Genomic DNA, 144179 nt, shown 5'->3' on the forward strand with positions numbered 1-144179 from the left:
CACCGGCCCAGCGGCCAAATTCCTGCCACCCACTAGAGACAAGAAGGCCCCTTTCCAGAATCAATAATCTCCCCCTTCTAGGAGTCGCACCCCCAGCCAGTAGCAATGACGGGGAGAGCCAACTCTCCTGTGTGAGGGCAAGGAGCTACAGAGAAGAGGATACCCCTCCCTTTTCCCCGGGACCACGATGCCTCGGTGCGAGGAGGCTCCTAACCCGAAGTATCAGCTCCCTTCTCTCATGGGGAGGGACTACGGGCGCCCCCTTTTGCTCTGGATCAACAAGACGCGTGGTCCTGGGGCAACCCTCCTCCCCTGGCTATGTTGAAGGAGAGCTCCTACCCAAGAATAACAGGCTCCCTACTCATAAAGCAGAACCTCCCCCTCCTAGGGAACCCGTCCCTGCTCAGGGGTAAGGAGACACGCACACACCCATGTCCTGGGGGGGGGGGTGCACAACCCCTCCTTCTCTTGCATACGAGCAAGAAGGCTGCAGGAAGCTCAGGACTCACTGAAGTTCAGGTCATCTCCTGTTTTTGATAGGCTCCAACTCGGACTAAATGAGCGGATATGCCTGCGAGATTTGCACCAAAAATAGAAGCGGCGTTAGTATTTTCGGATACAGCAGAAATCCTTATTTCTTCCGGCGAAAAACTTTATAATGAGCGCGAGCACTTCCCTTTTCAATATTTGTGCAACTTTATCTCGACCAGCAAGTTGCTCTGGTGACGCAAATCCGCCCTTGTGTATTACAGCTACAGAACTAAATGCAAGGAAATCAATTCCCTTCTAGCAATGAAAACATAAATATACAGCGGCGACTTTCCCCTTTAATCTTTCTTTCCGAGGACACAAATGAACTAAGAAGGGACCTGCTCAGCCAGGATGCTGAGAACTTCCTTGAGAAACGAAGTCGTGAAGGACGTTTTTGAGGGTGACGGGCTGGGAAAAAGAAGTAATTAAAAATTAAATAATCCAAACTGCTCACGCCTCCCTTCCCCCTCCCCTAACAGCAAACGAGATAATTAACATAATGGCAACGGTGAGTCTATAAAATATGCACATAGTCTTCAATCCCTTTACATTAGACAAAAACAGATTAGATTGGGCAAAATTGCATTCGATTAAGGAGTAAGAGAGATGCAGATCTGTAGAAGTTTCTTGGAGTTAGAAGTCCATCTACCCAGTGAATGCGTGGGTCTAGCTACATAGCTATACCTACATATCTGCGTACCCATATGGATTATCCATCGATTTATGTGTGCTTCTTTCTACCCTCTCCAGTCAATGCGTACTACACGTTTACATTTCTTTATCTCCACATGCACCTATTTATTTCATGTTATATGCATACCTGTGTGTCTAAAACTCTCTGATTCACACCCAAACACACACACACAGCTCCAAACCCCGCTGTGGGCACCGTATAAGAATCTAGATAGATGGATCTTTCTGGCCAGTATCTCTGTCTCTCAGGACTGGTATTCTAGTGTCCCCAAGAGGAAGGAAGAAGAGCATAAAGAAAGCAGGAAATATTATTACACCCAGGTAGTTTTGAAGAGAAGGAGAAACCGAATCATGAAGGGAACGATTAGTGGCTGAGTGTGCAGTTATGTGCCACGCGCTTCACTTTCCCAGAGCTGCCGCACACAAGTCACTCCTTCGGTTTTCTGCAAGGGTCAGACAGACAGCGCAGGTCTGGGATGAGTTGGTTTGGCAGTTGTGTCACCGCTATCAAAATAAAACTGGAAAACGCCAGGGCTTGTACCAAAGACCTGTTGGGGCGACTTTATTTTGGTCTCAAGAGCAGCAGCACCGTTATTAATATCTCTTCCAGCCCTGTGCCTTCATTTCATCCCCTCCCCTCCCCTCCCCCCCAGTTGCATTTTAGCAGTTCGATCACGGCCCATTGCCCCAGATTTTTTCCCCCTCTCTCTCTTTTAAGGTCACATTATTCCAACTCCACTCTCCCGCCCAGTCCTTGGAACAAAATGCATGGAAAAGCCTTAGTCACTCAGACACAACAATCTAGGGAAAAGGATGCAAGAGTGGCCCAGCTTACCAGAAACGTGCCAATGAAGTCAGGTGCAGCTGAGCGCTGTAGGAAACGTGACAAACTCATCGCGCCCTCTTATCCCACTACACCAAGCACTAATCCAGCTTGCTCGCAACGCCCATTCACTCCCATTGACTGCTGGGCGTTATACCAGGCAGTGTCTTCCATCAGCACTAAGTAAGCCATCCTGGCATTTCTAGCACTCTCTTCTGTGTGGGCCTTTGATGCCAGTCACAAGAATAATCAGGAGCCAATACTGGTGATGGAGTAGTTTTTGCACGTGCAGTAATATATCCGCGTTGTGCTTTGAAAGCAGCTTCCTTTGTTACTGTTGTTTAGTAATAATGCATTTTACTAATACAAATAAATAGCTCTAGTTGTGTGTCCGGGCAAGGGGGGGGTCTCTTATCCCGTGCTTGTACAGCACTTGTCGCAGTGGGGCCCTGATCTAATTGGGGCTTCCAGTCTACCCTCATATAAATAATAAACAGGGATTCGTGCTGATTCGTCCTGTTTGTTAAGCGGAATTTTTGCACCACCGACTGAACTTCTGTTTGTTGGTTTGTTTGAGTGGCGCTTACAACACTGCTGTGAAGTGGTTTGATTACCCAGTCGTGAGTCAGAACAGCCCTGCATGCAATAATCATCCCAGCTTTCAGCTGGCTGAAGAAAACGAGAGTAAATTGCTTGAGTCAGATCTCGTTTAAGGGGCGAGTTGGGCTTTTTCACCCCTTGGTCTCGAGGAGCTTGTTTCCCAATTGCTGGCCGTCTGGATTTTCGGTGGTTTTATGCTTCTGCAGTTGTTTGAATGTTACATCCCGCTCCCAGGGATACTCGTTTATAACAAAGCCGGCACCACTCCGAAAGAAACGGAGTCAGTAATAGACCAGCCGCAGTTCGACAGTCAGTAACCACCAGTAGGATCAGTAGCATTAGTGTTAGTGGGAACAACACCGCGAAATACGCCTCATTGTGAATGCGCGGCTGGCATAAGGCGGTCGCTGCAACATGACAGCAGGGGGCCGCCGGTTCACCCCTGCTTAGTGGAACCCGGCCCCCCGAGCCAGTCTTTGGAAAATCTGTTCTCTGGCGACACCTGCTGGCTAGATGTTAAAACTAATCTAGCTGCCGTTCTGAAAGACCACAACTAAGCCTGCGAGGTACTCCTTTTTTCTCGCTGAAACAGAGGGTTTCTATAATTGGCTTTGACAAACACCTGTTTCCTGCACAACAACAACACGAAAAGAGCAGTTCCTTAAGGTCTAAGCAGTCTGGACAGAGGAAGATCCTCTGGTTCTCTGCATCATAATTCAATTCAAGTTTATTAGATGTTAATAGGATAATTCGCCAGAGCTGAGTTGCAGTCAGGTGACCAGATGATGATGAGATGGACATATAGTAAAGAAAAGCAAGAGATCTTTGATATTCCAGTGATTTGCTATAAACCTCTTCCCTCGAGTCTAATTGCTACTTTAGAAGCAAGGACTTGGTGTTTTCCAGCAGTGTAGGCAATAGAGACTGGTTACTTCTGAAAGTGAGCAGCCAAAGCTGGCACTTAGAAGTGTTTGCAGAGGCAGTTTGAAGCAGGGGATAAAGATCATTTGGGGTCTGACTTTCCTCTCTTCCTCTAGTGTAAATCATGCATAACTCCATGGAAGTACAAGGAGCTATGCTAGGTCCATTGTATTTAACTCCAAACAGAGTAGGCAAAGCCTACTCTGAGGATCTGCTACTGAAAGGAGGCCACAAGAATAATAGTTGGTGAAGAGGTAGTTGGGTTGTTTCTGGAAATAAAATATTTCTACTAGCTAATCACCTGTATGCCATGTTCACCACGCAGGACAGAAAAGATGCTGTTCGCAGTATTTTTCCAGAACCACAAATAAACGGGATGGCTACAGTGGAAATCCCTTGAGCTTTCCTCTTCACTGTTTGATGTAATATTTCATTATTTATTTATTTTTTAATTTGCTGGACACCAAGGGAATGTTCTGTCCTGTTCAAAACATAGAGGAAGACGGGGTAACGAATCTAAACAGCGATGCAATATCACTGAGACCCGACGGAGTCTGAGTCTGCTTCTACCAGGATAAATCCATTTACTTCAATTTACATTAATGTGAGAGAAGTTTCAGGACCACAATGTACCAAGTGACCTGTGAAGAGGGAATTATCACAGAGAGGTGTTGATATGACAGAGGACATTGATACAAAGGGAGATAGACATGATACACCCCATCATTCTTGGTATAATGGATCCAAGGTGACAGGCTTCACGGAAGTGCCTAGGTAGTGCTAGTCTGCATAATCTTGGAATAACTAGAGTAGCCACAGGTACTTGGGGCCAGATGTGGAGCTATCCCCGTTTACACCGGCTGAAAATTAATGCTGTTGCATAAAATGTAGGCGATTCTTACACAGTGTGGTTTGTCTGAGGATCTCAAGATGCTTTACAAACACGTAATAACTGAGGTAGGTGAGTGTTTTCCCAATTTTGCAAGGGTTAAAGGGAGTCAGAGAGGGGGGTAAAGTCAAGGGATCTGCCCCAGACTTTTCAAGTGAAAGTCACACAGTGAACTAGTGATACAGACAAGAATAGAACCCAGAAATCTTGACTCCCATTCTCTTATCCCCCAACTCCTATTCTTTTATCCCACAGTGGGCCTAATTCACTGCCGAGTTACTCCAGTCTTATGCCAGTGTAACCCCACTGATTTAAATAGAGTTGGACTGGAGTGATGCAATAGTGTGTCAGGTCCACCGCCTCTCCAGCAACAACATGTTAAATTCACTGTGTAGAAAAACCACTGAACGCCGAGGGGAAAATACTAATAACTGCGTAATAAAACTTTCAGTAAGAAGCAATTTCCTTCTTTCCAAAAGAGGTAGAAAAATGTGGGGAGGTTGGAAATTAAGCTATCAAAACTCTGCCATATGTACAGCAAAATCAACCCATAAGGAAGTCAGGGTTCTAGAAGAAAATTACTCTGTAAAATTCATCTGGATTTTTAAAACGTTGATGGTTTTTCTTCCAACCCACCTTTCATGTACAGGAATACATTCATACATGGTATATATCCTAGCCTAAATTAATTTTAAAATCAATTCCTTCTTTCTCATGAACTTATTTTAAATCCCAATTGAATATGCCATCAGGCCTTTTATGTCACACTTTAACCCTATTTACCATGTGAGAGGCTTCCCAGTGAATACAAAATTGAACTGCCAGTCAGAGAAGATTTATGATCCAATAAATAAGTACGCCAGATTATGTAGCATATAAACCAGTGGTTCTCAGCCAGGGGTATGCGTACCCCTTGAGGGTATGCAGAGGTCTTCCAGGGGGTATATCAACTCGTCTAGATATTTGCCTAGTTTTACAACAGGCTACATAAAAAGCACTAGCGAAGTCAGTACGAATTAAAATTTCATACAGACAATGACTTATTTATAATGCTGTATATAATATACACTAAAATGTAAGTCCGATATATATATCCCAATTGATTTATTTTATAATTATATGGTACAAATGAGAAAGTAAGCCACTTTTCAGTAAAGGTGTGCTGTGACACTTTGGTATTTTGATGTCTGATTTTGTAAGCAAGTAGTTTTTAAGTGAGGTGAAACTTGGGGTCTTCAAGACAAATCAGACTCCTGAAAGGGGTACAGTAGACTGGAAAGTTTGAGAACCACTGATATAAAGACAATACCCTCTGAGGTTGATTCCCTCACTGCAGCTGTATCTACAATAGATAAAGCCCAATGCAGCCATTTACCACCTACTTCTCAGCTCCATGGTCAGCTAACCCCTTCCTCTTGCCAAACTCCAGTGGGTCTTTTAGCACCTGAGTTCCCTCACTGCTAAATAACCAAATGGGTAATAAGAGAGGCTCCTTCTCAATAAGCTCTTTGATTTGAGCAGCACAGTGGATTTTTCTGCCTTTAAATAGCTAAACAGCTTGTCTGAAGTTCTCTCAACCTCTCCTCATTACAGTGCTCAATTTGCAGTGCAGCTACAGTGAATTCCACGGAGCCCACACTCTGGAAGCAGGAACATAAGAATTGCTATACCATTCACCCGGGATCCTGCCTGTGGAAATATCCATTACTCAGCACTTTAAACAAATGGGGAAAAAACAATACGCATAAACAACTCTGACTGGCAGTTCAATTTTGTATTCACTGGGAAGCCTCTCACATGGTAAATAGGGTTAAAGTGTGACATAAAAGGCCTGATGGCATATTCAATTGGGATTTAAAATAAGTTAATGGGGAGTCCTTGTGGCACCTTATAGACGAACAAATTTATTTGGGCATAAGCTTTCGTGGGCTAAAACCCACTTCATCAGATGCATGGAGTGGAAAATGTACTGTATTTTCCACTCCATGTATCTGATGAAGTGGGTTTTAGCCCACAAAAGCTTATGCCCAAATAAATTTGTTCGTCTATAACAGGGGTCGGCAACCTATGGCACTCATGCCAAAGGCGATGCGCAAGCTTATTTTCAGTGGCACTCTGCTGCCGGTCTGTGGTTCCATCCGTCGGCTCCTGCCAGCTGGAGTCCCGGCCGCCGGCCCCGCTCAGCCCGCTGCCTGCCTGGATGGATGGAACTCCAGGCTGGCAGTGGGTTGAGCGGGGCTGGTGGCCAGGACCGTGGCTGGCAGGGGCCAGTGGACGGATCCCCAGACCGGCAGCGGGCTGAGCGGCTCAGCCTGCTGCCGGTCTGGGGTTCCATCTGCCGGCGTCGCTCAGCCCACTGCTGGCCTGGATGAACAGAACCCCAGGCCGTTAAAATGTATTAGTGGCACACGAAACCTTAAATTACAGTGACTAAATGAAGACTTGGCACACCACTTCTGAAAGGTTGCTGACCCCTGGTTTATAAGGTGCCACAAGTACTCCTTGTTGTTTTTGCTGATACAGACTAACACAGCTACCACTCTGAAACCTGTATAATATGCATAGCCACTTGTACTATGTAGCAGAAGAGGGAAATAATTTCCTACTGATCCTCCAAAATATCGTCTTATACCCTGATGCATAAGATTTGATTACTCTTATCTTGGCCAGAAAACTACAATGATCATACAATTATCTTGCCCTTATTTCCCGTACAAAAACTCCCCTTAGTGCCTGGCCAGCACTCCTGCAGCAGTGAATTCCACAGGTTCATTATTTTCGGTGTGAAGTAGTACTGTGTTTCCTTTTTGGCTATGTCTACACTGGTGCACATACTCAGGTACTTACCAGTGTTTGTGCTTGTGCATGTACCTCATACCCATGCTGAGTGTCTATATATGCCATGCTGGACACAGGTACAAGCTGTATACACACATATGCCCATATCCACACTCCTGCTTTTTGCTGTGCATGTTTGGTGTTAGCATTTCAGGGGTGACATCCCAGGGTTCTGTGCATCACAGAAGACACTCTAGGAACTGCCTTGCAGTGTGTTGTTGATACTGTCCACTGCCTTTACACAGTTGTCGATGGCAGTTCCCACTCATCCCTTTCTCCTGCCCAACCTGGTGGAAGACAGGGAGCAAACAGACATTCATGGAGCTCTGTGAGAAGTTGACCCAACCCTAATGCAGCAGAACACTCGGTTCCGTAGACACATACTGGTGCAGAAGCAGGTGGCTTTTGCCCTCTGGCAGTTGGCAGTGCTGGACAGCTACCTGTCATTCACAAACCACTTTAGGGGGCAGGGGGAAGTCCACTGCTGGGTTTGTGGTGGTGAAGGTTTACAAAGCTATCAGCACTCTCATTGACTCATGGGTTGTTGCCCATGTCCCCATACTTTGCCCACTGAAAGGAGCATGTGAGTACATCCATCATAAAGGCTACGATTCCCTCATTCTTCAAGCCTTTGTGGATCATTGTTATGAATCTGTCCATGGCAGAGCCCTTCCTTAGGAGCCACCTTGGGAGTACATGCATGTGAGTCCAATTACGCCCACTCCAGCAGGTGGTATGGGGAATCTTTCTAGCAGACCCTCCAGCCGAGGCTTCTCTACTATCTTGTCCCCTTTCTGGGTGCCAGGTGAAACAAAGCAATCCACAATCAGCAAATAGGGTTAAACAAAAGAAAGGAAAAGAAACACCTACAAGCAGCTCCCTCCAGGGCATGGGGGCTGTGATGGTGCCCCCCATAATACTTTATGGAAATATACTTATGAATGTATATATGACATAACTAGAATGTGTTATGCTACTTGTGCCATGTAACATATTTCTGTAAAGGTTATGATCTACTGAGTCCATTAATCCTATTTGTATGCACGTATCATTACATTCAAAGTTATGAATATTGGCTGCATACTTGTTTGATTCTGAATAGGTTTTAGTGAAGCAGTTGGTCAGCTTCCTGAGAAAAGACTATTCTCAGTAAGTGTCCAATCAAGAAGTCCTTAAGCCAACAGTGATCTTGGAGATGCCAGCCCACAACTGGGCTTTCCCAGGAATGTGGTTTGGCTGGTAAGGAACTCAGTCATGCATGGACATGTGACTTGCCCAGGTGACTCCAAAACTCCATTTTGTAGCTGGACTTTGCATAGGAGAGAGGAGGAGGTCTCCACCCACAAGAGGAAAGTCTATTTAAACCCCTTGGAGACCCCTCCATTTTGTCTTCACCTCGCTAAAAAGAGAGCCTCTCCACCCCCAAAGATACCTGAAAGAAACCGGAACAAAGGACAGTAACTATGGGGGTGGTGGGTGGATTGCTGGACCCAGACTAGAAGGAGGTTAGTCTGTAAAAGAAAGCTTACTGGAACTGGTGAGATTTTATCTGTATTCAGTTTTTATTACTGTACTAGACTTAGACTTGCATGTTTTATTTTATTTTGCTTGGTAATTCATTTTGTTCTGTCTGTTACTACTTGGAACCACTTAAATCCTACTTTCTGTATTTAATAAAATCATTTTTACTTATTAATTAACCCAGAGTATGTATTAATATTTTGGGGGTGGGTGGCAAACAGCTGTGCATATCTCTCTATCAGTGTTATAGAGGGCGAACAATTTACAAGTTTACCCTGTATAAGCTTTTTATTTAGGGTTTGGACCCCACTGGGAGTTGGGCATCTGAGTGTTAAAGGCAGGAACACTTCTTAACTTGCTTTCAGTTAAGTCTGCAGCTTTGGGGTACATGGTTCAGACACTGGGTCTGTGTTGGAGCAGACTGGCATGTCTGGCTCAGCAAGACAGAGTGCTGGAGTCCCAAGCTGGCAGGGAAAGCAGGGGAAGAAGTAGTCTTGGCACATCAATTGGCAGCCCCCAAGGGGGTTTCTGTGATCCAACTGATCACAGGGCTCTCTTACTTCAGAGCGGCCCAGGAAGTAACACTGCCCACTTCAGAGTCCACTGGGGTTCCAGTGCAAGTCTGGGTTCTTTCCCCCCTTTCATCTCAGGAGATCTACAACCACCACCACCTCCCTTCTGTGAGGGCCGGGGCTTTGCTGACTGGCTGCCTGTCCTCTTTTTAGGTCTGAAGAAGCTCACCAGCTGGTTCCCCTTCCAGAGTAGCCCACACCTGAGAGAAATTCTCTCCTCCTAACTCCTCCTCCAGTCCTGGCATGATTTACAGGTGCAGAGAGGTGGGGCCATTTCAGCCCAAAGCAGCTCCTTAACCCCTTCCATGTCAATGTAGAGTTATATACCCTGTCACAATCCCAAAGGCTCATGAGCACTAACTTAGTCAGACACACAGGAAAGGGTCAGGACGCTAGAGTGATAAGGCGATAGGGACTGTACTGAGAGTGGGAGGAAAGGACTTTATTCCCCATAAACAATGTGGTTCTGGGTGATGTCTCCATGCCATTGGTTACTCTGGGGAATCCCACTTACCCGCTCCTACCCTGGCTAATGAAACCCTACCCCAACATTGACAACCCTGAAAAATGGGAATTCAACTTCACACTAAGCAGCTTCAGGATGGTAGTGGTGTGCATCTTTGGATGGATGAAGGCTCGTAGCCAATGCCTATGTACTCGGTTGGATGCTAGTGTGGGCAACACCATCCCCATTACTGTGAAGTTCTGTGTGCTTCATAACATTGGTGAGACTAAAGGTGAGTACTTTAGGACAGAGTGGGCACAGGCCAGGACTGGCCTGCAAAACCTTTACAGACTGATTCAGTGACTGTTCAGACTGGTGCTAGATCACAGAGGGCCAGGAAAATCCAGAATATAATTTGTGCTTACATCTTGGAGCAGGCAGACAGAGAGGGACCTCAGCCTGGTCCCAAAAAAAGCATTACAGCAAGAGGGAACACAGTTTAGTTCCCTGCCTGTAGCAGTCATTAGCTAGTTGTCTAGGTAATGACTCATTATGGGTAACTGGGGCAAGGCAGTTCTGCAGATCTGACACCTTCTGGTTTGTGCTTGTTCTGCAAAGGGCATCTGCCCAGTTAAAATGCACTTGCTGTTCTTTCTTTTTTTGTTAATGTCCACAACTGTTAGCCAGGCCACCATGTAGGGGGATTACTCAGTGCCTGTAGGACCTTGAGAACAGTTGATGAAAGGGTTGGGAGGAGCATTTACAACTAGTATCTGGAGGCTGTGGTTGTGTGTGTGGGAATAAGGGCATTTACCAGCTGTTAACCATGAGTAACACCATGGTTCAAAGCAGTCATGGTTGCGGGGGTGTGTGTGGGAATTTGAGGAGGGGCCATTTTAGCACGGTTCAGTACATGGTGGCATAGTTACTTCACTTTGTTTTTTCCTGTTCTCTGTGTTGTCAAACCCATAAGGAACTTTATCCCCCCTTCTCGTTTTCTCCCCCAGTTAATAACGTTACATGTTATTTTCATGCACTTTGCACTTACTATGTTGTAGTCACACATACTTGGCCAGAGAGGTTTGCAGCCAAAGGAAGGGTCCACACATCAGGAAACAAAAATCACATTCATTGAAAGTAGTAAATGTAGTGTAAGTTACTTACTTGTGACTGGAGATTCTTCAAGATATGTGGTCCCTGTCTGTATTCCACGCATGGGGTACACATGCACCCGAGTCCAGAATTTTTTGCAAGCAGTGTCCATTGGCCCGCACATGCACCATAACTCTCCTTGTGCTCTGAACTGAAAATAGAAAGGGCTGAAACCTCTCCAGTTCCTACTCTTACTGCAAATCCAAATACTCCACAGCAGAGGGGACGGAGGGTGGGTAGTGGAATAGGAACGACATAGCTCAAAGAACCTCCAACTACAGATAAGTAAACTTCATTTCTTCTTTGAGTGATGGTCCCTATGCGTATTCCACACATGGGAGATTAACAAGCAAGTGGTGAAACAGGAGGTGGGGTGTGAGGATGCAGAAGTGATAGCTGACTGTAATACTGCTTGTCCCCACAGCTGTATCTGCAGTAGAAAATGGACCGAAGCATATTGTCTCATGTAGGTGTGCAAGGAGCTCCAGGTAGCTGCCCTACATATCTCCAGTAGAAGTACATCTCTCAGAGATGCAGCATACGTTGCTTGCAGTCTGGTAGAATGAGCCCTCACCTCCTCGGGGGGGGGAGGGGGGAAGTGTGGGGGGGGGAATACAAGCTAGTTGGTAACAAAGGATAATACAAGAAGAGATCCATTCTGAAAGTCTCTGAGCAGATATAGCTTGACCCCCTTGATCTCTCTGCTATCGAAACAAATAGTTTCGGTGTCTTTCTAACATCCTTTGTTCTTTGCAGATAAAAGGCCAAAGCCTTTCAAATATCCAGCGACTACAGCCTCCTTTCTTCATCCAAGGCACGCGTTTTATGACAAGAAGTGGATGATCTGACTCATATAGACTTGGAAATTACTTTAGGGACGAATCTGGGATGGAGGTGTAACTCAACCTTTTCTCTTTAGAAGGTAGTACAAGGCAAGTCCACCATGATTACCCCCAGCTCACTGATTCTTCTGGCTGATGTTATAGTGATTAGACAGGCCACCTTCATAGACAGATGGGCCATAGAGTGTGTAGACAGAAGCTTGAAGAGAGGTGTCAAGGTTCCTTCCCCACTCTGAACTCTAGGGTACAGATGTGGGGACCTGCATGAAAGACCCCCTAAGCTTATTCTTACCATCTTAAGTTAAAAACTTCCCCAAGGTACAAACTTTGCCTTGTCCTTGAACCCTATGCTGCCACCACCAAGCGAGTTAAACAAAGAACAGGGAAAGAGCCCACTTGGAGACGTCTTCCCCCAAAATATCCCCCCAAGCCCTACACCCCCTTTCCTGGGGAAGGCTTGATAAAAATCCTCACCAATTTGTACAGGTGAACACAGACCCAAATCCTTGGATCTTAAGAACTATGAAAAATTAATCAGGTTCTTAAAAGAAGAATTTTAATTAAAGAAAAGGTAAAAGAATCACCTCTGTAAAATCAGGCTGGTTAAATACCTTACAGGGTAATCAGATTCAAAACATAGAGAATCCCTCTAGGCAAAACCTTAAGTTACAAAAAGACACAAAAACAGGAATATACATTCCATTCAGCACATCTTATTTTACCAGCCATTAAACAAAAGGAAATCTAATGCATTTCTAGCTAGATTACTTACTAACTAACAGTTGTAAGGCTGCATTCAGGATCCGTTCCTGGCAAAAGCATCACACAGACAGACTGATCCTTTGTCCCCTCCCTTCCCCCACTCCAGCTTTGAAAGTATCTTGTCTCCTCATCGGTCATTTTGGTCAGGTGCCAGCGAGGTTATCTTAGCTTCTTAACCCTTTACAGGTGAAAGGGTTTTGCCTCTGGCCAGGAGGGATTTTATAGCACTGTATACAGAAAGATGGTTATCCTTCCCTTTATTTTTATGACAGGAGGTCTCGTGAGAGATGATAGAACAAAACTGAGATTCCACCGAGTTACAAACTTCACCAATGGTGGAAAGGATCCAGCCAATTCTGGAGCTAACTGGTGTTGCTGAGTCCAAGATGAGAAACACTTCCATTTGGCTGAATAGCATCTCCTAATAGAGTTTTCTCTGCTTTGGTTAAGGCTGTATTGCACTATTCTGGAACATGAGCACTGTATACAATGCCCACCCAAATACCAGGCTCTAAGCTGCAGTGGTTCCAGACTGGGTTACCTGAAGTGCCTTTGTATTGTGTTAGATGGTCCATAAATGGGAGGATGTTTATGGGTGGCCAAGCTGAGCACTTCAGTAGATCCATAAACCACAACTGTCTCAGCCAGTTGGGCACAGTAAGGATGACCTAAGCTCTGTCTGGATGGATTTCCCTTAGAACCTGTGGTACTAATGGAATGGTAAGGAAGGCATACCTCAGGTGATCCTTCAACAGCAGAAGGGCATCTCCTTTTGAGCCCTTGCCCAGGGCCTCTCTGGAGTAGTACAGGAGAAGTTTTTGTTCACTCTGTCAGATGAAAAGGACCGAGGACTGTATTCCCCATTGGACGAAGACCTCATCAAGAACTGAATCATGCATCTCCCATTTGTGATTCTTGGAAAAATGTCTGCTGAGACTGTCTACTAGAGAGTTCTGCACCCCTGGTAAATATACTGATGAATGGTTATGTGGTGGCTGATGCATCAGCTCCAGAGGCTGACTGCCTCTATACAAAGAGGGAGGGATCTCGTACCGCGCCCCCCCCCCCGGGTTGTTTATATAGAACATAGTTGTCATATTGTCCAACATTATTTGGACATGTTGGGACCAGATGAGTGTGAGGAAGGCATTGCAGACTTAATGGACTGCCCTGAGTTTAGTAAATTGATATGCATTCTGGACTCAGGCAGGGTCCAGATACCCTGTCCCATATGATTGCCCATAAGAGACCTTAAGAGGGATGCATCACTAATGATAGTTGCTTCCAGAGCAGGTGTGAGGAGAGGGATCCCTACCCAAACTCTCTCCACCAGAGGAGAGGGAACAAAACCTTGGACGGAATTATCACCCTGTAATTGATGTTGCCCCCAGCACCCACAGAGTCAGCGCCTATGGTTGTACTGTGACAGCGGACCGCCCTCATGTTCCTTGGAGAAGCAAAGGTTTCCCTGCTCCTTCTCATATGTAACCAGCCCTGACACTAAACTGACACCCACACCCCGTTTGCACGGCTCCCATTTGTGGGGAGGTGGTGGTTCCTGTAGTGAAAATTTTGTGATCTTGAAAGGAGCAGAAAACAGCTGTAACTTTGCAGAACCATTAACCTTGTATAAATGTCCTGCCCCCAAACCATATCTGTCCACCCTCTTCCTCGCTGTCAGCCTGTTGGCTGACAAATGCACAGACCCAAGGCCAATATGATAGTTGGCTGATAATCTGTTCTATGGCTTCTGTCAAAAGATTTCTAATGGTTCATGGTAATGCAATACAAATGTTGAATTTACAGTTGTGTCTTGGTTGGGGACCATTTGGGAGCTGGGGGGCTTCTGTTCCTGCATGCGGCCCTGGAGAAAGAGGGACAGGTGAGGAGGGCCGGGATGTAACAGCCTCAAGTTCCTGCTGAGTCTTGGGGTCTTCCTCTTCTTCATCAGGAGGGGCTTACAGAGTGGCTTCTCTGGGAGGAGGTGCAGGGTCACTTGCTCCTCTTGCTCCAGGTCTTCTGGTGCCTCCTCCTCCACAGTCCCCAATGCTTTCTCACCCTGGAAGTCATCAGTATCCTGTCAGATGATGAGGCCAGCAAGGTTGAGCAGGCATTCATGAGTCACCTCAGACTAGGTACTGGGAGCTCTGGAGAGCACCCAGTCCACGCCTTGAAGAAAGGGCATACTGCAGGACCCCTCCTCCCAGAGCGACTGCTGGAGTCTTTTGCCTTCTGCTAACAGAGCCTGAGGTGCTTTATCCATTCCCAGCACTGGGCTGGAGTCTGGTGAATGCTCACCTTCACCAGCCTCTCTGAAACTGCCCAGTAAAGATGGATGTTCCTGGTGCTTCAGGAGAAGTTGTGGAGGACAATGAACTCCAGCCACATATCGATCAGCACCTAGGTGTGCTTAGCTTACCAGGCAGCTGCTCACACAGCAGGTTCCATGTTCACGTGCACTGGTGAAAAAAGTGCAGCTGAAAACAGTTGTGAAGTGCTCAGCAAAGTTCACTACTACCAGTCAGAACAGGGATCTTTACAGATTTGGATTAGGGTCAGGCAGGAAAGGGTCAGTGCATTTTGGGAACAGGGCTGAAAGACTGTTGAACTCAGGACCTGGTACATGCCCCTTAGCCTAGTCCACATTACAAACTGTCACAGGGATGGGACCATGCCACATGGTCACCCCCACACCCCTCAGGTGCACTAGCGTTCTTGCCCCATACACACCTTGAAACCCATGTTTCTGGGGTTTAAAAGTGGCCAGTGGGGGAGTTCTGCCACAACCTTGCACATGGACCCATGTCCAGTTGCCAGTGTAGACGCAGCATAATTTGTTTCCAAGGTTGCCAGTCATTAGCTTCCTGGAGTGTTCCCTTGTCCTGCTATCATGAGAAATCATGAGATATTGTGAGAAAAAGAAGGAGATGATCAGTTTTTATCATACTTTCTTAATCTGTCTCTCCTGTGCTCTGAATGACCCCTGTGCTAACTGCCAGGCAGTGTGGAGGAGGAAGCCGTCTGGCTTGAATGCAGCTGGAACAAAAACCAGACATGAGGGAAGGAAAAAGCATTGACTAGCACAAGGAATCTAGAGAGACTGGGACTTGTGGGGAGAGAAACTAGGGCTGGGAGTCAGGGGGGGAAATGGGCCTGACTGGGAAAGGAGAAGGGGACTGGGAGTTGGGGGAGACTGGGCACTGAGACTGGGAACCAGTGGAGGGATAGCAGGCTCAGACTGGTTGGGTAAGGAGACTGGGAGCTGGGGTGGGAAGAGGCATCTGGGACTCAGTGGTCGGGGAAGCTGGGACTGGAAGCCATGGTGGGAGAGACTGGGAACCAATGAGGGAATAGGATGGAGACTGGTAGCCAGTTGGTTGGAGGAGGGGACACTGATATTGGCTGAGGAGGTGAGGGAGCGGAGGAGACTGGCTAAACATTGAGACTGGGACAAGAAGCCAGGAAGGGGAGCTGGGAAAAAGCTGAAACTGAATAAGGAGACTGTGTCTGGGAGCCACTGAGGAGAAAGAGGAGAGACACATCAGAGGAGAAGTCAGAAGACCCCTGCCTCGTTAAGTGCACAGGATGTAGAGTGCTCAGTTAATGTCTTATTTGCTCCACATTATTCAATCCCTGCTCATAAAACAGAATTATTAATTTCTGCAGGCTTTCCTTTGGAATTCATCACTATAATATCCGAGTACTTCACAAGCATTAATTACTTTATCTTCACAACACCTCTGTGAGGTGAAGGGGTGGTATTATCCTCATTTTACAGATGGGGAACTGAGGCACAGAAAACTTAAGGTCAAAAATGTCCACTAATTTTGGGTGCCCAAGATTTTTTAGACTTTACAGAGTATTTAGCTTTATAAAGTATGTTTTATATTCAAGCACAGCGCCCATTGACTTCCGTTGTTTTTGTGAGTTCACAGCATTTCTGAAAATCAGACCCAAGGGTCTCAAGTTGGGCACACAGAAAATGAGGAATGCTCCAATAGTGACCACCTCTGAAAAGCTTGGCTTAACTGCCTTGCTAGGATCATGTGGGAATTATGTGGCAGAGGCAGAGATAGTCAAATGCCCTGGAAAATTTGATGCTGTCTTAACTGTGAGACCCTCTTTCTCTTCCTCCACCTGCCCCATTCACTGCACAGCATTCAACTTCTACAACAAATGAGACAGGGTCCTACAGGCAATATTCACCACAGAGCAGGTCCATCCTGTGCACTGAATGAGGCAGGGGTCCTGTGGAAAAAATAGTATGTGATCATTGTCACAGTTTCAGAGTAACTGCCTCTGTATTTCCCCTCCATGGTCCCTTGAGGGCATCCACCTAAGGTTTCTGATGCCCAGATGTTATTTCTCTTGGATGCACAGCTCCATGAATGGCACCGTGATATCCTCAGCAAGCCAGTCTGCCTAAAGGCCAACACCTATGCTGTGCTTTCTCACCAAGGGCTATGAATAGCGGATTTCCAACAGGTATAAGTTACACACAGCACCTTCTAAGCAAGCACATTTATTCTTAAGGTAAAAGCATTACTGAGAAAACACTAGAACAATATGAAATTAACATGACACATTAAATGGATTAAAAACTGGCTGACTGATAAGTCTCAAAATGTAACTGTAAATGGGGAATTGTCATGGAATGGGAATGTTTCCAGTGGGGTCCCACAGGGCTCAATGGTTGACCTTATGCTATATAACAATTGTATCAATGACCTGAAAGAAAGCATAAAATCATCGCTGATAAAGTTTGCAAATTGGGTGAGTGGTAAATAATGAAGAGGACAAGTCACTGATTCAGCGTGATCAGGATTGTTTGGTAAAATGCATGCAAGCAAACAATATGGCTAAATGTAAATGTATACGTCTAGGAACAAAGAATGTAGGCCATACTTACAGGATAGGGGATTATATTCAGGGAAGCAGTGATTCTGAAAAAGATTTGGGGGTTGTGGTGGATAATCAGCTGAACATGAGCAGTGACACTGTGGCCAAAAATACTATTGGTGATCCTGGGATGCTCACAGTGGGGAATCTTGAGTAGGAGTAGAGAGATTATTTTAATTCTGTATTTGGCACCAGTGCAACTGCTGCTGGAATATTGTGTCCAGTTCTGGTGCCCACAAATCAAGACTGATGTAAATAAATTGCAGAGGGTTCAGAGAAGAGCCACGAGAATGATTAAAGGATTAGAAAACATGCCTTATAGCAGTGGTCCCCAAACTTTTCAAAGTCGTGCCTCCCCTTACCCCTCTCTACTCCCCTCCTCAAGCTGCAGCCAGGAGCAGGGCCATGGCTCCAGGGGATGGCGCAGACAGAGGTAAGGGGGCCAAGGTAGGGGTCACACCTGGAGGCAGGTCTGGGGCCAGGGCCAGGAACAGAGCTGGCTGGGGGCCAAGGCTGGGAGTGGGACCAGGGCCAGGAGCAAAGCTGCAGCTGGGCCTTGGTGGGGGCCAGCAGCTGTGGCCACAGCCGGGTGTGGAGATGTGGCCAGGCTGCGGTCGGGGGCCAAGGCTGGGGGCAGAACCGGGGGCAGGGACAGGAGCCAGGGCTGCTGCTGGGGGCAGGGCCAGAGCAGAGCTGGGGGAGGAGTGGGGATAGGTAGTGCTCCTTCTTGCTCCCTGTGGGAGCTGGCCCAGCCCCTGCCATGGCCCCCCCTACCCCAGGGAGGCATGCCCCCCAGTATGCAGACCACTGCCTTATAGCAATAGACTCAAGGAACTCAATCTATTTAGCTTAATGAAGAAAAGTTTAATAGGTGACTTGATTACAGTCTATCAGCATCTACACGAGGAACAAATATTTAATAATGGGCTCTTCAATCCAGGAGAGAAAGGTATAACATGATCCAATGGCTGGAAGTTGAAACTAAACTAATTCACACTGGAAATAAGGTGTACATTTTTAACAGTGAGGGTAAATAACTATTGGAACAATTTACCAAGGGTCGTGGTGGATTCTCCATCAATGACCATTTTAAGATCATGATTGGATGTTTTCCTAAACGACATGCTCTAGGAATTATTTTGGGGAAGTTCTCTGGCCTGTGTTATACGGAGGTCAGACTAGATGGTCTCAGTGGTCCCTTCTGGCCCAGGAATCTGTATAAAAATTAATAAAAATTCCTATGCCCAGGCTAAAAGCTTATCAGAGGTCACCCATCAGTCTTTTGGGGCTCTAGCAGGCCAAAGTCTTTCCTACCCTTCTTTAGGGTTTGGGGTTCCCTGGGACAGAAGGTCCTGTCTGTTTGCTGGCTCAGGAAAAGGGCCCAGAACTAGTTTAAACATAGCCTTTTTATGTCAAAAGCCCTTTCCTTGTCTGTAGGTCTCTGGAAAAAACAGTTTGCACCAGTATATGCAAATCTCTTCAGGGGTGGTACCTCTCTGGAAGTGTTTACAGTCTGAGTGATTCACCTTAATCACACACCCCCCCCCCCCCGCATTATTTTTAGTTCCTGGATGTGCTAAAAGCAACCCTCCCATGCTGTAGCTGCCTATAGCCATACATAAACTTAATACTGTATATTCCCCTGAGGATACTGCATACGGTTGCAATAGCTGTCACAATCATGTAATTAAAGATTGTATCATAATGAATACGCAAGGAAGCTGAATTAAGGATCCACACGCAACCTTAATTTTGGCATTTTCTCACTTTTTAGTGCTTGACTTTGCAACCTTAATAATGCTCTTTTTTTATGTGTAATAGATATGCAAGTACAATGAACGATATATTCTGAAAGGCAAATCCTAGTGGATTAATTCTGGCTTTTGATTTGGCTTCTTACTAAAATCCTTCTGGATCATTTTTTAGCAGAGCACATTCATAATGTCAGTGTAGATCCATCTAATAACTCTTGAGTCTTATTTCCAGCTGTGTCCATTTTCACACACAAAATGATGAGTGGAAGTGGGGGCAGAGGATCAGGTTTCCAGAAGGACCTGGTTTGGTGTGACACCATAGGCTCAGGATGGTAAGCTGGGGTCAGGCTGTCCACACATGAGCCCTAGAGCCTCAATATGTGGCACTGGTGAATAAAGATTTTCCTACAGCTTCACCTATTGCTAATGAAACAGCAGTTGCCCATGCTGAAGAGTGCACGATGGTTCTAAGCCTCCTTTCAGCTCTCTTGATCCTGAAACAGCCCATGGAGTAATTTAGAGCAGCATAGGGGTTGTTCTGGCTTAGACTGGCTGTAGCAGCCCCATAGGTTTGGCCAAGGATCTGCCAGACCACTGTATACTTCATGCCCTATCCACCCCTCGCCACCTCCAACATGTCCCCTTAAATTCCTGGAAATAAAACATTTGTCTCTGCCAGGGAGATTCCTTGTTTCAGATGGTTATCTGTATTGGGAATGACAGGTTTCAGAGTAGCAGCCGTGTTAGTCTGTGTCCGCAAAAAGAAAAGGAGGACTTGTGGCACCTTAGAGACTAACAAATTTATTTGAGCATAAGCTTTCATGAGCTACAGCTCACTTCATCAGACGCATGCAGTGGAAAATACAGTAGAGAGATTTTATATACACAGAGAACATGAAACAATGGGTGTTATCACACAGACTGTGATCAGGAAAGGTGAACTATTCCCCCCCCCCCCCTTCTTCTGCTGGTAATAGCTCACCTTTCCTGATCACTCTCATTACAGTCTGTATGGTAACACCCATTGTTCATGTTCTCTGTGTATATAAATCTCCCCACTGTATTTTCCACTGAATGCATCCGATGAAGTGAGCTGTAGCTCACGAAAGCTTATGCTCAAATAAATGTGTTAGGCTCTAAGGTGCCACAAGTCCTCCTTTTCTTTTTGCATTGGGAATAGCACTATTCCTCTGTAATCTAATCTATGCTCATCTAATCTAATTCATTTACGTCTCAGTTTGTCTAAGCAAGGACGGTGCTGACGTGAATCTGTCAGCAGGGAGTTGGGGGATGATTAAGTCATCTGAAGTTAGCTTATTTTTTCCTTCACCAGTGTTCCTACTTCCTGGCTGGTAGAAAATCAGCACAGAATATGTTCAAGAGGGCAGACCGGTAGGTCTGCTCTAAAGGCTAATCCCAAACTCTCTGCTGAAGGCCTTGGATTGCATGATCTGGCCAGGATGTGGGGGGGTTTACACTGGGGGATTAAGCCTTCTAAGTATTCTGTGTAAAAGGCACAGAATAAGTTTTGTGCAGCTATTCTATTAAAACTATTGTTTTGTTTATTTCCATCATTCAGAAGTGCCTGTCACCTTCCAGACAAAAGCAGCCTCTACCGCAGTGACATGAGTAGGCACTGAGGGCACTCCTTATCTTACTGGAGTCACTCAGCACCTTGCTGCTCTTAGGGACTCATCCTGCAACAGCTGACAAACAAAGGGTGGAGGATATGGAAAGGGCAGGGGTTACAGCAAAGCTGATGAGCTACACTGTTGCTTCGTGCACATCTTAGTGCTTTCAGTCCCATTGTGTGGCTGGGGTGAGGTGGGTAGTATCCAAAGTTTTGATTCCCATGATATTGTTAATGTTAAAAGGAACTGTAATGAAGAACACCGTGTTGAGAATGATAATCATCAGGGCTGTGATTGGTTGCTGTAGAATCGGGGGGGGGGGGAGGGTTTGCTCTGCTTAGAGCATTTCATCAGCTGTTGTATAGAAGGATTAAATAAACAAAACCAAACCCCAACTTTTCATCTGGGTCTGAATGTATTAAGGTTCGGCACACGCCTTGTGAATACAAATCGTGCTAGGGTGATTCCCACTATTTACAGGTTGAGGTGCTGTGCCGTGCCGTGCCTCGAAGAGCCACAGCACAGAACCGGCAGGCCAGAGGAAGGGGGAGCTAATGCGGCTTTAAGCCACCTTTGTGCTCACCAAATCCTGGGCTGCTTTGGAGGTTGGAGAGTCCCCAGGCATCACTTAGACAGCCCAGAGGCCTGTGTAATTACAGCAGCCTGCCCAGTTTGCCCTGTGAGGCACAGCACTGCCTGGCTTCTCTGGAGCGCTGTGTGCTGTGGCCCTGTGCCTGACATACTCCTCTCACCCCCAGCCCTGTCCCTGGCATGTCCCCTACACTAGGGCTTGTGAGGGCGTCTGCGGTGTCTGCACTGAGGGACTCCTTCCCAGCCACATGCTGGGCTTTTAACACCTCGTTCACCGCTCTGGCCCTACTCAGCCTAAAGGGGACAGAGTAGGAGTGGGATCTCAGTCAGACTATTTTGCACTTGTAGTCATTCCATTGACTCCCATGGGCTTTCAATCAGGCTCATATAGTACATTTCATCTAAGATCTCAAGACTCTCAAAGGGGAGTAAATCTTATCCCCATTTTACAGATGGGGAAATTGAGCCCCCCCCCATTGACTTCAATGGGTGTTGGATTAGGCCCACAGAGGTTGTGATTTTCCCAAGTTCATGCATGGAGCCAATAGCAGTTTTAATTATAGAACCCAAGGCTATGTTTTCTCTCTGGAAATAAAAAGAGAACAGTGTGTTCCCTCATATAGTCCCAGAGCATAGCCTACTAGTTCCCGCTGATTTCAGTGGTGCAGTATTGACATAAAACTGGTTTGATACAGCAGAGACTCAGACCCTACAGTGATGTATTTCTATTGTGATGGGGAGGGAGACTCTTCAGGCCGTCACTACAAATTGTAATCGTTCCAGAGAAGAAACGGCTCAGTATCCCTTTATTATTTAAACTGTATTTTACTATTCACTCTAGAGCAAGTACATTTCATTATTTTTCTTTAGTCATTCCTGGTCGGAGAGTATTTAATTTAAAATGGTTCTCTAATGCTAGTGGGAATCACCCATAGCATGATTTGTATTCACAAGGCATTTGCCAAACCTTAATACATTCAGACCCAGATGAAAAGTTGGGGTTTGGTTTTGTTTATTTAATCCTTCTATACAACAGCCGATGAAATGCTCCAAGCGGAGAACTGAACAAGCTCCTTCTCCTCTGGCCGTACAGAGGGAAAATAGTCTGTTGTGTCAACTCCTGAAATGCCTATTTTTACACCTTCTGTTTGTTCTTAGTTTGACGTTGTTAATCACAGTCCCACCAAAGCTCTATTGTTCAGCTCTTCAAGAAGAATGTTGTTATATTGACTGTTTTTGCGTCAGCCCAGCTCTCTCTGGAGCTGCGCTTGGATGAAATTAGATAATTTCCATTAGTAGAACATGCATTATTAGTCCCCAATGCCAAATTGAAAAGCGAGCCAAGATTACTATTTCTGGCTGTGTTCACCTCAGGAAGGAACCTTCTCAGCTTTAATGGGATTTTGCTATTGTTGGTTGCCTTCTGTTTGACATTGTGCCAGCAGGGCTGAAAATTGTTTAGAAAGCTGCATGAAATATAATAGAGCGCAAGCCATTTGCTGCAGCACATTCCAGCATGATGTTTATTTTGAAACAAAGGGGAAAAAAATATTGTCCTTGGCAGAGAACAACCCAGTAAATCGACTCTTCGAACATATGCTTCTTGCTGCTGTTGTGTTTAAAAAAATCACTGCCAGTATCGGTGAATTACATAGAGAAGTGATAAATCTCTCGTAATATTTATAATGATCTTCATAAAGGCAGATTATGGCTGTATCCTGCATCTTTATTGCAGAAGAATAAGCCAGAGGGTAAAAAGTCAGATCCAAAACCAAAAAATGAAGTCCAGAATTGGTTCAAAGAACACTGCATCTTAATTAAGTCTTTTCTCTGTGTTTACTCATCTGTAGTATGGGGTTAAAATATGTACCAACCTGCCAGGGGAACCAGAAGGATATTAGTTAGGGCCTGAGCCATGAAGTGCTGACTGGCTCCAGTTCCACTTGAACACAATGGAGGTTTAGCACCTTCAGCTTTTACTGAAGACCATGGAGGATGAGAGCACACAACTTTGCATTAGGCCCTCAGCACTTCTCAGGATAAGGCCCCTCATGCTTTAGCAGTGTTTTGAAAATGCAAAGCCGTATATAAGCACCACATATTATTATTATTATTTATTAAGGCAGCCTTCTTTTGTTTCCTTTCCCTGCCCCATTGCCTTGAACCAGCCTGCACACCTCGATTGAACCACTAATTTTTGTATATAATTACGAGAGTAGAGAGGGTGGGAACGAACTCCTTCTCAGCCTTGACAATTCCCCCAAAATCTGCTTTTGCTGTATATAGTCCTGCTTTGTTCTGTGAATGTCATCTTATAATAATTATTAATGAAAGCAGAGTTGACTTTGGACCGAAAGTTTCCAGTTACTTGGCATTGCCAACGTATAAGCTATCTATGGCTATTAAAATGTGGTAGATTTTTTTGGATGAGATTGGAATCCAAAAATACACTTTTCCTCCAGGCTCCCTTTGAGCCCAAGGCCAGCTCCACCTTTATTGTATATTACACCTCTTGTTTATTCAAAATGGTGAAAAACTAAGTAAGTAGAACAAATTTGCCCTGCTTAAAAATAATAATAATAATAAAAGTCTTCAAAGCCTCCAGACCTGCTACTATCCAACAATGCATTCATTGTATTTGAATGATAATCCAGGACACCCTCCTATTTAGTAGTAATCGATTATTTATTTAGTTCAGTTTCAACCTCTAGATATGAAAAGGTCACCCATCCCTGGCTCTAGGCTCCCTGCTGGATATTTAAAAACACAGTCAGGCTAAAAGAAAAACCTCAGTAGCAAACCAACAGCAGTTGCCCACACAAAGCAGTTCACCCACAAATACTAATCTTCCTCATCTCAGCTTCTGTGCAACCATAATCACCACAGTAAGAAAAAAAAAATCCACACCACTACCCAGACCCCCAAGTCTCAGCCATTCCCAAATCCTGTCTGAGTAGATGGGTTTCTCAGCATGCTCTGATGAGCACTGGATTAGGGATATTTTGAACCAAGGAGGGGGAATTAATTCTGAAGTCAAAAGACCCTTGTGGAGAAGACTCTGCTACAGCTCCTGTTCTTGTATGCTAAGTGATTGTACTCCAATATTCCTGGCTGAAGTTCCCCTACTGCAGCAATAGGGCATGAGGAGAAAATCACTTTTGAGAGTAGTTAGGTTCCAAGCCATTTAGAGCATTATATGTCAGAACCAACATCCTGGACTCCCCCTGGAAACCCACAGGCCGTCAATGAAGATTCTGGAGCACTGATGTTACCTGCTCATGGTCAGATTCTCCATTTCCCAAACAGGCTGTTGCACCAGCTTCAGTTTCCAAGCTGATTTAAGTTGCAGTCCCATGTAGAGCATATTGCAGAAGTCTAACCTTCAAGTGACAAAGTCATGGTGGTGAGCTCTACTCTGAGAGACACACTACCTCTTGATGAGGCGCAGCTAGAGAAACACCTTCCTGGTTACTGCTGCTACATGATCATCTAAGGGTAGCTGTGAGTATAACAAGACCCCAGGTTGTGAACTTGACTGACAAATGGCAGATGCAGGCTTGCTCAGAGGTATTGATATATACCAAAGCAATATAAGCTAAAACAGAAAAAGGCACACTTATTTCTGAATGAGTGTCCACTGGGGGAGTTATACTGATATAACTACAGTGGTATAGTTATACAAGCCCTTGGGTCAGATGGAGGGAGAGAGAGTTGGATGTCATCAGTGTACTAATGACAGAGATGGATGTCATCAGCTGTAGCAATACAGAATCAAGAATGGGAAGTTCCGATGATGCATTCAGCAGTGTCTGGGATACCCCCTTCCTGCATCAATTTTGTGTTGCGGGGTGTGATGTTATCTGATAAAATATGACTACGTAGATCATTATTGCTACAACTGTTATATAATTGCAACAAATCTTCTACAAAGCGTGTCAAGTAAGGTGTCAATAGAAAAATTATGATTTGCTGAATATGATTATGCTATGTGTATGCATGTATCATTTTGGAACTGAAGTTACGGGTATTAGCTCTATACCTGTATTTCAGATATGTTTGCTCCTGTGGTAATGTCCAAAAGATATTTAGCCTGCACATCTTGAAGGGACTATTCAAGTTAAATGGCTCATCAAGGAACACTTAACTCACAATGAACCATGCGAGACGCTTATCTACTCTGACTGGACTTTCCTGTGAATGTTCTGTCTGGAATATAGGTAATGGCTTCTGATGTGAATAAGCAAAATCATGCATGGGCATGTGGCTTGCCCATGTGACCCCCAACACCATCTTGTTCGCTGTAATTTTCCACAGTGAGAACAATGGGTTTCCCTTCACTTGAAAGAAGCTATAAAAGGCACTGGAAACATCTCTATTTTGCTCTTTCCTGCTCATGCCTCTGGACTATGAATTTATACTAATGGGAGCATTCTAACCAAGGCACTGAGGCACCCTGGAAGCAACCAGAGGCTTAACAAGCCAGCAGGTTATTCCATCACTTCTGCAAGCCTGAACCAAGAACTTTGCAATTATTGTATGTATTTGATTCCTTTAATCAATTTTAACTCTCACCTTTCTTTCTTTTTATAAATAAACCTTTAGATTTTAAGTTGGCAACAGCATGATTATTGGGTAAGATCTGAGTTGTATATTGACCTGGGTGCGTGGCTAGTCCTTTGGGATCAGAAGAACCAAGGCTAGTGTTTTTGGTGGCGATACAAGGACTGGAATGCTAAGGAGACTGCTTTTCTGACTTCTTGTTAGCCAATGTGGTGAAACAGAAGTTTACTTCTGTTGCTGGTTTGGTATATCTTGTGGGAAAATAACCACCAGTTTTGGGGTGTGTCTGCCCTATTTCTCAGCAGTTTGTCCTGAATTTGGCATTCTCAGTTGTCACCCACGAAGGCACGGTGACACCATCACAGTGGTAAGGTCATTAATGTATCTAAAATGAAAGTCAGAAAGATGAATGTTGTCCCATCTCCGGGATGTGCAGAGGCCTACATGAAATGGGCTGGTCTCTGCGGTTAGCAGTGGGAACTGATGCACTGCAGAGGTATGTACGTTCCAAAAAGTTGCACTATAATTGCTACTGTTCTAGGCAAGATGAAGCAGTGAGCCAAGGGATTTTTGCACAGGTAGGGGCCCCCAGGTCAGGTTTATGGGCACCAGCTGGGGCTGTAGAGGCAACGCTCTGTTTGCCACCAGTCACAGTGGGTACTTCTTCTTTGGCTACAGTACTTCTGTCAACAGCGCTATCCATCCAACCATAAATTCTGGAGCTGAATCAAAGAATAAAACATTCAAAAACTGTAGATTAGGAAAAATAATCTGTATTTACATGTATGGGAGAACTCATCTACACCATCAGCTTCTCTTCTTGTCGTGCATTTGTCTTTTTTTTTTTCCCTTTTCTTATTTCCCCCAAGCTGTGAAACGTTAATCGCCTCTTGCTAAGGAAAGTTTGATAAGGATCTTGCTGAGAGTGGCATTAGGAAAACCCACTGTTCCAAAAAGGAACCAACTATTGTGGTTAGAGCACTTCAAAGATATAATAGTATCTTGTTTTTGTTATACCAACTACATAAATAAAATGAGGATGAACAATGTGTTTTCATTTAAGGGTGAGTGTGGGAAAATCCATGTCTTGTCACAGTGGGAAGCAGGATGGTATGTGACTGACAAAGAGAAACTGTAAATGTTGTGCATGTCAATGGAAAGAATTTAGAGTTGATTAATAATATATGGTAAGATGGTGGTGCCAATGTCATATGGGAGCTATGGCCCCAATCCTGCTTCATTTGGAATCAATGGGATTCACATTTTAGAAAAGAACATGCAAAACCCACACGCTTAATGTGGTTTCACTGTGCAGCCATAAATTTGGCCCACGTTCACTCAAAGCCGGGAGTTGACGTGAATTCTTTGTGACTCTCAGCAAAGCTTTCGATATATCTGGGCTGTGTTTTCTGCTTGTTACAACCTTTTTCCTTCAACCAGGCAACCTTTATATGCTTTCCTATTTTGTAATTCAAGTCTCCCGCAGCTCTAGCAGTAACACTATCCTAAAGGGCTGTTCATGTGGGATATCGCGGTACTATTTTTATTAAGGGATCTTACAGTTAGTTACCAGAGCACAGAGGTTAGATAATGACTCAGTGCCTACATTACTTAATGTCTCAGTGCTTCCATTACTTACAGTATTGGACCCAATTCTCCACTCATATGCAGAACACGAGTAAGTCCCATGCTCCTACCTTTCCCTGTTGTTTCTTTTGATTGTATACTCTGAGCCAGGGACTATGTGTTTGTGCAGTGTGTAGCACAAACTGGTCCCAGTCTTGGTTGGGCCCACAATGCAAATAAATAATCAGGGAGAATCAGACACAAGGTTTTAATCCTAAAACCAAGCAGCCCTGCTGGCTCCTGGCTGTTAGGACTTTTGGCTCGACATTAGAGACCCAAGCTGAGGACTACTTCTTAATAGCAGCAAGGCAGGAATTAGCAGCGCTTTGTGCTTGTCGAAGAGCCTCACAACAACAATAATCAGTAATAGTCCATAGTGAGAAAGTGGGACTGAAACGCTCTGTTCTATCACCAGCAGGAGAGTGAATTTGTGTGGGGGGGTGGAGGGTGAGAAAACCTGGATTTGTGCTGGAAATGGCCCAACCTGATGATCACTTTAGATAAGCTATTACCAGCAGGACAGTGGGGTGGGAGGAGGTATTGTTTCATATTCTCTGTGTGTATATAAAGTCTGCTGCAGTTTCCACGGTATGCATCCGATGAAGTGAGCTATAGCTCACGAAAGCTCATGCTCTAATAAATTGGTTAGTCTCTAAGGTGCCACAAGTCCTCCTTTTCTTTCTGCAAATACAGACTAACACGGCTGTTACTCTGAAATCTGTTCTTTAAAGTTTTCTTTTATTGCTAGTAACCTTTGTTTGTTCTTAGCTAGTTAGGAAGGGGGAGAGACTAAGTGAGATCCCATCCTCTGGTGCTTTGGGACTCAGGGCTGTTTTAATAATAATAAAAATTAATAATAACAGGATTATGTAGTGCAGTTAATTTTTTTCAGGTTTTTTTTAAGGTCAGTGGGGAAAAAAAGACCTTCGAGCCTCAATGGTATGAACTAGAAAAACCTCTCCTGGATTCTAATGCTTAAAAAAATGTCTGAGTCATGCAGACAGTAATAAACTCAGGGAATGTGTGGTTTCTTAGGTCCTTCATGTTGCATCCTAGAGTGGTGGTGGCAGGAGTGAGGGAGGTAAAATGAGCACCATGTTGTGTTTCATCACCATCTTGTGAAAGTTAACATTTTTTAGACGTGCGTTTTGTAATGGATAATACGCTCCTTACTGGGAGTGTGGGGCAAAAATATGCTCTGTTTCAGACTGCTTCTAAATGCACCAACTTCAGCTTTTGATTTTCTAAAGAGTAGAGCTAGAAATCGCACCACACCTGGCCAGGTGATTTTTCCCTTGTTTTCAATGTTTGGAAAACAGGTGCCTGTGTTGAAGGAATTTTCCTGAATCGGTGAGGACAGTGATCACTTTATTTCTGTTTCCAGAATTGTATGGAGGTTAAGGGTGAGTCTAATGTTGTGTACGTGCCTAGAGCACATTTTCCAAACACAGGCTCAGGCATGGAGCATTGCTGCATACTCAAAGAGTGAGCCGTACAGACAGGAGACTGCAAAGTTGCATCAACAGAGCCAGCTGAGCTGTCTGTGTGCGGGTGTTTGTTAGTTGAATGAAGTGGGGCTATTAGATGTGAGGGATAAAGGTAAATATTTTACAGGATTCTCGACAGGAGCCATTTTTGCGGGTGGGAAAAGAGACAGAGAGGGACATGTACACAATCTGAGAGGAGCCCTCACCCCCTACAGCATCCCAAGCCCCTACCCCAACCCGGAGCCCCCTCCCACACTCTGAACCCCTCAGCCCATCCCCCCAGCTGAGGCCCCCTCTTGCACCCCAAACCCTTCATCCCCATCCCAGTGCCCCCACCCCCAGACGGAGCCCTCACCCCCTCCCGCACCCCAACCTCCTGCCCCAGCCTGGTGAAAATGAGCAAGGGTGGGGGGAGGGATAGCTCAGTAGTTTGAGCATTGGTCTGCTAAACGCTAGATTGTGAGTTCAATCCTTGAGGGGGCCATTTAGGGAACTGGGGCAAAAATTGGGGATTGGCCCTGCTATGGCCCTCTAGGGGGTTGGACTAGATGACCTCCTGAGGTCCCTTCCAACCCTGATATTCTATGATTCTATGACAGCGAGTGACAGCAGGAGGGGGGATGGAGTGAACAGGGACAGGGCCTTGGAGAAGGGGAGGGGCAAGGGTGTTCATTTTTCTGCAATCAGAAAGTTGGCAACCTAAGTGCCTGGCAATCCAAATTTAAAAAAACAAGTAGAGAAAGCTTGGTGGTTACCTTTCTGTTTTTCCTTTGTGTGTCCTACAGTGCTTCCAGGGTTGGACCCAGTTCAGTAAGTGGCTGGGTATTTTTGGATGTTGTGGAGCGTTTCTGTATCTCATTTCCCAGCTAATACCTAGTAGGTAACAGGCCATATCCATCAACTTTTCCCTTCCAATTACTATGAGATCTACCATGTTTAGCACCAAGCAGGTAGGACTGGTTGAAAGTTTTCTGTCTAAACTGTTTTTTTGATGGAAAATTTCCAGGGGGAAAAATGTTCAGCCCAGCCCCGCAAGCAGGATTTGTCTGGGTAATCCACGTGGGTTCCACTGCCTCTCATTAATCACCCTCAGGTCCAGGGTTTGGTTTGGTTTTTAAACTGAGGTTGAAACGTTCAACAGTGATTAGTGGCAATCTGAGACACTTTAAAGGGGCACTTTCTGAAAGTCAGATCTCATAAAGGTCTCTCAAGTTGAACACCTAAAAATGGAGGTACCCAAAATAACTAAGGAGTCACTTTTGAAAACCGGCGTTTTTCAATGTGTCACAAACACATAAGCGTGAGTGAAAGGTCACAAGATTGAGGTCCAGACCCAAAAGCAGAGAGGGGATCAGAACTGGGCTTTTGCTCCAGGCCCAACTCTCCCATCCTCTATGACAAGATGCACTTTGTAATCCTTCCATTCATAAGCCTAACTCTAAATTCAAACGCACACATTTAAAAAACAAACAAAAAATGAAAAAGGGACATGGGTGACATGCAGGAACAGTTTGCTTCTTTTTAAAACAGCCTTAAAGAGGCCTTCTTGAACAAGTTGTGTTTGTTTATTTTTCTTGGAAACTTTCAGCATCCTTAACTTCTTTTAGACACATAAAAGGTGAATGATTAAGTGGAAACTATTATCTTTGCAGAGAACATCTCTGCTGGCAGAAGGCCAAACTCAGAGGGAAAGTGAAATGAGATAAACAAGATGGAGTTATTGTGTTTGAACGCGTTCTTGCACTGATTAGCTGGGAACATTGGTTGTACTGGAAAGAGATCTCTGGAAGGAGAGGCATTTTAGAAGATGTTTTTTAATACAAGCAACTAAATAAACCCTGTAGGTCAACTTTAGCCCCAGTGTAAACACATGCTGGTCTATTAACTTCAGTACAGTTGTGACCACTTACACTGGGGGTTGGTGGGGGTGAATTTGGGACTACCTTTTGTCTGAGACAGGTCAGCCACTTTTTTTCCCTCTGCCACCCTTCAAACAAACCAAAGGTATCTCTTACCAACAAAGATCTAAAACTGAATTAAGCCTAAAAGTGATCTAGTTTGTCAGGGAACGTGTTGTCTATTATTATCTGTATTGGAGTAGCGCGTAGGTGCTCAGTCCTGGACCAGGACCCCAGTGTGCTAGGCACTGTACAAACGGTACAGAACAAAAAGACAGTCCCTGCCCCAAAGAGCTTACAGTCTGAGTCTATTGGTTAGAACTAGTAGTCAAGAATTCTTGGCTTTTCCCCAGGCTCTGCCACTGGCTCGCTGCATGCTGTTGCAAGTCAGTTAACGTCTCTGTGCTTCAGTTCCCCCAGTCTGGTAAATGAACAAATACTTCCCTGCCTCACAGGAGTGCTATGGGGCTTAACTATTTAATTCTGGATTGTGACTTAAACCCACACACCCCCAGTAGGGGGCAGAATGAAGGCAGGGTGTCAGCTCTAAGGCTGTGTCTGCACTAGGAAAATTAGGACCCAGACGTCCTCACTTGCAGACAAGGCATGCGCATTTTTACCCTTGGGTCATGAAATCCTGCTCTGGGTAGGGGTAGATGACAGTGTTACAGTCAACTGGGTCTAATGCACAACTTCCTCATCGCTTCTCCCACCAGCGGAGTGGCACTGGTGCAGAACGGTGGGTCTGCCTTTGCTTAGTGTGGGCTCAGGCACCGAGGCACTAAGGCTAGCTACAATTCTGCCATTGTTGTGAGGCTTTTTGGAGGGAAGGTGCTCTAGGCGTATAAACTGCTAATATATGGTGCGGATCATTTTTTGTGTTTTTTCACCCAAAAGAAGAAATTGGATTCATCCCTCTCCCCGCCCAAAAAGTAAAAAGCCACCCTGTGGTCATAGAGCAAGGGGTGCCAGCCTTGCCAAAGGATCAAATGGAGCCGACTGGAGAACTGGAACTAAAAGGCCCAGAGCCTGAGCTGTGGCTCAAGAAGTGTTCACTGGAACTCAGGGAACGGGTTCAGAGGTGGTTTTAAATCCTTTTGCCCTCTTTTGATCCTGGGCTGCCATGGCACTAGGCTAGCCCTTGGCATAATTTAGCACAGCCTCAGAGTGGCTCTAAGGTGGGCTGACTGCCAGCAGATCCATTCTGCCAGCCAGAGGGCGTTAGGCTATTGACACCGCAAACAGCCTCATTTCCTGGGAGACATGCCCTGTGTCAGCAGCCAAGAGAAAGCTTCCATCACTTTCCTAAGCCGATGGAAAGTTGATCTGCCAGCTCTGGTGGGTCGCAGTCTTTTAGCACAGGCCTTTGGGATTGCTTTGCATGCTCTCTGTCTCTCTCTCTCTCACACAAACCCCTATTTCCTAGCTGAGGCTGACGACACTTGGTGCAAGCGTTGCCTGCCTGCATCACATGGGCACGAAGTCAGCAGGTGACTCCAGAGTCTCCAGCTGAAGTCATTTTATATCACCAGAGCTGTTCTAGAGCAGCAGCTGCTAATATAAAACGACTTGGGAGAAAAAGCAATATATTTTATTAGATTGGTAGAAAAAACGTAGCTCTGTTCAAGGCTTCCATTAGCTTTTATGAATATCTCCAAAGAGCTTTATTTTTATAGCAACTTTGAAGCAGAGAGGTAAAAACTAGGGGTTTGTTTGTTTTGATTTTTTTACACTATCTCACCAGAAGCAAGGCCAGTGAGTCTGAGGCCAAAGCCTACTCGCCTTATTCACACGTGGCTAAGGCACTGGGCTAGCATCCAGGAGAGCTGGGTTCAATTTCTGGCTCTGCCATAGGCTTCCTGTGTGACCTTGTCACTCTGGACCTCTTTTTATTAGATGGACATTGTCTTGTCCACACGCCCATGCTTTCTTAGAAACACAGAGATTGCCAGCCGGGATCAAGTCCAGTATGCCGTCTCCAACAGGCGTCAGTACCAGATGTTGCAGAGGAAGGTGCAAAAACCCTGCAGTAAGCAGATGTGGTGCAATCTGCCCCCCACGTTAGGTCTTCTTCTGTCTCTAGCAGTTAGAAATTAACGTAAGCCCTGAAGCATGAGGTTTTGTATCCCTTCCCCAAAATTTGTTATGATTAATTATAACAACTCTGGATAGTCTCAATATCCATATAAATGGCCAACTGCTTTTTGAAATTTTCTAAATTCTTGGCCTCAATTGCCTCTTGTGGCAATGAGATCCCCAGTCTAATTAAATCTCTATGAAAAAGTATTGTCTTTAATCCATGTTGAAGTTGCCTCTCTCCAAGTTAAGTGTCAGTCCCCTTGTTCTTGTGTTACGAGACAGGGAGCACAGAAGCTCCTGAGTTACCTTCTCTAGACCCAGGGCCAGCTCCAGGCACCAGCGAAGGAAGCAGGTGCCTGGGGCGGCCAATAGAAAGGGACAGCTCTCTGTCCGTGATTGGGGCGGCACGTCCGCGTCTTGAGCGGCAATTCGACAGCGGGCCCTTCACTCCCTCTCTCCCCCTTCGGCGGCAATTCGGCAGCAGGTCCTGCTTTTTTCTTTTTTTTTCTTTGCCGCTTGCAGGGGCGGCAAAAAAGCTGGAGCCAGCCCTGTCTAGACCATTCATTAGTCTAAATACTTTCCCTTCAAAGTAATGTTATAGAAGAAAACATCTCCCCTAATAACAATGTGTTGGTCCATGGTGCTGCCTTGTTCAGCCACATGTGTTCTGCAAAAGAAATAATATAGGGGGCCCAGTACTGCTCCCACCCCTCTGCAAGGAGGCTTGGGCGTGTGATGGAAATAGCCAACCAACAGGCTCTACCCATCTAGCTTACTCCCTTTCCTCAGGCACCATCACGTGCTGTTTTCAGACTACTTCCCAATGAAGCATTGACCGGCTGCTAATGGATTTGACTGCATCTTACAGAACAAGCCAACACACCCCCCCCGGACCTTGTCTGAGAATGGAACATTCCTTTGCTTCCAGATGTTCACGAGCTGAGGCTGAGCTCTCACCAAACTAAATAGGAAACAAAACAAAAACGTGACACTGGTGAACAAATGCATCACAGCTGGGAGTACGTGTGTAATCAGATTGAAAATGTCATCACGGGAGCAGTGTCATTGCTTGAACTGTGGCGCTTTTGTAAGAGTTGATTTGATGAGCAGCTACACGGTCATTCATGTCCCCAGTCCAGCACCTTAGACCTAAATTATGCCACAGTGACTCCAGAATTGCGTAGCTGGGAATCCCCAAACCACCTATCCACAGTGCCGCCACACTGATCCAGTCCTATCGGTACAGCAGCCTTTGTTATTTATATTGATTTTATCTTTGTTACGTTGCAGCCACATTTTCAGAAAGACACAGCGTTCTGTTCGAAAAAAATGTAAATCTGCCTTGCAGCAACTGCTGATGAGAAGTTCAAGGGTTTGGGAGCTGGGCAAGGCCATGGGATTTCTGGTATGTATGAAAATGTGGAAGTAGATTTTGGGTTTGAGGCACGCAGGTGTTTGAGGCTTGATGTATTAGGGATGGGATCCATCACCTCTTTCCCAACCCCTTTTGGGCTGGGATAGAGAAGACTTTAAATTTAGGATGGGGAGGGTTTGAATCCCTACCTGCTCAACCCAGCAAATTTTGAAAGAAACTTGATGCCCTACTGCACCTTGTCCCAACATCTGCCATTACATCCAACAATGAAAATAATTAATGCGCTAGGGTGTATGGGCACTTATCCCTCTACTTGTAGACAAGCAGAACTGTTCAACTCTGCATCATAGACCTTATACCGCTATTAAGGGTTTGTCTACGCTGCAGTGTAAGCCCAGGGGTTAATGGGGCTCAAGTAAGCTGACCTGTTAGTGAACCCTGGGCTTGAGCATCTACATTGTATTTTAACCCTATTAAAACTTTTCTAACCCGTGCTCAAACTGAGGGCTCTAGTATCCACACTGCGCTGTGCAGACCTGAATCAAAGTAACCCTGTCCCAGAGTCCCTACCACTCCCACCTCCACCCTGAAATGTGGCCGCTCTAGCCCTAGGACCATGGTGCACTGGGGGAAAACTTTACTGCCTGCCCTGCACGTTGCCAGGAAGCAGCTTGCTTTGCAAAAGGTTTGATCAGTTGACTCTTCATGGCAAACCCAGGAGGTTCTCTCATAGTATGCTTGCAGATCGGTGATCAGAAGAGAATGGATTAACACTGACCTGAGCTGCTGCCATTTGCAAAGGGCATGGTGGCTCCTGCTTTTAATAGAGATTGTTGGGATAGCGAGGACTAAGGACGTTGTCCCATGGATACTTCTGGCTGACTCCTCAGACATGAGTCAAGCAGGGCTGCATCTACTCTGGAAAGCAATAGGGCTCGGACCCTGGGTCCTGGCTTAACTCAAACTCGGACCCTCAAGCCCTGTAGGGTCCTGGAACCCTGGGTCTGAGGCCTGGGTTAGTGCAATTGCAGTGTAGATGCAAGGAGAGAGGGTGTTCTCAGTGTTCCCAGCCCTGCGCACCAGAAAACCTGTGAGAATGTGTGTGCTCAGGAGATTTCTAGCCTGATTTTGCAGCTGCAAAAACGTCATGTCATTCTGGTAAAATTTACAAATGTTAGGTACATATCAGTTGCACATGGGACCCCCCAAGCAGTTGTCTAAACCTCCATAACCTTATTCCCAGATGTAGCCTCATTGACTTTGAAGGAATTATTCACTTGAATGAGGGTGTGCAGGATCAGGCCCCCCCAGTGAGGTTCGCTCATCACTATTTATATTCCAAAAAATTATGGAGCATGGGGGGAACTACGGACTTGCATCACTTTGTTCTCCAATTAAACAGCAGCTTATTAAAAAATCCACTTAATAATACATACAATATGCATACAGAGCGAGTGACATATGAAGGTTGTAATACATTTCTTAGCTCTCAGGGCTAGCTTTATAGCAAAAGGTCTGTTGTACTTGACTGCCCTCTACATTTGAGTAAAGGAAGTACTGGATAACACAGGCTTGGTAAAATAGGGCCCAGTTCTGCTCCCAGCAAAGTCAAGGGGAATGTTGCCTTCAATTAAAACCATAAAATTACACTTAAAAAAAGCACCACGCCCTCAAGAACTTCATGCCATGATGTCCCAAGTAGGAAAAATGTGCTATTGCAAATGTTTATAACATCTGATTTAATGTTATACAGTTTCCCTCAGTCATAAACTAGAACAAATACTTAAAGATTTATTACATCCTTCCCTCCAGGGACTTAAACTGTAGTTAAATAATACAGTAGTTAAACAGCACAGAGATGAAGCACAGTCATTCTGCATCCAGGATTCCTAAAAGGCATATTGTTTTCCATAGGGATTTAGGTCTAAAAACCTCAATAATGAGTGTCTAAATACACCCTTTCCCATTTGCACTGAATAATAGTATGCATTTGAATTTTTTTTCCTTTCAGAGAAATGTTATGCTGTGTCTTCCTGCACACAGTAATTAAAAGTTATTAGAGATTTTTTGGTGGTAGTAAAGAGTTGCTCCTGTGTGCCAGATTGAACTCTGGATAGGACATATATTCTGGGACATGCTTTATAGCAGTGTAGTTGTGCATATTATAAATGTTGCCCTCTGTGCCACTATTAAAAGAAGGAAGCATTTCTGGTCCATTTCTCCTTTTTATGTCTCTTTTCTTTGATTGTCTTGTCCTGAAAGTAGAGAATGGAAATTTCCCTTTGTTGCTTGCTCACGATCCTATACAGAAAGGGTGGACTTTTCAAAAGCACTCAGTGTCGGCCTAACCCTACTTCCATTAAAATCCTATTCCTAGATTTTTAATGAGGCCAGTGGATGGAAAGTTATGGTGGTTAGTTGGTCAAATGGTTTTCTATTAATCCTTGAGGCAAACTAGGAATATTACATCCTGATATGATACAGCACTAGGCTTGAGTGTGTTGGTTATCACTTGTGGCCACAGAGGCTTGAAGTGCTGTGCTATTCTGAAAAGGGAGTCTGTAGAAGTAGAACCAGAGGGTTCCGTATTTATTGTCTCAATGACTTCCAGAGCATATCTACTCATTTGACAAGAGCTTTTTTTAACTGCTAGCCCTACACGTATCGTGGAGCTAGAAAGCTAGAATCTTTCTGGTTCTTAAATCACTGCTAGCAACACGGGACCACATTCTGAACTCTGCTAGCTCTGTGCAACCAACTCCATTGAAGAGGTGACAAAGGTCTAAGGTGGGGCAGAAAGTGAACCTGCTTTTAGTAGGTAGTTAACTCTGTTGAAGTCAAAACAGAACCTACCTCTTTCATTCAGCTTGCAGGCCCTGTAGTTCTACGAGGAGCAGAAAGGAATCAAAACTTGTTTGTATTATCCCTGCAATAGGCAGATGTGTCCCCGAATACAAATAGGGGACAGTTCTGTTGAATATAATGTGCACATTTTACAGTCACTTTTCTGTCTAATTATACTTCAACGGAAATGCTGTTGGTTACGAGTCTTGGTGGTTTGCTGTTTACCATTGCTACCCTCCCCCCATTTCCAAAAAAGAGATTGAGGATTGATGCCGTACACTAGCTAACACATATCACCATTCCCAGGATCTGGCACTGAAATGGGGCCAGCCAAAAGCATCTCTTTTTGCAATTGCCTTTACATCCCCAGTAAAAGGAAACAGGGAAATAAAACCTCCTCAAAACAGCAGATGGAACTGTTTGTTGTAAAATGTATTTTGCCAGCTCTGTCATGTTTCCAAGATTTCTTGAAAACCATATTGTCTATTTTTTTAAAAGTAGTGAATATTATGAGAGATGTCGGTTTAATTCTCCTTATATCCCCTCTGTTTCCTCAACAACATGCACTTTTCTTCAAGCAATATATGAAAAATGCCTGGATTGTTTGCATCAAGTAGGTCATTACTGGTCTACAAAAACCATTGGAAAATTCATGTTAACAGCTATTTGACAATAGTGTATTTCAAGCTACACAAAAAGCTTGGAGTGTATAGGCTAGTGCCTCAATTGATTTGAAATATAGCCTAGCATTTGTCTTGGTTGCATTAACAAGATCTGTTTTACCATTACATTTATATTTATGATGACTAAGGGCAGATTATAGTTGTTAAAATTTGTCCTTCTGACATGAAAACACTACTTTGTCATTAATACATTTTGTAGTATAAACTATGATGTCAGGTCAATGTAAAGGGTAAAAACTTTCCTAAAGTATGCACACATCATTTTTTTTTAAGCAATTGAGCCTAATGGAATAACAAAGGTCATCATAACAAACCATTACAGCTTTGGTCTTGGCAACTATGTCCACGGAAGAATCTCCAAGAAACAATCATCATTTCTCCAATGTTATGGCATTAGGACGACAGGAATGGTTCACAAATGAGTCATGTGGGCCCAGAAACGCAGTAGCTATGTGAAAGCTGAGCGATCAATTACTCATTTGTTTACCGAGAGCTTTCCTAACTGACATTAACCAGACCTTCTTGAAAAGAAGAGCTTTACAGCTGTCCTTGGGTGTCCCATGAGCCTGAGCTCAGAGACTAAAAAGATTGCTTGATTTTTCTGGAAGTAATCTGGTATTTTTATTGAAATAAACAACAACATATGGACAAATTTACTAAGCTCAACCTGAGACCTAGCAGGTGTAAAAATATCAGAGAACCATCACTGCGTGGGGGTGGAGATGGGGCCGGGAAGAGGGAGAGAGACTAAAAGCCAGCACACAAAAAAGTTCATTTCAATAGAACAATAAACCATAAACAACACACAGGCGCTGCAATGTACGCAAGTGTGAAACTTTATGAACTCTTTGAACTCAAAGGATTACCTGTGTGCAGTTACTCACATGCTTAAGGCCAGGTCTACACTACAAACTTACAAAGGTAAACTACGGCACTCAAGGCTCTGAAAAATCCACACCCCTGAGCCACACAGTTATACCGACCTAACCCACAGTGTAGACAGTGCTGTGTCGATGGGAGAGCTTCTTCCGTTGACATAGCTATCGCCTTTTATGGACATGGATTAACTACTCCAATGGGAGAAGCTCTCCTGTCGACATAGGAGCAGTTTCACTGAAGTGCTACAGCGGTGCATCTGTACAGCATTTTAAGTGTAGACTTGCCCCAAGTGCAGGGACAGGGCTTAAACTGATGGTGGCCTTTTAAAAAATAAAATTATGTTTGTCTGCAACTTTTAAGCTATATTTTCCCAACTAACTCCTCAGCATCCTATTGAAAAAGTAGCTTGCAGAGAAAAAAATTACAACTTGTTTTTCCGTTTGCTTACTTTGCATTTGACAGAACTTTGTCTATGGGCTGTGTCATTGCATTCCCTCTTGAGTCACTTTCCCCTATTTGCATGGGTCTATCAAACTACAACAGGAGAGGGGAAAACATGTTTAAAAAAAATTAGGAAAATTTGATTGTAAACCCATAAAAGTTTCAAGGCCTCAGGGGCAGATGCAGTACTTGAAACTCTTTTTAAACCCATTTCTTTGCAGTTGACTACGATTTCAAGATGGGGTGGGGGGGTCCCTTTAAGAGTCTAAGCTAAACCTACAAATGCAAGAAAATTCACAGTTAAGGCTGAAAAAAAATTCTGGAATGCATTCCAGCTTTATTAAATGTGCTAGTGTGCACAGAATGCTTATATGATCTGCCCTTTCATGGGCACTGACAATGTAATAAGTTTACGAGTTATTTCTATGTGTCCATTATTGTTTCTAGAGTTCCAGAGATGAGCGTCACACTTGGTACGTCATATTTCAGACAGGTCTTTGCCCCAAGGATTTTACAATCTAAACTGGACAAGCACAAAACCATTAAATAAGGCATGATGGTGGTAGAAAAGCGACTGCTGTTTGACTGGTGGTGTGTCTAGACCATGTAATTTCTAATATGCTGTTAATAAAAGAATGATAAACATTAACCATAAGAGAGTCTCATACAGTAAGAGACCCAGATTTGTAAAGGTATTTAGGTGTTTTGGCTCTCAATGTTGCAACATAAACTGATTTGGGAGCCTTATCCTGATTTTTAAACGTGATTTAGGCACTTGGGAGCCAAAACTCCATTGACGTGATTAAATCAAGTATGGGTAAACTGTGGGCCAATTCAGTGTCGTATGGTATATCTCCTCTTGGTCCTCATATAAGACCTGCTAATGGTTTCAGGGCCATTGCAAGTTTTCTACTGGCTTCTGCCCAGGTATCTGTTGATAAGCAGCCAATGTAGCCTCTGGCCACCATTATCTAGTGAGCTGTGCACAGAACTGAGAGAAACGGAATCCTGCATTCTTACCCTGCTTCTGACTCTTACTTTCTGTGACCTTGGTCAAGACACTTAAAATTTTCTGCCATAGTTTTCTCACTGGTAAACTGTCTACATAACGAGTAAAATTCTGGCCCTATTAAAGTCAATCTGAGTTTTGCCACTGACTTCAGCAGAGCCAGGATTTCAGACAATATGTACAGTACCTGCCTGTATCATGACAGTGTTGTAATGATTAATGTTTTTATATTTCATTGTGTGGATCATTGTAGAAACTGCAGAGCAAGGTAGGGAGAAAAGAAGGGAACGAATAATGTAAGCAGCAAAGGTGAACAAGATGAGAAAAAGAGGGAGCAAATAAGAGAGAAGGCACATTTGAGAAGACAAATTAGTATGGGAAAGAGGCAGGGGTTGAACGAATATACCTCTACCCCGATATAACACTGTACTCTGGAGCCAAAAAATCTTACCGTGTTATAGCTGAAACCGTGTTATATTGAACTTGCTTTGATCCACCGGAGCGCACAGCCCCCCCCCCCCCCCCCCCCCGGAGAGCTGCTTTACCGCGTTATATCCGAATTTGTGTTATATAGGGTTGTGTTATATGGGGGTAGAGGTGTAGTAGGGAAAGGGAAAGAATGCATGGAAAAGAGAAGATCATGGCTCTTTATATCACAGAACAGTAAATTTAGCTGCTATTAGTCCTTATTCTACAGGATTCTCTGTTGCAGCATAATTTCTCAGGGATGAATTCTCCTATTTTCCAAGCTATAATTAGATGGAAAAGAAAGCAAAAGCATTCCAATCCTCTCATTGTCAAGAAATTATATGCCAGATAAAGTTTTTGGTTATACTGGACTTCAAGAAAAAGTCCAGTAAGTCAAAGTTGTCATACTCCTTCTGCCTCATGACTTCCCCAACCATGTGATTTTTAAATATATTTTTGTATTAATTTTAGGTGTATTTTTCATTACATATCTGTCATGGAGATTGGGTTACTGCTGGAAGGCAAAATTCAGGATTAAGCATTAACACATTGGCTGGTAGCATGATCTGAGCATGTTTTGGCAACTCGTTGGGTCAAACTGCGAATAATATGTTTTTCAAAGGCCTGTGCAATGCAAAACTAAATCCAAAAGAGACTGACAGTGATTTTAGAAACAATGATCAGAAAATAATTATTTGCAGACAAATAAAAGGGTAACCTTCTCCGTTAAGAGGTATCTTCCATCATTCGATTATCTTGTACACAGGATCTCCAACCTGAAGTATTTCAATTTTATCAGTGCCAAAAAGACTCCCGAACAGTGGGGCTGATTCGTAGATGTTGTGCTTCAGAGTGGGATCACACATCCAATACCTACAGAGAGGGGAAAGGATCAGCATTAGTCGTTTATGGCAAAACAAACGCTGCTGCTTTAAAAGCACAGTTTGAAAAGAGCATTTTCTTCTTGTTAAGAACGAGGACAAAATGCAGTGGCATCATAAAAGTGTTTGTAGTGCCTGTCTGCATTTCTGCTTGGAGCTACTTCACTTTACCTTTCGGGTGGTAGCAGATTACAATCCGCAGCATTTAAAGTTCAGTGAAACTTGTTTTTAAAGACCACTCAAAGGAATGACTAACACTGGTTGCTTAATGGAGGTGGGCATGCAAAGACCGGGGAAGTACATATGGGAATAATCTCCTATGAGACTGTTTAGTACATTTTATCTCTTGCACATATTTCACTGTGTACTTTTCTTCAGGTTACAAGTAAACTGAAGTGCTTTGTAAAAATAAATATATAAATATAAATACTTACATTCTTAAATAATTAAAGGCCTGGATCAGTTCCCGTTGAAATCAATGGCAAAACTTCCATTGACTTAAGTGACTTAAGTCAAACTTCCACTGATTTATGGGAACATAATGAAACAAACTGGCAGATAAATTACAAACAGCAAATAATAGCACCTAGCTTTTATATAGTACTTGTCATCATAGATCTCAGAGTGCTTTACAAAGGAGGTCAGTACCATTATCCACATTTTATGGGGGATGGCGAGGTTTCCCCCTATCCCTCTGAGAAAATCCAAGTTCAGAGTCCTCTGGTTTTCCTATAAGAGTTACAGACATCACAAACATGTAAATAGTGTAAGGAGCAAAGCTCCCTGAAATGTTCAGGCATGTGTGACATCAACTCATGTGATAGAATCTTGAACTCAGGATCTGTCAAGTGGATAAGAGAAACTATTTTCAAATGTGGTTTTAAAGTGTATTTGTACTTCATTAATGATTTAGGATCTTAACATTTGTATTTATTTAAAAAGCAGCAGCGTTGTCAAACAGCTGACAAAAAGAATAAAATGCAGCTTCACTGCATGGACATCTGGAAAACCACAGCGGTAGGGAAATTGTTTTCTGACAACCATTTACCTAGCCCAGATTTAGGATCCAATGCTGCCAAGTGTTAAAGTCTCTCCAGCCAGGAGTGGAGGGCACTCCGCACCAGCTGAATCAGCCCTTTGGGAGATCATAGAGGTCGGACCTTCTCTCACCCAAATTTTTGACTCCATCTCCTGGAAGTTTATGCTTCATTATATTTATGATAGTTTAAAATTGCAGTAAAATACTAAGCACTGATTTTGCTGTGCTCTGTTGCAAAGCTTTACAGAGCATTAGCCACAGTGAGTTTAGATGGATGTAATTGTGTAATAGTTCAGTGTAGAGAAAGGTAATCGGATAGATTACAATTAGGCCTACTTTTCTTATTATTATTATTTGCCTTATTATTAGGCCCACTTTTCTACTTTGGAGATGTACTACTGCTTTCCAGTTTACCAAAACAGATAAAAAAGCAGGGAAAATTGAAGTCAATAGAGTTTTGTCAGAATACAAAAATTCAGAATTGGACAGGATTCTGTTTATTAGTGTTAAACAACTTTACATACATCTCTCACTCTCATTTGTGTGTATGTAAATAATGTATAATTAAGACAAAGTGTGTGTGTGTGTGTATATATAAATACACATTTTGTCTTAAGTAATAAGGTCAGGAAAGCTAACCTGGAACACTAAAAAGTTCACAGAAAACTCAGAGCTCTGAAAAGAAAGTCACTAAGCTTAAAATTGAAAGCAGTTGTAGGGCCTTTACCCAATGAGATAGTGTAGAAAAGAATAGAGTAAGTCAGTAGATGATCTGACAGCAAAAAAGCGAGCTGAGATCACAGGCCAAATCCTGTTTGGCATATTCAAGTGAGATGGCTCTTTATTTCCAGGTGTTGCTGCCGTCAGACATTGTACATATGGCTTGGTAGGGATTATCCACCATCACCTCTAACATCCCTAAGATGATAAGTACAAGGCCAGTAATTCAGGCAGAATATATTTAAATAAGGAGCTGCTGAAATATGGAATGTGTAAGTGAACCACAAAAAGCAGCAACTGAAATAAAGAATGAATCCATTTAAAAACATTTTTAGGGAATACTATGAGACTAAATTGTACCGTACTGTGCTGTGGGTTTTGACAGGCATAAATGAAAACTAGGAAGAAACCACAGAGGTTTGTACTGTACTGTGAATATATAAAGTACTACAAAAATACTCAGGATTATTTTCATTGTGACCACAGATGGAATTTGTCCCAGGTCTTCAAAAAGTAAAAGGCTAGTTCAATCGCCATCTCGATTACTTGGCCCTTTTATTACATGGTTTGAAAATATTCTCCTTGCAGAGTTTTAAATACAGCGCATTCCAGCAGATGAAGGGTTTTTTGTTTGCTTTTAACTATTTAAAATAAAAAATCTAATTTACAAGGTTGAATTATGTTGGGGACAAATTGCAAATGCCTTTAAAATAACTGCCCTTTGCAATAAGCATATGCATATACTTTATTTAGGCCTCAATTCATGAAAGCAACCCTATCTGGAAAAGCACTTCAACACAGTCTTTCATGAATGGGGCCTTAATATTTATATTACAATAGTCCCTATAGGCCCTAATCAGGACCAGGACCCCATTGTGCTAGGCACTGTACAAACACATGTAAAGACAGAGGGTGTGTCTACACAGCAAAGAAAAATCCATGGCTGGCTCATGCCAGGTGACTGGGGCTCACCGGGTTCAGGCTCCGGGGCTGTTTCATTGCTGTGTAAACTTCCAGGCTCGGGCTGGAGCCTGGGCTCTATGAGCTGGGAGGGTCCCAGAACTCGGGTTCCAGCCCAAGCCCAGAAGTCTACACAGCAGTGAAATAGCCCCACAGCCCAAGCCCCGTGAGCTTGAGTTGGCTGGCATGGGCCAGTCCCAGGCCTTTCTTTTCTGTGTTGAAATACCCTTAGTCACTGCACCAAAGCGTTCACAGTCTAAGTAGGCAAGTGCGACACAAAGTATCAGAGGGAGATGGATACAATCACATGCATTCTATATATTGCATACACACATATACACCCATCTTTAAGTTATTATAAACTGATGAAGTGTCAGCTATACCCATAGACCCGTATACCCAGCCATCGTTGATACATTTTAATTTAATAAAACTGTTCTGGACACATAACTGACTAGAATTACTTCAATATTTTAGGTTTCAGAGTAGCAGCCATGTTAGTCTGTATCTGCAAAAAGAACAAGAGGACTTGTGGCATCTTAGAGACTAACAAAATTATTGGAGCATAAGCTTTCGTGGGCTACAGCCCACTTCATCGGATGCATGCAGTGGAAAATGCAGTAGGACGATTTTATATACACAGAGAACATGAAACAATGGGTGATACCATACACAGTGTAACAAGAGTGATCAGGTAAGGTGAGCTATTACCAGCAGGAGAGAAAAAAAACCTTTTGTAGTGATAATCAAGGTGGGCCATTTCCAGCAGTTGACAAGAACGTGTGAGGAACAGTAGGGGGGGAAATAAACATGGGGAAATAGTTTTACTTTGTATAATGACCCATCCACTCCCAGTCTTTATTGAAGCCTAATTTAAATGGTGTTCAGTTTGCAAATTAATTCTAATTCAGCAGTTTCTCATTGGAGCCCGTTTTTGAAGTTTTCTTGTTGTAATATTGCGACTTTTAGGTCTGTAATCGAGTGACCAGAGAGATTGAAGTGTTCTCCGACTGGTTTTTGAATGTTATAATTCTTGACGTCTGATTTATGTCCATTTATTCTTTTACGTAGAGACTGTCCAGTTTGGTCAATGTACATGGCAGAGGGGCACTGCTGGCACATGATGGCATATATTCATATTTTAGCTACCTCTCCAGTAGCTCCTTCCTGTCCATGATCCTAGTGTCTGGGTCAACAGTTGTTAAAATACACCTACAATAGCAAATATTAAGCATAAAATATGCAAACAGACGATTATTCTCCTTGTATAATAATGCAGACTTACCTGCCACAAGCCATCACCTCTTTCATTTCCACATCACCAGTTAGGCTCCCATCTCAGGTATCCTCAGTAAATTAAGCACTGTATATTTAGCTTGACGTTCACAAGCACTTCTCAAAATGTCCTGGATGCCATGGGGAAGTCTCTTAGGCTCCCCATAACTGCTTGTATGCAAGGGTCCAGATCCACAGGGAAAGCCCCAGTGGTCCCATGCAGAGGAAGTGTGATGCTGTATAAGTATGACTAGGTAAACTAATAGAGTCACCCTTGTTACAAAGTTGCAATCAATCTTACACCAAGTATGTCACATAAGGTATCAACAGAAAAGTTATGAATTGCTAAGTATGATAGTCCTGTTTATGCATGTATCATCTTTGTGTCTGAAGTTATGAATACTGGCTACATATTTGTAACAAACAAGTATTGTGTTTGCGACACCCCTCAGATACAGTTACATCAGGGCTAGACAGCTATGGGATGATGGCCCATTAAGGACACTCCACTCTTACAATGGGCCATTAAAGAAACTCATCATGCCCAGTAAGCCTTTCCTGTGGATGCCTCAGACAGCATGGGGGAATGGCCACCCCTGTGAATCAGCAAAGCATGTGAGGACATGTGACCTAAGACTCCATCTTTTACTGGTAACTTTCCATGCTCATGTGACCCTGGACTCCATCTTGGGCCAGTATCTTTTCATGTACCTGCGCTGGGCTATAAATTGCAAGCTGTGACATCACTGCTTTGTTTTCATTCCTGCTTCACATCTCTGGACTGGATTTGTAATAAGGAAACTTTAAACAGGAAACTGAATGACCCCCCAATCTGTTTGGGTGAATCCAGAGAGATTTTTTACAAACTAGCAGATTTACATTACTGCTATGATCCTGACCTGCAGTCTCTGAAAATCACTTGTAATGTACATGAGTCCTTAACTATTTATAACTCTCTTCTTTTTCAGAGTAACAGCCGTGTTAGTCTGTATTCGCAAAAAGAAAAGGAGTACTTGTGGCACCTTAGAGACTAACCAATTTATTTGAGCATGAGCTTTCGTGAGCTACAGCTCACTTCATCAGATGTATGCCGTGGAAACTGCAGCAGACTTTATATATACACAGAGAATATGAAAAAATACCTCCTCCCACCCCATTGTCCAGCTGGTAATAGCTTATCTAAAGTGATCATCAGGTGGGCCATTTCCAGCACAAATCCAGGTTTTCTCACCCTCCACCCCCCCACACAAATTCACTCTCCTGCTGGTGATAGCCCATCCAAAGTGACAACTCTTTACACAATGTGCATGATAATCAAGTTGGGCCATTTCCTGCACAAATCCAGGTTCTCTCACCCCCTCACCCCCCTCCCAAAAACCACACACACAAACTCACTATCCTGCTGGTAATAGCTCATCCAAAGTGACCATTCTCCCTACAATGTGCATAATTAAGGTGGGCCATTTCCAGCACAAATCCAGGTTTTCTCACATCCCCCCCACCCCCATACACACACAAACTCACTCTCCTGCTGGTAATAGCTCATCCAAACTGACCACTCTCCAAGTTTAAATCCAAGTTAAACCAGAACATCTTGGGGGGGGGGGGTAGGAAAAAACAAGAGGAAATAGGCTACCTTGCATAATGACTTAGCCACTCCCAGTCTCTATTTAAGCCTAAATTAATAGTATCCAATTTGCAAATGAATTCCAATTCAGCAGTTTCTCGCTGGAGTCTGGATTAGATAAGCTATTACCAGCTGGACAATGGGGTGGGAGGAGGTATTTTTTCATATTCTCTGTGTATATATATAGTCTGCTGCAGTTTCCACGGCATACATCTGATGAAGTGAGCTGTAGCTCACGAAAGCTCATGCTCAAATAAATTGGTTAGTCTCTAAGGTGCCACAAGTACTCCTTTTCTTTTTTCTCTTCTTTTTCTTCTTCTATTAGTAAACGTTTAGTTTATAGTTATGGAAGGATTGACTCTAAGCATGATTTTGGGGTAAGATCTGAGTTATATATTGACCCAGTTAACTGGCTGGTCCCTTGGGATCAGAAGAACTTAATGTATGATTAATCTGGTTTTCAGTAACCTCTCATCATAGATTCTGGTTGTCTGGATGGTGAGCCAGGGGCTAGAATAGCTAAGGGGATTGTGTTTTTGACTTCTCATTAAGCAATGTGGTGATACAGAAGTTCACTTTTGTTACTGGCTTGGTGATCTTTAATGACAGAATAAACACCAGTTTGGGGTGTATCTGCCCTGTTTCACACAGTCTGTCCTGAATTTGGTATTCTCAGCTGTGACCCACCTTAGGCACGGTGACAGTGAGAAAGAGACAAGATGCTCCCCATCCCTCACACTTAGACATTTTTCCTCTTCTGCAAAACATCCACATGAGCACTGCGCTGCATAGAAAGACTCCAGAAAGGAGCAGAATTAACTGACATGCTCCCTAGCACACAAACCCCTCAAACTACAAACTAGCTGCAGGAAAACAGGTGGAGAATTAATGCTCTCTGAGCCACTGTTAAATCCAGTCACAGAGCAGATCTGGGGGCAGCCAGCCAACGGTGATATCAGGAATGGGGGAGGAGCTTTGCAGCTGTATGGGGCAGGGAATCCCTTTGCACAAACAACTGGATGCTGCAGGGTTGGGAGCCTAGATCCACATTTCCAGCAATGATAATATTTAGCTAGTACTTTCATCTGCGGCTCTCAAAATGCCTTATAAAGGTGGGGGGCAGTATCCCTATTTTACACATGGAGAAACGAAGGTCCTGAGGCCAGGCCTAAACTAGGAAAAAAGCTGTGTTAACTAACATGTTAACTAACATGTTAAAATCCTTGTGTAGAGAAGACAAGCTGCAGTTTTATAGTGAGTTAGCTGGTTAGGTAAATCTCCACATGAAGCCTTGACCACCTAAGATGTTTAAAATTCACCTCTCTCCTCGTCTCCTTTCATCTACTCCACTGAAGACAAGGTCAGGAAGTAACTTAAATTACTTGCTTGAAGGTCACTGAACAAGACAATGGAAGAGAGGGAATTGAAACAAAGTCTCCGGTTTCATAGTCCTGTGCCCTACTCCATGACCCAACAGGACTGTGAAGTTTGGACATTAGTTTATTCTCCTACTCCTGCTTTTGTACTGGAGAGTCTCAGACACACCTTAGCCTCTGTGTCTTTATCAAATCACTTCACATGTTGTGTTTCACTTTGCTCATCGGTAAAATAGAGTCAATACTTACCTGTCACCACTATAAGGTTAAATTAATGTGTTTGAACTGCACAAAGAGCTCCAGATGGAAGCCACAATGGTAATTCCTCTTACGAAATAATAGTCATATTTCAGACTAGTTTTCCTGCTCTTCCAAAGAGCTATAAACAGATACTTGAGTATATTTTTCATAAGCCTGTTCCCCCTGAATGTATCACAGAGAGTGGATATCTTTGTGGCCAAGCAGAGACAAAAGGGGATTATCTTGTGAATTACAGGTTTTCTTTGCCTGGAGGCAGGGTACTTAACTCCTGCAGGGAAATTCACAGTCTTCCAACCCAGAGGTTTTTTTTTTCTTTTCTTCCTAAAAGTAAATAGGGGGTGTGTGCTCTACCCATTTGCCTGGAGACAAAAGTGGCAGGGTTTTTTTTAGGATTTTGATTTTTTTTTGTTTTACAAGGAGCACAGGTTTGAAAAGAAATTTTTTTTTTCTTTGGGCTGCGTAAGCAGGTTTCCAAGTAGTTGGAGGTTTTTTGCTTTAATTTGGGCCCAGAGCAGAGACAAGGGAATTGTCTTTTTCTGTAGGCTGACAATCACTATCAGAGAATAGGTATTCTATTCCAGCACAGCAAAATTTTACAGCCAAGTTTTGTTTGTTTATTTCTAAACCTCGGGTGTAAAGTTAGTTAAAAACAGAGAGGTTAGAATGGCCAAATCCTCGGCTCGACTACAGCTGGAATTAGCCAAATTTCAGGCTGAGGAAAAACAAAGGGAACATGAAAGACAGATAGAACTCATGCGGCTGGAGAAGGAGGTACAGGAGGCTGCCCACAAGAGGGAAATGGAGGCAAGGAAGCATGTGGAGGAGATGGAGAGGATAAAGGCCCAGCAGAATATACCAACAAACCCTAGCAATCCTTCTCCAGGTACCACTTCCCATCCCAGAAAGTTCCCCACCTACAAGGCAGGTGATGATACTGAGGCCTTCTTAGAAAACTTCGAAAGGGCCTGCCTTGGGTACAACATCTCTACTGACCAATACATGGTAGAGCTGAGGCCGCAGCTCAGTGGACCCTTAGCTGAGGTGGCAGCTGAAATGCCTAAAGAACATATGAACAAGTATGAACTGTTTAAATCCAAGGCGAGAGTCAGAATGGGGATAACACCCAAGCAGTCTCGTCGGAGGTTCCGAGCCCTAAGGTGGAAACCAGACATGTCATTTACCCGACATGCCTACCACATTGTGAAACATTGGGATGCCTGGATATCAGGAGCAAGTGTTGAATCTCCAGTAAATTTGCCCTTCCTAATGCAAATGGAACAATTCTTAGAGGGTGTTCCTGAGGGAATAGAAAGATACATCCTAGATGGGAAACCCAAAACTGTAATCGAGGCAGGAGAGATTGGAGCCAGATGGGTGGAGGTGGCAGAGAAGAAGAAAACTGGTCGCAGTTGGAGCGGAGACCAGAAGGGACCACCCCAGACCACACCCTATTACCGGGGGCCGCCCAAAGCCCCACCTACCTCCCAAAGAACCCTCCAGACCCCTTATCGTCCCACCACCCCGTTCTCCAGCAACCCACCTCGCCCCGGTGACCCGTCAGCTGGACGATGTTTTAAATGTAACGAGCTGGGGCATGTAAAGGCCAACTGCCCCAAGAACCCCAACAGATTACAGTTCATTGCACCGGAATCACACCAGAGGTCCACAGGCCCAGATACCTCCCAGATACCCTTGGAGCGGAGGGAAACTGTGAGTGTGGGCGGGAAGAAGGTCACCGCGTGGAGGGACACCGGAGCACAAGTGTCAGCTATCCATGCTTCCTTAGTGGACTCCAATTTAATCAACCCAGAGATCCAAGTGACGATTCAACCCTTCAAGTCCAACTCTTTCAATTTGCCTACAGCCAAGTTGCCTGTCCAGTACAAGGGCTGGTCAGGAATGTGGACTTTTGCAGTCTATGATGATTATCCCATCCCCATGCTGTTGGGGGAAGACTTGGCCAATCACGTGAAGCAGGCCAAGAGGGTGGGAACGGTCACCCGCAGCCAGGCTAAACAAGCTGTGGGGCCTAGCTCTGTTCCGGAAACTTCTATCAGGGCCCGGTCAGAGGTGATGGACCCGGACCCCAGGCCAATGTCTACAACAGCAGTAGTGGATCCAGTCCCAGAGACCCAGACGGAACCAGTCCCAGAACCGGAACCAGCCAAACAACCAACACCAGACCCCGTGCCAGCACTGAATCCAGTACTTGCAACCTCAACACCAGAGGGCCCCACCGAACCTGAACTGGCAGCAGCCGATAACCCTACACAAGAGGCTCAGCCGGAGCCTGAATCCCAACATAGTGCACCAGCGGAGAGCGGTTCACAGTCAACAGAAACAGCTCCATCCCCTATATCGCTTCCAGAGGGACCAAGTCTATGTCCCCAATCCAATGAGGAACTGATGTCTCCAGCATCAAGGGAACAGTTCCAGACCGAACAGGAAGCAGATGAAAGCCTCCAGAGAGCGTGGACGGCGGCACAGAGCAACCCACCGCCTCTCAGCTCTTCTAATCGATCCAGGTTTGTTGTAGAAAGAGGACTTTTATACAAGGAAACTCTTTCTGGGGGACACCAGGAAGACTGGCATCCTCAGAGACAGTTGGTAGTTCCAACTAAATACCGGGCCAAGCTCTTGAGCTTAGCCCATGATCACCCTAGTGGCCATGCTGGGGTGAACAGGACCAAAGACCGTTTGGGGGGGTCATTCCACTGGGAGGGAATGGGCCAGGATGTTTCTACCTATGTCCAGTCTTGTGAGGTGTGCCAAAGAGTGGGAAAACCCCAAGACCAGGTCAAAGCTCCTCTCCAGCCACTCCCCATCATTGAAGTTCCATTTCAGCGAGTAGCTGTGGATATTCTGGGTCCTTTTCCGAAAAAGACACCCAGAGGAAAGCAGTACATACTGACTTTCATGGATTTTGCCACCCGATGGCCGGAAGCAGTAGCTCTAAGCAACACCAGGGCTAAAAGTGTGTGCCAGGCACTAGCAGACATTTTTGCCAGGGTAGGTTGGCCCTCCGACATCCTCACAGATGCAGGGACTAATTTCCTGGCAGGAACTATGAAAAACCTTTGGGAAGCTCATGGGGTAAATCACTTGGTTGCCACTCCTTACCATCATCAAACAAATGGCATGGTGGAGAAGTTTAATGGAACTTTGGGGGCCATGATACGTAAATTCGTAAATGAGCACTCCAATGATTGGGACCTAGTATTGCAGCAGTTGCTCTTTGCCTACAGAGCTGTACCACATCCCAGTTTAGGGTTTTCCCCATTTGAACTTGTATATGGCCATGAGGTTAAGGGGCCATTGCAGTTGGTGAAGCAGCAATGGGAGGGATTTACACCTTCTCCAGGAACTAATATTCTGGACTTTGTAACCAACCTACAAAACACCCTCCGAACCTCTTTAGCCCTTGCTAAAGAAACCTTACAGGATGCTCAAAAAGAGCAAAAAGCCTGGTATGATAAACATGCCAGAGAGCGTTCCTTCAAAGTAGGGGACCAGGTCATGGTCTTAAAGGCGCTCCAGGCCCATAAAATGGAAGCATCGTGGGAAGGGCCATTCATGGTCCAGGAGCGCCTGGGAGCTGTTAATTATCTCATAGCATTCCCCACCTCCAACCGAAAGCCTAAGGTGTATCATATTAATTCTCTAAAGCCCTTTTATTCCAGAGAATTAAAGGTTTGTCAGTTTACAGCCCAGGGAGGAGACGACGCTGAGTGGCCTGAAGGTGTCTATTACGAAGGGAAATGTGCTGGTGGTGTGGAAGAGGTGAACCTCTCCATGACCCTTGGGCGTATGCAGCGACAGCAGATCCAGGAGCTGTGCACTAGCTACGCGCCAACGTTCTCAGCCACCCCAGGACTGACTGAACGGGCATACCACTCCATTGACACAGGTAATGCTCACCCAATTAGGGTCCACCCTTACCGGGTGTCTCCTCAAGCTAAAACTGCTATAGAACGGGAGATCCAGGATATGTTACAGATGGGTGTAATCCGCCCCTCTGAAAGTGCATGGGCATCTCCAGTGGTTCTAGTTCCCAAACCAGATGGGGAAATTCGTTTTTGCGTGGACTTCCATAAGCTAAATGCTGTAACTCGCCCAGACAACTATCCAATGCCACGCACTGATGAACTATTAGAGAAACTGGGAAGGGCCCAGTTCATCTCTACCTTGGACTTAACCAAGGGGTACTGGCAGGTACCGCTAGATGAATCTGCCAAGGAAAGGTCAGCCTTCATCACACATCTCGGGCTGTATGAATTTAATGTACTCCCTTTCGGGCTGCGAAATGCACCCGCCACTTTCCAAAGACTTGTAGATGGTCTCCTAGCGGGATTAGGAGAATATGCAGTCGCCTACCTTGACGATGTGGCCATATTTTCGGATTCCTGGGCAGACCACCTGGAACATCTACAAAAAGTCCTTGAGCGCATAAGGGAGGCAGGACTAACTGTTAAGGCTAAGAAGTGTCAAATAGGCCTAAACAGAGTGACTTACCTTGGACACCAGGTGGGTCAAGGAACTATCAGCCCCCTACAGGCCAAAGTGGATGCTATCCAAAAGTGGCCTGTCCCAAAGTCAAAGAAACAGGTTCAATCCTTCTTAGGCTTGGCCGGTTATTACAGACGATTTGTACCGCACTACAGCCAAATCGCTGCCCCACTGACAGACCTAACCAAAAAGAAACAGCCAAACGCTGTTCAGTGGACCGGAAAGTGTCAGAAGGCCTTTAACAAGCTTAAAGCGACACTCATGTCTGACCCTGTACTAAGGGCCCCAGACTTTGACAAACCGTTCCTAGTAACCACAGATGCATCCGAGCGTGGTGTGGGAGCAGTTTTAATGCAGAAAGGACCTGATCAAGAATTCCACCCTGTAGTGTTTCTCAGCAAAAAACTGTCTGAGAGGGAAAGCAACTGGTCAGTCACTGAAAAAGAATGTTATGCCATTGTCTACGCTCTGGAAAAGCTACGCCCATATGTTTGGGGACAGCGTTTCCACCTGCAAACCGACCATGCTGCACTAAAGTGGCTTCACACCGTCAAAGAAACTAACAAAAAACTTCTTCGGTGGAGTTTAGCTCTCCAAGATTTTGATTTCGACATCCAACACATCTCAGGAGCTTCTAACAAAGTGGCTGATGCACTCTCCCGTGAAAGTTTCCCAGAATCAACTGGTTAAAATCGTCCTTGAGATGTGGAAAATATTGTTAGTCTTTATGTACTTGGTAGTATATTTAGAGATGCATGTGTCTTATTAACTCTGTTTTCCTAGAGCTCCAGGAAGAAATCCCAGCCAGTGTTTCACCCTAGCTGAGATTTGGGGGGCGTGTCATAAATATAAAGGGAAGGGTAAACCCCTTTGAAATCCCTCCTGGCCAGGGGAAAGCTCCTCTCACCTGTAAAGGGTTAAGAAGCTAAAGGTAACCTCGCTGGCACCTGACCAAAATGACCAATGAGGAGACAAGATACTTTCAAAAGCTGGGAGGAGGGAGAGAAACAAAGGGTCTGTGTCTGTCTATATGCTGCTTTTGCTGGGGATAGACCAGGAATGGAGTCTTAAAACTTTAGTAAGTAATCTAGCTAGGTATGTGTTAGATTATGATTTCTTTAAATGGCTGAGAAAAGAACTATGCTGAATAGAATGACTATTCCTGTCTGTGTGTCCTTTTTGTAACTTAAGGTTTTGCCTAGAGGGGTTCTCTATGTTTTTGAATCTAATTACCCTGTAAGATATCTACCATCCTGATTTTACAGGGGGGATTTCTTTATTTCTATTTACTTCTATTTTTTATTAAAAGTCTTCTTGTAAAACACTGAATGCTTTTTCATTGTTCTCAGATCCAAGGGTTTGGGTCTGTGGTCACCTATGCACATTGGTGAGGCTTTTTATCCAACATTTCCCAGGAAAGGGGGGGTGCAAGTGTTGGGAGGATTGTTCATTGTTCTTAAGATCCAAGGGTCTGGGTCTGTAGTCACCTAGGCAAATTGGTGAGGCTTTTTACCTAACCTTGTCCAGGAAGTGGGGTGCAAGGTTTTGGGAAGTATTTTGGGGGGAAGGACGCGTCCAAACAGCTCTTCCCCAGTAACCAGTATTAGTTTGGTGGTGGTAGCGGCCAGTCCAAGGATAACGGGTGTAATATTTTGTACCTTGGGGAAGTTTTGACCTAAGCTGGTAAAGATAAGCTTAGGAGGTTTTTCATGCAGGTCCCCACATCTGTACCCTAGAGTTCAGAGTGGGGGAGGAACCGTGACAGAGAGAAAATCCATTAATTTCTCCCAACTGTCTACTCCTAATCACAGTACATCATGCATGAAACTCATCAGAGTTTAGTGTGATGCCAGGAGTGCTTCACACACACTTCACCACAGGATGGCAATGTGGTCCCTCAAAATGTGTTACAGCATCGGAGAGTAAAAGTTACTGCACTCAAACACTTCACACCTCATATGTTTTAGCCTAGTTACCTGTTCATAAGTGGTATTCCAAAAACATCAGTGAAAAAAGTTAAGGTCTCATCTGTAATGCTGCATTCACACAACAGAGTCAGGAAAATCAAGGTTATAGCAGCAGCAGTAGTTAGCTCTCTCACACACACAAAGTAGATACTGTTCTAGTTCTGTATAAGCAATTAAGTTTATGACTTGCTACGTAAAGATGCAATGTGACAGTACCCGTTGCAGTGAAAATTTTGATTAAGTCTGATTATTGGTTCTCAGTCATAATGCTAACAGTTTTTGCATAACATTTCATGGAATTTTGACTTTTTAAAAGAGAAAAAAGCAAGTAGTTACATCTTGCAACCATAAGATAAAAGAGCTAAGCCTTTTCCACTAGAAGGCAAAAATACATCTGAATAATTTTTTCAACACTTGAAGAAAACTCTTTTCCCACCAGCTCCAATAACTCAGTGAGATGCACAGAATTATACTAAAACTATTCACCGTCAGGCTGAGAATAAATATGAGAGACTGCAGTGCAAAGAATATTTTCAAGAAGTTATGTACCTGAAAACAGAAGCTTACCATAAAAGTGCCATGTCACCCATAAACAAAACATTGCTACTCAACATTACAACACGCACTTCACATTTCACTTGGCGTGTATTAGCTGGGTAGTATATGTAAATGTCGTTAAAGACCACAAATAAATGATTTTATGTGGCTTGAATTATTAGCAGCTCATTGAAAATATTTTCACTAGTGACAGTTTAGTTTCATCCACATTCTCTCACCTTAGAAAGACTTTCCTGGAGAGACCTGCTTATTAAAAAAAAAATGTTTAATTCATCTCAACTCCTATTGTCACACTTATGTAAACCTCATGGGTCTGCACAATTAGGCCGTTCCCAATAGATTTCCAGCACATCTGACAGTTTGTCCACATTTCCAGTTCCTGTTCCCAACAGAACTCACAGATGCTAATTTATAACAGGTAGGCAGGTGATGAGTTGCAATTATTACTATGGATTGGAGGATAACTAATGTGATGCCAATTTTTTTAAAAGGCTCCATAGGCGATCCTGGCAATTACAGGCCAGTAAGCCTAATTTCAGTACCAGGCAAATTGGTTGAAACTATAGCAAAGAACAGAATTATCAGACATATGAATGAATGTGATTTGTTGGGAAAGAGTCAACACAGCTTTTGTAAAAGGAAATCATGCTTTACCAGTCTCTTAGAATTCTCTGAGGGGGTCAATAAACATGTGGACAAGGATGAGCCAATTGATATAGTGCACTTGGACTTTCAGAAAGCATTTGACAAGGGTCCCTCACCAAAGGCTCTTAAACAAAGTAAGCTGTCACGGGATAAGAGTGAAGGTTCTCTCAGGGATCAATAATTGATTAAAAGACAGGAAACAAAGGGTAGGGATAAACGGTCAGTTCTAAGACTGGAGAAGGGTAAATAGTGGTGTCCTCCAGAGATCTGTCCTAGGACCAATGCTGTTCAACATATTTATAACTCATCTGGAAAAGGGGGTAAACAGTGAGGTGGCAAAATTTGCAAATAACACAATTACTCAAGATAGTTAAGGCCAGTGCAAACTGCAAAGAGTTACAAAGACATCTCACAGGACTGGGCAACAAAGTGGCATATAAAATTCAATGCTGATAAATGCAGAGTAATGCACATTGGAAAACATAATCCCGACTATGCATACAAAATGATGGGATCTAAATGAGCTGTTACCTCTCAAGAAAGAAAGCTTGGAGCCATTCTGGATAGTTCTCTGAAAACATCTGCTCTATATGCAGCAGCAGTCAAAAAACCAAACAGAATGCTGGGAATCTTTAGGAAAGGGATGCATAAAGACAGAAAATATCCTATTGCCTCTATATAAATCCACAGTACGCCCACACCTGGAATACTGCACTCAGTTCTGGTAACCCCACCTTACAAAAGATATATTAGAACTGGAAAAGGTACAGAGAAGGACAACAAAAATGATAAAGGGTATTGAACAGCTTCCATATGAGAGATTTAAAAGACTGGGACTTTTCAGATTGAAAAAGAGATGACTAAGGGGGGATATGATGAGGTCTGTAAAATCATGACTGGCATGCAGAAAGTGAATAAGGAAGTGTTATTTACTTCTTCACATAACACAAAAACCAAGGGTCATGCAAATGAAATTGATAGGCAGCATATTTAAAACAAACAAGAGGAAGTGCTTCTTTACACACTGCACAGTCCACCTGTGGAACTCTTTGCCAGGGGATGTTGTGAAGGCCAAAACTATAACTTGGTTAAAAAAGAACTAGATAAGTTCACAAAGGATAGGTCCATCAATGGCTATTAGCCAAGATGGTCACGGATGCAACCTCATGCTCCAAGTGTCCCTAGCCTATGACTACCAGAAGCTGGGAGTGGACAACTGGAGATAGATCACTTGATGATTGTCCTGTTTTGTTCATTCCCTCTGAAGTACTTGACATTGGCCACTGTCAGAAGACAGGCTACTGGGCTAGATAGACCATTGGTCTGGCCCTGGGTGGCCATTCTTATGTGTTCTTACTGGCTTATTACACCTGTGAACTGTGCACACAGCTAGCCTACGCTAAAACATCCTATTAGTATTATCACCCAGTACTCCCCTTCCTTCTTGCTTGTTTGTTTCACCCACCTAATACATCTTCTCTTTTAGACTGCAAGCTCTTTGGGGTAAGGACTGTCTTTTACTGTGTGTACAGTGCCTAGCACAAAGATGCCCCAACCTGGTTCAGACCACTAGGTGCAATCATAGGTGCCAACTTCCTCTCTACCCAGTGAGTGCTCAACTCCACCTCAGCCCCCAGGCCCTGCACTCACTCCACCCCTTTCCCCAAGCCCCCCACCCCCACTCTTCCCCCACCCTGCCTCTTCCTGCCCCCCTCCTCTGACCACACTCTGTCCCTGCTCCTCCCCCTCCCTCTCAGTGCCTCCTGCATGCCGCAGAACAGCTGATTGCAGCGGGCGGGAGGGCTGGGAGGGAGGGGGAGGAGCTGATCAGTAGGGCCACTGGCGAGGGAGAATTGCTGGGGCGGGGGTGGCTCGTCTGGTATACCAAGGCTGGAGCACCCACAGAGTCAGCACCTATGGGTGCAGCTGAAACAAAAACAATGATGCACAAAACTGAAATGATGAGGGGGAAAGTTACTTTTTATTCTAGCCTTGGAAAAGGTTTGATTCAGGTTTTAGAGGGGATCTGCGTCAATTATTTACCTCTTGGCACTGATGGTTGACAAAAACGTACTGCACTGTTGGCAGAGTTTGAACTCCTGGCACCAAAGGGATTACAGATCAATGCAGTCACCTTCAACCAATGCATTAAGGTTGGAATAATACTCAAATATATGCTGTTTCTATTTTGCACACCTCCCCCTCACTGTATCATCTTCCAGAGGCAAATAATTGGGGTGTAGTTATGGAACAACTGGGTGCTGGACGGATCAAAAACATCCATGTTAGTACAGATGCATTTTACGTACAGCACAGTTTATAAAACTGGAAAATCCTGACTCATCCTGATGCAGGCCACCCGAGAGATTATTTAATAATGATGATTAGAAAAAGATTTGCTGCATTCGTAAGGCCAAGGTAGGCTACCTCATCCTTTCAGAAATGCCAGAGCAGAACCTTTTGCAGAGAGTATTTTCTAGTCATAGATAGTAAAAACCAGATTAGAGCACACCCACCATAGCTAGTTATTCAAATTGACATATGGCTGTTTTTAGCTAAACTACATTTACTAATCTCTTTATTGGAGGACACCATCAGCATAGAAGTACAATAATTAGGAGGTCTTCTTTTGAATATGGCATTAAATGTTGCTTGAGTTTTATGGTGGTATATATTGTGCCTCTAGTACAGGGTTTTGGTGGGGGGCTTGGCAGGGGAGGGGAGGGGAGAAATGGACATTTAAGAACGAAGTGCAAACTCAACCTTCTAGCAACACTGATGCCAAACAAGCAAACCCCGGCACTATAGCAGTGGCAGGAGACCAGGGTGGGTCGCAACCCAAAACTGGGTCTTTAGAATATGTCAAAGGGTCACGTGGGAGACCTGTAGGGTGGGGGTTGGGTCCTGCCCCCGAGTGTATGTTGAAGGTCCCGGGGGGATTGGAGAGCCCACCCCACATTCAGCAATGGCTCCTGGGTCTCCAGTCCCTCAGGGCTGGCTGGGCTCGGCTCCCTGTCCCCACTTCAGGTATTGCAACCTGGTGTACGGGATCATAGCACCACACAGGTTTGGCCCAGTCAGCTCTCTGTCACGATGATGAGGGGGAATCCAGGTCAAATTTGAGTGAGTGGGGGTGCTGCGATACCATGCACCAGGTCCCCATGCCCTGGCTGGTGACACCCGCCCCCACTGGGAGCCTGGGCCAAACTTGAGTGATGCTGTAAACCTGGAGGTCACAATGCCTGGTGTGGGGGGGAGCTGAACCCAGCCAGCCTCATGGCACAGGAGCCGCAGGAGCCTCTGCTGTGATACTCATGGCACACTTATTTAGTACTTATTACATTACTGTGTTTATTATATATCGTGGGTAAGAAATATTTAGTAAACCAGATGTTTTTTGCACTAAAACTATGTACTAGGTTGCAACAAGCCATCAAGGTTTACAAATGGGTTCCCTGCACCCAGAAAAGTTGGGAACCACTGTATTAGAGAACCATCAAATAGAACTTGTACTTATCTATCACATGACTGTCTCCTCCAGCCCCGCAAACATACAGAAATTTTACCATGAATCTATAGTAGCTATACTGTACCCCTCCTTTCCCCCCAAAGACCAAAGCCATAATATATAGCAACTAGTTTGTGACCCAAAACGTGTGTTTTATCCTGGACTATTAATTGAAGGAATAGCAATGAAGTTTATTTATCCACAAACCCTAACACCTCTCACACATTCACAGCATGCTTTCCAAGGTGAGCTTTAGACATTTTATCCCAATACTTTAGGAAAGAAGTTATTGAAGAACAAACCCAAGCCTAATGGGATCGAATATTAAAGTATTTTCTTTACCTCTGTATAAGCTCTGCAACCCAAAATAGTAATATTTGGCCTAAAATTGCACATCTATTTTCTTCTCCAGCCTGGTGTTTAGATCTTTCATGGAAATGTCTGAGATTATCAAGGCTGGACCACAGTCAGAGTAGGCAATCTGTCCAAAGGAATGGAGAAAACCCCCAAAATATACATCAAAAATCCTACTCCCCAATCATCTGTAGAATATTAATGCTCGAAAACATATTAAAACATGATGTTGCGTGATAGTGACTTCCATTCTTAGATGTTAAAAGACAACAATCCAATTGCAATTAAAATATAGGATTCATAATAATTACACTAAATATTTTTTAAATAGTATCTAACCCCTTTGCTCCCGATCTTTTCTACACCTCCACCAACTAATTCCTTAACTCAGCCCTCAGTCCACTCACTTACCATGTAAAAAGAATGAGGAGGGGGTGAAAAACAGAACAAAATAACAAACAACAAAAAAATGAGATTTAAAAAAAACCTGATTATCACAAGGAAAACTGATTGTTTAATCTTATCAATTGATAGAAAAGGAGGCTCAATCTTACTTGATGTCCTTGGTGCCATATGAAACTCAAAACGTACCAATTGATATGGTTCGCTGTTCAAGAAGGCGAATCATCAAGCTACCGCATCACCACACTCCCTGCCTTGCATATCGAGTGCAAACACCTTGCAGCAGATTACAAAAGAAAAAAACCCAAACCATGTTGATTAAGTTTGAAAGTGAACTGTTCCGATTTATTTTACCCCCGAGACACCACTGTTCAGAATGAAATGTTGCAAATGTATTTTAAAGAAGCAAAGAGGAAAATTCCCTTAACTAGGTAAACACTCTTAATGTCCTGAAAGCAACCGTTTAATGTCAACATTTCTAACATTGGTTCTGGATCCACTAATACAGTGGACCAGATCCTTCTATCCAAAGGAGCCATGATTGGCAGAAGACTGATAGGGGCCACAAAGATTCTTTTATGTCTCCTTTTCACATACAACTGCCTATTCTAGTTCCCTACCAAATTATCGCCGCCTCAAAGCCATACACCATCTGCGGATTCTTCCATGCAGGGAGAATCCTCAAAGAGCTGATTAAGCCAGCCAGATGGCTGCTTTGCATTGTTATTTTTCATGGCCATATCGTGCCATCAGAGTTTAAGCTGAAGCCCCAGTGAAAACAAAAAAGAGTTTTTACTGAAGCTCAATGATACAGTATGGCTCTTTATTTTAAAACATTGTTACATTAGAAGTCAATGGTACATGAGAAATTTATGCTAAAGTTACATTCATCAATACATGCCCGGTTAATACATTATCCAGTTACACAAAACCATAAACCCTTTTGGAAATGCTATCTTTCCACTGTAGATTTCCACATCATCAGAGGCAGGTTTCGTTTGTCAGCCAGTCCTCCCTGCAAAGGGTGCATGCAGGAGGCAGGAGAAAGTTTCACTCGCAGAGATTCCACTGTAATTCAACAGCTAAAGGAAACAGCCATGTGTAAATGGTTCTGAACTCAGCACTCCTGTTGAATGGCATTGCAAGCAGGGTTCTGGAACAATTCGAGTGCTGGGAGCCATTGAACTGAGCTATAAACCCTGTATGCAATGGAGACCACTTCAAGCGGGGGTGCAGAAGCACCCCTAGTTCCAGCACCTATGTCTGCAAGCACTAAGGATTAAGCCTGCCTGCCCTCTTTTCAGAACTCTTATTTTTCCATACAGTTTTCAGTCTCTGAGCTTTTATAATAGTCTGTGCGTTTCTTTCTCGCTTCAGGCTCTCCTTCCCTGAGCACATATTTTGAGGATACCAGGTCATTAGATTTAGAAGAAAGTGCCTCAATCTGTGACCATGGCCTGATTGTGTGTTGTTTGATAGATGACCAAGACTTGGTTGTGAGAAGTACCAGCCATCCCCAATCCCCACTGAAGTCAGTGTGTTCTGCACCTCTCGGAATAGACAGGCTGTGAAGGTTTTAAGGAGGGGAGGAGGTGTTGCAGACTTCTCTCTAAGGCTGTGTGAACACTGTAAGGGCTATACCACCACAGCTATGCTGCCATTGTCCCATAGAGTAGACGCAGCCTATACTAACTGAAGAGTTATTGCTGTCCGTGTAGGCACATCACCTGCCAGAGCAATGATAGCTAGGTCAATGGAAGCATTCTTCCGTCTACATAGCTGCAGCTGCACCAGGGGTTCGGTCATCATCGCTACATCAGTCAGTGAGGGAGTGGGATGCATGTGTCCTTCATTTTTGCTCTTTGTTGTCTGTTCAAGGATGGCTCTGTGCCTGTGTACCCACTCACAAGAGAAGACGCAAATGTTGCCTGTTCCCTCCACACCAATTTCCCGCTCAAGATTTCAGATGAATTACAGGCCTAGCCCTAAGTCTTGATGCAAGCAAATTCCCATTAATAAATAAATTCCACCTGTGTAGCACCTCCCATCAGAGGATCTCAAAACACCTTACAAATGTTAATTAATTTAGTCTCAACATTGCAGGGAGGTAGAACACCATTACTATCCCCATTTTTTAGCAATGAGGAAACTGAGAAACAGAGATGAAGTGACTTGCCAAAGGCCACACAGGGAATCTGTGGCAAAACCAAGAAGAGAAGCTATGTTTCTGACCTCCCAATCCTGTGCCTTAATCTAACCCAGCATTCTTTCTATTGAATTTAAGGGGAGGTATGCCTGAGTAAAGACTTCAGAACTGGAGCTCACAACGACCTGACGGAAAACAATGGCATAACTATTTCCAAAGAGAATATTGGCTTTTATTTGTAAAATAAATACTTCTTCCAAAGCTACACAGATTAATTTAATCAAGTGAATCACAGCACAAGTATGTGATGGAGCTCCTTTTTGTACCTTAGGATAATTTAAACAGACACCAGAAGGCGCATGATTGTTGCATCTTTATACACCTTCATTCAGCGCCACCTCCTCTTAAATCAATGCCCACTGAAATCAGGTAGTCTAATCCTGCTCCCCTTGAAGACAATGCAAAACCACCAGTGAATTTGTGTCATATATGTGTGTGTGTGTGTACACACATACAAACTTGTTTTCTTTGTCTTTTATTAATCAGAGGTTGGTACTAGGTTTATACATTGAGATTACACTCATACTATACTATTTATTTAATATTAGAGTTACAGTTATGATGCAATATACGTATTTCAATATTCCTGATAAAAGTGATATTGTTTAGTATGTAGATAAAAAATAAGGGCTGTCTCTATCTATATTTTGCTTGCTTTTAAGTGTTTGGTTTTGTAAATGAGATGTTAGCTAAGAACACTGTTACTTAGCAAGCTTACTGGTATAAAAATTATTTATTTTTAAATTCTCAAGATATAGAATTTTTGAGGGTTGGTTGGTTTCTCTCCATCATTCCTATTTCTTTTGCGTAGGAAATTATTTAGTTGGGGATTGGTCCTGGTTTGAGCAGGGGGTTGGACTAGATGACCTCCTGAGGTCCCTTGCAACCCTGATATTCTATGATTCTATGAAAGTGAATATATATATTTAAATCGTGGCATGGACTGGACAACAGATTGTCTAATGCTTTCCACTTACGCAGTGCTCTCATCTCTGGATCTGTGAGCACTTTACTGAGGTAGGTAGGCTTTATTCAGTTAGCCAACGATAAAACCAGATTAAGTACAGAGAGTAGAAGCAATTTCTGTTAAGAGGCTCTGTGGTTCGGTGGATAAACACATGGATCTACCGCCTCAGGGAGAAGAAGTCTTCTGTCACAAACGCATATATATGCAAGTCACTTACATTTTCTGCTTGTCACTTTGTTGGGATAATAGACCTGTGTACATGTCCCACACGAGAAGGGAACCCTTTGGTAGGAAATGTAAAAAGAGTCATTTTTTACTAGCTCCTAGCATTTCCTTTCACTTTGAAAAGTAGACCAGACTGCTAAGGAATGAGAATATTGTGTCACCGTGTGCACCCCCACCCCCACCTGTTGGTCCCATTGATAAGGAATCCCATCTCATTTTTCAATAATAGTACTTCCTTAAATGTTCTCTGGTTTAAAAAAAATATCATGAAATTATGGCTGACCAGAATAAGAGAGTTGAGAGTAATGGAAAGACAAGGCCTTTATTAGATAAACAACTGAACTAAATTAGGAAAGAAGGGATTATTTAAAAAATAATCTACCCATAGATCAAATTTGTAATGTGATTATGTTGGGGAGATACAGGGTCAAAACATCAGACACTTCGCCAAAAGTATCAAAAATGGTGCCACTTTAGATTGAATGACAAAAAGTACACATTCAGTTTAACCAAAATGCATAGGGTTTGTTTTAGATGGGACTCCAGTTTATTTATGAACGGTTGCCACTTCTTCTTAATAAACCACATATCAACTGCTGTAAATCCATTACTGGAACCACAGTCCTATTGGTCCAAATAAATAAATAAAATAAAACCCAGATCTCTATCACTTAAGCTGGAGAAGGACGTTAGTTAGGGTGACCAGATATCCCATTTTGGGGACTTTTTCTTATATAGGTGCCTATTAGCCCCCCTACCCCCGTCCTGTTTTTTCACAGTTGCTATCTGGTCACCCTAATGTTAGCTGAATAAAGGGATCCTTCTTTCTAAGATGCGGCCAGCCAATAAAGAACTGATGAGTCACTCTCCAGTGAACAGTGGCAAAAAGTCCCACTGATACCAGTGTGAGCAGGACTGGGCTCATACTATCCACAACACTAGCTAGTTGCATCCGATGAAGTGAGCTGAAGCTCAAGAAAGCTTATGCTCAAATAAATTGGTTAGTCTCTAAGGTGCCACAAGTCCTCCTTTTCTTTTTGCAAAGACAGACTAACACGGCTGCTACTTTGAACAGTAGCTAATAACTTTTCTTAATTATAGTCTGTTTTCTTCAAATATATATGGCACACAAACCCTCAAGGCTATTTAGTGATATATAAAACTTTACAGAGTGGGAACAAACTATTTTTGACTACAGGCAGCTCAAAGAAAAGTTAGACAAACGTCAATACTTCAAAAGTGAGGGAATTTTCAAGCCAAACGAATTTTTAGCAAAGAGGTGTTAAAATAAATAGTTACAAACTATATGTAGGGGCTCTTCTCAGTGAATAGGTGTTCCCCACCACCACTCCCGCCCCACTGCCAGTCAATAGAGATTAGGTAACAAAGAGAAAGGTCTGGGGTAGGCTGAATGAGAAACCTTCTTATTTTTTAAGGTAGAGGAAACTGTATTAAAATGCTAGGTTAATGTGTTATTGTAAATAAAGATGTGTTTGTGTACTGTAACAATTTTGAAGAGGTGATAGCAATAGTCAAGCGGAAGGAGACTATTAAAGCTAGCGATGCCTTAAGAGCTCCTATATGTGTGATTATGACCCGTAAGAGGGCACTCAAGTTAATCACTGTTTTGTTCAACAAAACCATTTAAAATTATTTATACAGTTTCCTAATGTGGCTGTTTTTGTAGCTAACCGCTTTTTATAGCTGAACTGTTTCTTATAACTTAGCTTTTCGTGTTGGTTTAGCCTAAAACATTACATACACTTTGTACCAGAAATGCAAAAACTCCCCATAATTCCAGAGTCTTCAATGGTAATTGCAGTCTTTGTTTGCTTATAATAAAATTTCCATCTGTCTTGTATTAGTTTAAAAACTAGTTCCCAAGAGTATTTCTTATAGTAATGGAATTACAGCCAGAGTTTGTAAATACAATTCCTTAGACATGTTGCTACATTTAGACTATCTGGGGACACAGAGACAATAATTTCCTCTGCAATCCACAGATGTAACACGTTTAGCAGCATATTCGTTATTGCCATCAGTGTTTTGAGTTGCTAAAAGATTATTAAATGTAATTGATATTTTAAACAGAGCAAAAGAGTTCTTAACTTTTCTATCTGGCACCAGCAGTTTCCTGCCCTGTTCAGTACTTAATGTCTTTCCAGCTGCATGTTCGAATAGTGACAACGCAAATCAGACGGCATTTGCTCTTATAGGAAATCCTGAAATAGGCAAATCCATATGAGCGGTTTATACATTTGTTTATATAATGTTTATTTAACTATAACCAGTATTTCCAAATATTGCTACAGAAAACCAAGTTAGGTCTTGAAAAAACAACAACAGTCTGAATTTTCAGCAGCCATCAGTAAATTCTGGGTGAAGCTGGGTATGGGGAGTGGCACAGGATCCCTCAGTTCCTTCACCGCGGCAAAGACCCATAAAGGAAATGCTGAAGCAGAGGGGCAGGAGGGCAGACAGTGGAGCACCCATAGGGACAGTCTCAAAGAACTCTGGTTAGTGCACAGGGTGAGTACACCTCTTCCTTCTTCTAGTAGTGTCTTTATGGGTGCTCCACTTCAGGTGACTCCCACGCACTACCCGTTATCATGTGGCAAGCGAGGTGAGAGGCTCTAGAGGATTGCTGGTGGTACGCCACCCGGGGTCCCAATATAGTCATTGAGGGGAACCATATGGGATGGGAGGAGGCATACAAGGACATCCATGCCACTGGGACAGGGCTTCAGGATGTCTCTCTCAGCTGTCTTCCGTCTCCCCTAAGGTTCCAGAAGCAGGTTCCTAAGAGAGAGAGTGAATAGGAGAGCCATGGATGGCAATTTGGGAGGACTGAAGAGAAATCCCCATTATCTGCCGTCGATAGAGCACCACTAGAAAATGGTGATGACTCTGTTGGTACTGGAGATAAGTGAGAGTCCAGGGACTGGGTGGGTCTCGGTACTGATAGGGGGTTGGTGCCCAGCAGATGAGAATCCGGACCCGCCACCACGTTCAGGTCTCTGACTTATCTAAATTTATGGGGCACTAGTAGAGCCATCGGCACCAAGATGGTAGTCTGAGGAGATGGATTTGTCAGTGATTTTGTTCACTCCAAGGAGCACCGGGAGCTGACTGGCCACTTGGTTTTCTGCAGCACCAGTGTTAGGTACTGAGTATTGGGCTGTCTCCAATCTAGTGGAGGCAGACTTTTTCCCTTGCCACCTCAGTCAAGACCCAGACATCTGACTGGAGCCAAATCCTTTAGAGCCTAAGGACTTAAGAGTACTACCGGGGAATCTGAGTTTAATTGTCCAGTTTCCAGACCTAATTTCCTTCTCTGACAGGGTTACTGACCTAGTTTATGGGGGAAGGGGAAGCAGTAGACATTATATATTTTGATTTTAGTAAGGCTTTTGACACAGTCCCACATGACATTCTCATAAGCAAACTAGGGAAATGTGATCTAAATGAAACGACTAGAAGGTTACACAACTGTTCGAAAGACCATATTTAAAGAGTAGTTATTAATAGTTTGCTGTCAAAGTGGGAGGGACATAGCTAGTGGGGTCCTGAGTTCAGGACTATCTAATATTTTCATTAATGACTTGGAGAATGGAATGGAGTGTATGCTTATAAAATTTGCAAATGACACCAAACTAGGCAGGGTTGCAAGCACTTCAAAAGGACAGGATAAGAATTCAAAACAACCTTAGAATCATAGAATATCAGGGTTGGAAGGGACCTCAGGAGGTCATCTAGTCCAACCCTCTGCTCAAAGCAGGACCAATCCCCAACTAAATAATTTCCTACGCAAAAGAAATAGGAATGATGGAGAGAAACCAACCAACCCTCAAAACATTCTATATCTTGAGAATTTAAAAATAAATAATTTTTATACCAGTAAGCTTGCTAAATAACAGTGTTCTTAGCTAACATCTCATTTACAAAACCAAACACTTAAAAGCAAGCAAAATATAGATAGGGACAGCCCTTATTTTTATCCTCAAGGATTGGCCCCCCTGGGTTTAGCAGGCCAATGCTCAAACCACCGAGCTATCCCTCCCAAACTCATATCAACAAGGTGAAATTCAGTAAAGGCAAGTGCCAAATACCATGCTTAGGAAGGAAAAATCAAATGCACAACTACAAAATGGGGAATAACTGGCTAGACAGTAGTACTTCTGCAAAAGATGTAGGGACTGTAGTGGATCACTTATTGAATATGAGTCAACAATGTGATGCAGTTACTAACCAGGCAAATATCACACCGGGGTTTATTAACAGGAGTGTCATATGTAAGATAAGTAAGGTAATTGTCCCATTCTATCTGGCACTGGTGAGGCCTCTTCCAAGTACTGTGTCCAATCCTAAGTGCCACACCTTAAGAAAGATGTAGACAAACTGGAGACAGCCCAGAGGAGAGCAACAAAAATAAGAAAAGGGTTTAGAAACCTGACCTATAAGGAAAGATTAACAAAAAAACTGGGCAGGTTAGTCCTGAGAAAAGAAGACTGACAGGGGACCTGAGAACAGTCTTCCAGTATGTTAGGGGCTGTTATACAAAGGACAGTGATCAATTGTTCTTCTCGTCCACTGAAGGTAGGACAAGAAATAATGGATTTAATCTGCAGCAAGGGAGATTTAGGTTAGATACTATGAAACCTTTCTAAATATAAAGGATAGTTAAGCCCTAGACTAGGTTACCTTGGGAGGTATGGAATTCTCATCATTGGAGGTTTTTAAAAATACGTTAGACAAACACCTATCAGGCATGGTCTAGGTAAACTTGGTCCTGCCTCAGCACAGAGGGCGGGAGTGGATGACCTCTCAAGGTCCCTCCTAGCCCTATATTTTTATGATTCCATACCGTATTACAAATCAGCTCAACTAGAAGGAACATAAAGCTAACTAGAAATTAGCCATATTGTGTATGTAAAGAGAGTCTATTCTCTCAAAGAGGCAGGTTAATCAAAGGCAATGTGCAAACAAAACAAAAAATGAGTTTACTCCATTTAGTTTTCTACATAAAATCAACACAAAAGATCTTCCAAAAATAAATACCAACCCACAAACGTTTTGGTTTTGGTTTTTTGGGACGCATTCAACATTTAGGCGTTGAATACAGTGGGAGGCTCTATGGATAACTGAAGAATTTGTAGAAAAAAATCTTTATAAATACAAGAAATGGAGACCAATTACTAGAAATTTGCTTCAGACTGTTAAAAACGGTTTTGTTAACACAGGTTTAACATGAAGTACATATAGAAGAGAAAAGGCAATGATAAATCTGTATTTAGTCTGCTAATTTCTCTCTACATCTATATTACAAGGGTTCTTGAAGTTAAACCTGGAGACAACCATAGCTGGTGCATACTCTGGGGTTTCCCGCCCCCCTTTACAGCTTCCACTACAGCACACAAGAATTCTATATAGCTCAGATACAAGATATGACTATATACAATTGTCACTGCTAATTGTGGCACTGATCCTGCAATAAGCTCTCCATACCCCAATTTCTACTCTTTTTAGTGTTTACTTTAATATATAATTTTATAAACCCACAGTTGTTTATAGTACTCAAGCATACGTACCTAAGCTATGATCTGCACTTACTAGTCACGTAGTGCTGGCCCAACCCATTTCCAATCTGTAATGTACTTCCCTAAGTTTACTTGTTGCTGTAGGCAGTTTCTGTAGTTGCCATAGACATCCTAGGGTAAAAACAGGTGGGTCCCTGAGCTATGAAAGTGTTTGCAACCCCTCTGCTCCCCTGTTCTCGGTTCACTGTCTGTGCTCTGCCGGACACAGAGCAGGCCAGGGCAGTGTCCAATAAATAGTAATGATACTCACCCAGGACTCATCACTATATTAACCCAGGGTCAAGGTGCAACCTGCAGCAACAGGGCATTTCATGGAAGGGGGCTGCCCCACAGCAAGACGACAATTTATATTGGACCAGTGGGCTTGGGCAATGGAAACCTCACCAGCAGCACAGAGAATCTCCCCGGACTCACCGACTGGGATCCCCAGGAGTAACTCCTGCATCTCCCCACTCTGCAGCTCAGCTTCCCACTGTGCAGCTCAGCTCAGTCACCTCCACCCACTGCACAGTCGTCCCCCCCCCCCCCCCGAGGCAGGACTTCACGGGGTACATGAAGAGGCCAGACACCTGCTGCCATTGGGAGCCACCCACCTCCTGGCCCAGCCTCAGACCCCAGCCAAGAGAAGGAGGCCCAGGGCCAGCATAGTGGTGGCAGCAAGCCAGGTGGTCCAGGATTGAGGCAGCAGCACCCCCTGGGGCCTCCTGGATCCACTCATGGCAACTGGACCTGGAGGATGGGGGTGGTGGTAGGTCCGGGGTCCCATAGACCCCCTTCTCCCCGCACCCTTACCCCGCCCCCTTCCCCAACTCCCCAGAGCCAGGCCAATTCTGCCCCTCAGCCCCACCCAGAGGTATTCTGTTCCTGTGCTTCCCCAACATCCAAGATAACCCCAAATCTCACCCCTCAAGTTAAATCTGCATATTCAGCCTCTATCAAGAAAAACCTCATGTTCCAGACAATAAACTCTCCTCTCATCCCACTCTGCTCTCCTCAATGTTCTCCTCCCCACCCGCCACCACCATCACCTCTATGGGGGTGGGAGGGAATCAGTGATTAACTCCTGACAGGCTGTGGGCATTTTATAGCGTCTTCATTTTTTCTACAGGAATTGCTTCAATTTGAAGAAGGGAGAAAGCGGACCACCTCGTATTTATTTGTTGGTACAATAAAGGTTATCACATTAGCTACCATATCCATTGTCACCTGAGAACGCTAGTGTTAAAATTTTCAGCAGAGATTACATCCCGTCTAGCAGGAATAAGCTACTGTGACAAAGTTCAGAGGTAAACGCTGATAGCACAGTTACATAATCTGTTTGAGAGCTCTCTTTGGCAAACTGCTGCCAGATAGGATGAAATAGAATTAATGATTTAAACAGGGGCCAGTCCTGCAAAGTTAAGTATATGCTTTATGCATGTGACGGATCTTAATGGCTGCTGTAACTTGCCTTGACTAGTAACAGCCCTCAGGGAACGGTTATATCAGCCTGTCAAGGTTCCTTCCCCACTCTGAACTCTAGGGTACAGATGTGGGGACCTGCATGAAAGACCCCCTAAGCTTATTCTTACCAGCTTAGGTCAAAAACTTCCAAGGTACAAACTTTGCCTTGTCCTTGAACCCTATGCTGCCGCCACCAAGCGTGGTGAACAAAGAACAGGGAAAGAGACCACTTGGAGATGTCTTCCCCCCAAAATATCCCCTCAAGCCCTACACCCCCTTTCCTGGGGAAGGCTTGATAAAAATCCTCACCAATTTGCATAGGTGAACACAGACCCAAACCCTTGGATCTTAGGAACAATGAAAAAGCAATCAGGTTCTTAAAAGAAGAATTTTAATTAAAGTAAAAGAATCACCTCTGTAAAATCAGGATGGTAAATACCTTACAGGGTAATCAGATTCAAAACATAGAGAATCCCTCTAGGCAAAACCTTAAGTTACAAAAAGACAAAAAACCCCAGGAATATACATTCCCTCCAGCACAGCTATTTTAACAGCCATTAAACAAAAGGAAATCTAACGCATTTCTAGCTAGATTACTTACTAATTTAAGGAGTTATGAAGAGCATTCCTGATCTGTTCCCAGAAAAAGCATCACACAGACAGACCCTTTGTTTCCCCTCCCCCACCCCCCAGCTTTGAAAGTATCTTATCTCCTCATTGGTCATTTTGGTCAGGTGCCAGCGAGGTTATCTTAGCTTCTTAACCCTTTACAGGTGAAAGGGTTTTGCCTCTGGCCAGGAGGGATTTTATAGTTCTGTATACAGAAAGGTGGTTACCCTTCCCTTTATATTTATGACACAGCCAAAGATGTCAAGGGTACAACAGGTTTCAGAGTAGCAACCGCGTTAGTCTGTATTCGCAAAAAGAAAAGGAGTACTTGTGGTACCTTAGAGACTAACCTATTTATTTGAGCATAAGCTTTCGTGAGCTGCAGCTCACTTAATCGGATGCAGTGTTCCAACCACACATTTAATGCCTCATGCACACCAAGGATCACAAGGGAAGCAGGGAGCGCAGAGCTGGCTCAACCTAACCAAAGATTCACCCAACCCAGCATTCTGTCCCTTTGTGCTACTAGACTATTGTAAATGGACCACAGCAGGGCCAGGATCTAGTCTACTTTGAGTCTTTGTTCTTAGCTACATAGCACAAGATAAACAAGAAGGTATCTAAGCTCTGATGTGTCCTGTACTGGAAGGATTGTTCTGCATCAACATGCTGGCTTCAGGTTCAAGGATGATTCTTTGACAACATCCACACAGATCCAGGCTGCTAATGATTCTCTCCCCACATCAGAAATCTGAAGATTTTTCTGCACTGAAGCCTTTCTCCACAGCAATGCAAGGGCACTTGGATACTGAACTTGGCATCTGCTTCTTACACAAAGCATTTAACTTTAGGGCTTTAACAGTAGGGCACCAGGGGGAAGGGCCTTTTCCAAACGGTATATGAAGCAGCAGAGAAATAACTAAACACCAACTTAGGTAAAATGTAACATCAAATGGCAAAAGCCAAGAGAACAAGTTCCTCAAATTGCACATCATATTAAACAGTAGTTAGGACTCTAGTTTATATTTTGATTTATATTTATTTCTAGAGTTAAAATCCAGTTTACAGTTTTACATAATTGTAGAAAACCATCGTTGAATTGTCTGATTAACAATGTTTATATAATCTCATTCCCCTAGCTGCTTCAATTAAATAATTAAATTTCCATCAGTTAAAAAAGTTAAACATTTGTATTAAAAAATATCCATCTGAACTTATCTACCCCAGATCCCCCAAAAGCCCACTTTTAATTACTGTAATTTTAATGGATTTAAATTTTGTTCAACTTCTTTATGCTCAGGAGCATGAGCACCAAATTCCGCCCATGGGGACACTTGTTCTTCCACTGCCTGCCACCATTCACCACATTGTGCACGAACAAGGTTACATTTCTTCAGGAGCTAATACTGGGATACATGTTGCCACAACAATACTTAGCATTTATATAGCACTTTACAAACATCAGTCAATCCTCGGCAACAACAATGTGAGATAGGTAGGCAGGCAAGCAGGCGTGCATTACTTGCAACAAGCATGGTAAGTGCTTCCCCAGTACTGTTAACTAATTAACTAACAGTACTGTCAATAACAGGCCTACTTCTTCACTTTACTAGGTTGTTATTCAGGAATGTTCAAACAGAAAGGCACTTCAATGTTCACAATAGAAAGTAGAGAATCTAAGCTCCAAAACATTCTAGCCTACTTCATGCCTTGTCAGAACCCACTCTTTTACTGGTTCAGAATTTCTTGCTCTGCCTGCCAATCCACAACAAAGTAACGAGAGATCAAAACGTTCCAAAGGTAGTTCTCTTAAGACATTACAACTTAAATAGGAATTTAAAACATATGCAAACCTTGAAGGGAACATTCAACTATTATTATCCAACTTGTTTCACCCTCTTGCCTCATTCCACAGATAGCAATAATACAAGTGTGCATGTGTAAGACTGAAAAATCACTTTATAATCTGATCTAAGTGTTGGACAGTTTTCCTTTTACACTCTAATGGAAAACTAAAGATTTAGTTTTAGATTGAGGGGCTCAAGGCACATTAGTGAACTGACTGATCTGAGAAGACTTTGGCACCTCACAGGATCTGTGGACAATCAAGGACAGTGTACTTTTACACAGTCCCAAAGAATGGGGGATACATTTTTTTTACCTCAAGATAACATCAAAGAGTTATTTCAGGCTCTGCGCTCACAGAAGAAAAACATTTGCATATATAAATGAACAATTATTTTCCACTCAAAATGCATCTTCCGTCAACGGACTATCTTGTACACAGGGTCTCCAACCTGAAGCGTTCCAGTTTTATCAATTCCATAATACCATCCAAACCAAGGGTGGGATTTGTAAAGATGTCGCTCAGAAGGATCGCACAAACGGTAACTGCACAGAGAAAATGATCATTATTAATCACTTAAGGAAAAACACAGCTTCAAGAAGTAGAGAAAAAAAAGGGAGGGGGTTGTTTTAAGTTGGAGGAAACACAACAGAATAAGAAAAGGAGTACTTGTGGCACCTTAGAGACTAACCAATTTATTTGAGCATGAGCTTTCGTGAGCTACAGCTCACTTCATCGGATGCATACCGTGGAAACTGCAGCAGACTTTATATACACACAGAGAATATGAAACAATACCTCCTCCCGCCCCACTGTCCTGCTGGTAATAGCTTATCTAAAGTGATCATCAGGTTGGGCCATTTCCAGCACAAATCCAGGTTTTCTCACCCTCCACCCCCCCACACAAATTCACTCTCCTGCTGGTGATAGCCCATCCAAAGTGACAACTCTTTACACAATGTGCATGATAATCAAGTTGGGCCATTTCCAGCACAAATCCAGGTTCTCTCACCCCCTCACCCCCCTCCCAAAAACCACACACAAACTCACTATCCTGCTGGTAATAGCTCATCCAAAGTGACCACTCTCCCTACAATGTGCATGATAATCAAGGTGGGCCATTTCCAGCACAAATCCAGGTTTTCTCACATCTCCCCCCCCCCCCCCCATACACACACAAACTCACTCTCCTGCTGGTAATAGCTCATCCAAACTGACCACTCTCCAAGTTTAAATCCAAGTTAAACCAGAACGTCGGGGGGGGGGGGGGGGGGAGGGGGTAGGAAAAAACGAGGGGAAATAGGCTGCCTTGCATAATGACTTAGCCACTCCCAGTCTCTATTTAAGCCTAAATTAATAGTATCCAATTTGCAAATGAATTCCAATTCAGCAGTTTCTCGCTGGAGTCTGGATTTGAAGTTTTTTTGTTTTAAGATAGCGACCTTCATGTCTGTGATTGCGTGACCAGAGAGATTGAAGTGTTCTCCGACTGGTTTATGAATGTTGTTATATAATGAACTTATATATAATGGTTATATAATGGTTTATGAATGTTATTATATAATGAACTTATATAAGTACCCAGATTCTGTGTATGTGTTTAAGACATAAATAGAATCCACAGACATTATGCCCTAGGTAACAGAGGTTAATGGGGTTTTTTGAAGTAACTTTAATATCATCCCTTCATTGTAAATTAGCAGTAGATCATGTTCTGGGATACTCTTCACTCATCTCTCTTCATACCACTACCACTATTTAAAAAAACTGAACAAAAACTTAAACACTTAAAGAAATATGCAGCATTTAAATACACAAGCAGCCCAGCACATATGGGCTGCCCTACAGTAGTGCACCCTGGACAAATGCAGTGGCGGAAAATAAATGGTTATAAATAAATAGGTCTGTTTCAAGGTTCCATGGAATTATGAAGAGTAAAGGTAATTTTTGTTGAAGTACAATAAGATGTGAATAAAGTTTTATGGCACATCAAAAATTTAGGATGGAATAGTCAATAGATTTTCTTTTGGCAAACACAATGAACTGAACTTAGTGAGGCTACTGCTGTGAGTAAATTATCTCACACACGCATAACAGTTTTCGGGGCTTAAGTACCAGTACAGTTTAAATAGCAGTAAACTAGTTAACACTGCTGGAAGGAGATTATCTGGGTGCACTGACAGATCTGACAATTCAATTCTTAGTTCAGCGTGCAGAGGCAGGAAAGAAAGCTGATAAGATGCTGGCTGTATTAAGGGTCCAAAACTGCAGACCCTTACACACTTGCCTAATTTTACTACCGTGAGTAATCCCATTGATTTCAAGAGAAAGTTAAGGATGATTGGGGTAAGTTATTGCAAGATTGGGGCCTTGAAGTATACAAGTCAAAGGACACATGGCTTTACAGGGCGAAGGTTAGAGAACACTTGAAGTATGCTCTCTCATTTTGGTCATTTTAATGGATGCAAGCTAGTTAGACGGGTGACAATGTAGGACAGGTAAGATAATTAATGGAATGGAGCAGCTCACATGAGAGACTGACTGATCATTGTCACGCACACAAGTAGCTGAAAGCCCCAAGCTATTGAATGGGTCTGACAGTTGGGCCAAATAACTCACCATCTGTGAAAAAAAATGAAGAGTCCTTTTGGCACCAGATTAACAAATTTATTTGGGCATAAGCTTTCGTGGGCTAGAACCCACTTCATCAGATGTATGAAGTAAAAGATACAGTATAAATACATGAAAGGATGTGTTAGGTCAGTCTAACAAGATAAATCAATTAACACAAGGATACCATGGGAGGAGAAATAAATTTTGAAGGGGTAAGAGAGTAGTCCATTACAGACAGTTGACAAGAAGGTGTGAGTAACAGTAGGGAGAAATTAGCATTGGGGAAATTAAGTTTAGATTTGGTAATGACCCAACCACACCCAGTCTTTATTCAGGCCTAATCTGATGGTATCTAGTTTGTAAATTAATTCCAGTTCTGCAGCTTCACGCTGGAGTCTGTTTTTGAAGTTTTTTGTTGAAGAATTGCCACTTTGAGGTCTGTTATTGAGTGACCAGAGAGATGAAGTGTTCTCCTACTGGTTTTTGAATGTTATGATTCCTGATGTCTGATTTATGTCCATATATTCTTTTGCGTAGAAACTGCCATGTTTGGCCAATGTACTTGGCAGAAGGGCATTGCTGGCACATGATGGCATAGATCACATTGGTAGATATATATCCTTTCATGTATTTATACCTGCTCCTGTATCTTTTACTTCACACATCTGATGAAGTGAGTTCTAGCCCACAAAAGTTTACGCCCAAATAAATGTGTTAGTCTCTAAGGTGTCAGAAGGATGCCTCGATTTTTTTTGCTGATACAGACTAACATGGCTACCACTGAAACCTGTCACCATCTGTGTGCAGTCTCCCTCAAAGAACCAATGAAACCGTTGCATGCAAATTAGATGTAGACTAAGGGTGATGACTGGTTGCGTTACCTGTGGTATCACAATGGTCTAGGGACTCTTGGCATGGATGCTTAACTATAGCTGTACACCACATGGGTGTATTTCGTAAAGTCAAAATGGCTCAGAACTTAAAAACTGGCCAGCACTTCCGGTGATGATTGAACCTGATGATATTCTAAACAAAGAGAGCTCTCAGCCATGTTTTTAACTGTTTCCATCACTTCACACTGACTCAACAGACATTCTAGGGTTCACTGTGACATTCCTGTAATCTATTATATAGACTACACACACTGCAACCTTAATAAAGTCAAGCACTCAGTAGTCAGAAAATGCCAGAATAAAGGTTGCCTGTGCTATCTTAATTTGGGTATGCATCATGACAGTCTTTAATTACATGATCACTATTATTTTTTCCTCCCTCCATCCCACTACTTTTCAGTCCCAGTATTCTTGCCCAGCCAGTCCCAGAATCTACTAACTCCTCATCCCATCTTAGTTTCCTCCCTCTCCCATCTACTAGCTCCCAGTCTTCCTTCCTCGGCTCCCAGCTGCAGTCTCCTTGCAAGCCAATTGCAGTCCGTCCATTTTCTCCCCTCCCCATCTCCTTGCCCAACCAGTCTCAATTCCCTCCCCTGCCAACTACCAGTCCCCCTCCTTTCCTGCCCCACCAGTCTCCAGTCCCAATTTCTACCCCCACCTCCCACAGGGTCCAGCTCTTGTCCACTCTGCATTCAAATCTGAATCAGGCAGTTTCCTCCTCCACTATGCCCCAGCCCAGCAGGGGTTCATTTAGAGCACAGGAGAGAAAGTCTCCCTGCTCTCAGTTCAGGTGCCCAGACCTGGACCTAGGCCCATCCCACAGCAGCCCAAAGCTTGAATTGCAGGAGAAGTCCTGCTCAGCCTCAGGCAGGAGAATGACTAGTGCAGACAGAATCTTCAGGGAATGTATCTGGTAAAATTCTATGAAGTCTCTACTGAAAGTTTTCAAAGGCTTATAATTTGGCCTCATATGGGAGGATTTTCACAGGGATAGCAAGAGGCACATTCCTGAAATAAAGCCCCACCACCACATGTGAAGACCCTCATCTAAAGCATGGGGGCACTAGAGCTTTACAAAGAAAAGATCACCAAAGTTTGGGGGAGGGGGGAGTGTTAAATATGGGGAAAACATTTTTCTCTAGCCTCATTCTCAGAAATGGCTAAATCTCTGGCTAAAATCCAACCCCACTCTCTCCCAAACAACAAAAACAAAGCCTGCCTAAGGCAGACACCTACCATGCAAAACTTCAGCCCAAGTAGTTAAAGTTTGGCAAAGTTATAAGTAACTGAAAAAGGGTTCTTCAAATGGGAAGTGTGAGGCGACCTTAAGAAAGGTGATGCTACTTACATCACCAATAATACTCTTTGTCTCTAACACACACACACACAAACTATAGTTTATCTATTTGTAGGACAGATATAAATGATTACCAGCTACAATTAGACAGTTAAATTATGCAATGTAAAAGATTGTATACTTTGGGTCCAGTCTTTGCCTAGACTATACAGGCGCACTATACTGAAAAGTGGATCAAGGAGTCCTATATATAGGATGTGGGTGGAGGAGAGATTTAATGAGTCCTCTTTTCAATATAGTGCATAGGCAAGGACTGAACCCAAAAGTTTGCAATTTAAAAGGTTGTATGAGTACACGCAACACACGTTTCAAATGCCTTCTTTTTAAGATAACTGCTGAATCAAGATGAGACACTATTATTTTTGCTACCTTTTCAGTGTTTCCAGTGGCTCCTTTCTGTCAATGATCCCAGTTTCCGGATCAACAGTTGTTAAAATACACCTGTAATGATAGACAATGTTAGGCAACAGCAGTTACTCAATATTTATTTGTCCTTCAAATATATTCTTAAACCCTTACCTGGGGCAAGCCATTGTCCCTTTCATCTGCACATTACCAATTTGTATCTTATTCCAGGAATCCTAAGGGAAATGTAAACATTGATATAATATTATATTTTCACAATATTTGCATTTAAATATTTCCCAGAAGTTGGCTTTGAGCACGGTCATTACTATAAGACGAAGCATCATTTTACAGCATCATGCTTTCTTGCATCCTCATAATAAGAGCTAGAATAGATATGCTATTATTTTTAATAAAACATGTTATCATTGCATTTGTCAACATCAGTATATTAATCATCTACTCAAAGCAGACTGATCAGTTTTGCAAAAGTTACAGGGTCAGCTGCATGCATTACCAAATTGCTTCAGATACACGCCACTAAAAGGTGACAACCAGATCATTTAAAATGTGCCTGTCTTAAACCAGACATGGTTTTTATTAAAAACCCGTAATTTACCAAACATAAAATGCAGGTTAATACAAAAAGGGAGAACCAAAAAAGCCTTCTGCAGAGTGTATTTTCTAGTCATGAGTGTTTGTGTTCCGATTTCACAATTGATAATTAACACTATTTAATCTAAAAAATTTTAAGTTAACTACAGTTCCACAAAACGTTATCAATGAAAACAAGCAAAGTCAGTCTTCACTTATCAGCCCAGAAGATTCCTAATGCAATCCTACTTGGAAGACAGAGGCACAATCCTGCAATGGGAATTTTAGGTCCTCAGGAGCAAAGAGGAACTCTCCAGAGTGAACCCAAACATGTAAAATCTGCACCACTCCACCATGTAAACCCACAGTTTTATCTACACTAATTAAATGTTGAAAGTTAGAGAACCAATAAATATGCAGCAGTTATGGTACTATTGGACCATCAGAATGAGCTTTTATTTATAAGCAAAATGTGATAAAATATCACACACACTCACTCCCAAATTTTTTTTTCCTCTATCATTAGACGTCTTATACTGTACATAAGATTTCCCATTTGAGGTCTAAAGGCAAGCATGAAGTCCCAGCCTCACATTTTCAATACATTCCTTTTATGCTTCACTAGGTTGCATAAATATCAATTAATATCCACAAACCTATTATCTCCCTTTAAACTTTGCAAGCATTTATAGTATAATTTCTCAGGCTCTATTTGTACCTGGGAGTCAGCGACTGGTGGCCAGATGTGCCAGGGCAAACCCCAAGATAGCTGCTTTCCTTATATGTATTTGGGGTTTACACCATTGCAGCTACACCAGTCACTGGCTATTGATGGCTAAATCAGAGTTAATCCCAAGTACAGCCAAGGCTTTAGATGTTCTTTGGACTCTATATCCCAAGGAAATAGGGTTCTGAAGAACACATCCAACACTCAGAACAAATAGCAATTAAAGTACTGTAGATCAGGGTTTTTCAAACTTTGGGTTGCGACCCACTACTGGGTCACGGCACGTAGACTCTGGGTCGCTCTGGTCAGCACCACCGACCGGGACGTTAAAAGTTCTGTCAGCAGTGCTGCCCAGCTAAGGCAGGCTAGTGCCTATCTGTTTTGACACTGCGCTGAGCCCTGGAAGTAGCCAGCAGTGGGTCCAGCTTCTAGGCAGGGGGGCCACGGGGCTCCGCGCACTGCCCCCACCCCAGGCACTGGCTCCGCACTCCCATTGGCTGGGAACCACCAATGGGAACTGGGGGGGTGGAGGGGAGACGGTGCCTGCAGGAGAGAGTTGCGTGAAGCCGCTTTTGCGCCTCTGCCTAGGAGCCGGACCTGCTGCTGGCCACTTCTGGGGCGCAGCGCAGTCCGCGGTGCCAGGACAGGCGGGAAGCCTGCCTCTGCATCCTGGCTGTGCTGCTGACCGGGAGCCACCAGAGGTAACTCTGCACCCCAATCCTCTGCCCCAGCCCTGAGCTCCCCCACAAACCTGGAACCCCTTCCTGCACCCCAAACTCCTCATCCCCGGCCCCAGCCCAGAGCCTGCACCCCAGCCCAGAGTCCTGACCTCCTCCTGACCCCCAACCCCTCTGCCCCAGCCTTGAGCCCCTCTCACACCCCAATCCCCTCATCCCCAGCTCCACTGGGTGGCGGGCATCAGCAATTTTCTTCAACTGGGTCCCCAGAAAAAAAAGTTTTAAAATCACTGCTGCAGATCATTTACCTCCTCATAAGCACTGCAACCCGTAACCACAATATTTGGTCTGAAGTTCTGTATTTTAACTTTCTTCTCCAGCCTAGTATTTAGATCTTCCAACGAAGCTTCTGAGAGGATCATGGCCGGGCTGCAGTCAGGATAGGCAATCTACAAAAATGAAGGCAAATAAATCCTAATGCTCCTACAAGAAAATGCTTCTCAACAGTCAAAGTCTGCAGAACTTTCGATGGCCAAGAAACAGATAACTGTGAACTGATGGCCATATATTTAGCCACATAGTTTTATGTTGTTGTAGTCACATTCTTAAGACTCAGGGGCAGTATTTTGAGAAGTGAAATAATTTGCCCCTTCCCAGCATAGTAGCCATTGTAAATTAATAGTAAAGTTTGACCAAATACAAATTTCCATTTATAAGTTGTTTATAAAATATCAATAATAGATGGAAGAATATTACAGACACGAGTTTTCCGTGTTGCAGATATCAGTAGAAGATATTACAGAAGGTTATAAGCAACCCATTGAGTTGTTGGACTCTAACAATCTCTAATCAATTAACCATTTGATAAAACATCTATTAATCATTTACTACTATTTTATAAAATGATTTATAAATGGAATTTTCATATAAAAGGTGACCCCTATTTAATTACGAAGTCCAGAACTATTATTTTTCTAATTTTTTTTCTGCAAGTCAAGTGTTTCCTTCAGCCCACAGAGAGCCTAGTTCCTAATTCTCTACCCTTCTTTGCATACCACTTGGTCAGCATGAAGTTTATTTGCATATTTATAGTTCTCTGCCTAGGGATGTCTTTCTCTGGAGTGTCAGAAAAAAAGACAATTCCCTTTCCTGTCCCCAGACTTACAAATAGCAAACTGACTATGTTTTTCAATATTTCCTTATTTCAATCTATATCAAATGAGATTTTCTGATAGACTGAATCCACTCTATCACAAACTCTGGGTAAGAGATTTACTCAACAAACATTATCAAAATTAAGTTGCAATTGATCATTAATGGCACTGACTTTTTGTCATGGAGGCTGCCACTTTGGCAAAAAGCGTTACTAAATAATACTTTAAGAAAACTCCCTCTGCACACATCCGTACATGGGACAAGCGTAAAAGACTTTGAAGGCAGTTTTCAGGAGAGTTTCAGTGCACACTGAAAGTCTCCCTTCCCTCCCAAACCATCCTTTTTTCCTTGCACACATTGTACAAAATCTGTAAAATGACAGGTAGTCTGTACCTCCCCTCTCTCAAATAAGTGAAAATGTGCAATGAAATTTGTTTACATTGCTCTATCCTCCACATTAACATCAACAGCACCACGCTGTGCTCCCTGAGTACCTGCATCTGCCGAATTAGCACCTTACAGTATCTTCTGTTTCAGTGAGCGCTTCATTGAAACCATTACCCCTCTTAATGGTCTTAATTAGTCTTCATTTACTTGTCAAGAAGACACACACAGAGAGTAGAGATTTTAATATAACTTCTTGTACATGTTTTCTGTTTAAGCAACAACACCAGGTAAAATGCTGATGCTCAATAAACAACAACACTCACAGCTGCAGGGCAGGGTACTCAATCTGCATCTCCATGCACTACCAAAGCCAACTATACTCCAGGGGGAACTCTTACCTGGAGAAGGAGAGATACTGTTTTCAACACCCAGCTCCCTTGAGGATTTTGCTTAGGGGAGGTACAGTGGAGGATGGGAACGAGAGGGAGGAAGGGCAGCTGTCCATTCCTGACCCCAGGAAGCAGAGGCTGCCAAAGGAGTGCACTGATTTAGCACATCACCCAACTTCCCTGCCCTTGTACCCGGTTTCTAATGCAGTGGTTGCAGGCCCACTCCAAGGGAGAGGGGATTGTGGGCAGCTTGTGCTGCCATAACCCTCTTTTGTGTGGGCTTTCCTCAGTGGAAGCACTAACCCTCTGATTAACACAGGGCTCAATCCAGCCACTATAGTATCTGTAAACAAAATAGAAGTAAAGACCGTTCATATTAGAACAGTGCTGCACAGAACCAGGGATAGAGACAGCAGAGGGAGTTTCAGGACACATTGAATTTATCAATAAACTGCCTTCAAAAACCCCAGCATCTCTCATTCATTAAAGTGCATCAGGAGTTCCCCTTAGTCACATGCTGGGTCACTTCTTGTCAAAATGACAGCCTCAGATTCTGTAGCTCTTCGTGTTCAATAACTTTAATTGATTTAAAACACCATTTAAGCAAGCGAGCAAACCCATGGGACTGCTCATATGCATGAAGTAGGTATTTCAGTATGACCAGGCTTCCCCATAGAACAAGTATTACAATAGGAGGGTTGGGTGGGAAGGAAGACACACACAAAAAAGGATTATCGAGGAAAACTTTCACCTAACCTCATCTGTGGATCGGAAAGTGGTGAATACGTCTCTGGACTTCCTAGGGGCCATGTGTGGCTCAAAATGCACCAGTCGATATGACTGTGTATTCAAGAAGGTGGTGAACCACTGAGCTGCCTCATCTCCACAGTCCCTGCCTTGGATATCCAATCCAAACAGCCTAAAAGAAGCGTGAGATAGTTTAAAAGCAGAGAACTCAAGTGGACTTATTTTCATCTCCACAATCCAAAATCAAACATCTTGCTTTTATAAAACAAAGAAAAAGATGCCGTCAATGAGCTCTCTGAGTGACGATAAAGAGATTAAATATGGAATTTTTGGATTCCGACTAATTGTAAGTTCAATTCTGGACCCACTAAGACATTCTGTGCAAATGTTTAAAAAATCCAAACAAATCCAGTACATGCAACGCCAGTTCCTTGCAGACAAGCAACCAGAACAGTGGTACTGATAAATACAGTAATCAAATTTCCCACCTGTTAGGGATTGAACAAGTTAGGCTGAGTTAACTGTTACAACAATGTACTGTAATACACAACATCCATTTGCCATGCTAGATTTAAAAGAAAAAAGTGAGATTTATTCTACACACTTGTGTCAATAATACCAAGTATAATTCCACTCCATTTTTCATTTTTAAAAGACAGAAAACCTTTACCAAAAGATACACCAATTTAGATTTGATCAATTTAAGCAAGCGAATGACAGTTTTCAAGAGCAGTTAGTCACTGTCGATCAACATTTGTTAATCCCATCCCTTGTGATTAAGGAAGTGTTGCCTCAAATTCTAGGGGCATAAGAATTTAGACAAAAATGAGAGATTATGCCACCTAAAGATTACATCAGGTGACACTTTTATCAACACAAAGATAGTCTTTCTGTTCCTTAAGCATTTTTTATTAAGGGGCAAGGATAGACGATACCATAGTTAAGGCTGCAAGATGGTTTCTGTTTAAAGCGGATATTGCGTCCTTTTTTTAAATCCACATACTCAGTCAAATTAGCTTGAGAATGGGTTTGTCAATTCAGAAGCCAGAGTAGAGTGCGTGAAACAAATTTAGAGTCATTTGATCCTGCAGTTCCTGACAAAATAACCCCTCATTTTGGGGGAGGGCTGTGTAAGTCCAACATTTTCCCAACACAGGAAGGTAAAAATAGGGTGATATATGAAACTTGTCTCTCTGAAGTACCCCTTATTATAAATGTGTGCAAAGCCCTGAGTTATGGAATGAGATAGAATCACAGAACCATAGGGTCAGAAGGGACAACAAGGATCATCTAGTTAGGGGGCCCTACCAACAGGACAACAACTATAATGGCTACCATAGTCCTCTGACACCATTTCTCAGCCTGCGTGGAGTAAGGGGTGGGGACAGAAGGAATCAGAAACTCCTGCTGAGGCAAATAGTGAGGCTGGTGTATGGGGTGAGCTAAACAAGTGACCAACCAGAGCTGCACATCCCCCAACACTGCACAGCCTGAGACATTGTTTTAGTTTCAGTTTTAAAACTTAACTGTGGGAGCTACCCCTGGAGTCCCTGTGAGAATCCCACTGCCCACAAAGGGAATCGAGCTCTATGGCAGTTAGAGTTGCCAGACATCCAGTTTTCGACTGGAAAGCCCAGTCAAAAAGGGACTCTTGTGGCTCCGGTCAACATGGCCTAATGAGCCACTAAAAGTCTGGACGGTGGCACACCGGTGGCTCCCTGCCTGCCCTAGCTCCACATGGTTCCCAGAAGCAGCCACCAGGTCCCTGCGGCCCTTAAGCGCATGGGCAGCCAGGGCGGCACCGCACACTGCCCTGCCCCCAGAGCTGGCTCCACAGCTCTCATTGGCCGGGAACCACGACCAATGGTAGCTGCGGGGGCGGTGCCTGCAGGTGCCAGGGCAGGGCATGGAGCCTCCCTGGCCCCCCATGTGCCATGGGGCTGCAGAGACCTGGTGGCCGCTTCCTGGGAGCTGCAGTAAGTTCACATGGGGGTCCCAAAATATGTAGCGTGGGGAGTGGAGGTTGTTGTTTTTGTATAAACACCCCAATGTAGATTCACTCCATCATGACAGAATGGCAGCCAAGACATATTGAAGGGGTGTTGTGATTGTGACCCCATGCACCAGATCGCAATGCTGCTCACTCGAGTGGGTGAAGTTCTTTCAATTCATGCACAAATCTGCACCAGTGAATGAGTAGACAGAGACAGTCCTCACAAACAGTTGAGATTTACGTTGCCTTCCCAATAGAATCAAGAAGAAAGGAGAGTACTGGCCAGGTACAGAAACGAATTCCTTTTCCAATAGGAGTAAACAAGCTGGGATGCAAATTTACTGCAGAGATATGTATTGCAGGGAACATCACTGAAGTGTATTCTTATTCAAATTAGAAGACAGGGGCCCAGAAGTGTATGTCTGTGTAGGGTCTGATGATGGATTAATCCAGCCCTGCAGGCCAGTGGCTCTCAACTTTCCAGACTAGTGTACCACTTTCAGGAGTCTGATTCGTCTTGTGGACCCCAAGTTTCACCTCACTTAAAAACTACTTTCTTACAAAATCAGACATCAAAATACCAAAGTTTCACAGTACGCTATTACTGAAAAGTTGCTTACTTTCTCATTTTTACCATATAAATTATAAAATAAATCAACGGGAATATAAATATTGTATTTACATTTCAGCATACAGTATATAGAGCAGTATAAACAAGTCATTGTCTCTATGAATTTTTAGTACTGACTTTGCTAGTGCTTTTTATATACCTGTTGTAAAACTAGGCAAATATCTAGATGAGTTGATATACCCCCTGGAAAACATCTGTGTAACCAAAGAAATACACATACCCTTGCTTGAGAACCACTGCTGCAGGCTAAGGATAGGGGGAGTCAGCATAGCATGAGCCCTGGTGGGAGTCTCGGATGGAGAGACTGCACAGAGGGACAGGAACCTACGGGGAGCTCTTCTCTCCATCAGGGCAAGGAAACAAACCTATGGGGGCCCCTCTTCCCCAGCCCAAGAAGCTCTAGGACCACCCTTTGTCCCAGTGCAGTCCTGAGGGAAGTTACTCAGCAACTTACCTCTCTGGCTGCTACCCTAGAGACTCCAGCTCCGAGCCCTGTCACAAGGAAAACCTGCTTGGCACTGTCACAGGGCTTTCCCAAGGCAGGCTGTCTGCCAGGGGAGGAGGAGAGTTGCAGATCCATCTGTCTCACAGCCCTAGCTCTTTGCCCCTCACCCTCCACTGCCAGCAGCTCCACCTCCCTTCCCCTATTTCAGGCTGCAGGACAGGGGCCCCAGCCCTGCCTCCCAGCACAGAAAGTTCCCAACTGGGTGGACACAAGCAGCCCACAGGAGATTCCAAAGGAGCCCAGTGGTGGTGGCTAGCAATTTTTGGGCTACTTTTTCACATAATCAGAAAGCCTGATAGAAGACAGGAGAGGACCCTGCCCCTGCAGCCCCCAGGTAAGAGGGCTAAGAGAGGTAAGAGGGCTTTTTTGTTTAAGCTGGCCAACAACACAGCACTGCAACACTCCATCTCAGGACTCAGCCTTAACATACAATTTGCCTAAGAAGGTGCCAGGGATGGAGCCGGGGGTTAGGATGAGTTGCGAGTGTTGGGAAGTTAGGGAATGATTTATTTTTTACTTATTTATTTACTTATAACCTTAACCCCTTCCTTCCCCAGATCCTATTTTCCTGTACCCAATAAAGTCCCCCTTTGCTATGCTGTTATTTTGGGTGTGTCAATCCTTTGCAGGGGGTTGTGTTTGTTTGCTTTATTGTCCCTTGTATAGTGGGCTTTATATTTCTTGCCAGCTACCACTACCATTTAATTCTCTCAAAGAACAGCAGAGCAATGAGTCACAGTGGGTGGAGGCACCAGGCACCAGAAGAGAACCCAGAACCTAATCCTGGAAGGAAAAAGAGGATACGCCACTCCGAACATCAGTGATAGCAAGCACCAAATAGAAGGGGGGGAGCTCGAACCACAGCACAGAGGAGGGACTACAAACTTTTTTTTTAAATGACATTTTCTCTGAAAAGTGAAATATTGTGGATCAGATCTTAGAATACATAGAAGACAGATTTTAAAAAGATAATGCTATTTTCCCCCCAAGCGTTCCATCGTAAACAGCATCACCGTCAATTTATATCCATCTTATGTAAATTAAAAAGAAAAACTGAACTACAACAGTTAATAGTTAAATAGTTAATAGTAGTTTCCATAGCAACAATTTACACTTAGAGTTGGCAAATATAGTTCCTTATAAAGCTGCTTTATTCTCAACGCCAGCAGCTAGAAGAATTGGTACTCTAATGTCTTCTGCTATCCAAAGGAGAAGCCCTTGGCACCACGCTCATGTGGGTTACCAACATTTACAGCTGCCACAATATTCTTAAATGTAACTGACATTTTAACAGGGAAAAAGTGTTCTTCCCTTTTCTGCTAGGCACTGGCCATTTTCCAAGGTAGATTTCAGTACAGGTAAAATACCTAATGTCATAAATTCCAGTTTACCAATTCTATGTGATGTTGCACATCACACAGAATTTGCTTATTGGAAATCAAGAAATAGCTACATACATGACCAAGATTTTCAAATGCAAACACGCAGCCAAGCTAAATGCAGAATAGACAGTAAATAGGCATGAGTAATTTGGCAGATATAGTGTATAATCTCTGATAACCTTGATGTCCTCTCCGAAAATTTGACTTCAATAATAAGTGGACTTATTAAAAAATTAAGGCCAGAAGGAACCATTATGATAACATAGCCTGACCTCTTGCATAACACAGACCATAGCATTTCACCCAGTAATTCCTGCATCAAGCCCATTAAGGTACATTACACTTTCTTTGTAAAATACTGAAAGAAAAGCATATTAAATTAAAGTTAGTACTTCAAAAAGAAAAATCTTCCTCTAATACCTGCAATTGTGCACTGAATTCTTCCTGGAGAGTTTGACTAGAACACGCAGTTCCTTCATTTCTGGAGCATTCAGGGTTAAGTAGCCATTTTCACAGTTTACGGAAATCAGGACCAGCCGAGGCTCCTGTCGGGCAGTAACCATATGTCCATCCTCATTAATCAGAAGCCAAAACCTGCAATTTAAAAGGGAATGAAATATATTAAACATTTTACTTACACAGCACCATCAATGATCAAGACACTGGAGTGCAAAGAGAGAGATTTCCTGATGCACAGAGCTTAGACATTTTCTTCTTATCATAACTACTCAGGTTTTTCCTTAGCAAGTCTGATGTCCCTCCCCTTTATGCCCTGTACAATGCAGTGATGTCTCTCATTAAAAAGACTATTACTAAAACTAATAAGCTATAGCACAACTGGGGGTGGGTGGGGGAAATCCCCGGACAGCTCCGATCCCCAGCAGCTCCTCAGCTGCCACGGTTGGCAGGGGATCCCCCGAAGCTCCCCAGTCCGTGGGTGCTGGGGACCCCCAGAGCTCCCCAGCCACCAAGGGCAGTGGGTGGCTGGGGCATCCCAGGCAGCTCCTCAGCTAATGCTGCCGGTGGGAGAATCCCCGGGAGCTCCCCAGCTGCCACAGGCGGGGTCCCTCCCAGCCACAGCAGGGCAGGGTGCTCGACCCTCCTCCCTACCCGTTTTGTCATGGACATTTTCAGTCAAAGTCAGAGACAGGTCACAGCTCCCCTGAATTTTTGTTAAATTGCCCCTGACCTGTCCCCGACTTTGACTAAAAACGTCCACGACAAAATCGTAGCCTTAAACATGAGAGTCGCATCTTGAGTTTTAGTCTCGATCTCCTTGGGTGAATCAGAGAGACCGGGTGGGTGAGGGAATCTCTTTTATTGGACCAACATCTGCTGGTGAGAGAGACAAGCCCTCAGAGCTAGGCAGAGCTCCCCTTCCAGCCAGGGAAAGGGCCTCCCCCTGGCACAGCCTCCCCCTGACTGCAAGGGGCTTCACTGGGGCCCTTGAAGCACGGGTCAACCTCTCACGCCGAACAACCTCTTCCCCTTCGCCTCCAGGGGGCGGCGGGGGCGAAGCGGGCGGGCGGGGGCGACACGGCCTGAGTGGGGCGCTTCTAAGGGGCCTGGAAGCTCCCGCAGCGCCCCGGCCCCCGGGCGGTACCTGTCCCGCATCTCCCCGCTGCGCAGCCCCAGCGCCGTCACCTCGGCCCGCCGCAGGGCCACCCCGCGGCAGGACTTCACCGGGTAGACGAAGAGGCCGGACACCGTCCCCACCCGCTGCAGCCGGGGGCTGCCCGCCCGCCGCCCGGCCCAGCGCCACACCGCGGCCCCCAGCAGGGCGGCCAGGGCCAGCGCGCCGGCGGCGCCGAGCCAGGCGGCCTGGGACTGGGGCAGCGGCGGGAGGAGGCCGGAGCCCCCCAGGGCCCAGCTGGATCCGCTCATGGCGACTGAGGCGAGGGGGGCGGAGGCCGCGGCTGATGAGGACGGGGCGGGTCCGGGCTGCCACCGTCCCGCCCCTCCCTGCCGGCCCCCCGGCCCCTGCCCAGCCCCCGGGGCCGAGCGGTCCTGCCTCCCGCCCGCTCACCCCAGCCGGCCCCGCTCTCCAGGCGCTGGAAACAGCCGTTGCGAGGTTGCCGGGGCGGGAAAAGCCGCCGCCGCTGCCCCGGACCCACTCGCGCCGTGCAGAGCCTCCGCCCGCGCCCCTCGCCCGGGCATCGGCCTTCCTAGCTCAGCGCCCACGTCTCCTTGTCGGAAAGCTGGAAATCGCCCTCTAACGTCCATCGCCCCCGCCCCATATACCCCGAGGGTTATGGCGGGACGGCGAGCCCCCTACTTCCCATTGCAGCGTGGAGACGGGCCTGTGGAGAACCCCTCGTCCTCGGGGGAAAGAACCTGGCTCTGGGTCGCGTTGACGAGGGGCTAAAGCCGCGAACCACTCCAGGGAAGCGAGTGGATTTCTAAAGGGGCGGTGGAAGCCCGGGAGATGAGACTGGAGGCATGCCTACGCGATAGGCTTAAGTGCACTTAAGTAAGTAGTGCGGGGGCTGAAGAGGGGCAGTGTGCTGGGCTGAGCGCTCAGCTGCCCCCCGGGAGCCCACTTGCCCCCAAGGGTCTCAGCTACCCGCTTTTGGCTAGGAACGGAGGGCAGCCTCCCCGGGCTTCTTGGCTCCCTAAGTGGGGAGCCTCCAGGCAGCAGCCAGGTTGGGAGCAGGGAGCCAGGGTTTCTTGTCAATTTCGTAGTTCCAGCATGGAGCTGTGAAATAGACAAGACAGGCAACTCTGGATGTAGTAAAACACTGTGTACATAGACACTGTCTCCTCCTAAGTACACTGACATAAGCCCTACTTCTCTCCTGAAGGTGGAGTTACTATGTGGGTGTACTAGGGCACTTACATCAAGGGGATAAGGCTGTTGTGTATACACTGACATAATTAGGTAAACATAAACTGCCTTTCAAGGACCTAATTGTGTAGGGCAAACCAGGCCTCAGAATCTGCTGGTTGAGCCATGCAGAGGTTCTCCCTTGTCCACTGAGTCTCAGCTGGGATAGCTAACATTACACTCACGGTTGATACTTTGTCCCCTTAGCCAGGAAAAAAAAGGTACAATTCTTGAACCTACAATTCTAGGTTCTGGCATAGTTATATATTTGCAACATGACTGATCATAGTCAGCCCACACCAGTTACTGTAAAATACCTTCACTATCGTGTAACGCTCTTCACTGGGAGACCAATACCACTTGATAGTTGATTTCTCTGTAAAGTTTCCCTGAATCATTAATTTCCCACTTCAAAATTGGCCACGACAAATTTCCAACCAGCATCACACTGAGCTTACATATAGAAGCAAAGGCAAAACCTGTCCTTCTCTGAGGCACTCCACAACCCATGTAACTCATGACTTGGCCCTGTGCCCGTTGTTGTCAGACATCACTGGTGTGGTGCTCTGATCAATGCTGATAACAGTCGGCTGCGTGTGTGTGTTCTCCCTGTGTGCTATCCCAGCTCTGTGCAGCTAGCTGGCACAGCAGATCTCGAGCAAACTGCCCAATGACCACAGACTCTAATAGGTACGAAGGCACCCAGCCAGGTTTATTGACAAATGAAACACAGTTTCTAGCTCCCCGGATCAGATGTCTACAGTTCTGCTAGTACATATGTGGTCCCTGACAATGGACCGGCTCAGTCAGTGGCGGGATTTGCCACTGCACCTTAGGCCAGACAAAGACACCCACTCAGGGATGCATTCTTATACACAGGTACAAACCTGGTTACGCATCACTGAACTCACTCAGGTACAGCCCCTCTATGCATTAGGGTGTTGCCATTCTCCTGGTACAGGTTGGTTCGAACAAATAAGTCCATCCATCGTATTGTCTATCCATCATATTGTCCTGTCTTTAAGCTGGGTGTGCCTGTTCCTTGTTGTCTGTGTGGGATGTGTTTGTACCAAGCTGTTCTGATGCCGTCCTGGCTCACGTTCATCTTATTAGTGCTTACATGTGTATATGTGCTTTTAGCAGCCTTCCTCTTGCCAACTTCTGTGAGCAGGGCCTGCCTCTGGCTCACAGCCTAGCTTTGCTTTATGTTAGCAACGTCTTGACCATTACTTCAGTTCAGGCCTCATACCGGGCCTCTGATACCAAGGGTTTTATGTCTCAGGGCCTCATCTTACTATACCCGTCTCCAAAAGCAGGACCAGAGGGAAAGGCAACAGATCACCATCAGACTGCAACTCCAAACTTTTCAGCATTGGTACACAAATCAGTTATGGGGAAGGATTTGTGCCTCTATTTCCAAGAAAACTCTAGGGAAGTCCTAGCCTGAAACAGATTCCCCACCAGGAATTCTTCCTGCCACACCTCATGGAGGAGTTCAACACCTGTACCACCCAAAAATAAGAGAGAAAAAGGAAAGGTGCCTGAACTGAAGATTGTATAGCCACCACCAATGTTCTTAATAATCAGAAACAGTATTTTATAGAAATAAAATGAGAATTATCTTTGCTTCCACCATAGCTTTACAAAGTTGATATGCTTTACATGTCGTTTTCAAGGGTGATCAAATGTACCATGGTGGATGGACAGGATGTTAGAACTGGTATGGATTAGGGAGGCACTGCTATAGAAGAGCTGAGCATGCCCCCATGCAGGCTGGCACTGATGGTAGCATGCTGAGGGAGCCGAGAAAGCTGGATTGATATAGACAGGGCATTTGCTGTGAAGAAGGTCACATAATCACCATAAGATGTTCATTTCACTGTTTCAGAGGCTAGGAGAAATCTGTTCAGATTAGCTAGAGATAGCATCTGTATATTAAGAGATGAGCCTGAACTCTTAAGTATGTGGATGTTTTGCTCAATCCATTTATACACACAGAGGCCAGCTACCCAGTTGAGATCCAGATCCAAAGTCCAGAAATTATTAGATTTTGGGGGGTTGGTTTAGGCCCATTTCTATTTTAAATACATCCTTCAGCCATGCCAGGTTAATACTGATGAGTTTTTGCCCAAGATCCATCATCAGTTTCCGCGCACACCACACAACTGATGGGTGAGGCAGAGAATAGAGAATACTTCGGCTGCAAAGTGTAAGTAAACATTGGCTGCACATTCTGTTTGCTTCTTCAACACTCCAGAGCAAGAGATGGTATCACTGGATTAGGACTTTGGAAGAGGATAAGAAAGGCATGGTAGGTGGTAGGATGGTTTTGCCTCCTAGAGGAATTCTCCACTTTCAACTTCAGAAGAAAACGGGCTCTGCAGGGGCAGAATCTGATCCAATATTCACTGAAAGAATTGGAATTTTTAACACCTTCAACTTCAGTACTGGTACTTCTACATTGTCATCTTGTTTTGTCATGGTTATACATCTATCTGCATTTTCCTTTTCACTCTTCCACCACCAAGCCCTGTGATACACAACATAGAGCAGTTTCCATGTTCTTTGGAGACCGCAATAAAAAACTGAAGTTCATACAAATGACCCCTCCTGGCCGTAGGAAGTAGAAGGGCAAACATCTGGTACATTTCTAGACATGTAGGGAATAAAGGCTACTTTTACTTTAAGAGAGATATGACATCATAATGGCCTACAGGTTGTGATGCCAGATGCTTTTGACATCACAAAGAAACTCTTAGCAACTGTTTAAGCATACACATGACCATTTCGTGATGGGGATAGATCTCCCCTGATTGGTAAAGCAAGAGCAGTGTCTGCTGAACCCTCTTGATTCCTCAGCTTGAACGTGTCAGAGTCAGCTCAAACAAACTCTCAGTTCAAAATCTCCAGGATTAGCTTGAAAGCTCCCAGTCCTGAAGCCCAGAAGGCAAGCAAAGAGGTAACAAGTTGGCTGAGAGCATTTCAGAAGCATTCTGACAACCAAAGCAGGATGGGTGACTGGAAAAGCTACATCAATACCATTCTAAAGGATAAGAACATTGAAGATGTAGCTATCGTGGGGCACAGTGACAACAAATCAGTATGGGCTTCCAAGCCAGGGGGCCTACTGGCTGCTATCTCACCTCAGGAAGTGGGGGTGATCATAGGCCATGACAGGAAGGGGTTCCTGCAGACAGGGATTACCATAGCTGGCAAGAAGTGCAGTGTAATCCGTGACTACTTGCTTGTGGAAAAAGATGCTGTGATGGACACCAGAACCAAGGAGGGTGACAGCAAGTCCATCTGTATTGGCAAGACCCCCAGAGCCCTGATCTTCCTCATGGGCAAAAAGGGAGTCCATGGAGGAGCCCTCAACAAGAAGGTGCATGAGATGATTGCAAGCATGAAAGCCCAGAATAGCTAGAGCAAAGGACATAGATACTGCTGTCCTGGGGGGCCCATGGAAAATGACCTTATCCTTGCTTTAAAAGAAAGGAAACAAATTCCTGATTTCACTTAACTGTCTCTTTGTCCGTTTCTTTCAGGTGGGATGGAGTAGGGTGGAGGAACTTGCTATTATACTAGCAACCTGCCTGCCCATCTCTTGAGGGGCTGTTGAACATGATTGTTACCCTTACTGTCCCTAGTCCCACCGGTCTGTCTCCAAGCCATCTTATGTGGTATGCTGACCATTTCCCACTCTCCCAGTTCTCCGTTAGCAATAGCTTTGAGAAAAGGGGGATTTGGTCTCTTTTACCGGCTAGTCTGTGATTGTCACTGTTTGAGGTCGTTACATCCTGCCCTTCTGCTATTGGTAACTGGAAAGTTCCTTGTTCCTCCTACAAATAGCCCCAAAGACTGAGGAATAGCAGCGGTATTTGGGACAGTCCATTTCTATTTTGTTTTGGATGATGTTCCATTAGGCAATTACTAACAGGAACGACTCATTTTCTTTCATATTGTGGCATTTTATTAACCAAAGCTCTGTATCATTTTCCATTAGAGGGTTTATTAAAGACAGAATCTAGCTAGTCCAATGAGCACTGGAACCCTGAAGGGCTGGGTACCACAAGCTGCACTTCTGCTATGTGTGCTGTGTACATGATAAGGCCACCGTTTGTACCACTGGAACTAGCCCAGCGAGCTTGGGGAGCTAACTATTGATCATCCAGAGTTGGGCTGTTATAGCAGCCTCCTGCTGCCAAACCTATTGACTGACCTGAATTCTGGGTGTGGAACCCACCAATTAATCTTTCACCTGCTCACTTCCCAGAACACTTCCATCACTGGGCATTTAACAGTAACTGTGGAAGGGAAGTGAGATTTTTTGAAGCCACCCATACTTTGGGGTGAAGATGGAGCCGGTTCCTTCCCCATTCAACCCTTTCTTTCCCATGATAAGTACTCTCATACCTCTTGCATCAGCTGGTCTCAGTTCTGTGACTCCTTCACACTCCACTAGCATGGCCTCCACAAGAGAAGGCCATGTTGTCTTTAGTGCTGAAGCACTTCCTCTTCCATTTCAGGAGGGGGCAGGTTATATATGTATATGGGGGCAGGTTAGGGTCTAATCAGGACAGTGCAAAAAGAGAGGAACGCTTTCTCCTTCTTCACAACCCAGCAGCCAACAAGAAGCAGAACTGGGTGCGTTGGGCTGGGAGAATAAAGAAGAGCAAAGGAAAGGCACCTCCTCTCCAGATTTATCCCCTTTGGACAATATGTCCCACATTTTTTTTTTCTCCTGAAAGGCTGATAGATATATGCTCTAGCCAGACTAGGTACTACACTGCCAGGGCATTGAACCAGGGCATTGCCTGGGAACCAAACCTCTGGTCTCATTATAACGGGCGACTGTTTGCTCTGCCCGAACACCCCAACACACAAAGATTCCCCATTGTGCCAGGTGATGTTCTGTGCCAGCAGATCTCAATCCATTACACAATACCAAAGCACAGCATTATGGCACTCCACCCTCTGTAGCCTCAGGGTACCCCACTATGCCAGGAAAGCTCAACTCTCCACACTACCAAGACTGTCACAAGATCCCCTTACACAATGGCACCCCAACTTCGCACCATGCTTATTGTCCGATCACTCAGCTTTCCAGGCCCATTGGGCCACAAATAAATCACTCTTGAAGAATGCACGAGGCCCCCATAGAAATAAGGTGTGAGCCAACATCATGGCAAAAATTAGACAGGCCATCCCCTAAATACATCTGAAGGACAAAAAAAACCTTCTGTGCTCCTTGATAAATATGAATTTTCTAATTGTATATGGTACTGATATTGTGTAATTAAATGAAGACCATATGAAGATTTGTAGCTGTAACATGCTGCTGAGAACACCCAGAACTGTGAGCACCCTGCCTTAACAAGAGTGAGCTTTTCTGGAGATTAGACGGTGCATCAGCTCCCCTGCCACACCAGCCTTTCTTCCTCACCCGCAAACTCCTCAAGGCTCTCCCACCCCAGACCTTGCCTAGCAGGTAACGATCTGTGAACTCCAGCCCCCAAGCTCCTTTCTCTGCTATGCACAGCCCCTACCACTGTACAATGTTTGTTGCTCTTTTAAAGAGTTGGTACATCACAGCTTTTTAATTGGAGTTAACACCCCCTTCCCATCAAACACAGCACTGCACTGCACTGGTCTGCCTTTGTTTCACGGGTCAAATTGATTCCCTGGAGTTCAGTCTCCTGTCTCTTCTGGAGGCCCAACTCCATCTTGATTAAGGTGTCTGCTGGTGTGTTCCAATGTGTTGCTTCCTGCTGCAATTTTACAATTTAAATGTTCTCCTCCTGCAGCCTTGGATACAAACGAATAGCCCATTGAATTTGGCCACACCTGGTTTGCGGTGTTGGCCTCTTTCCTTTGTGTTGAGAAAACATGTTTACCAACTTCCCCTGACATGCCTAGTTTAAACACCTTTTAGGCACAGATTTCAAAGCATAATATCCCTGAGTATCCATAATTCCACACACAGCATTGTCACATGCATTTAACAATGATATTGTTGACCAGTGTGGTGTTAGTTTTCAAATGATACTTCACCAGGCATATTGTGTACAAATCTGACACCCCATATTTGCAGTCTTGTGCAGGGTGTGAACACAGGGGTCCCTAAGCCACAGTAGCATGCAGCCACATGAAAAAACAGTATAAATGAAACCAAACTTCTAACACATTAGCTTGGGTGCACCTTAGAAAAAGGAAGGAACCCTCCAGTAAAACTACAACACAGGTGCAGTCAGCAAGCGCTTCCCCCAAAAGGATAATGCTTATAACCAGCAATTAAAATAAATTAACATAAGCCCCAGAAGGTATATATGATATATACATACAGGAAGACACAGTCCCTGCCGTACGTTGCTGAGAGCCTAAAATAACGTTACAAGGCACTGCTTATTAAGCTTCTGCAGGTCATGCATTTTTATCCTGTCCAAAAAGCTTCACAGAGAACACAGTTCTTTGTGGTTAAAATTGCCACTTGCTTCCACAAGCTCAAGGCAACAATGACCCAACATTTTGTTGTGTGTTAAGTCTTCCTCATTGGGCAAATCAAAAAATCCAGTCTGTGCTCTCTGACACGTATAATCTGAAAGACACAGCAGACAGTACTGGAGATTAGGAGAGAATAATTCCAAGTGTTTGTTTGCTCACTTCTTGTGGGCATCACCAAAGTTGGGACTTGAATGTGGAGCAGTTTTGCTTTTAGAATTAGAATTAGAAATACAAATTAGAACATGGAGGAGAACAGCCCTGGTTTGTACTGCACATTTTAACAGTGTTATGCATCCAGGCAGCAGTAACTCCTTGGTTATATACTGCAGTGATAATGTAAATTGTAAAATTGCCAGTGATCTGAGCCTAGAGAGGGCACATGTCATAGTCCAGTGACTGTACACGCAGAATAAATTTAGAGAGCAATCATTTCAAAGCCTAAACAGAACCTGAATCCACAGTTCCCAAAATCCTCGAGCCCTGAGGTAAAAGCCCTTTTGTTTAGCTCAGCCCAGTAGAGTGTTTGTTACATTTAACCCAGACTTCCTCCATAGCCTGGTCTGGTGAAACTACAGGAAAAATAACAGGAGCCAAGAAAACAGCTGCCTCTGCATGATCTCCTTCCTCCCGCTGTGATGTGAGAAATCCAGTATAGAGCTGAATTAGCCTTTTGCTGGTAAACAGCATGGCCTGAGAGAGGCGATTTGCTCATGCACACAATACCTCCTGAAAATACCGCTAGTAACTAACTTATCAGGCAGTTTTATTTTATTTTCAGACACACCTATGTCATCCAGGAGCCAAATACATTAATTCCCTCGGAGACTAAAAGATTTGCAACAACCTGTACAAGAACAATGGTCTGATTTATTTACAACACAAACAGAGTTCCAGGTTTTAACTGGATTCTAATTTAATTATAGGCAGAGCAGGCTGTGCTACCTTTAGCTAAGGGCTTGGCTACCCTTGCGAGTTACAGTGCATTAAAGGAGACCCGGGCACACTAGCTCACTACCCGTCCACTCTGGCAAGCCACGTAGAGCGCTCTGACTCTGCGGCTGGTCCACTCCTGGTACTCCACCTTGGCGAGTGGAATAATGTTTGGTGTGCCCCCACTGGAGCACCGCGGTGCCAGTGTGGATGCCCTGGTCTGTTAATGCACTCTGATTGGCCTCCAGAAGTGTCCCACAATGCCTGTTCTAGCCACTCTGGTCATCACTTTGAACTCTACTGCCCTGCCCTCAGGTGACCAACCGTCAGACCCGCCCTTTAAATTCTCTGGGAATCTTGAAAATCCCCTTCCTGTTTGCTCAGCCAGGCATGGAGTGCTCTCAGCACATCTTTCCAGGTGACCATGCCTCCACGCGCCAGGCGATCCCCAGTATGGAGCAATGGCAAGGCGCTGGACCTCAGCAGTGTTTGGGGGAGAAAGCTGTCCAGTCCCAGCTGCACTCCAACCATAGGAATTATGATACCTTCGGGCAGATATGAGGGAACATGATGGAAAGGGGCCATGACCGGGACACAGCGCAGGGTTAAAGTGAAGGAGCTGTGGAATGCCTACCGCAAAGCCCGTGAGGCAAACAGCTGCTCCGGTGCTGCCCCCGCGACATGCCATTTCTGCAAAGAGCTGGACGCAAAGCTTGGGGGGCGACCCCACCTCCACTCCGAGGACCACCATGGACACTTCAGAGGCCAGTTCAACAAGGCGGGAGGAGGAGGAGGAGGAGGAAAGCGGAAGCGAGGGTGCTGAGGCGGAGGAAGACACCCCGGAATCCCTAGATGTATGCAGCCAGGAGCTGCTCTCAAGCCAGGAGGAAGGTAGCCAGTCGCAGTGGCCGGTGCTTGGGGAAGGACAAACACCAGAGGAGGTTCCCGGTAAGCGGCTTTTATTTTGGGAAGGAAGTTATTCGGTGCGGGCTCTTGGGGCGAGGAGGGTTAGGGCTGCATGCATGCCTAGATGCGGAATAGGGTGTTGATGTGCTCTCTCACATCGCGGTAATCGGCCTCAGTGATTTTTTTAAAAGTCTTATCCAGAACGTGGGCAATGCGCTTGCACAGATTCCTCAGGAGAGCCACTGTGTTCCTTGTCCCGGTAAGGCTAACTTGTCCGTGCCACTGTGCCGTTAGGGGTGGGGCGACCATTGCTGCACACAGGCAAGCTGCATATGGGCCAGGGCAGAAGCTGCATTGTGGTAAAAGACCCTCCCTTGCTTCCCAGGTCACCCTCAGCAGTGAGATATCTTCCAAGACGAACTCCTGTGGAAAATGTGGGGACAGTGTTCAGTATGGGGCCCCCTGCTGCTGTTGGCTCTCCCCAAGGCACAGAAACCCAGAGGATGGGTTTCTGTGAAACAATCAGTCCCCCTTGACCCTGTGTTTACTCACCATTTTGGGGCTCCCGTGGGGTTATGTGCGCTCTCTTTGAGACAGGCAAATTCTGCTATTGTGTAGACTGTGCCTGCCCTTAAGTACGGGGGAATCATTACTCTGTCTGGTGTGAACAATGCTGCCTCTGTAAAGTGTTGCATTTTGCCTTTAGAGGTGCAACCTTGAGATCTCAGCCATCTGTGTTATCACCGGCCGAAAGACTCCAAAGAATCAGAAAGAGGCCACGTAGAAGCAAGGAAGACATGTTGTAAGAGGTAATGCAGCATTCAAGTAATGACAATCGAAAAGTGCAGGAGTGGCGGGACAGTGAAAGGAGGATCCGCTAGCAGAATGAGGAGTGCCGGCACAAAAGCGTGGTGCTCCGGCAGCAAAGCACAGATCAGATGATAAGCATAATGGAGCACCAAGCAGACTCTATCCAGGCACTCATAGCCATGCAGGGGGAACACTACCGTGCCCGCCCACCCCTGCAGCCCTTGTCCCAAAACTCTTTCCCTTGTGCCCCCATGTCACCTCCAACCCATTTTCCCCAACAACCAGGTTCTTACAGCCACCAGCTGCCTCCAACACCTGTAGCTTCACCACCCAGCCCTGAAAACTACGATCCTTACCCACTGCGCTCAACCCCCATCACCATGCAGTATAGCCATCCTGAAGTGCAGCACTCATTGCTCAGCACTCCAGACAGTACGGACTCCAGGACATATGCAAATCTGTGATTGAACCATTCCCCATCCCACCCCCTTGCCCTTTCTGTTTCCCAAGCAGTTGTTTCTTTTCAATAAATGGATTTTTTGGCTTTGAAAACATTCTTTATTATTGCATAAGGTAAAAGATACTTTAGCCCAAGAAAGCAACAGGCACTGCAAGTCAGTGTAGCAAACACAGATTCCTACTAACATTGGAACCACTGCACTTCACTCCCATGCAGGGCACCAGACATTACTGGTGGCTTTCAGCCTCAAATTGCTCCCTCAAGACAGCCCTAATCCTTGCAGCCCCATGCTGGGGCCCTCTAATAGCCCTGCTCTCTGGCTGTTCAAATTCAGCCTCCAGGTGTTGAACCTCTGAATTCCATGCCTGAGTGAATCGTTCACCCTTCCCTTCACAAATGTTATGGAGGATACAGCATGCGGATAACTGCAGGGATGCTGTCATCGACCAGGTCCAGCTTCTCATATAGAGAGCGCCTGCAGCCCTTTAAATGGCCAAAAGCACACTCCACAGTCATTCTACACCAGCTCAGCCTGTTGAACCGCTCATTGCTGCTGTCAAGGCTCCCTGTGTAGGGTTTCATGAGCCACGGCATTAAAGGGTAAGCGCGGTCTCCAAGGATCACAATGGGCATTTTGAAGGTGATTTTCTGGTTTGGGGAAAAAGTCCTGGCTTGCAGCTTCCTGAACAGGCCAGTGTTCCAAAAGATGCGTGTGACAGGCACCTTTCCGGGCCAGCCTGCGTTAATGTCAATGAAATGCCCACAGTGATCCACAAGCGCCTGGAGAACCACAGAGAAATACCCCTTCCAATTAACGTACTCAGAGGCTAGGTGGGCTGGTGCCAGAATTGGAATATGTGTGCCATCTATCACCCCTCCGCAGTTAGGGAAACCCATTTGTGCAAAGCCATCCACAATGTCACGCATGTTACCCAGAGTCACGGTTCTTCGGAGCAGGATGCGATTAATGGCCCTGCAAACTTGCATCAACAAGATTCCAACAGTCGACTTCCCCACTCCAAACTGGTTAGAGACTGATCGGTAGCTGTCTGGAGTTGCCAGCTTCCAGATTGCAATAGCCACCCGCTCTTCCACTTTCAGGGCAGCTCTCAATCTCATGTCCTTGCACCACAGGGTGGGGGCGAGCTCCTCACATAGTCCCATGAAAGTGGCTTTTCTCATCCGAAAGTTCTGCAGCCACTGCTCGTCATCCCAGACTTGCATGACAATGTGATCCCACCACTCAGTGCTTGTTTCCTGAGCCCAAAAGCAGCGTTCCACAGTGGTGAGCATGTCTGTGAATGCCACAAGCAGTCTCGCGTCATATGCATTACTCGAGTTGATATCATTGTCGGAGCCCTCACTGTCACTTTGGATCCTAAGGAATAACGCGACTGCCAAACGTGACATGCTGGCAAGACTTGCCAGCATATTCCTCAGCAGTTCGGGCTCCATTCCCGCAGACCAAAAGGGAAGACAGAGCGCACAGTACAAAAAACATTGAAAGATGGCGCCAAATGTGGATGGAAGCACAGGGATTGTTGGGATGCAAACCGATGCATCACAGGGCGTTGGGACAGGACACAGAATGCCCCGCACTCCCCACCCCCTTTCCACAAGCCACAGCACCAGAATGGGAAGAGGTGCTCTGTGGGATAGCTGCCCATAATGCACCGCTCACAATGCTGCTGCAAGTGCCGTGAATGTGGCCACGCCAGTGCGCTTGCTCCTGTCAGTGTGGACAGACTGCAGCGCTTTCCCTGTAGCACTCTCCGAAGACCGGTTTAACTCAAAGCACTCTACATCTCCAGGTGTAGCCATGCCCTAAGGTAACCTGACACTTTCCATTATAAGACCATGTTTTCAGTTGCTTATAACGTTGTCAAACTTTAACAGTATAGTCTGATATTTTCCATATCAGGTGTCTGCCTCAGGCTATACATTTTTAGAAACTTTCTGCTAAAATTGTTCAGTTCTTTCCGAGAACAGGCTGCACCGAGTACAAAAGCCAGCACACCTGAGATGCAAGGTGTGGGTCCTTAGCGGACAGGCTCCTCTGCTTCTGAACACATTCACTGTGAGAGTTCACGGTTGTGAACCCTGGAAACTCTTGATGAAAAATATTGTTGGGTTCATAAGTGTTCTGGAGTGATCTGTCTTACGCATATTCCTTTGATGGCCATAATTATCCAACATTGCAAACTACTGCCCAGTGCACAGAGGTGTGGTCCAGTGGTTAGTGGATAAGCCTGGGAATAAGGGTTTCCTGAGTTTTGAGGCTGTCTTTCTGTAACAATACATAGTTCCTTCAGTTCTGCAAAAAACAGGAGAGGAGGGGAGACAATGCCACAAACTCACTCACTTTCTATATCTCTCAGTCAGGGATTCACATGGCTTTCAGGATGAATTGGCCCAGAGGAGATCAAAATTAACACACACACACACAAGCCCCATTTTCTAAATTTCCTCTAAATATAGAGCAAACAAAAGATTCAAAAGATCAATTTAAAAGGAGGCGAGGTGGATAAAAGCATCACTGCTTCCATTTATAATCCTCAAAGAAACAAATAAGTTCCATGAGTCATGCACTCGAACTGAACTCAATGTAATGAGCATGGGGGAAATCTCTGGTGAATAATTGGCAATGATAGAATTAAAAATAGGGTCATTAATAATGAATGCCTTCTAGCAGAGAACACTTCTGCAAAGCAGCGAGATAATGGGTCTCATTCACAAGGCACTTCCTTTGTGGGGAACCACTTATGCAGATTTGTAGATTTTCAGCAGGCCTTCATTTATTGTAATAAAAGTTAGCTAAATTGTCCATTATCCAGCAGTGTAGCAAGGTTCTAGCATCACTGAAAAGCATCTTTTTACTCTTGCCAGCAGTAAATCCTGGGCTCTGTGAATTTACCATCATCAAGCGAATACAACCTTGATTATTTTAAGCACATATCCAATAATTGACACACACTAGCTTGTTCCCCAGCTTCTATTAATTACATTGAAAATTCCTTCAATTTCCTGTAATCCCAATTATCCAAACATATTCAGTGTCACCACAGAACCTGAATAATCACAGCGGAGCTGTGCATGCTCTGGGGAAGCTAATCAAGGCCTGCAGTACAGGGATAAAAGACATCTCTGCAATGATTGGAAAGCATGGCAAGATCCTCAGATGAAAGCGCAATGCGTATTTAAAAAACTAAGAAAATACAATACTCCTGCCGCCTTACATTTAAAAAATATTATAGTGCAAAACGGCCACTGAGCTGTTGAGTTCAAATAGGTATACGCATCTGAAATGCAGAGAAACTTTCCACTGCAGGGCCTTGACACAGAATCTGAATTAAAGATCAGTCATGACAAATTACACTTCCTACTCTCTCTGTTCAGGTAACAACTCTAGTATTGTTCCTGTCAGAGAGCTAATCCTTGTCATAAGGCAGCACCAGAGAACAATGAGCATTGCTAACTCGCACAGAACTTTGAATTTCTCCCAGCAGATGACACTAAAGGACAATTCCCTATAGGTTAGAAATTGTGGATTCTGCACTGTTATCACGGACACAGCTTTCACGGAGATCCTTGCGTGTTGCTCACAAGGATCAAAGGCTTAACATGGTTCTACGTGCTGGTGTTTTCAGCCAGCTGGAGTCAGAGATTCTGATATTTGGCTTCTTAATACATCAAATATACAAAGGACACCTTTGGTTACCAGGGTGAGTACCTTTAGATTCATTCAGGACTAGCAAACAGCTTGGCATACCAACACCTCTCTTCTATCTTGTTTTCAGCTTCAGGGGAAAAAATTTAATCTCAGGTTAGGTAGCAGTTATGTTTGTGAAGAATCACTCATTTTTGAGGTTATTTGATGCAGAGAGTCTGCAAAGAGCCTGCAAAAATAGCTTTGAGGGATGTCAACTGCCCCATTTATTTGAGGGAGGTGTTAACTCAGATGCCAAAGAGTGATAATGTAAATCAACGTTGTATCTAATTCATTCCTCTTGTAAGAAGGGAGAGGGAGGATCATAGATCTGTAAAATTTACTATGAGTTAAGTCTCATTTTGATGCCCCAAGTGGTGGTCTTTGGGAAGTATCACCATTCCTCATCCCCCAGTCTAGAATGAGACAAACAAAAGGAACCTAGCAGAGCACGTGGGTAGAATTAAGCCATACCAAGGGGGAACCAAGGTCAGGGAGCTCAGACATCACACACAATCAAATTGTGAACACCTACTGTGAGGGGCTTCTCCTTTTGGTGATTCACATGGGCAGAACTTGTTTTATGGGCAGAGCTTGGCCATTGTTTTGTTTCCAATTCAACCCTTGGATGTGTTCAACTCCTTGAGCTGTAGCATGCCCTCCAAAGTAAAACATCATGGAAGTTGGGTAAAAAATGTGAAAACATACAATATAGACATGGCAGTCATACCACACAATGGCACGCCTTCCCAAAACACACACCCGTCAGGTGGGGCTATGGGTACAAAACAGGCACAGGAGATGGAAGAGTAAGTGAAAAAGCAGCAGAGGTACCAAAATCAAATATTCTGTGTGTGTCTGCTACATAAAGACAACTACTCTTTTCCACCATGGTCAACTTGGTCTGTCACATTGCCGTCTTCCTGAAAGGGCACAACCCTACCTGGCCAATAGGCCATGCCTGTGAGACAGTCTCATTTTAACAAACCATTCCATATCCCCAAACTTACTTTGCTTCTTCAGTAAGCATCTGTCAATACTTTGCCATCTCCCATAAGCAATTGATTTGTCTAGGTTCACTGTATTTAGGTAACAGCACAAAAGGCCCCTACCAACATCTAGGTATCATCACAGACTGCTCTGGTGATCCTGCATGCAGGCTGGGGTGTCACTTCACAGCCCCTCCGACCTCACCTCAGGACGGTTGGCATTGTTTTGTTCATGAAGTATGAACATGCTGCATCTCATTCAAACTCATGCCGCACTGAGGCCAGAAGTTTTACAATGCTGCCTTTTCAGATTATAAACACGTCAGGGCCTGATTAGCAGAGGTGCTTGGCATGCACAGCTGACTACAGAGGGAGCCATGTGCCCCTTTGCACTCCTGCAAATTAGGCCCCATGCCACTGAACCATTTTTTCCATGTGATGGGGGTTTGCTGACTTGGCATTTTGTATCCTGCTTTTTCACTCTGTGCTATGCTAGCAACTGGAGCCCCAGGACCTTAGACTGACTTTATGTTGAAAGGAGGAGAGAGAGGAGAGTGTTGGTTGAAAGGAGAAGAGAGAGAAGAGTGTTGGTTGAGAAATACAGATAACCAACAGCAATTGGCAGCCTCAGCAAGAAATGAACTAGTTGATTTCAAGGAGGAAAAGCAGCCTTGACGTGAATCACTGACAATTTAATGTCAACAATATCAGCTATTTATCATCTCTCTCTCTCTCTCTCTCTCTCTCTATTTGTTGTTTGATTGTTGGGTTTTGGTCTATTTTAGAGTCATCGTTTAGCATGAGTTTGTCTTGCCAATAAGCCTCAACTCCCCCCCCCCCCCACCCCGGCCCAAGCCCACCACTAAAAACTCGATCTCTAGCCCCACTTTGAAAATGCACTGATAGCAACAAGCCTATTCCATAAAAGCTGCACCAGCCAAAGGGAGGCCATAGTTCAGTAGACAAGAGAACACAGTTACCATCAGGCAGAGCAATTTACAAGCTAAAGTTTATATTTACCTTTGTGGAAAGTCCCTGGTGATAACAGGCTAGAGTTACCCATTAGCAAGCAGCTACTATATTATGACCTAAGAACTGCTGGGTATGTAACATACATATAGAATCAAAACCTGAGCCGTATATCCCTCTTGCTATTTCTTCCCACACCCAAAGAATCATTCATTTCTCAGAAGGAAGCAAATGCAGACCTGTAACCAAAAAAAAAAGGAGTGAGATTAATCCAAACACATTTGGTGGCTTGTGTGAAGCAAGGATTGTGGGTCTGAGTGGACAAGAGTTCACATTGCAAAAAACACCATCACAACAGATAGCCACTGGCAGCCTTGTTGGAAGTTTGAGCTGACACATCAAGGACGATATGGTCCTTCGCCACTTACCTATCATCTCTCATCCTTAGTGATGGTTTCTCCAGGGCACTGCGGAGGCCTGTTAACTAAGCAATGTGGGAAAGCTTGCACTGCAGCTGCCTATGCTGTACTTGTTTTGTGAATAAAAAACTTCCTTTCATTTGTGCACTTAAAAAATAACATTCACAAAAGCAAAAGGGAGCATTTTTATTTTTATTTACAGTTCTTCATTTTTCTGATCACCATTCAGAGAAACACAATCTGGCTTGTTAAGAGACGCAATTCAAGTTCTTTCATAATAAGGCAAAGAGAACACGCCAACAAGATTTAGTTAAAAGAATGGCAGAAAAGCATAACTTAGAACTCCAAATATTAGTGAGGAAAATGCTTGATCTCATGTTAATAACAGTTCAGATTTGTTTCCCTCAAAGTGTGATGCTAGGAGATCTCCATCCAAATTTCTTAGCCCAGCCATCTGAAAGTTTCATTTTGATATGGCATCGCTACAACTTTCACAAAATGAGATGAATACAGAGTGAGTAGAATTCTATGGGCCTCAGATGTGCCTAGTAGTGTTTCTTCCAGAGTCTGGCGATATTTGGTATTTTTTCTTAAAGCCCCAGCTCCCAGAGTCAAGTGATTACACAAGAGTCTCAGCTTTCATTTAAAAAAAAAGTAATTTTCTAGCCCTCACAATTATAGAGAAAAGCTTGGCAACATGACTAGAGGGAACCCTAAAGGCTCAAAAATCAGAAAGCAAGCAAAATATATATATGTTCTTAAAATCTTGTGATTTTTAAGCAAATCTCCTGATTTTGCAGGGCCCAAGGAATGATTTCTCAGTGTCTGGAATTGGCAATACTGAGGTAGTAAAGCTAAGCCCAGCCCTGCATATAGTATCTGAACATATTCATTGTAGCTGTTACTAACAAAGCATTAAAATACACAAGCAAATCAAAGGCTACCTTTTCCTGATACCTTTACTACCTCTATTTCCTTCCATTATTTTGACTATTCCTCCTCATAACCAACATCAAATCTCCACTGCTTCTCGCACCTCATTCTCCTTCCTGTTTTTCCACTTATACCACTCTCCCTCTTCTACTGGCTTTCCCTTCCTCTTTGCTCCTTTTAACAGATAGCCTCAGGCTTGAGTAAATTAATTCACCTATAATTACAAACTTTGGCTCAATTAATCTATGATTATTTCCTTGGGCTTGCACATTCTTTCATTGGATCTGATTTTAATAGCTGAAAAGCACTTGAGATGTTTGCATGAAATCACTGGAGAAATGCGATTGTTCCATTCGAATATTGTCACGTCAGTAGCTTCCTTTGTTGTTGTTGAAAAGAATTTTCAGATGCAGGTCACAGCAGCAGATCTAATGCTAAGAAAGTACAAATCACCATACTCTTCTATGAAAGCTCATTTTTTCTTCCTTTATGAGACAGGCAGAGCCACTCTAGCGGACCAAGGCGGCTACTGTTGCTGCTACTCCAAAGGGTGCTGCATATGCAGTTGCTAATCCTTGCAGGCCAATCACCAAGTAGCGACATCCTTTCCGGAGAGCTTTGCCAACATTCTATTTTTAGGGAAGAAGGGGGTGGGAGAGAGAGAGAACAGAAAATAACATTAAATTAAACAGTTTGGGGAGCTCAAATAAAGGCCAGCCATTTTATACGTCCTTCTACAACCTCAGAATATGAACAGACCCACCATCTTCTTCGGGCTTGTCCAGAGGGGAAAGTTTACCTTTTAGACCAGCATAATTCAACTGATATAGTTATACCACTATAAATTGCCATGTGGACACTCTTATTCTGCAGCAAGAATGGGGGGTGTTTTGTTAATTTTTTTAACACCCTCCAAAGTAACATAAGCTAAACTGAAAAAAAGGCATCATTCGATAATAAGAGTTGAAACAGAGTTACACCTCTCTAACTATATAGGTTTAAGCTCACACCTTAGCTTATAACAGAAGAGCTTTCCCAGGCAGACACGACTTAAGTGTGTTATAAAGACTATTGGGCAGCTTGCATTTAAGAAGGACACTAGCTGGTTAAAATTGGGGTGAACGTTTAATGGAAATGTACACAAACAGTTCAACTCTTTTTGTCAACATTTCACATTTTGACCATCTCTGTTTCAATATATAGCTATAAAAAACTCACACATTTGTTTACAGCATTGCAGGAAACCCAAGATAGATTATTCAAACTGAATAATGCTTGTCTATTTAAGAGTTTTGCCAATTTACCTATATGGGTGTCATTAAACAAGCCAAACCTTTCCCCTGTAGATGCAGTTATTGGTATAAAAGTGCTTATGCCCATTCCCAGAACTGCCATAAGATACACTGGGATAAAAACTTTTATACCGCTACTACTACTGTGTCTATACTAGGGCTTTTACTGACATAGCTGTGTCTGCACAAAAAAAAAAAAATTACACCCCTAACCAATATAATTATGCTGGTAAACTTTTGTGTGTAGACTAAGGCCTGGTCTACACTAGACAATTAAGTCAGTGTAACTACATCACTCAGGGGTATGAAAAATCAACACCTGGTCCCCTGAGTGACACAGTTAAACCGACCTTATCCCCCGGACAGACAGCACTAGGTCAATGGGAGAATCTAGCTACGGCCTCTAGGGGACCGATGGGAGAACCCCTCCCGTCAGCATAGGTAGCGTCCTCACTGAAGAGCTGCAGCTGTGCAGTCATGCCACGGTAGCATTTTAAGTGTAGATGAGTCCTAAGCCTTAGACCAGGGATGGGCAACTGGCCTCCACTTCCACATCATTTATTTGGCTCGCTCATAGGTGGCTGGTGAAAATATTTTTTGTGGGGGAAATGGAGGAGACTGAGCTGGGACATGGCCATGGCTGACCCAGTTAGCACCCCGCAGACCCAAATCTGAGCACCAGACACAAATTAAATGGAAAACACTGAGTTACCAAAATTATTCAAGAGGAATGGTACTTTCAGAATAGGAGTGATTTTTGACCTAAATGACGGTAGTTACCACAGTAAAAAATTGTTACTTTTCCCCCTTAAAATTTGTGTACGACTTTCAGGGACACCTTGACTCTAAACTGATTATTTTATAGATATATGGAGTCTTATTATACTCTTTTTGTTGCTGCTGGAAAAGAAAAAAATCCACCTCCTAATACTTGTAGTTAATTGGAATGATGTCAAAATAAGAACACTAGAGAAATGCAGCACAAAGAAATGTAAAGTATCCGTCACATGGATTAGCTTAGTGACATTTCCAGACTGAAATGAAGATTTTCTATCCTTTGATCTGAGTGAGAGTCAGTTTCATTCTGTCTCTAAAGGGACTGGTTTCTTCCAAACAAAAAAGAAAGTCAGCAGGCTGCTTCCTCAGATTTAACTAATTAATTGTCTTTCAAACAGACATTTCTCTTTCCATGAATGGCAGCAATGTATTTCTAGACAGCCACAAAATATGTGTGTGAGATATTTAGGGATGTTTTTAAGTTAGTTTGAAGTATGATTTTACATACCTAGGAAATCTGTTGGACAATTACTATTAGTTACTATAGTGATCTGAGAACTCACCACTTTAGCACAAATTTACTTTTCAATGCAAAGGCAGAGTTGCAGCCATAGGATATTAAGTGTATATTTTAGAGGTCTGTGATTCACCTCCTAAGGACAATGGAGGTTACTGCCTTTAAGATTTATACTTACAACTTCTGATGTTACAATAAGAAGTTTGAGAAATAATTGTCAGTTACTCCCTTACGCTCTCCCTGAGATCCGTGCAGGATTGTTCACTACATGGTTTTGTGGTCAAGGCACAGGACTAGGTATCAGGGCACCTGGACTCTACTCCCAACTCTGCCACTTATTTATGGTGTAACCTTGGGCATGTCGCTTCATTTCTCCATCTGTAAAATTGGGTAACAACTCACAGAAGTTCAGTGAGGTGAAATGTTCCAGAGATTCTTGGCGACCCTCTAAAAGAGGGTCTCCTACTGCTGCACTTCTAAGTGATTTCTAGTGCTTGCTGTAGTCTAATTTGCCCCTCTGTTCATCTATCTATGTACTGTAAGGCTCCCATCAGTGCAAGGTCTGAACCCTTCACATACATCAATTAATCCTTCCAGCACCTTTGCACAGTAGGGAAGTACTGTCCTATTTTACAGATGGGGAAATGAGACAGAGAGAGACAATGTGACTTTCCCAAGGCCACACAGGAAGTCTGTGGTACAGCCAGGAAGTGAAGGCAGATCTCCCCATCATCCTTCACCACACAAAAAGAAAAGGAGTACTTGTGGCACCTTAGAGACTAACCAATTTATTTGAGCATGAGCTTTCGTGAGCTACAGCTCACTTCATCGGATGCATACCGTGGAAACTGCAGCAGACTTTATATACACACAGAGATCATGAAACAATACCTCCTCCCACCCCACTGTCCTGCTGGTAATAGCTTATCTAAAGTAATCATCAAGTTGGGCCATTTCCAGCACAAATCCAGGTTTTCTCACCCTCCACCCCCCCCACACAAATTCACTCTCCTGCTGGTGATAGCCCATCCAAAGTGACAACTCTCTACACAATGTGCATGATAATCAAGTTGGGCCATTTCCTGCACAAATCCAGGTTCTCTCACCCCCTCCCCAAAAACCACACACACAAACTCACTATCCTGCTGGTAATAGCTCATCCAAAGTGACCACTCTCCCTACAATGTGCATGATAATCAAGGTGGGCCATTTCCAGCACAAATTCAGGTTTTCTCACCCCCCCACCCCCATACACACACAAACTCACTCTCCTGCTGGTAATAGCTCAACCAAAGTGACCACTCTCCCTACAATGTGCATGGTAATCAAGGTGGGCCATGTCCAGCACAAATTCAGGCTTTTTTTTTTTTTCCCCCCAGGGATACACACACAAACTCACTCTCCTGCTGGCAATAGCTCATCCAAACTGACCACTCTCCAAGTTTAAATCCAAGTTAAACCAGAACGTCTGGGGGGGGGGGTAGGAAAAAACAAGGGGAAATAGGCTACCTTGCATAATGACTTAGCCACTCCCAGTCTCTATTTAAGCCTAAATTAATAGTATCCAATTTGCAAATGAATTCCAATTCAGCAGTTTCTCGCTGGAGTCTGGATTTGAAGTTTTTTTGTTTTAAGATAGCGACCTTCATGTCTGTGATTGCGTGACCAGAGAGATTGAAATGTTCTCCGACTGGTTTATGAATGTTATAATTCTTGACATCTGATTTGTGTCCATTTATTCTTTTACGTAGAGACTGTCCAGTTTGACCAAGATGGGCCATTTCCAGCACATTTCCAGGAGTTAACAAAAACGTCTGAGGAACAGTGAGGGGAGGGGGAGAGGAATAAACAAGGGGAAATAGTTTTACTTTGTATAATGACTCAACCACTCCCAGTCTCTATTCAAGCCTAAGTTAATGATGGTGAATATTCAGGGGACACCATCATAGGACCAATCACATCAGCCACACCGTCAGAGGCTCGTTCACCTGCACATCTACCCATGTGATATATGCCATCATGTGCCAGCAATGCCCCTCTGCCATGTACATTGGTCAAACTGGACAGTCTGTACGTAAAAGAAAAGAATTATAACATTCAGAAACCAGTCGGAGAACACTTCAATCTCTCTGGTCACTTGATTTCTGATCTAAAAGTGACTATTCTTCAACAAAAAATCTTCGAAAACAGACTCCAACGAGAGACTGCTGAATTGGAATTAATTTGCAAATTGGATACAATTAACTTAGGCTTGAATAGAGACTGGGAGTGGCTGAGTCATTATACAAAGTAAAACTATTTCCCCTTATTTATTCCTCCCCCCCTTCCCCCGCCCACACTGTTCCTCAGACGTTCTTGTTAACTCCTGGAAATGTGCTGGAAATGGCCCACCTTGATTATCACTTCAAAAGGTTTTCTCTCCCCCCACCCCACTCTCCTGCTGGTAACAGCTCATCTTAAGTGATCACTCTCCTTACAATGTGTATGATAAACAACCATTTTTTCATGGTCTGTGTGTATATAAATCTCCTCACTGTATTTTCCACTTTATGCATCCGATGAAGTGAGCTGTGGCTCACGAAAGCTTATGCTCAAATAAATTGGTTAGTCTCTAAGGTGCCACAAGTACTCCTTTTCTTTTTGCGAATACAGACTAACAGGGCTGCTACTCTGAAACCTTCACCACACAGTCATTCCTCCTCTAGTTTTATTTCCTGAAACAAGCAGTGCCCCCCGCCGGGCAGTTATACTTGTGTTTGCATTTAGGGTTTGTCTGCTGTATTCATTCCTTTTTTTAGTACCATCTCTCAGTTTGCATTCCCTTTGCCTTGGAGTTTTGAATACAATTTTTGTGACATTTCAGTTTACTAGCACATGATGCCACTGATCAACTATTTAAAAGCACCTTACAAGTTAATTTTCCTTTGTCTGTCTGATCAGCAGAGAAGTCTGAGTGAGAGAAGGAGGAGGAGTCCTTGTGCCGCCTTAGGGACTAACAAATTTATTTGAGCATAAGCTTTCGTGGGCTAAAGCCCATTTCATCAGATGCATACATGGAAAATACAATAGATAGATAGATAGATAGATAGCATGAAAAAATGGGGGTTGTCATACCAACTGTAAGGAGAGTAATCAATTATGGTGGGCTATTATTATCTATTAAGGGCAGAGAAGAGGAGCCTGGCTCTTCCCCATCAAAGGAGGGGGCAACAGGGGAAGACTGTAAAGTGTGCATTTCCAGTGTCAGGTTACAAACTGGGAGTTGCTGTCACATTTAAGGACACTGAAGCATGACACATCCTGCAGTAAATTCTTTCTTTGAAGCAGCAGTGCACAGTGGGGAGGGTGCAGAGAAGAAAGTTGAAGGGATAGAAGAATGCTGTAGTCTCCCACCTCCACTCTCTAACCCAGAGAGGAGGAAGATGTCCTGCCCCACTAATAGGTCTCAACACAAGCACCACTGCCACAGATAGAGTAGAAAAATCAGGGCCCTGTCTTAGTGCACACATTACAAAGGGGACTTGGAAGGGAGGAAAGTGGGAGGGGGCGACAGGATGTTTAGGTTCTAGTCCAGGCTCTGCTACGATCCTCTGTGTGACCTTGTGTGAATGGCAACCTGCACGTGCCTCGGTTTACCTAGGAGTGAAATGGGGCCCGACACACCCCACAAGAGTGCGGCGAGGTTGGATTCAGTAAGGTTTGCAGAACCGCACCCGGAAAGGAGCTCAAAGGATTCATGGTGCTTATGCTCAAATACATCTGTTAGTCTTTAAGGGGCCACCGGACTCCTTGTTGTTTTTGTAGCTAGGGACTATCCCGGCTACCCCCTGATACTTGACATGGTGCTTAGGGTTGGGAGTGCAGCTTCTGCGGCAGAAAAGAAAGTCAAGTCCTGAAAGGGATATTGGGTATGGAAATACCCCCGTGAGCCCAGGCCGAGCCACCAGCAGAGCCCTTTGCTAAGGGGAGCCTGGAGGAAAAGCAGACGATGCATTTAAAAGAGAGCTAAATCCGCGGAGCGTCCCCCCCGCCAAACCCAGCGAGCCCGCCTGGCTGGTCAGTGTCAGAGGCGGGGACGGCTCCTGTGGGCGCTGGCACGGACTGGAGTGAGCTAGTAACCCCCCCCCCCCCCCACGCCCCCGGCTCGCCCTCCGCCCAGGGCTTGCAGCGCCCCCTTCCCTTGCAGCGCCCCCTTCCCACCGCCTCTGGCACGTGCTGCCCTGGGCGCGAGCCGGCAGCTGCCCCGCAGGGGCTAGGGGCGGTTCCCCCGCCGGGCTGGCTGCAGCCTCCGGCCAGCTCCGAGCACACGGAGGCTGGGGCCACCGAGCAGCCGCGTGCCAAGGCGGAGCCCGGCAGCGGCAGCGGCAGGCCCGGGACGCCCAAGCCCTTCTTAGCGGCTCCCCGCGAGCCCGGCTGAGCTCCATGCGGGGGCAGCGGCAGGCTCCTGACCTTGCTGTACTTCCTCAGCTTCCTCTTGCACTTGCTCCTGCCTGCCGAGCCCTCCTGCCGCAGCGGCTCGTAGTCGTCCGGGAGGAAGGCGAAGCGCACTTTCTTGGAGCGGCGGGTCCCCTCCTCCGCCGGGGCTCCTAGGCCCTCCTCCTCCTCCCGCTCCAGGATGGAGACCCTGTCCTCTCCAGGCCCCGAGTGGGAGAACTTGGCGTGCACCTTCCCGCCCAGCCTGGCCCCCACGGTCATGGTGCCGAAGCCCGCTCCCGGGGTGGGACGGCCGGCCGGCCGGCTGAGAGTCAGGCGAGCTACACCTTTGAGCCCTTCCTGCTTCCCAGCCACAGGACGGGACTTTCTAGGGGCCTGGCAAGGGAGAGCAACAGGTGGAGCTAAAGCGATACGCATTTACATCCCAGCCTGGATTAGACCCTCCCCTGCCCAGCCCTGAGACAGGCAAGGCACAGCAGCCTCGGTTGACCCCTGCCCTCCCCTTCCCTCCCACCCCCACTAGAAATTAGAGCCAAGGAGCAGGGTTTGCAGCCTGTTTGACATAATCCCTTCCTGAAAGTATTGGGGGAGTGTAGAAAGCTTCCCCCATTACCCCCTGCTTTCTAAACCCATTGGAAATGCTACGGCCCTTGGCAGGGGCATGCTTCCGCCCCTTAGGATTGAAGTAGACACTAGCATCCATGTCCACACCTGGCTTTTCTAAAAACAACGCCAGCCCTGCCTTTCAAACACTGGTCAAGGCTGGTCTAAAGTTTTCCATAGTTTTCTGCAAGCCACCAGCCTCAACTGGGCTTTGCTCCCAGCCCTGTGCAGAGAACACAGGATCAGGCAGCTCTGATAGGCCAGGTGGCCTGCTGTTATTAGGAACTGATATGTAGTGGTAAGGGCTCCTGAAGCCTGAAGGCTTCTATCTTGTCCTGAGAGTAACAGAGCACGGACCAAAGGCTGCTCCTGCTGTCACCCTTATGAATGAATTGGTTCTTGGAGGCCTGCCTGTGCAGAAGATTTACATCCCTGTAATTCTCCAGAGCTGGCTGCCTTAAAACTATCCATTTTAATATCAGCCAAAGTGTTGATGTTCTTATTCCCCTGCCCCCACCCTCTTCATTTTAGAAAACTCCTGTGGCTGCCGACCTCTCTGCTAAGGAACCACTGTAGGGGGTTTTAAAGAGGATTTTAAACCTTTAACTTGATAACATAGATGACAAGGAGGCAGTATCTAGACAAGTATACCAGAAGTGCAGCTCTTCCAACGAAAATCTCACCTCATTCTTACTGGGGCAGTTGTGGGTGATTGACCCTTGGCTTTCTGACTGAAATTCATTAGAGAGCTTATCCTGGTCGGCTTTGATGTAGCTATTAGAGAAATTTATCCAAGGCCTTATGCCTTGTTGCATATATCACTGTCCACTTATGGATTCTGAACTGTGCTCTCAATAGCCGTGATATTAAAAGTTGCGCACACGTCCCCGCAACAGCTGTCAGAACAATCTAATCCTACTGGGCACCTGCCCACTCCCAAGAATATAGGCCTCAAGCTTCATTAAACATGAGGAAAGCTTAAACCGGGCCACATAACTTCAAAGTAAGAAATTTCCAAGATAAAAGCAAAACTATAGGGCCCCATTGCTAATGGCATATTAGAGAAATTCACATTAAGCTTTAGGTGATACTTCCCCCAGGTAGAGCAGACAACTGGCTGGAGCTTAGAGTGCTCTTCTCAGCTGTGTAAGGGAAGAATTGCGTGACATTGATCTCTCTGTGCCTCATATTCCCCAATCACATAAGGGACTTGTGAGAGATCCTTGTTTAACAGGGGCTAGATAAAAGTGCATACATTTTGGCCATGTCTACACTACCAATTTGTGTCAACAAAAGTGATGTAGACACCCAAAAATCGACATAATAAAAATCACAATTTCTTGTTCACACTTGCTCCCTCTGTCGGCAGATCACGTCCACAGTGGGGACAGCATCATTGACAGCATGAGCAATGAACTATGGGTACTGTGGAAGTATAACATTGTATAAGGGGATATGCTGGATACATTGTATATGAGAGGGCATGCCAAAACATGTTACAAAGTATCTGAGGGAGCACACGTAGGGACAGTTAGCTTTTGAATGGAGAAGCAATTAAGATAGAGCCAGCACGTCTAAGAAGCAGGCATCAGAATGGAAGGTGTGAAGGGCAATTAGTTAAGTTAACTGGAAGCTGTTAAAGGAGATTGTTAAGGGTGACAGGTAATTGAAGATACGCGACTGGTCTCAGGGATCTCGAAGGGTGGTGACTAAAATCTTTTTCTTCTTTTGTCTGTAACTTCTCTGTAACTTGTTCTCCAAAAAACTGTATAAATTAAAAGACACAAGCCCCAGTAGGGGGGCTCACTTCTAAATGTATTAGCAGAGCAGCTTTGCTAATAAAACAGAGTGGTCTGATAAATTGTGAGTCTGAGTCAAACTTTGACAGTACCTATCCCACAGTCCTTCTGTCACTAGGTTTTGTGGGACGACGGATTGTGGCACATCTTGGGACAGTGCTAAATGTCCCGTGATGCATTGCTTTCTTCCCCAGCACTCCATGAGCTTCTGGCTTTCTTTCACGGTATTTTTTTTCCAATGGCCCTTCTTTGCTGTGCACCCCAGCATCTTTGTGAGAAGGGATGGATCCTGTACTGCTCTCCTATGGTCTGTTAGCTGTCATGAAGACATTGCGGATGGCGGTGCAGTTAATGGTGAAGTTCCTAACTGAAGATGACATTCAGGCGCCCGACATTCTGCGTGATATGGATAGGAGCAACTTTAGATTGCTTTTGGTCATTCACAGAGCAGGTGCACAGCGTAGACCATCGTTTTTGGGCTTGGAAACAAGCACTGAATGGTGGGATCATATCATCATGCAGGTGTAGGATGACGAGCAGTGGCTACAGAACTTTCGGATGTGGAAAGCCACCTTTCTGGAATTCTGTGCAGAACTCGCCCCAGACCTGCGATGCAAAGACACCAGAATGAGAGCTGCCCTCTTGGTAGAGAAGTGTGTGGCAATTGCTGTGTGGAAGCTGGCAACTCCAGCAACTGGTCAGTTGCAAATCACTGTGGAGTGGGGAAGTCGACCGTTAGGGCTGCGTTAATGCAAGTGTGCAAGGCAATAAATCGCATCCTGCTATGAAGGACCGCGACTCTGGGAAATGAACATGAAATAGTGGACAGCTTTGCAGAAATGAGTTTCCCTAACTGTGGAGGGGCGATATATAGATGGCACACATATTCCAATTTTGGCACCAGACCACCTTGCATCGGAGTACATCAATAGGAAGGGGTACTTTTCCATGGTGCTGCTGTGGGGTGGTCTGGGAAGGTGCATGACGCATGTATATTCAGGAACACCAGCCTGTACAGAAAGCTGCAAGCAGGGACTTCCTTTCTTAACCAGAAGATTACAATGGGGGGTGTTGAAATGCCCATAGTGATCCTGGGGAACCCTGCATACCCCTTACAGCCATGGCTCATGAAACCTTATACGGGACAACTGGACAGCAGTAAGGAGAGTTTCAACAACAGGCTCAGTAGGCCGGATGACAGTTAAATGTGCCTTTGGCAGATTAAGGTACGCTGGTGATGCCTTTATGGCAGGTTGGACCTCACTGAAGATAATATTCCTATGGTCATAGCCGTGTGCTGTACTTTGCATAATCTCTGTGAAGCTAAGGGTGAAAGGTTTGCTCAGGGGTGGAGTGCTGAGGCAAACTACTGAACATAGAGCTCTGTCTGAGTTGCTTCAGTGTTACATTACATGTAGTTTTCCTAGGGGGCAATGGTGACATTTGGGGCCTTATATTCCAGTAATAAAGTGATTAAAATGTCTATACATGTCTTAGCAGTGCCTGCAATCTCACCTTGTAGGAAAAAAAATAAAGAAAAAAAAATATTTTACCATTATAAAAGTTTGCCTTTATTGCACAAGAAACAGCACACACAAACACAGATTCTTGGTGGGAAAAGAGGAACCAGGGAAGGGCAGACTTTCACAGCTGTGTGTAGGTCCAGCTATCATTGTGAAAGTTGTCCGAGGGGGTGAAGGGGAAACCAAGAAGTCCCGAAAGGTGGAAAGGAATGTGCAGGCAGAGTTTGGGGCGGGGCATGGAAAAGTGTTCTGAACGTGCTGCAGTGGAGGTCAAGCACTGATCTGCCCAGTCTGCAGTATTATTAAGGACTTCAGCATCTGCGTTTGCTCCTCCATTACTTCAAGCATCTATCTGTTCAGTAGCATCTTTAACAAATGTATGGTTTCAGAGTAACAGCCGTGTTAGTCTGTATTCGCAAAAAGAAAAGGAGTACTTGTGGCACCTTAGAGACTAACCAATTTATTTGAGCATGAGCTTTCCTGAGCTACAGCTCACTTCATCAGATGCATGCCGTGGAAACTGCAGCAGACTTTATATATACACAGAGATCATGAAACAATACCTCCTCCCACCCCACTGTCCTGCTGGTAATAGCTTATCTAAAGTGATCATCAGGTGGGCCATTTCCAGCATGGAATGGTCACTTTGGATGAGCTATTACCAGCAGGATAGTGAGTTTGTGTGTGTGGTTTTTGGGAGGGGGGTGAGGGGGTGAGAGAACCTGGATTTGTGCAGGAAATGGCCCAACTTGATTATCATGCACATTGTGTAAAGAGTTGTCACTTTGGATGGGCTATCACCAGCAGGAGAGTGAATTTGTGTGGGGGGGTGGAGGGTGAGAAAACCTGGATTTGTGCTGGAAATGGCCCACCTGATGATCACTTTAGATAAGCTATTACCAGCAGGACAGTGGGGTGGGAGGAGGTATTTTTTCATATTCTCTGTGTATATATAAAGTCTGCTGCAGTTTCCACAGCATGCATCTGATGAAGTGAGCTGTAGCTCACGAAAGCTCATGCTCAAATAAATTGGTTAGTCTCTAAGGTGCCACAAGTACTCCTTTTCTTTTAACAAATGTATAATTCTCTTTTCTGTCCTGCCATTTGGCTTCCCAGGACTCCTTTCATTCCCTTTTTTCTGCATTAGAGCACTGTGGGACCTCTCAGAACATGTCTTCTTTGCTGCGTCTTGGGTGCTTTTTTATCTGGTGGAGATGCTTGGCTGGGGTGCATGGGGTCTTCCTGAAGGCCACATCTGGTGAAGCACAGGAGACAATGCACAGAAGCGGGATTATTAAATTCAAATTCACGCACAGCATTGAAACATTTCTGTTAAACAACCTTTTGCAACATTGCCATCACTTTCTTATGGACCCTAGCCAGATGAGGGACACTCCACATGGGGAAAAGAGCACACACTCTTTACAAGGGTTGTGATGCAGCACTCTAGGGAACAAATTCTAAAATTCTCCCACACTTTTCCACAGGCAGCGGGAACTCTAGCAGACATCTCACTGCTAAGGGTAAGCAGGGAAATGAGGGTACATCTACTCCGTGATTGTGGCTTCCGCCCTGCTCCATATGCTGTTTGCCTATGTATTGCTTTGGTCCCTGGCACAATTAATTGCCGAATGGCGCAGGAAAGTTTCCTACAATAGGGGAAGGAACAAAGATCTTCTGCTATGGAACCTTCGGCAGAGGATTACTGAGTACCTCCAGGAAACTTTCCTGGAGATCTCTCTGGAGGATTCCCGTGAGATCTCGGCATGCATCAACACCCTGTTTCACTGTACTGATTAGCTACACGGGGAAATGTCCAGCTCACAAACACATCCAGCCTCCCACATTTCTGTACCCTGAACCCACCTCCACACTACACAAGCCACAGCCACTTACCAGGAGTCTCATCTCCTGCTTCTTGCTCTCCGGAGAGCAACTGAAGAGACTGGCTAGACACCTCTGGAGTGGAGAACAGTTCCTGGCTGCCTGCCCCACTGGGCGACCCCACCGAGAGATGCACATCCTCATCTAACTCTCACCTCTTCATCAATAACTTCAACCTCTGGGTTAGGTCCTCTTTCTGTCGCCTCTGTGCCCCTCTGAAGTATCCACAGGGCTCTTGGCGATGGAGGTGGGGTCGCCACCAAGGATAGCATCCAGCTCCTTGTAGAACCAGCAGGTCTTAGATGCAGCACCTGAGCGACGATTTGCCTCCCTTGCCTTATGGTCCACCTGCCCCAGCTCCTTTATCTTTGCTCTGCACTGCAGCATGTCCCAATCATAGCCCTTTTTGCACAAGCCTCAAGAAATCTGCCTGTCGGTATCCCAATTTCTGCGGCTCAAGCACAGCTGGGACTTCTCTCCCCATGTACTGAGCAGATCCAACAGTTCTGCAGTGGTCCAAGCGGGAGAGCGTTTGCTGCGATAACCCACCATGGTCACCTGGGAAGAAGCGATGAGACCTCTCCACACCAAGCAAACAGGAAATGGAATTTCAAAAATTCCCATGGCTTCCAAGGGTGAGGGGTGGATGGTTGTTTACCTGGCTGCAGGGCAGTGGAGTTCAAACTGCTGACTAGAGCGGTCAGGATGTGCATTGTGGGACACCTCCTGGAAGCCAGTTAAAGTGAAGAAATGAAGTGTGGTGTCTACACTTGCACTTTGTCAACAAAAATGTACAGGAAAAAGACGTAAATTTCTCGTGAGGGTGGACGTATTTTGTCGCCAAAATTGGGCATTCTCCCTGACAAAAATTGCCACGCAATGTGTACACACTCACTGTTTGGGCTGACAAACAGCAGTTTTGGTGACAAAACTTGGTAGTGTAGACAAGGCCTTCCTTTTTACTACAGTATGAGGGGACATACACCTACCATCATTCGCATGTGCAGTACACACAAAGGTTAATCTGTTTTTCTCCACTGATTTATAAACTGGCTCTGTGGAGTCATATTGTGAAGAAAAAGGAAAAGGAGTACTTGTGGCACCTTAGAGACTAACCAATCTATTTGACCATAAGCTTTCGTGAGCTACAGCTCACTTCATCGGATGCATACTGTGGAAAATACAGAAGATGTTCTTATACATACAAACCATGAAAAAATGGGTGTTTACCACTACAAAAGGTTTTCTCTCCCCCCACCCCACTCTTCTGCTGGTAATAGCTTATCTAAAGTGATCACTCTCCTTACAAAGTGTATGATAATCAAGTTAGGCCATTTCCAGCACAAATCCAGGTTTTCTCCCCACCCCACCCCCCACAAACCCACTCTCCTGTTGGTAATAGCTTATCTAAAGTGATCACTCTCCTTAGAATACGTATGATAATCAAGGTGGGCCATTTCCAGCACAAATCCAGGGTTTAACAAGAACGTCTGAGGAAGGGGGGAGGGGGTGTGTGTAGGTAGGAAAAAACAAGGGGAAATAGGTTACCTTGCATAATGACTTAGCCCGGCTATTACCAACAGGAGAATGGGTTTGTGGGGGGGAGAGAAAACCTTTTGTAGTGGTAAACACCCATTTTTTCATGGTTTGTATGTATAAGAACATCTTCTGTATTTTCCACAGTATGCATCCGATGAAGTGAGCTGTAGCTCACGAAAGCTTCTGGTCAAATAAATTGGTTAGTCTCTAAGGTGCCACAAGTACTCCTTTTCCTTTTGTGAATACAGACTAACACGGCTGCTACTCTGAAACCTGTCATTGTGAAGAAAGTTGATGAACAAGATGCAACACTACTGCAATTGTTCTTCAAACTAACAGTCAGACTATGATGTGACGGTGGTAGGCAGTTTCACAGGTTAAGATATTCACAGCAGTTTAGGATTTTAAACATCTTCCATTCAAATGAATGGATGATGTGTCTAAATCCTTTGGCCACTTTGAAAAGTCTCAGCCATGGCCTCTAACCTTACAATTGTCTAGTCTCACTGAAAGCAAATGATTGCTTCCCCCATATGAACTGCCATATGTATGCACAGTGGCAGTTCTTTAGGAGTCCAATTGCCTCACGGTCAAATGAGCTGAGCCAGTGTTGAGAGGAATCTCTTGCCAAAGTCACGCCACTGCCCTCATGCTGGACGACGGTGCCTCCATTGCTGAAAGAAGCATTGTCACTCTCAAGGAAACAACAAACATTGCTACCAAAACCTCATTCAGAAGTAATTTCCCGGTGTTCATCATTTTTGCTGGTTACCAAGATCAAAAAGAGTGAGGCTAATGATCCACCACCACTTCCTCTCAGTAACAACTCAGCACTTCTGAAACTCAAAATCACGCCTGAGAATTATTTGACTGTCAGGTGACCTCCAGTGGCTCATCTAGTCTGTTTCCATTTCCCCCCCAGGATAGCAGGATCAATTTCATTAGCACTGACACAGCTCTGCTGGGGAGGATTTAAGTCCAGCCTCAAATATCCAAAGAGGACGTAGAGCCCCGTGTTCCACTGCCAGCTCTCTTTACACACTCATTTTTTACCAATATATAAGTTAAATGGTCTCGGCTGCTGCTTGCTCTGACCTCACAACAGTAGTAAAGTGCATTCAGTTCAGCAAAACACTGAAAACACTTATTAGCTTAAGCACATTCTTAAGTGACCTGAATGAATCCTGGCTTTATATAGCATCTTTCTCCTAAAGCCTCAGGGCACTTTACATACACAGATAAATTAAGGTCCAGTCTACACGCTGAAAAGCGATGTTGCCCAGGGGTGTGAAAAAACACACATCCCCAGCAACATAGCTATGCTGATATAACTCCCCAGCGCAGACACAACTGTGTCAACAGACGAGGGCTCCCCTCGACAGAGCTAACTTCATCCGGGGAGAGGATATTCCTACACCAACAGAAAAACCCTTTCTGTCGGGAAAGGCTGGATATAGACCCACCTAAAGTCGTGCAACATCCGTGTGAGGAGTAAACTAGGCCTGCCCTCCATGCAGCATTCCTTTTTTATGTTTGTACATAAGAATTTCCTCTCAGTTGCCTTTTCCTTTACAGAAGTGGGGTGTGGCCAGCACCAACGTCTGCACACAAATATTACCTGCTTTTTATAGCGATTGTGAAAGTAGAATGAATTATATTGAAATTATAATTCATTAAAGAAATGCTACTTGAAGGGTGTGTTGAAATATAGTTGTCAGGAAGAGAAACATTAAGGCGTGTGAGAAAATGGGGCCTCAAACTAATTAACTTAGAGCTCCTACTGAGCTAGGAGATTGGTAAACATTAGTATGCAAATAAGATATGTATATTTGTCAGTTTCTGCTTCCTTTTGTCTCTTATGTTAAATTGGCTTTGGCTTAGCTGTATAAATAAGTTATCTTTAGCCTCAGAGAGGGGCTCACATCTGGGTGCATTGGCAAAACGCTTTGCTAATAAACAGAGTGGTCTGACAAATTATATGAGTCCTGAATCTGACTTTGACAATTTGGAGGTTCCACCGAGATGGCAACCGTCTTCACTGGGGCCGTGTGACTCCTAACTGTTCTTAGGACGGCCATGGCAAGCCAGCACCTGGGCATTTGGCCCGAGTGGTCTTCCGCCAGAACGGAAGGGTGCATGACCACAGTGAAGTCTACGCCATCGAACCTGTTGGTTCCCACTCTGTTCTGGTAGGGATCCTGGGATCTGACATCAGGAATCTGGTCAGGTAATTATTTCTGTGTTTTGTCCAGACTGAGGACTGTCTTGTCTCTGTGTCTATCCGGCCTCCCTGTGGTGTGTTTGAGTCTGGGCGCCGTCTCTGTCCGGGGATCGGCTGACCAAAGGGTTCCTGTCCCCACGGTCTGAGTGAGTGAAATCTGCACAGTCGCAGCCGCACCATGCCTTGGGTGAAACCCTTGGTGCGAAAGCAAGGGCGATTGAGGCAGTAGCCTGAGGCCTCCTTTTGTGTGTTGCACCGGGCATCGCTCTGACGAACCCAACTTTCCTTCTTGTGTGATTGGTGTGTAAAGTCCTCCTGTATGGGTAACCAGACGTCTAAGTCGGGACAGTTCCCTAAAGGAACACCGGCTCAGTTTATGTATTTTAGGAAGAGTCCGGACTCCTGTAAATTTCTGGAAAAATGGTCTAGGCTAAGGGGGTCAGGTCGAGTGGCTACTACCACCACTACGCTTCTGTCCCCAGAAGCCTTTACCGCTATTCTGAGGGAAAATGGGCCCTTTTCCCACAGAAATGGTCTATAAGGGACTGCTGCAGGCAGCAGGCAGAGAGAGAATCTGATCAAAATTGTTTGACTATTGGGTAATGTAATCAAAATCACTAAAGGATGTAAGGGGTTTCTATTGGAACTTAATTTGGCTGCTACTGGTTGTGTCTAGTTGTACAAGATGGAAGTGTAATCGGGGTACAGTTGGGTAAAAGAGTAATCACAGAGCAAGGGATGTTAGGCAAAAGAGAATTTTGTGTGTGAATAGTGCTAAAATCTGAAGCTGTGTCTCAGCTATTACCTGAGAATAAACTTAAAGCTTGGTACAGCAGAGAAACTATTGCAAACATGGTCTGTTGCACAAGAGGGGAAACTGAGGTACACCACCTCATGAATTTCATAAATGACCAGTGAGTGGGGTAATTCACCAGCCTGACTATAGAACAAAATAAGGACAGCCTGGAGGTAATTCTTCTATTTTTCCTGCAATTAGCAAGGAAATTTGTAAAAGAAAGTGATATTATTATGAAGCAATAATCTGTCCCCACCAGGGGGGTGGAAATTGTTTCTTTTGTTTTTCAGACACTCTACAAGCAAGCTGGCGCCAGCGGAAGAATAACTCAGAATACCATGGATCTATGTTTTGTGTTGTTTGTCTGTGATGTTTGTCTCGTTGCTAGCATTGTTGTGGTTTAATGAACAGAAAACCTCACGACATGAGTGGGGGATGGCTTTAAAAGGCTGACCTTGGGGGTGGGGGTAGTGGTGGTGGTGGGCGGGAGATGTGTATGGGAATGCAAAAGGCTAACTCAGGAGAATCTCAAAATTCAGTAGCCATTGTTAGGATCTTGGGACAAAGACCGAGTAGACGTCTTAAAAGACAAACTCGGCCAACCTACAACTAAATTGGCAAAAGGAGAGGTTGATTGTTTCATGCAGTGGTGGGAAGAGGCAAATCATAGGTGGACAGAATCAAACTTGCCTCTCTCAAAGATTCTGGCTTCTATCCCACCAGATGCAACTCATTTTACTGTTGTTGATTTGTGCTCTGCTTTCTTTTCCGTCCCGGTTCACCCTGACTCCCAGTTCCTGTTTGCCTTTTCTTACAAGGGGCAACAGTACATAGACATGGACCACACTGCCCCAGGGGTATACTGAAAGCCCCTCATATTTTTCCCAAGCATTAGCCTGAGACCTTGCTGACCTTGTTTTCCCGTCCAGGTCCACACTAGTCCAATATGTAGATGGTCTGCTCCTCTGTTCCCCTTCATTGTCTGCCTCTGAAACTGACTCTTTAGTGTTCCTTACTGCCCGAGCAAATAAGGGTCACAAAGCTTCTCGCTCTAAACTACAACTCCGTCAAGCTTGTGTCACATATCTCGGCTTTCTCCTCTCCCAGGGTTCCCGTGCACTTTCTCCCACCCGCGTCCAAGCTATCCTTAGCTTTCCCCGACCCCGCTCCCCAAGCCAGGTCCAGAAGTTTTTTAGGCATGGCTGGATTTTGCAGACAATGGATTCCCCAATATGTCTCCCTTGCAAAACCTCTCCAGGAACACCCTTGATTCTCTGTGCCTGACCCCATGCCGTGGCCCCCTGAGGCCAATTCTGCCTTTGTTTCCCTCAAACAGGGTTTGGCTTCTGCCCCTGCCTTAGGGCTGCCTGACTATTCTAAGCCTTTTACCCTTTTCTGCCACGAACAATCTGGGTGTGCGCTTGGAGTTCTCACTCAGATGCATGGAGAAAAGAACCACCAGAGGCTTATTTCTCTGCCACTTTAGACCCTGTTGCCCAAGGCTTACCCCCCTGCCTGCGTGCTGTGGCTGCTGCAGTGCGCCTAGTCGAAATGTCTGATTCCCTTGTTCTCTGCTCTCCTCTTACCCTCCTGGTCCCTCACTGACCTCACCCTGCTCCAAGATTCTGCCCCAGAAACCGAGAAAGAATCCTGGGTTGCCCAAGTTGCTCTCTACATCCCGCTTCCTTTTGGCGCTCGCCTACTGGCGCCTTTGTAGCCCCCTTTTCACTCTACCCATCTCTGGCCACCCTGCTACACGGTGTTTTGCATGTTGGAAAGGAGGGGATGGTCTCTGCTGTAACTAAGACAGGATGGTACGCGCCCCCCCATTTTAGCTCTTTTGCAGCCCGCCACTGTGCAGCCTGTACCACAAAGCCATAATATTGGTAAACCTGTAAAAGTGGCCCAGGGTTTCCAGGGCCTGCCTCAAGCACCAGTCTTGCACAAATGCCTAAGTGTCAACAATATGAATTTATATTGGTTATGGTATGTTTATGCTCCGGTTGGATTGAAGCCTTTCCTTGTCACAAGGCTGACTCACTGTCTGTTGCCAAATGTTTGTTACATCATATTATGCCTGCCAAGGGAATTCCCGCTACTCTGTCCAGTGATCAGGGTACACATTTTGCTGGACAACTTGTTCAACACCTGGACCATATATTGCATATCAAACACCTGTTGCACTGTCCCTACCACCCACAGAGTGCAGGTGCAGTTGAAAGATGAAATGGCGTACTTAAGCCTATGCGAGCTATGACTCCCGTTCCAGATTTGAACTTGACTCACAGCGCGCTCCTTCAGTATTGCAAGGGACTAATGCAAGCTGTAAGTCACTTCCATTCACAGGTTCGAGTCGCCTGGCCCACGGAACCCACCTCCGACGCTTGCCACAACCTCGAGCCAGGTGATTAGGTCTACGTACGGCGCCATCATCGAAAGTACGCCTTGGAGCCCTGGTGGAAGGGTCCTCATCAGGTACGGCTTACTACACAGATGGCTGTTAAACTATCTGGCACCGCAACGTGGATACATGCTTCACAGTGTAAGAAGGCACCATCCCCAGAGAACCAATCATCCTCTTAGGACAACACAGAGTCAATTTTGACTCCAGAAGACGACATAGAGGAACAGTCTGCAATACCTTACAATCTACGCTCTAGTAAGGGTTGCCAGAAGCAGACGACGAACAAAAAAAAAAAAAGCAGTAGCGAGCCTAGCGCCTACTGCCTGGTGGACGTAAAACCGTGACTGTGGTTCCCTCAGTTGAGGTTGTCAGAACCAGAAGAGCCTTGCCTCCAACATGTGCCTCTGCCTGTTCCTCAGCTGCTGGTATCTTACGGTCTGGGGAGACCATGATGACAATTCTTATATCCAGCAGCAGGTGTGGATAGCTCAGACCCTTAATATTTCTAATTGCTGGGTCTGTAGCCACATCCCAGCCCACTCTCAAACTGGTGTTCCTGTCCTGACTATCCCACTCAAGTCCCCAGACCTCACTGGAGGGCCTCGTCCGTTTAACAAAATATGGAACAACAATGACACTCGGGAAGCAGTGGGAATAAATGCAACTAAATGGATAAGTGTGGTGGAGGGAAAAGGTCATTGGTGTTGGGTGTGTAATGGGACAGGGCTGGACCTGGGGAAAAGCCATTGCCTTCAGCATATTGTGGCCAATGGTGTATGGGATTATTCAAACAAAACTAAAAAGTGGGGGGCCGGGTATGAATTTTTTTCTCAACCTGGGGAGAAATCAATCTCATGTTCCCCCTACAGTAACCTTAGTGAAAACAATACAATCTTTCAGTGTCATGCAAATATCACCACTCCACGTAAGGAGAATTACCCTGTACCCTTTGGGGGATACTACTCCTCCTTTGCAAACACCTATATGACAAATGGGTGCAACCGACCCTTCCTGGCCTTAATAAGCCATCACTGGGTGTGTAGGACCAGAGCTTATACCGCACTAACAACTAATTGGTCAGGAATCTGTTATCCTGCCTGACTCTTCCCACAATTCCGAGTGCTAGGAACCTTCCCTCGAGAACGCCTCCGCAATTTCAGGCGAAAAAGAAGGGACTTAATAGATGCCCAACGGCATGTAAATAATATAAGCCCCTTAACCTGGGAAGAGGCCATTGGCAGTTCCTTAATACCATTAGGGGGAGTAATACACCATACAAAAAGGCTCCTAAGGTTACAAGCAGTAGTTGAAATAATGGCAAATGAAACCAGAGAAAGTTTAAGAGCCCTGGCCAAAGAAACAGGGGCAAGCTGACAGATGGCCCTCCAAAACCGTCAGGCATTGGACATAGTGCTGGCGGCAAAAGGAGGGACTTGTGCTCTCATTGGAGAAGACTGCTGTGTGTATCTACCAGACAACACCAATGAGGTAATAGATCGTGCTAGCCACTTAGAACAAATCGCATATCTTCCCCACAAAGAGCCAAGTTCTTTATGGAAGTGGCTAAGTAACCTTTTCAATTTCTCTGGCATAGGAAACTGGTTGTTTCAGGGAGCCCTAACTCTCCTGTTTGGAATCCTAATAATTTTTGTATGTTTTCAGTTACTTTCCTGTTGTATCCAAAATTGTGTCAGGCATGCTACACAGATAGCTGCCCCAAACCAGAGTGCTAATTTGATGATTTTAAATATCACTGATGAACAAAGAGATAAAGAATGATTGATATGTGGAACCCAGTCATTGTTGGTCATTGCGTAGCTTGACCAAAAGGAGGGACTGTGAAAGTAGAATGAATTATATTGAAATTATAATTCATTAAAGAAATGCTACTTGAAGGGTTTGTTGAAATGTAGTTGTGAGGAAGAGAAACATTAAGGCGTGTGAGACAATGGGTCCTCAAACTAATTAACTTAGAGCTCCTACTGAGCTAGGAGATTGGTAAACGTTAGTATGCAAATAAGATATGTATGTATATTTGTCCGTTTCTTCTTCCTTTTGTCTCTTATGTTAAATTGGCTTTGGCTTAGCTGTATAAATAAGTTATCTTTAGCCTCAGAGAGGGGCTCACATCTGGGTGCACTGGCAAAGCGCTTTGCTAATAAACAGAGTGATCTGACAAATTATGTGAGTCCTGAATCTGACTTTGACACGATCCTGCCAACGTGTCAGATTGGCAGGAAATGGGGTCTTTGCTGTGGTGAGTGCTGGGGTTTGGAGCTCATTCCCTCTCTTAGTGGTCTCAGCCTTTCCTTCGCAACTTGTAAAAGAAATACTTTTGTGCACTATGGGCCTGATCCAAAGCCTATTCCAGCCTGTGGAAGACTCCTGTTAATTCAAACAGGTTGTGAATCAGGTCCCAAAGCAGTTATTGACCACCATATGCTTCCCAGGACCTGCTCTTCTTACTCCTTTAGCTCTTTGTTTGCCTATTTTTCTTGTTGAAACATTAACCCTCTTAAATTTTAATCCTGTTAGTTTTCAGGTTACAACGCTCAGCACTCAGAGTACTTCAGTAGTAGCTAGAGCCGTACATTTTCCTCTCAGCTCTCGCCACATAGAGGTGTACATTTGAAAGGATATAAACTTTGGTTCATAATAAAATATCTCCCTCACACATTCAAGTGCTGAAACCGGAGGGGAACCAGTATGACCCAAAGGAAAAAAGTTAGTTTGCTTTTCTTTCCTCTCTTCCATTTAGGGTGACCAGATGTCCTGATTTTATAGGGACCATCCTGATTTTTGGGTCTTTTTCTTATATAGGCTCCTATTACCCCTCACCCCCGTCCCGATTTTTCACACTTGCAGTCTGGTCACCCTACTTCCATTTCAAAACATGACATTTGAAAAAAAATTAAAAATTCAACAAGTTGCTCAAGTGGAAGATTTTCATGATTTTTTTAAAAAATTCAAATTTCAAAATTTGAAATTCCAGCAACATTAGAAAAAAAATGTTGACGAGCTCTAACAAACATACTTGTTGCAAAAGAGAGTGCTAGTGACTTCACTCACACAAGTAATCCCACTGAAGTTTGGAGGATCACCTGGTCAGCAAACCAGCAACATGGTAAGTCTGCATTCTTTGAGGACTGATTACATTTGAGTTTAATAACTTTGCTTTGCAAATGGTGACTTAATTTCTGACAAGTACATAATAAACGACAGTTTCCTTTAATGAGGGTTTGCTAAGTAAATTGCTTGAGTAGAGATATGCTCGTTTACAGACTAAGCACCATTAAATTAAACATGAGGCTTGTGTTCGGAGCACATTTTTTTCATTGAGCTTAGGGTTGCCAGGTTTCCAGTTTTCAACCAGAACACCCAACTGACAAGGGACCCTGGCAGCTCCGGTCAGCACTACTGACCAGGCCATTAAAAGTCCAATTGGCAGCACAGGCAGGCTCCCTACCCTGTTTGCCAGGAGCTGCCTGAGGTAAGCGCCACCCGGAGCTCTCACCCCAAACCCCCTCATGCCCCAATCCCCTGCCTCATCCTGGAGCCCTCTCCTGCACCCCAAACCCTTCATCTCTGGCCCCACTCCAAGCCTGCACCCCCTCCTGTACCCCATCCCCCTGCGCCCACCCGGATCCCCCTCCCATACCCTGAACCCCAAATTTCTGGCCCCAGCCCAGAGTCCATACCCCCTTTTACACTCCAACCCCCTGCCTCAGGCCGAAGCCCCCCCCATACCCCAACTCCCTGCCTCAGCTGGAGCTCCTCTCCTGCACCCCAAACCCCTCATCTCTGGCCCTACCCCAGAGACTGCACCCCAAGCGGAGCCCTCACCCCCTCCCATACCCCAACCCTCTGCCCCAGCCCAAACCCCTCATCCCTGGTCCCACCCCAGAGCCCGTACCCGCAGCTGGAGCCCTCACCCCCTCCCACACCCAACCCCCTGCCCAGTGAAAACAAGCAAGTGAGCAAGGGTGGGAGAGAGCAAGTGACAGAGGGAGGGGGGATGGAGTGAGAAGGGGGCATGGCCTCAGAGAAGGTGTGGGGCAGGGGGTGGGGCAAGGGTGTTTGGTTTTCTGCAAATAGAAAGGTGGTAACTCTAATGGAGATACCCCCTGCAAATACATTGCTAGCAGTATTACGTGGTTAGCTCAAGGGCTATAGTAATTTTTGGAACTATGTTGCAGTCATGTACTGCAGTAGCTGTGCTATGGCAGACCAGCAGAGTGTTCAGTGGGCAAATGAGAAGTACTAAAGAGTGGGCAAGAAATGTAGGTCCTTAAACTCGCTCCCTTAATGTGCCACGTAAGTTACAAGGTACCGAAATGAAGGTTACTTACTTGTAACTGGAGTTCTTCAAGAGAGAACTCCCTATATTCCCATTTATCGTATTGCACCTCCTAGTGGTGCATAATGGTAGAACCTTCTCCAAGCAGTGCCCCTGCTTCTCCTCCTCCTCGGTATTTCTGAACGTTCTACGTGTAAGGCTATATAAGGAAGCACTGAGCCCTCCATCCTCTCTGTTCCTTCCATTGATAACCCAGAGAGACCATAATAGGACTATGAGAAAGAGGGGAAGGTGAATTTGCAGAGTCATCATAAAAGATCTCCAGTTATAAATAACCAGCTTTCATTTCTTCTTCCAGTGTCTCTGCATATTCTCATTTGTAGGTAGTCTGACAAGCAGTGCGGAAAAATCCCAGAGGTGTGAAGAGAGTCCTAATTAAATAAGGAATGGAGCACTGCTCTGCCAAATTTGGCATCCGCTCTAGAATCTAGATCCAGAGCATAATGTTTAGTGAATGTATGCAAGTAGAACTCTTGCAAATTTTCTGGTCTAAGGATCAGGTCTAAGAACCATATTATCTTTATGAACGAGGAGTGGATCTAGTTTCCTTGAATTTCTCTAAAATTCTGTCAGTCTTATTGCTGACCAGACCATCCCCTTTGAAGGGGAGATCTTCCACCTTCACTGGGTCCTCAGCCAAAGAAGCCAAGCATGCTTCTTCAAGTTAACTGTGGAGACCCATGCTCTGATGAAAGAGTCGGAAGCATCAAATGATGCTCTGCTTTGCCACATTCTGCCCTTCTATCAAAATAGCATTAGCCAGTCTTCTTTTATTATCTGGCAAATCTTGGACAAAGAAAGCCATCCTTTCCCGCAGGTGGAATGGGTTAAGGGCCATCACCGGCTGGTAATTAGCCACTCTAATTCCCAGAAAAGAGAAAAAGGAAACTTTCCCCCCAATTTGTATACATTTTCCTCCCTTCTCTATCAGGAGTGCAGTGAGGCTGGCCAGAGCTAAGCCTGTTACTGGCAGGAGCCACCACTGCAGAATTTGGTACACAATGTATATGAAAGTTAGAAAATCCTTCATGGGGAAGCTGAGACAGTTTATCTGCTTTCTTGGAAATCGGTCAGCTCCTGCTTCTGGACAGCCTAAGAGTCAGAGAGCGAATCCTATTCATGGAGGTAGCCCCAAGAATGTCAAATACTGGATAGGAGGTTTCCTCCACGGCCTCCAAAGGTAAATTTAATGGGGCTACCATGCAATCTATAAACTCATGGAATTGCAAAGCATCCTCAAAGGGGAGGAAGCAGAGGCTACACCCATGTACATGCTCATCAGGTGATATCAGTATTCATTTGTTCCCGCTCAAAAAGAGGACCTATCTCCCCATCTTCTTCTTCAGAAAGCATATCAAGTACAACTATCTGAGCTGCTGACAGATCCAGAGGAACCACATCCAGGGACTGTTGAGCCACTGAATCCTTATTGGATGAAACTTCCCTTCTCCATCTACAAGGAGAATGATCCAGAAATTCTTGTGGTGGAACCTCTGTTCAGTAGCTTGGATCTGGAAACATACCCATAGGAGGAGGAGCAGAAGTATAAGGAGGCATAACTTGTCATGAATAAGATTCTTGCTTTATCCTCTTAAAGAAGGAGTTGAGCTCATATCCGCTATGGATCGCTGTAGAGATAGCAATGGAACCGTCGGCTGAAGAGAAATAAGAAGTGAGAAAGATCTGCCTGAGTTCTTATTGGAGTCTTAGGAAGAGGGTGCAGAGGTGGATCTGGAGAAAGACTAACAATCTCCTCTGCGTGCCTCTTTTCAGGAGACAGAGAAGCAGATGATAGAACCCAACAAGACTGTCTCTTTCTCAAGTTTCTCTCAGTCAGATCAGGGTACCACTCAGGCGCAAGAAGCTGGGCTTTAGCCACTACTGTTAACAAGCTCTTTGGATCAGAGGATGTTCCCAAAACAAGAACAGAGTACGGAGCCAATGCCACAGGCCTGGGGAGTATCTGATCAGGAGAAACACTCAGCTCCGCAACACTGGACTTCAAAGTGGAATCTGGAAGAGATTTAAGTTTCAAAGTTGGAATCATAGAGGCCATGTCAGAACTGAATAGATCCAATAAGTCTGATGTGTGGGATCTAGCACTGCTAACAGTGACAGTCTTCTCATTCAGCTTCTCATTCGGAACCGATATACTCGGAACTGACATGGCTTTAGGCTCCTTAGCAGGCAGACAGTCCTTTTCTTTCAACAGTGCCTTCAAAGCCTTCAAAGCTTTAGCTGAAGGATTGGAAGCCCGTACCAACAAAGATCCCAATGACTTGGAACCCTTAGACAACTTAGCCTTGCTGACGGAAGCCACTGGAGCCAAAAGAGGCCTTTTAGTCTTCAGATCCAATGACCCTCCAGAACCAGACAGCTTAACAACAAGAGGTTCTATAAACAGAAGCACCTGTAGTCTTTTTCTACCTGTCCTTGTGTGCTCTATTTTCCAGACTATCATGCCCAGAACACCCTGGAGGAGAGTGACACTTAGAGCCCCTAACATGTTTGTCCGACACTAGGAAGACAGCTGGGCACGAAGCACATCTCTTAAAGCCATTCTTCTTTTGTGGTTCCACCATCATACATGGATTCTCACAAATTATATTAAACTATCTATACTACACTCAACAAACTGCTTATACTAAAAAGTGTATGAAGGACAACAACTGTAAAGTAACAAGGCACTACAACTGGAAAAATCCCAGATCTGAGGGACCGGAGCTGTTCACATCCATCTGGTGCAGCAGTTGGAAGGAAATGAAGTGGTAGAGGGCACAGTGCCCTCTTATAGAGCTTAAACCTTGGACTCTCTGGAAACACTGAGGGAAGAGGTAGAAGGGGGCGTACGTGCGTTCGCTAATGGACACTGCTTAGAGAAGATTCGACCAACATGTGCCACCAGGCAGTGCAATATCCATAAGTGGGAATATGCAGAGCCACTTGAAGAAGCAACAGTATACGTTGATATCAATGCAAAAGCTACTTTCCAAGACCTAGGATGACAGTGACAAAGAACACAGCACCATTAGATGAGAGGCAAAGCAGAGCACTTAATTTTTTTGCAGTATGCAGTTGTACCTTGTAGACAGTGCCCCACAAGTAAATTGACCAGCCAGAGTTATAAAGCTACACTGAGGCTAATCGCCAAATGCAGCCACGACAGTACTTTGAAGTCAGAGTAGAACAAAAAATAATAATAAACACGTACTGAAACACTCAGTCTCCTTCCTGAGCTGAGTGAGTCATCAGAAGAGGTTCAAAGCACAAGGAAATCATGCAAACACAGAATGGGGTAGAGCTTTTATGAAGTAAAGTAGAACCCTGATCAGCCCAGATGAAATGACAGACCTCGAGCAATTAAAAAAAAAGGGGGGGGAATCTCTCCCCTGAAAGTTAATAATTTGACAATACCTGCACAAAGCATCTTATAAATCCAGTGCACTTTAAAACGTAAGATTGTATAAAGATCGCCAGTGGACACAATGCAGCTAGTTCTGGGCTGGGAAGCAGCAGCCATTTACACCTATGCTACACAATAGAGTTTAGTAAGGATACCAAATTCAGCGAACTCTGCAATGAAGTTGGGTCATTACATCGTTTACTAAAGCGGCAATTTTGTCTAGAACAAGATTTAACACCCCAACCCATCTGAAAAGGGTCCTGGGATCTTTATTGACCCTAAGCAATCAGAATATCAGTTTCAGCGTCTGCCCTCTGAAAAGAGCAATGCCAGCAGCAGAGCAGCTATCAGCCTCATGCTGGGGCATTAGCTCAGGGTTGATTCAGAGAGTAGAGTGCCCCTGACTGTACTGCTAATACCACTTCCTAGAGCACCGAATTAAGACCTGGTCCACACGAGAATTGTTTTTGCCAGTATTATAGGTGGGGCCTGTCTTTGCAACCTTAAATATTGTTCTTTTAACAGCTCCGTGGCTGTGTGTAATAGCAGTATCATTTAGTGGAGTGATTACTTTTACCACATTTTTATACTGGCAAAACCCCAACTGTAACTGCAGTTATACGGACACTGCAATGTGTTTGCCGGTGTATCTAGGTCACAGAAAGGATATAAAAGTCTGTGGCAGAGGCGGGAACAGACCCAGGTCTCCCGACTCTCATTCCACTGGCTTAAGCACAGGAGCATCCTTCCTAACTCACCTCGGTCCATCCTTGCTTAGCTTGTGGGATCTGACAGGAGAACAGAAGAAAGTGGTAGGGCTGCAGACACTCTCTTAGATTAACAAGGGGAATGGTATTAATGCTGGTCTGAGCAAGAGTTTGTCGAGTTTACAGCAATTCATCTCAGACTTCATTTGTACCATGCTCCCCTTCAGTTCCATACTGATTTAGCACATGAGAGAGCTGGGCTGCTTCTCTAGGTATCTTGATGATCTTTTCTCAGGTGAAACAGGGCAATAAAAAAATTACTTCTATGAAATATATGCCTCTGACAGGGTACAATGGGACTAAGTTCATTGTTAAGACTTTTTTAAAATATAGGAAGATCACTAGCCAGCTGGAAAGTAAATATCTGAGTACTTGACTGAAATGACTTAACTGGTGTCACCTTCAGTGCCTAGCACGAAGCGTGAGATCACATAGCCAAACACATTATCATACTCCTTCAGAAAAGACAAGGAAAGCTTTGTGTGCAGAAACCACAACCTATCATAATAGGAAGCAGCCCAAAAGTTTCACATTGCAGCTACCAGAAAATAGGACACAGAGCTAGCAAGACTGTTCTTCCCTCAGTCCACCCCCCACCCCCAATGCAAGCTATCTGGGTATTGAGAAGGAGCTGTTTTACCAGGGTCTGTAAAGATGCTTAATGCATGTAGAGGAGGTGGGGATTGAGATGCATAGGGGAATGAGTGAATGTATATAATCAAGCAGACTTTAAGATCCTACTGGTCCCTTCTGGTCTGAGAAAAGGAAGTCTAAATAAGGAGATCTAGATTTTATTCCCAACTCTGCCAACCTGTTACTCTCAATCTCCAGCAAGTCACTTACTATTCCCATTTGACAGATGGGGAAAATGTGAGTACAGCGGGGGTGAGTTTTACTCCCTACTGTAAAGAGCTTTGAGATGTACAGGTAAAATGCACTAAGTATTACTCACCGCTTATCCAACTTAAAAAGGGCCAGCCCAACATATACATACTTTGGGAGCTAATATTAAACTAAGGAAACCCTGCTTGTTGCCAGTATCAATACCCACACAGCTCTAGTACTAGTCAATTATTGCAAACACAGTGGAATTAACTTTCTATTAAAAACCCACACATTTTTTGACAAAGCAATAAACTGAAATATTTTCTACCTATAAATTTCTCTTCCACTCTAGGAGTCATGGGGGGTGTGGGAGGGGGAATCAAATAGAAATATTCAGTCTATTTCTAACATCTGAAATGAGTGAAAAATTCTAAATAGTGTTCACATTCACTGAACCACATTCACACTGGAACTTAGTCCAATCACGGCCATTTACTAACTGGTTGATTTCATTGCTTTTTACCTCTAAGCTAGTATTTCCCAAAGCGTGGGATTCACAGAACTTGGTGGGGTGGGGGTGCGGACAGACCACCACCGTTCCAGAGTCTCAGTTTTCATTAAAAACAAGAAGAGACCATATTATGAGGGTCCACACTATCAGAGTGACAGCTTGTAGCTGTGTGGCTGCTTATTGCCTCTCCAGTGGCCCCTTATGGACAGAGATTGCTCTACAGCACCCTGCTTCTCTGGTCATCCAGTCTCTTCAGGGGCCCTGTAAGAAGTCACAGCTCACAAATTACTTCAAACAATCCCCAGAAGGAATCCCATTTATTGAGCCTTCTGGAGCATGCTGATCCTCCAGGCCCCAAACCCAGTTCAGTTGCCCTCTCCTAGTAGTCAAACACAATGTCTTTCAAAACAAAACTCAAACTAATGGAGTCTTCTTCCCAGTTTCAGGTGGGCACTACCCCCTCCTCCCTGTGGGTCTGCTCACAGTCTCTCCCCTGCTTCCTGGGCAGGGTGTCTCCAGGCATCACTGCCTAGAGAGCTTTCTCCTGCTTGTAATTTCAGTTACTCTCTCTCAAAGGAATGGGTTACCTAGGGAGGTGGTGGAATCTCCATCCTTAGAGGTTTTTAAGGACCGACTTGACAAAGCCCTGGCTGGGATGATTTAGTTGGGGTTGGTCCTGCTTTGAGCAGGGGGTTGGACTAGATGACCTCCTGAGGTCTCTTCCAACCCCAATCTTCTCTGATTCTTCTATGAACCCCCATCCCCTGCAGCTTCCTGCTGCCTTTTAGCCTGGAATCACTTGATTCCCCTCAGGTGCACCTCATTATGTAATCAGGGCTGTCTTAGCTCCAGGCTCTCCAGCCCAAGGGCAAACAACTCATTACACTACTGAACAAGATCATCCATCCCACCAACCGATCTCAAAGCTCCCTTTGAGATGTTCTATTAAGAGGAAAAGAGTATGTTGCCACTTTGCAAGATTAAAACCATTGTTAGGTAACACTATTATGAAACTTGAAAACTAATGTTTTATTTCTGTTTTAAATAATACAAATAACTTGTGTGCAAACATTTTCCAACACCTAATATTGAATATACATCATTTCATACAATAAGAATGTAAGGATGTTGAAGAATACAACTTAAATTCTAAAACATGGGTAGGCCTCTAACAAATGGAGCTACAGGGGGCACCAATGATTTCATTTTCTCCAAGCGGGGAGGTTCATCTTTCAAACTTTTGGGAAATGCCACTCTAAACCACGAGTTACTGTTTCTCCATTGGTTAGACAATGAGGGGAAGCTCAAAGGTAAGTGGCTCATCATTTTTGTGATGACCAATGGTTTTTCTCTAGGTCAGGATGTTTGGGTCTAAAGCTCCTTTTAAGACAGGATAACCTGCCTTGATAAACAGCACAATGCACAAGAGAAAGAGTCCACTATGGGAAAATGTTTTTCATTTTACTGTCATCTAAGTGTTGTAAAGTGATGCTATTCTCATTTATTCTTGTGCATATTTTCATTCAGAAAAGCAAAAATCAAAATTGAGAACATTTTTCATTGTCCTGAATGCTTTCAATCAGACTCTATGAAGAAGGGTTAACTGGGTCTCGAAATGACAGCACATTCTCTTACAGTGAAGGTCTGCTGGTTCTGTGTTTGGCTTTATGTATCTAGAAATGCAGCCAATGGATTCACCATCAAGAATGTAAGGCTATCTGAAGACTGAGACATCTTTGTCACTTCCTGGAGTTGTAGAACTTGATATGGCATTTATCCCTGCATGTCAGCTTTTCCTCCATGTTTAAGAAAGCCATGCACAAATCAACGTACTGACATTATGGTACATGATACCTTCCTGTATAAAAGTCACGTTACATCTTGGATCAGAACGTTCTTATCCCTCTCCACTCAAATTGTAATGTGTAGAGATATAGCAGGGCCGCTTTAAAGTGACTATAGAATAGGTATTGAGGGTTCAATATTCTGTCCTACTAATTTCCATATGACGTTTGTTCAGTTTGCACGTACAAATGAATTTTTAAACTGCCAACCCTACAAGTTGGCTCTGGGATCTTTCTATCTCATGCATCCCTTCCAGTGACTGAAGTTCAGAAAGTCAAATGACGTCCTCAGGTACACCTGTGCTTTCCCACTATCTCCAGATTATTTCCTCAGCAAGTCCTGATGTGTCTAGTTGTCGCTGAGAACATAATTTGGTCCACATGACAACTATTAATGGTGGCGATGCACAAAATAGAAAGAACACAGCCTGACTTGGAAACCAGGATAAGTTTGTTGTGCTGGCAATTAGAGGAAAGATTTTACTTGAAAATTAATCAAGTCTGATATAGAAATCAGACACACAATGAATATGGAACCCAGTGCAATAAATTGATTAAAAATAGTAACCATATAGGACAAAAGTTAACTGTTCAAAACAAAATCTGTGAAAGGTAGGAGAAATATCAGAAGGATAAAATATATTCCATCAATATGACAATATCATGATTTTATGCAGAATTTTCCAAAAAAGGATAGAATTTTATTTCATTACTAAACTCAAATATAGTCTCAGACTATTACTGCAATTTCATTCTCGTCGTGTTTTTTCACATGGAAGGGATCGGTTCAAACAAATAAAAAAGAAAAAAATCACACAGCCATCATCTCACACTATAATAGAGATACAAGCTTTCCCCTATGGACTTGATTTGTGAGTTTTGGGTGCTTTGCGAGGGAGTGTTCCAGGTGAAGGAGGAGCAACTACATGGCCCCTGGGATGAGTTTGTTGTGTGCTTGCTTACTGTGGGTCTGCTTGGTTGAAGTGTACAATGTGATCTTTTGGGGGGGGGGGGGGGGGCTGTGTGCCAAGCCTAGAGGCCTGCTAGGCAAGACTGAGTGCTTCCTAACAAGAACTTGGCCTGCCATCCTTTGGTCCCTAATCCCTTTAGGATCCCTTGATAAGGGATCAGGGCTAACCCAGGAAGAACAGAGGGTTTAAAAGGCCAGTTTGTAAGTGACCAGAGGAGCAGCAAGCAGGGGAGTTTAGGGAGGAAGTGTGGGTCTGATACACCTAACTTTCTCTAAACTTAGGCCAATAAACTGCCCCTCACCCCCCCCAAAAATCCACAAAACAAAAAGAATGCAGGCAGAAGTTCAGCAGCAGAGTTGGGGCTATCCAGTTTATTGCACTGAACATAGCATGTATGATTACCTGTCTTGTGGGCAGGTGGCATATATGTTCATTCACTGCAAAAGCTCATGGCCCTCAGCGACTGAGTATGCGCTCTTCAGACTAGAGTGGTTGAACTGAAGGAGCTAAGAGAGATAGGAATTTACATAGGTAAGACTCTCAGGGACCCAGTAGAGCAGTCCCATCCTCAGTCTGACAGCCTCTGTGCTATTGAGAAGGATGAAAGTCTCAGGGAAGGAGAACATCAAGCTGGAGCGAGATCCCATAGTTGGGATCCTCCTTCCAGATGATGTCATGGTATCTTCTCACCCAGAGGACATCTTTCTGAGGATACCAAGGGAGCCCTGTTATTAGGAAGAGACAGGTAATAGTAAGAGGGATTCAATTATTAGAATTATAGCTAGTTGGTTTGTGATGAGTGGGAGAACCGCACGATGAATTGTCTGCTGGGTGGAAAGATTGCAGACCTCTCAAGTCTAACCAGACTTATGTGCAGTGCTGGGGAGGAGCTGATGGTCATGGTACATGTAGGTACCAATGACATAGGGAAAGGTAGGAGGGGTCATGGGAGGTCAAATTTAGGCTGCTATGCAAGAGATTAAAGTTCAGGACCTCCATGGTAGCATTCTCTGAAATGCTCCCCGTTCCATGTCAGGGCCACCTAGACAGGCAGAACTGCAGGGTCTCAATGTGTGGATGAGAGGATGGTATTCAGAGAAGAGGTTTAGGTTTATTAGGAACTAGGGACCTTTTGGGAAGGAAGGAGCCTATACAGGAATGATGGGCTCCACCTAAACCAAACTGCTGGCATGGAAAATTAAAAAGGTCATAGAGGATACAAGCCAGTAGGGGAAAGGTGACAAGTGTGGAGGAGCACATGGTTCGGACAGATACATTCCATAGGCGGGGATTTATTAAAGGGGATACTCTATGTCCTAATAAAGAGGAGAGGATAGAAGTTGATAAAGTACAGGTGGGAAGTGAAGAGAAACAGTCAAACAAAAAAGAGTCCCATTCAATTACATCACATGAAGGCAGATGCGTAAATATTGACACATTTTAATAAGTGCTTGTATACAAACCCTAGAAGTCTAAATACTAAAATGGGTGAATTAGAGCGCTTGGTAGTAAATAAAGACAATTGATATAACAGACATCACAGAAACTTGGTGAAATGATGATAGTCAATGGGACACGGTAATACTCGGGTACAAAATATACAGGAATGACAGAGTAGGTCGTGCTGGTGGGGGAGTAGCACTGTATGTGAAAGAAAACACAGTCAAACATACTAACAATCTTAAATGAAACAAGTTGTACCTCAGAATTTCTATGGATAGAAATTCCATGCTTGAATAATAAAAGAGTGTAGCAGTAGAAATGGAGTACTGATCACCTGATCAGGATGGTGATGGTGACTGTGAAGTGTTCACGGAGTTTAGAGAGGGTACAAAAACAGAAATCCAATAAAAAATGGGGGTGGGACCAGTGCTGTTCAACATATTCAGAAGTGATCTGGGAAAAAGGGGTAAAAGTGAGGTGGCAAAGTTTGCAGATGATACAAAATTACTCAACATAATTAAGTCCAAAGCAGCATGCAAAGAGTTATGAAGAGATCTCACAAAACTGAATGACTTGGCAAGAAAATGGCAGATGAAATTCAATGTTGATAAGTGCAAAGTAATGGACATTGGAAAACATAATCCTGACTACACATACAAAATTATGCTTACCACTCAAGAAACTGATTTTGGAGTCATTGCAGATAGTTCTCTGAAAAGGTCTGCTCAATGGGCAGCAGCAGTCAAAAAAGCTAATACAATGTTAGGAACTATTAGGAAAGGGATAGATAAGACAGAAAGTACCATAATGCCACTATACAGCTCCATGGTACACCCACACCTTGAATACTGGGTGCAGTTCTGGTTTCCCCATCTCAAAAAAGTTGTATTAGAATTGGAAAAAGTACTGAGAAGGGCAATACAAATGATTAGGGGTATGGAACAGCTTCCATATGAGAAAAGATTAAAAAGACTGTTCAGCTTGGAAAAGAGAGAACTGAGGGGGGATATGAATGGCATGGAAAAAAAATGTTATTTATCCCTTCCCATATCATATTAACCAGGGGTCACCCAATGAAATTAGTAAACTGCAGGATTAACACAAACAAAAGGAAGCATTTCTTCACACAACACACAGTCAACCTGTGGAACTCGTTGCCAGAGAATGTCGTGAAGGCCAAAAGTATAACTGCGTTCAAAAAAAAAAATTTTAGGTAAGTTCATGGAGGATACGTCCATCAATGACTATTAGCCAAGATGGTCAGGGACGAAACCCTGTGTTCTGGTTGTCCCTATATCTCTAACTGCTAGAAACTGGGACTGGATGCCAGGGAATTGATCACTCAATAAATTGCCCTGTTCTGTTCACTCTGATGCATCTGGCACTTTCAGAAGACATGATACTGGGCTAGATGGCCCATTGGTCTGACCCAGTATGGTCGTTCTTATGATTCATGGATAAATTGCATAGATATCTAAATCATTCCTGAAGCAGATTTGTGGGGAACATATGAAGGAGCTCCTTGGGCAACTAAGAGATTACTTACAAAAACTGGGACATGGATCTAGATGTGTACCAATGATGCAATTCTATAAGATGCAAAGCACCCTGAACCCCCACTGGCACCTTCTAGAAGATGCTCAGCACTTTGATCAGTGGGACCATAAAAATTATGCAGGGATTGATTTTGCGCAACACAGACATTTTTTTGTAAACCAAAGGAACAAATAAAATACATAACTGCAAAAGAGACCTCTAAGACTGTTGCATAATAAAAATATCTCCTCGGAATAGGTTTTCATTTTGATTAAGGGCAAACGACAAGCGCTTTAGTATGAGAACTGTTCAAGTAAGTTTTAATAGAGTGCACCAGTGAAAGTGAATCAAGATGACTTGCATCAAAATTTGTTTGAATAAACACCAGGTAAAAAGGGGCTACAGTTGTTTCTTTCCAAACACCACCCTTTTTCTAAGGCAACAATACACGTTCATTTCAGAATATAACTGTTACAGAAAGCTACATCACAGTATAGTACAGCATGTAAAATCCACCTCTGTCAAGAAGCCATTATTGAATGGCATATTAGCTACACTTACAGCCTTCTAATTTAGAGTTACAGTTTACCACAGCTTTAAATTTTTTTTTAAAGTGACAGATTTTGAATGAACTTTCTATTCTCCACGAGAGTGTGCATATAGGGGGATATTACAGTAATTACGACATTAAATAACATTGCACAACCAACCTCTATGGTTAATTCAGTACAAAAGAACAAGTATTAAAAGGTACCATTACTAGTGGTTTTACATAGTTTATATTACTAATTATGGAAGGAAATTTTTTTTCCATAGGCAAATGCCTAAATTACAAAGCTGCACATTACAGGCATAATGATGTGGTATAAATACAAGAAATCTGGTAAAATATTAAACACAAACAAGTTACATGGGAACAAATTGTACAATCACATAAGATAAATCAACCATTATTGTTTAGTAGTAAAGTATCATAAGGAATTGCATGTTGTCTTTGGGGGGCAAATATTCCAAAAGCCATTTAAATTCCTGAGGTGGTATAATTAACTCATACAATTGGTCAACACTTCAAATTATTTTGTGCTATGAAACAGTCCCAACATTAA

General features: G+C 44.4%; 4 protein-coding genes across 13 annotated transcripts in view; 1 reads left to right on the plus strand and 3 right to left on the minus strand.

The window, feature by feature from the left end:
* Nucleotides 1-72958: 72958 nt before the first annotated feature.
* Nucleotides 72959-90096, minus strand: MTARC2 (mitochondrial amidoxime reducing component 2). The gene is made up of 7 exons (XM_073338836.2): nt 89784-90096; nt 88601-88774; nt 83679-83841; nt 81300-81440; nt 79168-79229; nt 79018-79089; nt 72959-74330 (listed from the first exon to the last, which is right to left on the minus strand). The coding sequence occupies exons 1-7, from the start codon at nt 90062-90064 to the stop codon at nt 74204-74206; spliced, it is 1020 nt and encodes a 339-aa protein (XP_073194937.1). The 5' UTR covers nt 90065-90096; the 3' UTR covers nt 72959-74203.
* A 3918-nt stretch (nt 90097-94014) lies between these two features.
* Nucleotides 94015-94428, plus strand: PFN3 (profilin 3). The gene has a single exon (XM_073335283.1). It carries the CDS (start codon nt 94015-94017, stop codon nt 94426-94428), a length of 414 nt encoding a protein of 137 aa, XP_073191384.1.
* A 12444-nt stretch (nt 94429-106872) lies between these two features.
* C3H1orf115 (chromosome 3 C1orf115 homolog) lies at nt 106873-115017 on the minus strand. The gene is made up of 2 exons (XM_073335285.1): nt 114663-115017; nt 106873-108256 (listed from the first exon to the last, which is right to left on the minus strand). Exons 1-2 carry the CDS (start codon nt 114906-114908, stop codon nt 108137-108139), a joined length of 366 nt encoding a protein of 121 aa, XP_073191386.1. The 5' UTR covers nt 114909-115017; the 3' UTR covers nt 106873-108136.
* Nucleotides 115018-143365: 28348 nt separating this feature from the next.
* MARK1 (microtubule affinity regulating kinase 1) overlaps nt 143366-144179 on the minus strand; it is a 119263-nt gene continuing 118449 nt past the window's right edge. For all 10 annotated transcript variants that reach the window (XM_073338840.2, XM_073338843.2, XM_073338839.2 and 7 more), the window contains one exon: nt 143366-144179. This exon is cut by the window's right edge and continues 1223 nt beyond it. The gene's annotated coding sequence lies outside the window, so the exon portion shown is untranslated.

The sequence above is a fragment of the Lepidochelys kempii genome, chromosome 3, assembly GCF_965140285.1.
Source record: "Lepidochelys kempii isolate rLepKem1 chromosome 3, rLepKem1.hap1, whole genome shotgun sequence".
NCBI lineage: Eukaryota > Metazoa > Chordata > Testudines > Cheloniidae > Lepidochelys > Lepidochelys kempii.

Excerpts from the sequence above, each read along its gene's own strand:
- PFN3 (XM_073335283.1), top strand. The coding sequence starts at position 94,015 with ATGGGTGACTGGAAAAGCTACATCAATACCATTCTAAAGGATAAGAAC.
- MTARC2 (XM_073338836.2), bottom strand. The coding sequence starts at position 90,064 with ATGAGCGGATCCAGCTGGGCCCTGGGGGGCTCCGGCCTCCTCCCGCCG. Across the intron at positions 79,230-81,299 it reads GTTGCAGTGCTTATGAGGAG|GATTCCTGGAATAAGATACA; the intron begins GTAAATGATCTG and ends CATTTCCCTTAG. Across the intron at positions 74,331-79,017 it reads CCACTGGAAACACTGAAAAG|TTACCGTTTGTGCGATCCTT; the intron begins GTAGCAAAAATA and ends TTCTCTGTGCAG.
- C3H1orf115 (XM_073335285.1), bottom strand. The coding sequence starts at position 114,908 with ATGACCGTGGGGGCCAGGCTGGGCGGGAAGGTGCACGCCAAGTTCTCC. Across the intron at positions 108,257-114,662 it reads AGCTGAGGAAGTACAGCAAG|AATGTTGGCAAAGCTCTCCG; the intron begins GTCAGGAGCCTG and ends CCCTAAAAATAG.